The sequence below is a fragment of the Lithobates pipiens genome, unplaced genomic scaffold (genome assembly GCF_037356315.1).
Source record: "Lithobates pipiens isolate NorthernLeopardFrog02 unplaced genomic scaffold, aLitPip1_a1.2 Scaffold_8, whole genome shotgun sequence".
Lineage (NCBI taxonomy): Eukaryota > Metazoa > Chordata > Amphibia > Anura > Ranidae > Lithobates > Lithobates pipiens.
Window position 1 is genome coordinate 640,268,461 of NW_027507903.1, and position 144,179 is coordinate 640,412,639.

The 144,179-nt window shown below is 45.0% G+C and overlaps 2 protein-coding genes across 2 annotated transcripts; one reads left to right on the forward strand and one right to left on the reverse strand.

Moving 5' to 3' along the window:
• Positions 1 to 20,350: 20,350 nt before the first annotated feature.
• Positions 20,351 to 34,153, forward strand: SAP25 (Sin3A associated protein 25). The gene is made up of 6 exons (XM_077473853.1): positions 20,351 to 20,394; positions 29,112 to 29,223; positions 29,315 to 29,400; positions 29,501 to 29,638; positions 31,287 to 31,381; positions 32,879 to 34,153. The coding sequence occupies exons 2-6, from the start codon at positions 29,153 to 29,155 to the stop codon at positions 33,797 to 33,799; spliced, it is 1,311 nt and encodes a 436-aa protein (XP_077329979.1). The 5' UTR covers positions 20,351 to 20,394; positions 29,112 to 29,152; the 3' UTR covers positions 33,800 to 34,153.
• A 9,420-nt stretch (positions 34,154 to 43,573) lies between these two features.
• Positions 43,574 to 113,967, reverse strand: LOC143961591 (insulin receptor substrate 1-like). Its single transcript, XM_077470904.1, has 4 exons — positions 111,855 to 113,967; positions 81,346 to 81,635; positions 59,385 to 61,281; positions 43,574 to 45,938 (listed from the first exon to the last, which is right to left on the reverse strand). Exons 1-4 carry the CDS (start codon positions 112,180 to 112,182, stop codon positions 45,931 to 45,933), a joined length of 2,523 nt encoding a protein of 840 aa, XP_077327030.1. The 5' UTR covers positions 112,183 to 113,967; the 3' UTR covers positions 43,574 to 45,930.
• Between the last annotated feature and the right edge of the window lie 30,212 nt (positions 113,968 to 144,179).

Here is a 144,179-nt window from a genome sequence, read left to right on the forward strand (position 1 = left end):
AGACCCCCAGGTGCTCGCATCAAAAATTCAGATAGTTTTATAGTAAGATGTCATTCTCACCGAAAATGGCCAGCACATCCATGGAGTCTCTTGTAAAAATGTTTATTTCAGCATCAAGCAAGACAACATTTTACTCTATATGATAAAAAGATGGTGGACCGTCAAACCTGTAAGAGCTTGTTTGACATCCCATTGCAAAACCAAGGGTATTGATATGGAGGCCCCACCCTTTTTGCTTTTAGCAGCCCCAGCTCTTCTGGGAAGGCTTTCCACAAGCTTTCAGAGTGTATCTGTGGGGATTTTAGTCCATTCAACCAAAAAAAACATTTGGATGGGGGATGAGAAGACCTGCCTTGTGATCTGCTTTCTGCTCCATCCAAATAGGTCCATCCGCAGGGTTGAGGCCAGGACCAGTCGAGTTCCTCCACACCAAACTGGTCAAACCATGTCTTTATGGAGCTGGCTTTGTGTCCACCATGTTGAAATGCACAATGCTGAAATAAAGAGCTGTTTTTATTCGATTGATGTGCTGGTGATTTGGACTATGAGCGAGACTTTGGACTCTACAATTACTGTTAGAGGTCATTGCACAATTCATTCTGTCCAAAACATATAGCAAATTAGCGAGTTTTAAGCTATTAGCATCCATGTGGAGTTTTGTGTTTATTAAATACCAGTTAGTGTAAGCCATCTTTCATTAGAGCTTTGAAAGCAATAGCACAACCCTTTCCAGATGTACAAAATATATCTAGGTCCTTTTTATTTAATGCATGCCTTTTGAGCTATGTGCCTTATACAGCCCCAGTCTCTACACTTGAACTACTAAAAACCCCATTCTAGCCTAGAAGCTGGTGCTGACTCTTCTTATTCCAAAGCCTTACTGCTCCCTATGCTCATCCTGTTTATGAAACATCCTAAGTAAGGTCATACAATTGCTCCTCTACCAGTATTTGTGCCACTGTTCACTTTATCTATTTACAAATGTTGGATTTTAAACCCAGACATAATTGTACTCCAAGCAGAGGTTCAATTTTCTTTTTTTTTTGATTGGCCTGGTTGGGTGGTTTCTCCTGATTGCCTCTAACACAACATAGAACAGGGTTCAGCAACCTTTTTTTCTACATTGTGTCCATTTACAAGCATTGGAAAATTGTTTTCTTTACCCTCAGATCAGTTGCAGTTCTTTTACCTTCAGAAATCAGATCAACCCCAATTTCTTTGCCTTCAGACCTCAGATCAGCCTAGATTCCACCACCTTTGCACCTTAGATCAGCCCCAATTCATGCACCCTTGGACTTCAAACCAATCATAATGCCTGCTCCTTTAGATCTCAGATTGGCCCCAATTCCTGTGCCTTCAGATCATCATTCCTGCACCCTCAGAGCAACCCCAGTTCCATCACCTTCAGACCTCATGTTTACCCCAATTTCTGCGCCTTCAGATATCAAATCAGCCCCAATTCTTTCACCCTCAGATCACCCCCTTTCCTGCGCCTTCAGACCTTAGAAAAGCCTCAACCCCTGCATCTTCACACCTACGATCAGTCACAAATTATTCACCATCAGAAACACACAAGGGTTTTACATTACCACCTGGACCTGATGGTACCACAAGGAGGTAGAGGAGAGTGGGCAGGCAGTCATGCACACTTCTTTACTTAACAACAGCCACAGGTGGGCCTAAGCTGGCATCTGGAAGAAGGCTGGTACCTGAATCTCTGGCAGACCTGTGACATCAGATGGGTCTCTTTGAAATGTTCTAGAGATGGGAAGGATGTGAACACGAGGGCAGGCCGGGATTTGTACTTGAGAGCCACATAGTTTGTCATTCTTCTTGCTTTCTTCTGCTTTGGGTCATACAACCTTGAGGTCTGTTTAATCCATTGAGAAAGTGTTCCTGTCCATACCCACCTCACACACTACTTACGATTGCTCACCCCCAGCTTCCCTACCCCAAGTATTCCACCGTTGAGGTCAATCCCCCTCCCCCAATTCTAAATGCTCCATGAGGGAGCTCCTAATTCACATTAGCCATTTAGAGGATGTTGCAGTTGCAAAACTGAGTTTTACATTATGGAAGAGGACTGAAACCTCCCCACTAGCTTCAACTTCTTTTATTACTTTGGTGACCCAGGTTTGTTTTTTTTATATTTAAAAATGAATGTATACAAAACAAAGCCTACTGGGCTTACCTAGGCTTAAGAACACAGAAAAGAGAAAAAAAAAAAAAAGGCACAAAAAAGTTGGCAACCAAAGTGACCAAACTCCGTTCTGCTGGTAGGCACTAAGTTGGATTCAGGAGAACATTGGTGATCATGTTTTAAAATCTCCTCACCCAAGTTCTCAGCTCTACCATGGCCATTACAAAAATGTCCCATGTTCTCAGGTAAAGATTTACATTTATTTTCCCTCATGCACAGTGGGGAAACTGGTAGGGTCGTAAGTGTGACCTTTGTGACCCTGGTAGTTCCGCCACTGTGCATGAGATGAAATAAATGTAAATCTTAAACTGAGAACGTGGGACCTTTTTTGTAATGGCCGTGGTAGAGCCGAGAACTTGGGTGACGAGTTTTAAAAACTTTATTACCAAAGCAATAGAAGAAGTTGAAGCAAGTGCGGAGGTTTTTTTCACTCGTTCTCCAGAATATAAAAATTCAGTTGTCAGAGTGTGACATCCTCTCAGCCAATAATGGGAACTAAGAGCTTCATTATGGAGTAGGCCCTGGCTTTCTACCACAGTGGGGGGGGGGGGGCACCAAGATGGTAGGGAGGGGTTTGCTGTAGAACAGGAATATGCAATTAGTGGACCTCCAGCTGTAGAACATGGGATAGGTTCACATTTCTCCAACCTTCATCGTTTCTTGCACCAGGGCCCTGAAGGGTCTAGTTATGCCCCTTCTCATGCAGAAATCGAATTGAGAGACCCCCTGCAACAGAAGTGAGACTTCATGAAAGATGTAGATAGGAATTCCAGCCTGGGATCCCTGAGACTCATAAGCAGATAATGGGCAACTTGATTGACTCACGTCTGCCCAAAAGAGAACAATCGCCTTTGGGCAGCTCTAGCAGACCGTTACTGAGCCTCCCGACCCCGAGTGGCCCCATTGCCAAATGCCAACTATGCCCTGTCCTCCATAGCCACTCTCTTCTGCTCCCCTCCCACTGCATATAACACCTCTAATGCCCCTCCGACCCTGCCTATAACACCTCTATATAGTAATATATGCTGTATATGGATCTGCCTTTTATATAGAATGATACTAGAATGACTAGGTTTAATATATTTTCTAGGAAATTTAGTTTGTAATAAAGAAACACTGAGAAGCCTCTATTGCCTGAATTATAGCTGCACCCATCGATCGCGATGTACACACTGTATATACACAACCGACACTGACATCAACATGCTGCACTGTACAGTGACCAGGAGAATCTGTAAATGGTTATTTATGGTTATTAAAGACTGACAGCAGTTCATTGTCTTGTCTGGTGACTGATGGGTGGCAGGGGGGGGGGGGTCAGCTTTGCTGATATTGGCGCACTACATACCTCATGAGACCCACCATACCTTCTGCTTAGTTCAGCCTTGGTTGCAAATTGCAGAGCTTTCCTGTTAAAGAGACCCTGTTACCAGACCTTTTCAACAAAAATTCCATTAGATTATTTGTGCATTCATCATATGTTATGTGTGATATTTACCGGTAAAAGCCCCCCTTCTGTAGACCTGCAAAAGTCCTAAGTCTGCTGCTGAGTGCTGCCATCTTGCTAGTGATGGCAGCAGACTCGAGTGTTTCTAGTGTTCCTTTCCTGCTTCCCCCCCCCCCCCATAAAACATCATGTAGAGATTTGAGAGGTGGAAGAGCTGGGCCAGCACAGGCAGTAATTAGACACTCCCACAAGAGGAGAGGGCTATGGCGAGGGAGGGAGGCCGGGGCTAGAAGATTGACTCTTCCTGGACTAGTCACATTTTCTATCGGGGACCAAAAGCACAATGCAAGTGAATAAAAATAGTTTATTGAGAAGAAAAATGCTGCAAGTAAGTGTTTACCATATTTAATTTTTTCTGTGATTTTACTGGTCATTTTTTTTAAGTTGGTGGCAGGGTCTCTTTAAAGGGAAGCTACGGTATTGCCATTGAGCTCCTACCGTATTGTGTTGTTCTTCTAATGTTTGATATACTATTTTATTTTATGTGATAACTGTAACACACTTACTTTGTACTTCATTGGCCATCAAGGAATGTAAAAGGTTGCAGTAAAAAAAAAATTGTTAAAGTGGGCCTGGAAAATGGAAGGTATGCTTTACCTACAGCATCCAATCCAAATAGCCTAAAACTTGGAGTTTTCTTTAGAAAAATGTATCCTGGCCTGATTAGTGTGACGTCACCACGTCTTACTGGTGGTGCCTCCCAGGAAAGCTGGGCCCTTAAAATCCCTTTAGACTCGGTTCCTTCAATGAATTGGAGTACATTCTTCCAAGGGAAGGGGTTGGCTGTCGGTAAAACAGACTTCCATCTTAATAAAAGTTCCACTCTAAGGACTTGGTTAGATAAACAATGTGATTTTCCCTTGCAATTACAAGTTTTACCGCAAGCAAAATTTGGCAAAAAAAAAAAGGGAAATCTCAGTTTTATTAATTGATTTCCTTAGGCAAAATTTGGTTGAGGGGAAAAAATTGTGTATTTGGTCATTTTATATGCTTTTGCTTTGGTTAAAAAAAAAAAAATAAATGAGGCGAATTAAAGGCCATTTTTGGCAGAAGGACTGGTCCAGCAGAGGTGAAACCTTTAGGAGCTTCTTTGCATGATAAAGCAGGGTTGTCAAAGCTTTTCAGTGCAAGTGCCACAACGTATACTTTATAAATATTTGTGGATTGATTCCCACGCGCCTCCATTACATCAGAGTTTACATCAAGGTCCTTATCAGAGTCCCCCTTACATCAGGATTCACCCTTACATCAAAGTCTCCTCCTTACATCTGGGCCCCCATCAAAGTCCCCCCCCCCTTACATTTGAGTCCCCATTAAATCCCCCCCTTACATCTGGGTCCCCCTCCCCCTTACATCAGTGCCCCTATCAGAGTCCTCCCTTGCATCAGGGCCCCCATCGGAGCACTCCCTTGCAACTGGGTCCCCATCAGAGACCTCCCATGCATCTGGGTCCCCGTCAGAGACCTCCCTTAGATCTGGGTCCTCAGAGTCCTCTCTTACATCTGAGTACCCCTCTTACATCTGGGTTCCCATCAGGGACCTCCCCTACATCTGGGTCCCCATCAGAGTTGTTGCCCCTTACATCTGGGTCCCAAACAGACCTTCTTTACATCTGGGTCCCCATCAGAGACCTTCCTTACATCTGGGTCCCCATCAGAGACCTTCCTTACATATGGGTCCCTATTAGAGACCTTCCTTACATCTATGTCCCCATCAGAGACCTCCCTTACATCTGGGTCCTCTCTAGAGTCATCCCTTACATCAGGGCCCTCTCTAGAGTCATCCCTTACATCAGGGCCCCCATCAAAGCCCCTCCCCACACTCTAATATATGAGTCCTCCATACATATGGGTCCACATAAAAGTCCACCCCAGTGTGCGCATCAGAGTTCCTGGAAAAATAGAAAGAAATGAGGGTGCACGAGCCTAGTGCGTTATCCCAGGTATATTTGTATATGTATTGTATAAAAAGAAATGTAAAAACTACTCACAAAAATACAGACAGAATCGCTTGAACATGCCAAAGTCATGTGGCTTCACAGTCCTGGAACCAGCACTACACAGATCACAGGAGAGACCAAATAGGTGCCCCGGCTGGCTGATGTGCTTTGAAGGTTCTACCTTCTTCCTCAGAACATCAGAAGCTAAGACCAAGTCTTTGTTGACTTTAATCCTCAATCAGTGTACATTGAGGATATGCTACTGGCCCTAGCTGTGGGTTGGATGTGGGCTGTAGTTTGGAGACCCCAGTGTTAAAGCATACCTGTAATGGAAGATGCAATACACTTACCTTTCTGGCAGCCTATTCGGTATGTTGTCACTGCCAGCAACAGGGGGGAACCAGTATTCAAGGCATTGGGCTGGTCCATCTCAGCCTAGGCAAAGTCACTGGACTGAAGCTCAAGGAACGTATTTTCAATGCAAGGTGGAGATTTTCTGATTATTTATACTGTTCCTGTATATTGTGATATGTCCATAATGTATTTATGAAGACTTGTAAAGCTACTGACCGTTCCATCACTCATATTCTCTTTTACTGTCTCTTCTCTCGTATATTTTCCATCTGTTTATTGCACTTTCACCCCGTCCTCTTGTGTCACCTTGCCTGGACACCACCCCTGTCCTCGTGTCCTCTGCCTTTGTCTTGTCTCTGTCCCTCCATACTGCTTGGCCTTCCCTCCTCCCACAGGAAGACCTCTGCTCTCCTCATGACATCCTGGACTGTGATGGATTGGGCCGTCTACATAATACCGTACAGTCACTCCTGCTGCGGCGAACCATGTCCCCCAAGCCATGACCCCCTTCCTCTCTAGAATGGACAATCTGGCACCTATGAATGGGGTCGTCTTCTAAACCATTGGACTGTAACATCTCGACCAGAGCAAGAACAGCAAATTGGGTCATGTATGGCCATATCATCTGATGTCATCAGCGTTGCCTGTATCAGGGTGTTGTCACTGATAGGTGGTTAAGCCTGGAATGACCAGGCTTTGGAAAAACTCATTGACTCTGCATAAAACTTAGTGCTCCTGGACACTATTGTGAAAGAAAGTTTACGACCTGGCCAGAAAGTTTTGGTTTTGGATTCCTGTAGCCAATGGTCAAAACCCAAGTTTAAAAAAAAAAAAGGTTTTTGGCTATAAATACACTTTCTTGGCCTACTCATTTTAGCATACTTTGGGTCGGCTACACCCCCTGACCCCTAATAGGACCACCTTTATAGTTTATAAATTTGAGTCTAGGGCCCCCCACACAACCATACTACTGGTTTTTGTTATATTTTGCTGTCCATTAACAGTCATGAGTTCCCAACCAACTGTTAATATCCCTAAGTAGTATGCTAATTGGAGGAGGCCAGGGAAAATTGTCTTCTAATACTTACCGTAATTTTCCTTTCCTGGCCAGTCGTAATGCCAACATAGGATTCCCTGCCAATTTTCCTTTCACAAATCCAGCTATGGGACATTGTGTTGTGCAGGACCAGGCCTCAAATTTATGGACTATAGAGGTGGTCCTGTTGGGTCAGAGGGTGGAGCGGATCCATAGTATGTTCACATGAGGATTGGCCAGGAATGGAAAATAATGGTAAGTATGGGAAAAACATTTTTGTTTTAAGGGAGGTCAACAGAAAAGGTTACACTTTTTTACAATTTACGGCGGAGATTTGAGAACTTTCATTCTCAGGTTATTTTCTTGGCTATTTCATGTCGGCATAATAAAAGTCTGCTCCTCCCTGGACCCCCATCATACCACCACTAGCTAATACATTTGAGAAGGTAGACCCCCTCTCCTATGTTCTTTTGTCCTTGCTCCAGGTCTAATTAATTTTTGAGCAGCATTGTGGTATCTTGACTACTCATACATTTATTGCTTGCTACGTACCATACTATGCCAACATGAAGCAGCCATTAGCATGGAATCTGGCTATCGGGTACTTACCTTAATTTTTCTTCACTGGCCTATCTCTATGTTGGCATATGAGTCCGCCCTTTTGTGTTTTGTGACAGAATGCAGGTGGGATCAATCTTCTCGTTTTTTAGTTGGTTATGTATGGTCCTATTGGGATCAGAGGAGGAAAAATTAATCCCCGTAATATGCTAACATGAAGATACACCAGAAAAGGAAAATTACGGTACTGCTTAATGGGTACTGACCCGATATCAAGTGAAAGAAAAGTCAGAATCTGGTCCAGGTGAGCACATGACAGCTAGGCAAATAGAATTTACAGGGGGGGAGTCATCTGTCAAAATCCTCACGCCACTACCATTTCTTTGAATGTCTCTGAAAACAGGTCCAACTTATTGCCTGTTAGGCATCTACATGGTACAACCAGTGGCAGGACAAGGTCATCTAGAGCTCAGTGCAATCATGCCAAACTGACCCACAAGATGAAGGAGTATTATGTGTCCTGTCCACCCCCTCCCAATTCCCCCACTTCCCAGTACAAATCTTTACCTCCAAATGACCCCCCCCCCCCCCCCAAAAAAAATCACCCCTCCTAGCACAAATCCTCTACCCCTAAAATTTCTCAGAGTGTGCATCTCCCCCCAGTCCAAATCCCCCCTCTCCCAGCACAAATTGTTCCTCGTAGCACAAATGTTCTTCCCTTCTCCCAACGCATATCATCACTCTTAGTACGCTTACCCCCCTCCCAGATTCCCCCTCCTAGAACAACACTTACCCCCCAAATTCCCCTCCACCTCACATGATACCACAGTGCCCAGGGAAGTCACCCCTTGTCCTGGTACAACCCTCAAACCTATTCTCCACTATTTACTGGCTGTTTTATGGTGGCAGTCAGCCAAGCACAGAGGAGCACCTGTTTTCAGAGACAACCGAGCTGCCCGACGGAGAGAGGTCAGAGAAATCATTAAAGTGATACTCTGCTAAAAAATAATCGTATGTAATTATATATGGATTTTTTATTATTATTTAAATGTCCAGACCACATTTCCATTCTGGCGATCATCATCCCCCATCCATCTCTTCTGCTAGCCTATTTCTTTCACTTGTGTGTTATGCGGATGAGCCCTCCAATCTGATCCTGCAGAGGTGCAGGTCAAATGTTTTCCAGTCCCAGGTCCCGCCCCCCTCCCCTTAATGCATATGTTACTCAGCACAGAGTCATGCGTTGAGAGGCTGGAGACCCATCCTTGGAAACACTGCTTAATCAGGTGCAATGGATTATATAAGGGTCAGGTAAAATTAAACCCTGTGACCGGAGCCATGCAGGTAGCCCTGTCTTACATTGCATCCAGCCTTCATGCCCCTTTGAAGCTGGCAATGCATCCTCCTGGTCCTGGAGAATTGGCACCCTCTTGTGGTTTTCTTTAAAAAAAAAACACTGTTTTAGTCTAGTCGTACTTCCTGTGGTCACAAAAGAATATCTGATTTTACACCATTTTGAGGCTTTATTAATAGATGAAAGATAAACTACGGGTTCTGAAGTAACAGCGGTTATTCCCCCATGAGGAAGCCACCTTGGGTGAAACATGTTGGGAGTACACCGTTGCATAAAATGAGGACAACAAGAGCATGTCAATATAATGTTTGATTTTAATATGGAATATTTTCCCTACTCAGGTGGACCTATTATAATATGCACTCCGTCTTGCCTAATGCAATTCTGTCACAGCTGATAAGGCGGATCTCCAGACCTTTTTTCATTTCAGATGCAGTGGTTAAAATGACTGTCTGGTTTTGCTGCCTGTGTATTCAATGGGGAGGATTCTTCTCACTTCCTATCCTGATGACATCAAGCAAAATAACGAGGGGAACAAGTTGTCACCAAGACAGGAAATGAGGATGAATTTTACCTGCAGGGACACAGATATTAAAAGGGTCATAAACCTTTGTCTGGAGTTTACACATTTTTGTTTCATAGCCACATAGAGTCATGGAAAGCATAGAGCAACTGATATGTATTTATTGCTGGGGGTCCATAAAGCCAAGGTTACTAAATTATTGTAGAGCTGCAGACACTGAGAAGCTGATGCACTGCGCAGTGACCGTCCATCTCATAGGATCATCTCCCACCATACTGCTGTATGGATATCTGTAAATAAACTCATCTTAATACAAAGTCAAAGCCTCTTAGTGTGTTGTGTGTCAGAGATCACCGCGTCAATGTCTTTCAAAGCATAAATAAATAATTGCTGAAAGGGCCCCGATTGCCTTCAAAGAATCTTGTGATGTTAGGTACTGATGTTGGATGGGCAATTAGCTTTTCAGTTCCCCTCAAAGGCCTTTAGTAGATTTGAGGTCCTCTACACTCCAGTTCCTCCACACCAAATTTAGTCATAACGTGTCTTTACAAAGCCGGCTCCATTCTTCTCGGAAGAGGCTTGCAACTTGTGCTCCAAATCTTCTCAAAGGTGTTTAATAGGGTTGAGGTCAAAGCACAAGGGCCCTTTTAGACAAGGAGGCAAAGGGAGAAGGGCCCTCTTACATTGGTGGTCAGTGGGGAAGGGCCTTCTTACACTAGTCTTCAATAGGAGAAGGGCCCCCCCCCATACACTGCTGGTCAATGAGAGAAGGGACCTTTTATATAGAGTCATTGGGAGAATGGCCTTCTTACACTAGTGATCAATAGAAGTGCCCCTATACACTGATGATCAATAAGAGAAGAGCCCTGTTACACAAGGCGTTAATGGAAGAATGGCCCTCTTACGCTGTTGGTCAATGGGAAAGGGACTTCTTACACTAATGGTCAATTATATAAAGGCCTCCTTACACTGATGGTCAATGAGAGAAGGGCCCCTTTACACAAGGAGTCAATGGAAGAATGGCCCCTTTAGACTGGTGGTCAGTGAGGAAAGGCCCCCATACACTGCTGGTCAATGAGAGAAGGGCCTTTTTACACAAGCAGTCAATGGGAGAAGGGCCCCCACTTGTGGTCAACGGAGAAGGGACTTCTTGCACAAATGGTTAATTGGAGAAGGGCCCCTTTACACAAGGTGTCAATGGAAGAAAGGCCCCCTTACACTGGTGGCCAGCGGGGAAGGGCCTTCTTACACCAATGGTCAACAGGAGAAGGGCCCTCATACACTGCTGGTCAATGAGATAAGGTCCCTTTTACACAAGGGCCCTGTTACACAAAGAGTCAATGGGAGAAGGGCCCATAACACTGGTGGTCATTAAGAGAAGGGTCCCATTACACAAGTAGTCAATGGGAGAAGATCTCTCTTACACTGGTGGTCAATGAGAGAAGGGTCTCTTTACATAAGGAGAAGGGCCCCCTTACACTGGTGGTCATTGGGGAAGGGCTTTTTTACATCAATGGTCAACAGGAAAAGGGCCCTCATACACTGCTGGTCAATGAGAGAAGGGCCCTTTTACACCAGGTGTCAATTGGAGAAGGGCCTCTTACACAAGGGGTTAATGGAAGACGGAACCCCTAACACTGGTGGCCATTAGGAGAAGGGCCCCATTACACAAGTAGTCAATGGGAGAAGAGCTCTCTTACACTGTTGGTCAAACAGAAAAGGGCCCCTTTACACAAGGAGTCAATAGAAGAAGGGCCCCCTTACACTGGTGGTCAGTGGGGAAGGGCCATCTTACACCAGTGGTCAACAGGAGAAGAACTCCCATTGCTACACTGCTGGTCAAGAAGAGAAGGGCCCTTTTACACAAGGCATCAACTGGAGAAGGGCCCCATTACACAAGCAGTCAATAGAAGGGCCCCTAACACTGGTGGTCATTAAGAGTAGGGCCCCATTACACAAGTAGTCAATGGGAGAAGATCTCTCTTATACTGGTGGTCAATGAGAGAAGGGCCCCTTTACACAATGAGTCAATAGAAGAAGGGCCCCCTTACACTGGTGGTCATTGGGGAAGGGCCTTCTTACATCAATGGTCAACAGGAGAAGGGCCCTCATACACTGCTGGTCAATGAGAGAAGGGCCCTTTTACACAAGGAGTTAATGGAAGACGGAACCCCTAACACTGGTGGCCATTAAGAGAAGGGCCCCATTACACAAGTAGTCAATGGGAGAAGAGCTCTCTTACACTGGTGGTCAAAGAGAGAAGGGCCCCTTTACACAAAGGAGCCAATGAGAGAAGGGCCCCCTTACATTGATAGTCAATGACAGAAAAGTCCCATTACACTAGTGGTCAATAGCAGAAGAACCCACTAACACTTGTGGTAACTGGTGGAAGGTACACCTTCTTTGGTGTTCAATAGGAAGAATGCTCCTTACAATATTGGTCAGAAGAAAGAATTCCCACCTTAAAGATAGCTAAGAAGAGCATGGATGTCAGTGACTCAGTGAAAGCTTTCTTATTGCCGCGTACACACGTTTCAGACTATCCGGCAGACTTAGTCTGGCAGACAAACCGGACTTTGCGGCGGACTAAGTCCGCCGGACTATCCGCCGTACTTTTGAAATGAACGGACTTGCCCACACACAGGGAGGAAAGTCCATTCATTTTGAGCGTGGCTCCAGGTAGCCGGAACCAGCGAAGGAAGCGTCGCTTGCCCCGTCACCTGGTATGGACTTAAAGGGGAATCCCTACACCGAAAAAACGGTGTGGGGGTCCCCCCCCCAGGTCCATATCAGACCCTTATCCGAGCAAGCTACCCGGCCAGCCAGGAAAGGGGGTGGGGACGAGCGAGTGCCCCCCCTCCTGAGCCGGCCCCCCCACCCCAAAGCACCTTGTCCCCATGTTGATGAGGACAAGGGCCTCTTCCCGACAACCCTGGCAGTTTGCTTCACTGGTTCCGGCTCCCTGGAGCTGCGCTCAAAATGAGCGGACTTTTCTCCGTGCGGGAAAAGTCCGTTCATTTCGAAAGTACGGCGGACTGGCACACACACGGCCGTACTGTCCACCGAAATGCGAGTCCCGCGGACAGATTGATGTGCAAAACTCCAATCTTAGTCTGCCAGACTTTTGGGTAAAAAAGTCAGCCGGAGCCTACACACGGACGGATTGTCCGGCGGACTTGAGTTCACCGGACTTTTCCACCGGATTGTTTGATCGGGTGTACGCGGCATTAGCCCCTGTACACACGGTCTGAGATTTTGCCAACCAAATCCGTTGGATTTTGCCCGTCGGATTTAGTCCGACGGATTGTGTCCGAAACTGTTGCATACACACGGTCGGGCCAAGTTGGCGAAAAATCTGATCTTTCAGAACGTGATGACGTAATTTCGTTACAATGGGACTACATTCAGGCTAGTAGCCAATAGCTTTGATGTAGGAATTTGATCTGAGCATGCGTGGCACTTGGTCCGATGAAAATGCTCTACACATGATCGGATTAGGTCCGTCCGGCCCAGTTGGTCGGGTTATATTTCCAACATGTTGGAAAATTGGGTCGGACGAGAGATTCGGACGGAATCAGTCCGATGCATACCACACACAGTCGGATTATCTGACGACACGGTCCGATAAGACTCATTCCGACAGATTCTCCGACCGTGTGTACAAGGGCTAAGAGGCAAAAATTTCTCAATGCACAAGCAGCCTTTGGAGGAATGCTAACTGAGTAAAGGTAGATTTAATAGAACTCATTTAAGAACTTTCAATATTTGGATACCTAAATTGATCCTTATTGTTTAGTATCTAAGGTCCCTATGTTTCTGCTTTGTCATTCCAAAAGCGCCATCACTTATTAGGATAATCCTTGATGATTGACAATAAAAAGCCAGTTCTCTCAATGAGACATCCCGCTGGATTTTTCTAGGTATTAAAAGATTCAGCCAACGCAAAACAGGATGTATTAACTACTTTTTAACGCTGTGGATGTCAATCATTTGTATAAGCCCTCGAGTAGGGAAGACTCTTCTGCCCGAAAATGTACGAAAACCCTGAAAACAATGTACAAGGGTGCTGTGATTCTCCTCCGAAGAGAGAATGTCTCATGATCCCCCAAACCCCTCAGGGTGCAAGGTTCCTGATTTGACTCATTTCCTTACAAAATTCAAAATTCGCACTGAATTTTTTATTGTTCGGATGTATCTGAATTCCCGAATCACAATAGTAATGAATGTGAACAAATCTGAAATAAATTATAACAAAACAAATTCTTTGAAATTGAATTTGGATTAGAAATTGATTTAAAATTCAAAATGGAAACAGATTGCAATAAATACAGTAATTTATAAAAGTGAAATAAATTGGCCCCCTCTTGTGGTTTCCTTTAAAAAAACAAAACACTGTTTTAGTGCAGTCGTACCACCCGTGGTCGCAAAAGAATGCCTGATTTACACAATTTTGAGGCTTTATTAATAGATGAATGATAAACTACGGGTTCTAAAGTACCAACGGTTATTCCACCTGAGGAAACCACCTTGGGCGAAACATGTTGGGAGTGTAATGCTGCATAAAATGAGGACAACAAGAGCATGTCAATATAATGTTTGATGTTAATATGGAGTATTTTCCCTAATCAGCTGGACCTCTTGTAATATGCACTCCATCTTGCCTAATGCAATGTTGTCACTGCTGATAAGGCGGATCTCCAGATCTTTTTTAATTTTAGATGCAGTGGTGCTGTGTTTGGGGGATCAAGGTCTCTTGATCCCCCAAACCCCCCAGGGTGCAAGGCTCCTGATTCAACATGTGCAACTCATTTCCTTACAAATCAAAATTCGCACTGAATTTTTTATTGTTTGGATGTATCTTAATTCCCGAATCACAATAGTAATGAATGTGAAGAAATCTGAAAAAAATTATAACAAAACAAATTATTTGAAATTTCATTCGAATTAGAAATCGATTTAGAATTCAAAATGGAAAAAGATTGCAACAAATACAGTAAGGTATAAAAGTGAAATAAAATGATGATTCCTATTTAGGCTGCCAAATAGAACAGAACAACACAGAATAGAATGGAAAATAATAGCATAGAATAGAAAGGAATAGAATAGAAGATAATAAAATAGAATAGAAAATAAAATAATAGAATAAAACACAATATAATAGAAGAGAATACAACAGAATTGATTACAAAAAAAGAATAATATAAAACAATAGAATAGAAAATTATAGAATAAAACACAATATAATAAAATAGATTAAAACACAATAGAATCTAAAAAATAGAATAGCCGTCTTCCCATGTGCCTGTGCAGTGCTTCTCGTGTCCTTTGTCTGACCATAGCATCCCTATTGGCCCCAACAAATGGCTGGAACTGAACCAAGATTTGGCTTTCATGGACTTCAATGGCGTTCCTTGAAAAGTTTGCAATCTTTGAACAAGATTGGCAAAACTGTGAACCCAACCCAGGCAGAGCTGCTCATCTCTGACCATAGTGGAGGAACAATGGGGGCAGAAAGTTTCCCACAAGCAGCTTCATACAAAACTATCCTGGATCCAATGAGGAAAATCTGTGACTGTTTCAGTTTTGTAGACGGAAGACTCGTAGACTTGAAGGTCTACAGTACACGATCCATCCATGGCCAACCAGATCTGGGTGATAAGGATCCTTCCGGGCTGGCCGATAAGATACCCCTCCGTGTTTTATTTGGGATTCACACCTCTGGGGACCACCATGGCTTTTCTCACCAGTTGGGATGATGTTGAGCAATGGCGCCCCTTTCCCCAATACAGGTAGAAATACATTTCCCATAGACAGTCATCTTCTGACCAACCAACAACCTACAACCAATTCCCCAGATATATGAGAAGTGAAGACCAAACTTGTGGCCACAATCCCAACCAATACCGTCCAAAATACGAGACCTTCCAGATCTTCAAAATGTTTCAGATATGGATAATCGGAACATTCTTATACAGTGGTGTGAAAAAGTGTTTGCCCCCTTCCTCATTTCCTGTTCCTTTGCATGTTTGTCACACTTAAGTGTTTCGGAACATCAAACCAATTTAAACAATAGTCAAGGACAACACAAGTAAACACAAAATGCAATTTGTAAATGAAGGTGTTTATTATTAAAGGTGAAAAAAAATCCAAACCATCATGGCCCTGTGTGAAAAAGTGATTGCCCCCCTTGTTAAAACATACTATAACTGTGGTTGTCCACACCTGAGTTCAATTTCTCTAGCCACACCCAGGCCTGATTATTGCCACACCTGTTCACAATCAAGGCATCACTTAAATAAAGTAATAAAAATAGTGTAGCGCTTCAATGGTAATAGATATAGTCAACATAAATTATAAGGATAATCATATAACAGAAATCATATAAATGATATAGATGCCTAAAGAGAAAAAGTCCAAAATTGGGCACACATTCCACAATGTAGCTGGCACGGGGGTAACCGAACCGTCACAGAAGAGGGAGGAATCACACTAGGCGAATGTATTCATGTAAATCTGCTTGACTGTAAACATCAGGGAAAGTAGATAAATACTTCTTACCAACTCTGTTGGACTCACACAGTCGTATGACAGTTGAGTCTGAAAAGGCTTGAGGTCACAATCTGGGACCAAGGAGTATAAGGAGGGAGGTCTGTTGAGCTGATGAAGGAACTCCAAACGGCTGTATGCCCGATGATATATTTCTCAGATGGAACGTCAAGGTTGTTTGTAGTCCAGCTCAGACGCGGCCCGTTGCACTGATACTCCAATCTCCCCCGAATGGGGAGGAGGATATTTGGGGGTTTAGACCAAAGAGACGGAAAAAAAGGAAAAGAAAAAAGGGCTCCACATGGTGCGGGTCAAACGGTATAAAAAATGGTAATTTATTAAAGTCAAAAGGTTATTAATGACTTTGTGATCACAAAAATAGAGTACAATGAAATTAAAAGCAATGTAGGGTGCCAACAGCTAGCCCAACGCGTTTCGACACATATGTCTTCGACAGGGGCATGTTGGGGCCCACCACATTGCTAACAAATATATAAGGAGTCAGAAAAAGGTTCCGCCTACCAAGGGGCGGAGAATCCTGTCTCGGACAACCTCTTACAAATACAATGAACAATTTAATCAAATCAAGATAAGTATGTTCAAACAGAATAAACAAATACAAGTGACGTCCAATATTCATACTCATACGAGCTGTTAAATTAGATTTAGTAACAATACAGAGTGGATATAAGCCACCATGCTCATGAATGAAATCAGTTACATTAATCCAGGCCTCCTCAAACGTATAAGTCCAGGGAAGTTCAATACACATATAGAACATATACAAAAACTCATCTAGCACTGGTATAAGGAGATCAGACATGTAATGTTAATTCTATATAGACTGTATCATACCATCACCTGAAAGGACTGGTTCGCGTTTGTATTATGTCATGAGTAAAACTGTGGAGGTCAAAGTAGTGATGTCTAATAGGAATCAGTCATTGTGCAGGTTGGATATTTCTTACTTGTTTTACTAGCGGTATGCAGCCGAGAAGTGTATATACGTAACCATAGTAACTATTATTGCGTGCTATTCTATTGCTTAGAGTTCCGATCAGGTGACAAAAAACGTCATGACGTGCAGTGTAACAGGAAAAGGCTCCACCAATCTCTCAGTGTGTATATCACATGACTGGATATGGGAGTGATTATGGAGAGCACACGTCTACGAGGTAGGGGCGTGTATGTGTGAACGTCACACAATGCATCATTATGCAGAAATGTAGGGGAGGGGAGAGGCGTCGAAACTTGGCTCGACTTGGGTCTCGGCATGATGTGTAGCTTTTAAGGATCTTCTGGTGGACCTTACTGTGTCAAGCAGCTCCTATTTAAGTGATGCCTTGATTGTGAAGAGGTGTGGCAATAATCAGGCCTGGGTGTGGCTAGAGAAATTGAACTCAGGTGTGGACAACCACAGTTATAGTATGTTTTAACAAGGGGGGCAATCACTTTTTCACACAGGGCCATGATGGTTTGGATTTTTTTTCACCTTTAATAATAAACACCTTCATTTACAAATTGCATTTTGTGTTTACTTGTGTTGTCCTTGACTATTGTTTAAATTGGTTTGATGTTCCGAAACACTTAAGTGTGACAAACATGCAAAGGAACAGGAAATGAGGAAGGGGGCAAACACTTTTTCACACCACTGTACATGTGAAAAAAAATTGTATGCCCTACTAGACCAACTCTACTACAAAATATAAAAGAATACCAAATTACCTAAATCAGGGGTCTCCAACCTCAGCCTGTAGACCAAATAATCTAGCCCTCTGATGTCAGACTGAAATCTTATAGAGACCCTCATGTGGGGGAGAACTCTGATGGGGATTCTGATGCAAGGAGTGGGAGAGGGGGACTGATGGGGACTCTCACGTAAGAGAAGACTCTGATGTAAGGGGGACTTTGATGGGGGATTCTGATGTAATGAGGAGTCCCATATTAGGGGAAACTTCAGATGAGCTCAATCTTATTTGGAATGACTTATCTAATATAATATTCTAATCGCCGATTACAGAAAATCCCAAATAAAACACTTTATATCAATTTGATTTTTAAAACATTTTTTTTTCCGGCTGCACATATCTGTAAAATTTAACACGTGACTCTCGTACAGTAAAGTTTGGGGTCCTCTGTAAAGTTTGGAGTCCTCTGTAAAGTTCATGGTCCTCTGTAAGGTTTGGGGTCCTTTGTAAAGTTTGGAGTTATTTGTAAAATTTGGAGTCCTCTGTAAAGTTCAGGGTCCTCTCTAAGGTTCGGGATCCTCTGTAAGGTTTTGGGTTCTCTGTAGGGTTCGGGATCCTCTGTAAGGTTTTGGGTCCTCTGTAAAGTTCGGGGTCCTCTTTAAGGTTTGGGGTCCTCTGTAAAATTCGGGATCCTCTGTAAGGTTTGGGATCCACTGTAATGTTTGGGTTCCTCTGTAAATTTTGGGGTCCTCTGTAAGGTTTGGGGTCCTTTGTAAAGTTCGGGGTCCTCTGTAAAGTTTGGGTCCTTTGTAAAATTTGGGGTCCTCTGTAAAGTTCAGGGTCCTCTCTAAGGTTCGGGATCCTCTGTAAGGTTTTGGGTTCTCTGTAGGGTTCGGGATCCTCTGTAAGGTTTTGGGTCCTCTGTAAAGTTCGGGGTCCTCTTTAAGGTTTGGGGTCCTCTGTAAAATTCGGGATCCTCTGTAAGGTTTGGGATCCACTGTAATGTTTGGGTTCCTCTGTAAATTTTGGGGTCCTCTGTAAGGTTTGGGGTCCTTTGTAAAGTTCGGGGTCCTCTGTAAAGTTTGGGTCCTTTGTAAAATTTGGGGTCCTCTGTAAAGTTCAGGGTCCTCTCTAAGGTTCGGGATCCTCTGTAAGGTTTTGGGTTCCTCTGTAAGGTTTGGGGTCCTCTGTAAAGTTTGGGGTCCTCTTTAAGGTTTGGGGTCCTCTGTAAAATTTGGGATCCTCTGTAAGGTTCGAGGTCCTCTGTAAGGTTTTGGGTCCTCTCAGGGGTGGACTGACAACTCATGGGGCCCCCGGGCAATAGGAGATTATGGGGCCACCGGGCAATAGGAGACTATGAGGCCCCCAGGCAATAGATTATGGGGCCACACAGTATATACACATACACATACAGTATACACACACACAGACACAGAATACACATACACACACTGAAAAGGTACTGGAGAGGCGGGGCAGCTATAATCTTGGATTTACAAAAAAAATACTGTCCCTGGTTTTATTGAGGCTGGCAACCCTGATGGGGCCCCTTAGTGGCATGGGGCCCTCGGGCAGTGCCCAAGTGCCCGAATGGTGAGTCCACCCCTGGGTCCTCTGTAGGGTTCGGGTTTCTCTGTAAGGTTTGGGGTCCTCTGTAAAGTTCGGGGTCCTCTTTAAGGTTTGGGGTCCTCTGTAAAATTCATAATCCTCTGTAAGGTTCGGAATCCACTGTAATGTTTGGGGTCCTCTGTAAAGTTTGGGGTCCTCTGTAAGGTTTGGGGTCCTCTGTAAAGTTCAGGGTCCTCTTTAAGGTTTGGGGTCCTCTGTAAAATTCGGGATCCTCTGTAAGGTTCGGAATCCACTGTAATGTTTGGGGTCCTCTGTAAAGTTTGGGGTCCTCTGTAAGGTTTGAGGTCCTTTGTAAAGTTCGGGGTCCTCTGTAAGGTTTGGGGTCCTCTGTAAAGTTTGGGTCCTTTGTAAAATTTGGGGTCCTCTGTAAAGTTCAGGGTCCTCTCTAAGGTTCGGGGTCCTCTGTAAGGTTTTGGGTCCTCTGTAAGGTTTGGGGTCCTCTGTAAAGTTCGGGGTCCCCTTTAAGGTTTGGGGTCCTCTGTAAAATTTGAGATCCTCTGTAAGGTTCGGATCCTCTGTAAAGTTGGGGGTCCTCTTTAAGGTTTGGGGTCCTCTGCAAAATTTGAGATCCTCTGTAAGGTTTGGGGTCCTCTGTAAAGTTTGGGGTCCTCTTTAAGGTTTGGGGTCCTCTGTAAAATTTGAGATCCTCTGTAAGGTTCGGGATCCTCTGTAAAGTTCGGGGGCCTCTGTAAGGTTTGGGGTATTTTGTAAAGTCCGGGGTCCTCTGTAAGGTTTGGGGTCCTCTGTAAAGTTCGGGGTCCTCTTTAAGGTTTGGGGTCCTCTGAGCTCATGATAGTTGTTGAATGCAGAGCTGAGCAATCCACAGAAATAAATATTTGGTTGTAATACCGATAAACGGACACAAGATGGTAGTGTGTCACCTCTGTAGACAGAAGGCGCTGTACTTGTATAGAGGGGAGAAAGCGCTTAGTGGCCTCTAGTGGCGGATGGGTGAAACTGCAGGGGGAGTAAATCCAGGAGAATTAGATAGGTAAAGTGTAACTTTAGTGCGGGAGAGACACGTGACTTCTTCCTGGCGCCTGAAAAAAAGATATTCCTGGTCTGTGCTGATATTATACTGTGCATGGAGCTACAGCAGGGGGAGGGTGCACTGTGCATTGCATCTCATTACTGGGTGTAGGGAGGTTTGACTTTGCGTGATACCAGAGTGCTAGGTTAATGGAAGTTGTACTGTGCATTTCACCACAGTGCTGGCTGTAGGGAGGTTGTACTGTGCATTGTAGGCTGTAGCGAGGTTGTACTGTGCATTTCTGGGTATAGCCTCCCTACACCCAGTGTAAGGAGGCTATACTGTGCGTTGCACCACAGTGGCAGGTGTATGGAGGTGGTAATGTGCGTTGCTGGGTGTAGGGAGGTTGTGTTGTGCGTTGCCGGGTGTAGGGAGGTTGTACTGTGCGTTGCACCACATTGCTGTGTGTAGGGAGGTTGTGTTGTGCGTTGCCGGGTGTAGGGAGGTTGTACTGTGCGTTGCACCACATTGCTGGGTGTAGGGAGGTTGTACTATGCATTTCTGGGTGTAGGGAGGTTGTACTGTGCGTTACACCATATTGCCGGGTGAAGGGAGGTTGCACTGTGCATTGCTGGGTGTAGGGAGGTTGTCCTGTGCATTGCCGGGTGTAGGGAGGTTGTACTGGGCGTTGCACCACCTTGCCGGGTGTAGGGAGGTTGTACTGTGCATTGCCGGGTGTAGGGAAGTTGTACTGTGCGTTGCTGGGTGTAGGGAAGTTGTACTGTGCGTTGCTGGGTGTAGGGAGGCTATACTGTGCGTTGCACCACAGTGCCAGGTGTAGGGAGGTTGTACTGTGCGTTGCTGGGTGTAAGGTGGTTGTACTGTGCGTTGTACCACATTGCTGGGTGTAGGGAGGTTGTACTGTGCATTGCTAGGTGCAGGGAAATTGTACTGTGCGTTGCACTACGTTGCTGGGTGTAGGGAGGCTATACTGTGCGTTGCACCACAGTGTCGGGAGGTTGTACTGTGTGTTGCTGGGTGTAGGGTGGTTGTACTGTGCATTGTACCACATTGCTGTGTACTGTGCATTGTTGGGTGTAGGGAGGTTGTACTGTGCATTGTTGGGTGTAGGGAAGTTGTACTGTGTGTTGCACTACGTTGCTGGGTGTAGGGAAGTTATACTGTGCGTTGCACTACGTTGCTGGGTGTAGGGAGGCTATACTGTGCATTAACTGGTGTAGGGAGGTTGTACTGTGCATTTCTGGGTGTAGGGAGGTTGTACTGTGCGTTGTACCACATTGCTGGGTGTAAGGAAGTTGTACTGTGTGTTGCACTATGTTACTGGGTGTAGGGAAGTTGTACTGTGCGTTGCACTACGTTGCCGGGTGTAGGGAGGTTGTCCTGTGTATTGCCGGGTGTAGGAAAGTTGTCCTGTGCATTGCCGGGTGTAGGGAGGTTGTACTGTGCGTTGCACCACATTGCCGGGTGTAGGGAGGTTGTACTGTGCATTGCCGGGTGTAGGAAATGTTTACTGTGCATTGCCGGGTGTAGGGAGGTTGTACTGTGCATTGCTGGGTGTAGGGAAGTACTGTGCCTTGCTGGGTGTAGGGAGGCTATACTGTGCATTGCACCACAGTGCCAGGTGTAGGGAGGTTGTACTGTGTGTTGCTGGGTGTAGGGTGGTTGTACTGTGCGTTTCACTACATTGCTGGGTGTCGGGAGGCTATACTGTGCATTGCACCACAGTGTTGGGAGGTTGTACTGTGTGTTGCTGGGTGTAGGGTGGTTGTACTGTGCGTTGTACCACATTGCTGTGTACTGTGCATTGCTGGGTGTAGGGAGGTTGCCCTGTGCATTGCTGGGTGTAGGGAGGTTGCCCTGTGCATTGCTGGGTGTAGGAAGGTTGTCCTGTGCATTGCTGGGTGTAGGGAGGTTGCCCTGTGCATTGTTGGGTGTAGGGAGGTTGTACTGTGTGTTGCACTACGTTGCTGGGTGTAGGGAAGTTGTACTGTGCGTTGCAGTACGTTGCTGGGTGTAGGGAGGCTATACTGTGCGTTGCACCACAGTGACGGGTGTAGGGAGGTGGTACTGTGCGTTGCCGGGTGTAGGGAGGTTGTACTGTGCGTTGCCGGGTGTAGGGAGGTTGTACTGTGCATTTCTGGGTGTAGGGAGGTTGTACTGTGCATTGCTCGGTGTAGGGAATTTGTACTGTGTGTTGCACTACGTTGCTGGGTGTAGGGAGGTTGTACTGTGCGCTGCCGCGTGTAGGGAGGTGGTACTGTGCGCTGCCGCGTGTAGGGAGGTGGTACTGTGCGCTGCCGCGTGTAGGGAGGTGGTACTGTGCGCTGCCGCGTGTAGGGAGGTGGTACTGTGCGCTGCCGCGTGTAGGGAGGTGGTACTGTGCGCTGCCGCGTGTAGGGAGGTTGTACTGTGCGCTGCCGCGTGTAGGGAGGTTGTACTGTGCATTGCCGGGTATAGGGAGGCTATACTGTGCGTTGCACCACAGTGCCGGGTGTAGGGAGGTTGTACTGTGCATTTCTGGGTGTAGGGAGGTTGTACTGTGCGTTGCACCACAGTGTTGGGAGGTTGTACTGTGTGTTGCTGGGTGTAGGGTGGTTGTACTGTGCGTTGTACCACATTGCTGTGTACTGTGCATTGCTGGGTGTAGGGAGGTTGCCCTGTGCATTGCTGGGTGTAGGGAGGTTGCCCTGTGCATTGCTGGGTGTAGGGAGGTTGCCCTGTGCATTGCTGGGTGTAGGGAGGTTGCCCTGTGCATTGCTGGGTGTAGGGAGGTTGCCCTGTGCATTGTTGGGTGTAGGGAGGTTGTACTGTGTGTTGCACTACGTTGCTGGGTGTAGGGAAGTTGTACTGTGCGTTGCAGTACGTTGCTGGCTGTAGGGAGGCTATACTGTGCGTTGCACCACAGTGACGGGTGTAGGGAGGTGGTACTGTGTGTTGCCGGGTGTAGGGAGGTGGTACTGTGCGTTGCCGGGTGTAGGGAGGTTGTACTGTGTATTTCTGGGTGTAGGGAGGTTGTACTGTGCATTGCTCGGTGTAGGGAATTTGTACTGTGTGTTGCACTACGTTGCTGGGTGTAGGGAGGTTGTACTGTGCATTTCTGGGTGTAGGGAGGTTGTACTGTGCGTTGCACCACAATGCCGCGTGTAGGGAGGTGGTACTGTGCGCTGCCACGTGTAGGGTGGTTGTACTGTGCGCTGCCGCGTGTAGGGTGGTTGTACTGTGCATTGCCGGGTATAGGGAGGCTATACTGTGCGTTGCACCACAGTGCCGGGTGTAGGGAGGTTGTACTGTGCATTTCTGGGTGTAGGGAGGTTGTACTGTGCGTTGTACCACATTTCTGGGTGTAGGGAGGTTGTACTATGCGTTACTGGGTGTAGGGAAGTTGTACTGTGCGTTGCACTACGTTGCTGGGTGTAGGGAAGTTGTACTGTGCGCTGTACTACGTTGCCGGGTGTAGGGAGGTGGTACTGTGCATTGCCGGGTGTAGGGAGGTAGTACTGTGCATTTCTGGGTGTAGGGAGGTTGTACTGTGCATTGCACCACAGTGCCGGGTGTAGGGAGGTTGTACTGTGCGTTGCACCACAGTGCCGGGTGTAGGGAGGTTGTGCTGTGTGTTTCTGGTTGTAGGGAGGTTGTACTGTGCGTTGCACCACGTTGCTGGGTGTAGGGAGGTTGTACTGTGCATTGCCGGGTGTAGAGAGGTTGTACTGTGTGTTGCTGGGTGTAGGGGGGTTGTACTGTGCGTTGTACCACATTGCTGGGTGTAGGGTGGTTGTACTGTGCATTTCTGGGTGTAGGGAAGTTGTACTGTGCGTTGTACCACATTGCTGGGTGTAGGGAGGTTGTACTGTGCATTTCTGGGTGTAGGGAGGTTGTACTGTGCGTTGTACCACATTGCTGGGTGTAGGGAGGTTGTACTGTGCATTGCCGGGTGTAGAGAGGTTGTACTGTGTGTTGCTGGGTGTAGGGGGGTTGTACTGTGCGTTGTACCACATTGCTGGGTGTAGGGAGGTTGTACTGTGCATTTCTGGGTGTAGGGAGGTTGTACTGTGCGTTGTACCACATTGCTGGGTGTAGGGAGGTTGTACTGTGCATTTCTGGGTGTAGGGAGGTTGTACTGTGCGTTGTACCAGATTGCTGGGTGTAGGGAGGTTGTACTGTGCGTTGCACTACGTTGCTGGGTGTAGGGAGGTTGAACTGTGCGTTGTACCAGATTGCTGGGTGTAGGGAGGTTGTACTGTGCGTTGTACCAGATTGCTGGGTGTAGGGAGGTTGTACTGTGCGTTGCTGGGTATAGGGAGGTTGTACTGTGCGTTGTACCAGATTGCTGGGTGTAGGGAGGTTGTACTGTGCGTTGTACTAGATTGCTGGGTGTAGGGAGGTTGTAATGTGCGTTGCTGGGTATAGGGAGGTTGTACTGTGCGTTGCACTACGTTGCTGGGTGTAGGGAGGTTGTAATGTGCGTTGCACTACATTACTGGGTGTAGGGAAGTTGTACTATGCATTACTTGGTGTAGGGAAGTTGTACTGTGTGTTGCACTACGTTGCTGGGTGTAGGGAGGTGGTACTGTGCATTGCCGGGTGTAGGGAAGTTGTACTGTGCGTTGCCGGGTGTAGGGAAGTTGTACTGTGCGTTGTGCTCTCAGCATGTTGATTGGTATCATCCTTCCAGTCTATGTTGCCCTCCGATGGATTTTTCGGTAGGTTTGGTGTCGTCCTTGTCCCTGTGTTCAGCTTTCCTCAGCATTTTGGTATTTGTTCATTGAGGGACGCAGGAATTCAGACTGTCGGGTTATACTGCCCCCTGCAGAAGACTGCTACCTCATCCAGTCCCCAGTATAACCCCCTCCTCCACCCAGCACGCCTAAAATGTTTGCCTTGTGTTCGGGGGGGGGGGGGGGGGTGTTCTGACAAAATGAGCAACCCACATTACTTCCTGTAGCGTGGAATCAGCTGCAACACCAAACCGCGCCCACTGCGCATGCGCCACGCATCATACATGTTGAGATGCTTGGCCGACAATTACTCCCACTGAAACAAATGATGGGGGATTGTTTTTTCCCCACTGATGTCAGGAACTTTTCTACACCTAATGTCCAAAGACTGCCCCCCCCCCCCCAAAAGTCTGAAGGACGGTAAACTGGACCTATGGTTGGAAATTTTGGAGATCTCTGGCCTAGAGGAAGCGCCGCCCTGTCGCTGCTCCTGCTTTCAAGCAATGTGTTGGATGCCAGTCCATTATCACTACCCCCATACAGTGACCTGGTCACCTCCGGTCTGTCTGACCTTCACCAGCACTGTGGCCCTGGGTGAGTACTAAGGTCTTGCCTCACACTTTGGGCCTAGGTCCTTACTGCTCCTGTGCAGAGAGACACGGGGGACAGTCCTGCCTTCTCAGGTGAGCCCAGCTCATATTCTCCTAGTTAGTGGTCCAGGGAGTGTATCTTCTGAAGGAACCTTTGCCTATATTATAGAACACAGAACCTGTGTCCATATAAGGACCTCCTTCTTGGAGCCATCTTCCACTCCATTGGGTGAGGCTGCATCTCCAACCTGGTCCTCGGAGACCTCCAAGCCAACACAGGACTTTTTTTGTCCATGCATGCGCTACTTGTGGCATACGTTAGCCATATTGGGCCTCACCAGGACCCATCGCATGTGTTTATTTACAAGGGAATTTAACAGTTGGACTGTTACCACTTTTGGTCAACCGGTGTGCCACCTTTAATAAGTAGACCATTGGACAGTTGGAGGGCATGCTCACTTTTAAGGATTTTAGTGCAAGACAATTGGAATCAATTCTCAAGTCTTATTTTGAACTGGCTAGTTCTGCCCTCCAGCCTGGGTTGATGGTCACCTTAGTCTGTGGAACCATGTCTGAGAAAGTTCCTTCTCTCTAGATCTCTCCTAAGCTGGGGTGGAATTCCATTACACAGAGTGGGTAGAGAAAATGTCTGGAGTCTCTCTGCAGCTGGGATACTGATGACCTAGCCAGAGACCATTTAATGCATTTGGCCTTCAAGGGGTGTCGTCATTTGGGCCCTCATGCTAGACATCAGCAATGCCATGGGAGGTCAGATCAGTTTTCTGCCTCCCACAGGCATTCTAGGGAGCATTTGGTTGAATCTCATCACTCCCCCCCTACATCTACGTCGTCAGCAGGTGTCTGAGGCCTCCAGCCTGCTAATCAGTTAACCTGGAGAGCTCGATCTCAGAGGTCTAATGCCCCGTACACACGAGAGGAATTAAGTCTGACAGACCTCCAAAGGAGTTCCGCCGGAGTTCCGACGGAGTTCTGGCGGACTTTTCGACCGAACGGACTTGACCACACACCATCACACCAAACTCCGACGGAGTCGAACGTGATGACGTACGACTGGATTCGACGTAGGAAGTTCCTAGACAGTAGCCAATAGCTGCCCTAGCGTCGGTTTTAGTCCGTCGGAGTAGCACACACACGAGCGGATTTTTCAAAGGGGACCGGGTCCGGCGGAGTTCCGTCGGGAAAATTTAAAGCATGCTTCATTTCTAAAGTCCGTCAGACTTTAGCTTTGCTAAAGTCCGTTGCAGCCCACACACGATCGGATAGTCCGCCGGACTCAGTCCGTCGGAGTTTGGATGTCGAAAAGTCCGCTCGTGTGTACGGGGCATAATAATCCCTACTTTAAGTAAGGGGTCGGCTGTGTATCCTGATAGGTCCTTGGACAGCTTCCCTCTCCAGCATTTGGGTACAGGAAGCCCAAAGACCAATCCTTTGCTTCCTGGGCCCCTTTCAGTTTCTCCTCATTATTTCCGAGGTGTTACTTCATGAGGCCCTACACTAGTCCTTCCCTTCCTGGGACCTCTTACTCCAGCCCTTGTCCTTATTTCCCCTGTGTTCTTTCATGAGGCTGTACACTTACCCCATCTGAGTCCCTCCCAACCTGGGACTCTTTACTCCCAAGCATTGTTCTATCCTATGTTGTGGAGCTGTGCCCCATATGGGCCTCCATGCCCTTCCTCAGAAAGGTCTTCTTTTTCTAGTCCTACATAGCCTCTTGCAGTACTTGGCACTCTTCACGGTTCCCACACTTAAGAAGGAATTCCTAATCTATAGGGTAGACCAGGTCCAGCACTAGCAGTCCCCCTTTTGTACGAAGCCCTGGACCCTCATTGTTTGAGCACACCAGTTGTTCCTCAGAGTGCTATCTTATACATTGGGGGACAGTGTTTGTTTTGAGGACCTCTTTAAAAGGAGCTCCTTGAATGATTTAGCAGTCTCCTTGGGGAGGGTCCTCCCCAGATTCCTTCCTTAATCATGTCCTTAATTGTGTAAATGTTCTTGGGTTTCGGTTTATATTCTTGCCCCTCTCTGCGGCAAATTCTGCAGCTTTTTGTTTGCAGGACCCAGTCATCTAGGGGTGTCATGAGGATGTTTTAATTCTCGTTCCCTGGATATTTGATGGTTTCCTTGGCCTACTCTTCTGTCTGCCTTGCCTTGTGGAGTGCCTTCCTTGCACCTTGTCCTCTGTTATTTGACTGCGTGAGATTTCATCCTCGATGGCAAATTCTTGGGTTGTCTATTGGACTTTCTTCTCACTCCTGTGGGCTCCTGTCTTGTACTAATGCTGTATGTTCTCTGGTGACAAACATGCCCATGTAGAACTGGATCAACCTACAACTTTGTTTAACCTTACCAAGTATGTACTTCGCTTGCTAGTTTTTTTTGCTTGGCTAGACAACCTCCTTTTTGGTCAAAGCCCTGGTTCCTAAGGGTTGGAGATAGTAAGTACTAGGCCTTTCTATGTTGACTGGTTGGTCTTTTCTTGTATGTTCTTTCATTCCTTTTGACATTTGTTTTTTGTCTTGGGGTTCCCTCTAGTGTTTTTTGTTTTGAGATGCCACACCAGGCTGCGGGTTATTCTCCCCTATTGGTAAGTTGTTACTGTTCTACCTGTTAGTGTTGGGTTTTGGTTGACCAGCATTTGGCCATCCCAGATTTGGGTTTCCCTTTCCATGTAGAGTTATTACCCATTGGCAGTGGCTTCCACCTGGTCTGGAACGTTGGTCTGGTCCTCTGTGCTCTTCTCTTGGTAGTATCTGTGGGTTTCCCTATTTACCAGGGGGCCAACCTCATCCATTCAGATTTGGGCATTGGTCCTTCAGGCGGGTTCCTGGGCTGTGATCTGTGGTTCCCCTGGTCAGGTCAAGGGGTGTGTGTGTGTGTGTGATATTATATATATATATATATATATTATACATTTTATTTTTTTTTAATATATACCAAACCCCTCCAGTTAAACCGCTTTGGATGTACCATCGGTATCGGAATTCCTGTGTCCCTCAATAATTCAGGCAGAAAATGGCTTTTTTGGTATTTGTTGTAAAATCCATTTTTTTGAAGTGCATTAGGTAGGACAGGTCCCACTCCTCCATGTTTATGTTCATGCCCTTTAGTTTTGTGGCAAAGCAGTACTAAGGCATGGTGGGTTGAAAAGTTGTGCTGGGAGCTGGCTTATGATCTTTCTGTTTGCTAGTGTCCAGTACTCCTGTGGGTGGCAGTATAACCCAATTGCATGCTTGCATGAACTTTTGAAAAATTTGATTTAATTGTTAATTAAGATAATTTTTTTTTTTTTTTTTATTTATTTTTTTATGTTTTCTTTTTGGGGGGTTTTAAGAATCTGTTGCATAGATTGAGGGCTTGTTGTGTTGGTCCAATGTTACAAGCATTCACCCAGACCAATTATTTAGTATAATACGATGATGTACTGGCCATAGTGTGGTATTTTTCCTGTTTGTTGCAGCCACAGGTGGCAACCAGCAAGTTGCCTCTTGACAGAGGAAGATGTTCTCAGAGCCGCCCGATTCCGACAGCAACTCGGACGAGGAGGAGTCGCAAAGCCGGGAGGGTATCAGGTGAGGCTTGCAATGTGCGGGTGGGAACGCAGCGCCTTCTTCTGTCTCATCCACCTGTCTGTGTGCTGATTGGCCACGCTCTGTTGCCCAGGTCTTCAAACGAGCAGGCGAGATCAGTGGAAGATGCTACAGCGCAGAGGCTCTGGGGCAGATGTGTACCTACCTGTGCAGTACCAGGTAGGTGAGTCCGTCTGTCTCCTCTTGTGTATTGCTGAAGGAATTGTATGAAGACAAAAGCAATGACCAATGTCTGTAAACTTTCTCCTTCGCTGTACAGGGCACTTTGTGGGGGCGGGTTACCCCATGTCATATCACCCCCGCATTCTGTATCACCCTTCTTTTGAGGCTTACTACGCTGCTGTGGCTGCATTTCAGAAGACAGAGACCCTCCAAATGCAGATCCGAAGAGAACAAGGTAAAATATACAACTGGTGAGATTTGCTGCAGTAATTTGTGTCTCTGCCCCTCCCACAATGGTGAGATTCCCTGCAGTGGTTTGTGTCTCTGCCCCTTCCACAATGGGGAGATTTCCTGCAGTAGTTTGTGTCTCTGCCCCTCCCACAATGGGCAGATTTCCATGCAGTAGTTTGTGTCTCTGGCCCTCCCACAATGGTGAGATTTTCCTGCAGTAGTTTGTGTCTCTGCCCCTCCCACAATGGTGAGATTTTCCTGCAGTAGTTTGTGTCTCTGCCCCTCCCACAATAGGCAGATTTCCATGCAGTAGTTTGTGTCTCTGCCCCTCCCACAATGGTGAGATTTCCCTGCAGTAGTTTGTGTCTCTGCTCCTCCCACAATGGTGAGATTTCCCTGCAGTAGTTTGTGTCTCTGCCCCTCCCACAATGGTGAGATTTCCCTGCAGTAGTTTGTGTCTCTGCCCCTCCCACAATGGTGAGATTTCCCTGCAGTAGTTTGTGTCTCTGCCCCTCCCACAATGGGGAGATTTCCTGCAGAAGTTTGTGTCTCTGCCCCTCCCACAATAGTGAGATTCTCCTGCAGTAGTTTGTGTCTCTGCCCCTCCCACAATGCTGAGATTTCTATGCAGTAGTTTGTGTCTCTGCCCCTCCCACAATGGGGAGATTTCCCTGCAGTAGTTTGTGTCTCTGCCCCTCCCACAATGCTGAGATTCCCCTGCAGTAGTTTGTGTCTCTGCCCCTCCCACAATGGTGAGATTTCCCTGCAGTAGTTTGTGTCTCTGCCCCTCCCACAATGGTGAGATTTCCCTGCAGTAGTTTGTGTCTCTGCCCCTCCCACAATGGTGAGATTTCCCTGCAGTAGTTTGTGTCTCTGCCCCTCCCACAATGCTGAGATTTCCCTGCAGTAGTTTGTGTCTCTGCCCCTCCCACAATGGTGAGATTTCCCTGCAGTAGTTTGTGTCTCTGCCCCTCCCACAATGGGGAGATTTCCCTGCAGTAGTTTGTGTCTCTGCCCCTCCCACAATGGTGAGATTTCCTGCAGAAGTTTGTGTCTCTGCCCCTCCCACAATAGTGAGATTCTCCTGCAGTAGTTTGTGTCTCTGCCCCTCCCACAATGCTGAGATTTCTATGCAGTAGTTTGTGTCTCTGCCCCTCCCACAATGGGGAGATTTCCCTGCAGTAGTTTGTGTCTCTGCCCCTCCCACAATAGTGAGATTCTCCTGCAGAAGTTTGTGTCTCTGCCCCTCCCACAATAGTGAGATTCTCCTGCAGTAGTTTGTGTCTCTGCCCCTCCTACAATGGGGAGATTTCCCTGCAGTAGTTTGTGTCTCTGCCCCTCCCACAATAGTGAGATTCTCCTGCAGAAGTTTGTGTCTCTGCCCCTCCCACAATAGTGAGATTCTCCTGCAGTAGTTTGTGTCTCTGCCCCTCCTACAATGATGAGATTTCCCTGCAATGGTTTGTGTCTCTGCCCCTCCCACAATGGGGAGATTTCCTGTAGTAGTTTGTGTTTTATATACTGTAAGGTACAACATAAGTAGACATACCTACCTTTTGCCAACATGCCTACCAGTCTGTACCATCCTTCTATCCATCTGTCTGGGTGGTTCTGATCATCCTCCCCTTTTTTTTTTCCCCCTCCTAATCTAGGGTTCCCTGTAAACAGTGGAGAATATTTCTACAACGACCCGTTGCAGCCCCCTGGACATCGAGTGTACAACTACCTGTCTCCCACGGCCTACAATGTAAGTGTCCCCCTGCATGAGCAGTACCTGAATGGGTAGATGGGAGGCGCTGCACTTAGACTTGTTTTTTGGTGGTTGGGCCTGACAACCGGTCTTTTTAAAGATTGAGCACCAATCTCAAGAGTTCCTAGTCATTTATTGCAGATCAAAATGTGTTAAAAGGCAACCAGGGGCTCACAATCCTCTGTCGTGGCTCAAATGAAAATGAGCAACATGTTTCGAAACCAACGGTCCGCCTTCATCAGGACGAAAATAAAAAAAATTACCAACGTGTTTCAGGGCTGGCAGTGTCCCTTAATTAGGACTCAAATGAAGGTTATCAACAAGTTTCTGGGGTTGGGTTGGGGGGGGGGGGAGAATCCCTCTTCACGACGGTAGAAAAGAAAACTGGCAAGAATAGAGTTACCAGAGCCATGATTCACGCCAAAATAGAAGCAGTTCTCCTAGACTGGGTCAAAAAGTTTGAACCCCTTTGGAAACCCTGGGTCGTCCATTAACTACCTCTTTGATAACGCTTTACTGCTACCTTGGAGAGCCTTATTTATCACTTAGTTTACCCATAGAGATCAGACCCCTATCTTCTCTCTCGGGGAACACCCTCCTTGTCCTTCACCTCCTCCCTCCTGAGCTACCTTCCCCCTCTTTCTCAACTCTAACCTTCTCTTCTCCTCTCTTCCCTCCACACAACCAATGTGTTTCAGAAGCTGACCAGTGAAAGGTTGGGGGCTATTAATCCCCTTCATTAGAGCTCAAATGAAGTTTACCAACGTGTTTTGGGGGTCAACAATCTCTTTATCAGCGCTCTAATGGAAATAACCAACACGTTTCAGGGGGCAGCAATCCCCCCTTCATAAGGACTGTCCCAAAAATGTATCGGTAAGTTTAATTTTAGATAGTCACGCTTTTTCAGGGCTCAAATGAAAACCAATGTGTTTTGGGGGGTGACAGTCCCCCTTATCAGGGTTCAAGTGAAAAATACCATTACATTTCAGGGGTCAACAACCCCCCCCCCCCCCCCATCCCCTTATCAGGACTTAAATGCAAATGGATAATTCATTTCAGGGGTTGACAATTCCCTTTCGTCAGGGCTAAAAATGAAAACATCCAATGCTTTTTATGGCTGGGCAGCTTCTCTTCATCAGTACTCAGTTGAAAATGCTCATGCCTCCTATAGGACTCTCTTCTAAGGACATATGGGGAAAGCTCTGTAATGTTCATGATAGACTTATGCTAAAGGGAGAGAAATCCAGGGCGAAGTCTTCCCTCAACATACGTCTACAACAATTATAGAACACTCCCCGGGAGTCTTCAGAGGAGAATCCTATAGGAAGAATGAGCATTTGAGCCCTGATGAAGGGAGATTGGCAATCCTGACACATGTTGGTAAATTTCATCTCCCTGTTACCACAATTTTGGTGCCTCTTCTAAAGGGCAGACCCAGGTAGGACATTTTTCTTAATCACTTTTTGTGGTGTGTTTTTTGTTTTTGTTTTTCAGATGTTTGGGCTTTTTAGGCTGGTCACTCCTCCTCCCATTGTGTCTCCCGGAATATTTGTGCCAAACATCGAAGGATCGCAGACCTCTGCAAATCCAGAAGACCCAAATCCTGCAGCAGTCGCCAACCAAGAAGGGACATTGAAGTCCTCTGAGATGGACTTTTCAGTAGTGCCAAACCCAGAAAAGTTTACTAGTACATCTGGTGAAGCTGTCCACACCCCTAAAAACCCAGAGAACACATTGGACAGTCAGGGAAGCGCCTTTAAGCAAGTGTGCCCTTCGAGAACCAGGAGGAGCCTCCTAGAGCCTGCCTCCACTTCAGGAAGTAGGAGTTGCCTCGTTCAACCAGTGTGCCCTTCAGTAAATGGGAGGAGCCTCCTTGAGCCAGTTTACTCTTCAGGAAGTCGGAGGAGCCTCGTTCAACCAGTGTTACCTTCAGTAAATGGGAGGAGCCTCGTTGAGCCAGTGTTTCCTTCAGGAAATGTGAGGGGCCTCCTCAAGCCATTGTTCACTTTGGGAAGTGGGAGATGCCTCCCTGAGTTGACGGGCCCTACGGCAAGTGGGAAGAGTCTCCTTGAGTTGACGGGCCCACTGGCAAGTGGGAAGAGTCTCCTTGAGTCAATGGGCCCCGTGGAAAGTGGAAAGAGTCTCCTTGAGTCAACGGGCTCTGCGGAGAGTGGGAGGGGCCTCCCTGAGTCGACGGGCTCTGCGGAGAGTGGGAGGAGCTTCCCTGAGTCGACGGGTCCTGTGGAGAGTGGGAGGAGCCTCCCTGAGTCGACGGGCCCTGCAGAAAGTGGGAGGCGCCTCCCCGAGTCACACAGTGTGATACACGGGAGTGGTCCATACACATTCTCTGAGTTGGAGGCTGTGTCTGGCCTCCTCCATTTATCTGGCAGTTTCACTTCTAGTGGTGACCAGTAGGGGGCAGTGTTCCTCAGGACTGTTTTATACCTCCCCCTGTTGTTTCTGTTCAGTATTTATTTCCTGTTACGTTTTGCACTTGTGTGTTAAAGTTTTTTTGTTTTTTTTTTGCACTACACATGTTGAATCGTTATATTTAATACATTTTTAATTCAGCATTATATTTTTTTTATACACTGGTCAGTTGTGCTATAATAATAATAAAAAAAATTATTTACAAAACGGGTGAGATTTTATGTGATGGCCGATATGATGAATGAACTGTACGTTATACAGAGAGCAGAGGATGCTGGGAAAAAAAGCCTCAATTAGATACCATGTGACTTACACACCAGTGACAACTTTTATTGTTATCTGCAGCCTTTGAAATAAATTAAAGATTACTTGTTATGTGAGATGAGTTTTCCTGCTTTAATTGTGGGAGGGGCAGAGACACAAACTACTGCAGGGAATCTCAGAATTGTGGGAGGGGCAGAGACACAAACGACTGCAGGGGAATCTCACCATTGTGGGAGGGGCAGAGACACAAACGACTGCAGGGGAATCTCACCATTGTGGGAGGGGCAGAGACACAAACTACTGCAGGGAAATCTCACCATTGTGGGAGGGACAGAGACACAAACTACTTCAGGGAAATCTCACCATTGTGGGAGGGGCAGAGACACAAACGACTGCAGGGGAATCTCACCATTGTGGGAGGGGCAGAGACACAAACTACTGCAGGGGAATCTCACCATTGTGGGAGGGGCAGAGACACAACTACTGCAGGGAAATCTCAGCATTGTGGGAGGGGCAGAGACACAAACTACTGCAGGAAATCTCACCATTGTGGGAGGGGCAGAGACACAAACTACTGCAGGGGAATCTCAGAATTGTGGGAGGGGCAGAGACACAAACTACTGCAGGGGAATCTCACCATTGTGGGAGGGGCAGAGACACAAACCATTACAGGGAAATCTCCCCATTGTGGGAGGGGCAGAGACACAAACTACTGCAGGGAATCTCAGCATTGTGGGAGGGGCAGAGACACAAACTACTGCAGGAAATCTCACCATTGTGGGAGGGGCAGAGACACAAACTACTGCAGGGGAATCTCAGAATTGTGGGAGGGGCAGAGACACAAACTACTGCAGGGGAATCTCAGAATTGTGGGAGGGGCAAAGACACAAACTACTGCAGGGAATCTCAGCATTGTGGGATACGGCAAGTTAGGTTTCTGGAATGCTCTGCCGTTCTTACCTTTTTGTAGTGATGTCCCTTTTAAATAGTCAAGGAAGAAAATTCCCTGACTGTAATATTATAGTACATCTACAGGCCATTACCCCTCCCCCCCCCCCCCCAGTCAGGGTCCCTTCTCCAGTCTTCTATCTCTCCCTGAACGACTGCTTTTTCGATCTTGCGCACGCCAGTTTGTCGGCAGCATATTTTTGCTGGCGTCCATTACCTATAATTATAGTTCTGGATATATACAGTATGTATATTATTATATAGCATAAATCTTCAGCTCTCGCTATGCTTAGATTCCCGTGTTGTTGGAAAAAGAAGAAAAACAATATCTTCCACGTCTGCCCTGCATGTTGCGAGTGTTTCACCGCACTGAACCGGAGACCCTTCAGCGATATCAGTTATTCCACTGCAGCTGCTGAAATCTTTCAAAATGGGCGCCTGATGGATGGGTCTGCCATTATTATAAGCACATCATTGCGCTTAGATTTCATCCCTGACATCCAACACCAAAGCTGAAGTTTAAATGCCCGGTGAACTAACGCCAAGGTCGTTGGTGGGGATGCCGTGTTCCATTAAACAGGCCGCCTGGAATCTGAAGTCCAGCTTGGGTACAGACTTACAGGAGAGTAATTGAGCCAATTATAGAATTGGGAGGAAGGAGGATTCTGGGAAATAGTTATGGTCATGAGGTAGAGTTTTTTTACTCCCATCAATCTGCACTCCAAATTGGGGGGAAAAGGTATGATTTCTGATATAGTCAAAACCACTATATATATATATATATATATATATATATATATATATTATATATAAATATTCCAAATTAAATTTTTTTCATAAAAAAGACAAACATCTGACATTCTTGACTTTTATTCAGTAGAACATGGGACAAGAGATTCATTACTTGCTGATTTTCATCCCATATGTTCCTTGGCATTAAGTCCACTTCAAGGATGCACATTCAAGTCACAAATTGAAGAGGCTCTCATGCGATCGATCACTGTAGATCAGGGGTCTCAAACTGGTGGCCCTTCAGCTGTTGCAAAACTACAAGTCCCATCATGCCTCGGCCTGTGGGAGTCATGCTTGTAACCTGTCAGCCTTGGAATGCCTCATGGGACTTGTTTCGCAACAGTTGGAGGGCCACCAGTTTGAGACCCCTGCTGTAGATTGTTCAGCATGTCACCATCAATGGTCATTAGTAAATTGCACCTGAGATCAAGGACTACACATGTCCAGAAGAAGATCCTCAGGAAACAGTAGGCTCCAACTACATACACTGAAGATGATCTCTAAGGAAGGTGGTGGTAGGCTCGGTGGCCTATTTGTATGGGACCTACCTATTACTGAGGATCTTGCTTGGACATACGTGGTCATCAATACCAGGTGCTTTCTGATCGCTTTACATTTTTCTAATGACCATTGATGGTGTCTTGTTGAACAATCTATAATCCTTCATCACATGATACCTTTCACACAGCGTCTACCCTTTCCTCAGGACCTTCTCTTGGTCTTGTGTGGTCCTCGATAATGGGTACCTTCTGATCTCTCAGCATTCTACTTAGATGTAGATTTGTACCATAGATGTAGATTTGTTGAACTTTGTACTATGATCCAAAACATGAGATCCTCTGCAAAGTTTAAATTGTATGTGCCTCCCTAAAATGTGGACTTTTACAATTCAAAGGTGGGTGGTATTAGGCCTGGTAGCCCCTTTTCCGTAGGACCTGTCCCAGACGTGTGCTCCTAGCTATCTGATGTCTTCTGATCACTCAAAATTTCTCTCATGACTTTTGATATAAATTTGTTGAGTGATTATAATCCATCCTCTTCGATCCTACCCTTCACATGAGGCCTACCTTTTCCTGAGGCTCTCCTCCTGAAGAGGTGTGGTCTTGATCCTGGGTGCCTTCTGATCTCTCGGCATACTGTGGTATGGTTAATAAAATCTACAATGACCCGCCACATGAGATCCTACCCTTCACATGGGGCCTACCTTTTTCTGATGATCTGCTAAACATGTGTGGTTCTCGATCTCTGGTGCCTTCTGATCACTAGACATTTTACTAATGGCTACTTGTATACTGTAGAATTGTTGAACAAACTACAATGATCCATCACATGAGCTCCTACCTTTCACGTGGTGTCTAACCTTCCCTGAGCATCTTTTTTTGGTCTTGTGTGGTGCTCGGTGCTGGGTGCCCTCTAATTTCTCAAAATTCTACTAATGACCATAGATTTAGATTTGTTAAACCATGTACTGTGATCCAAAACATGACAAATTCAAACATTGAAGAGGATCTCAAAGGTGGATACCTGGGTGGTATCAGGCCTAGTGGCCCCCTATAACCTTTCCTGTGGAACTTCTCCTGGACATGTGTGTTCTTAGATTTATGGTGCCTTCTGATCTCTCAACACGTCTCTGATGAACGTTGATATAAATTTGTTGAATGATTATAATCCATCTACTGAGATCTTACCCTTCACATGGGGCCTATGATCCATGACCAGAGATCTTACCCTTCACATGGGGTGTACCCTTTTCTGAGGATCTTCTCCTCAACAGTTGTGGTCCTCCATACCAGGTATCTTCTGATCTCTCAACATTTTGCAAATAAACATTGATGTAGATTGGTTGAACAATCTACAAAGACCCATCACATGACATCCTTACCCTTCAGATGGGGCCTACCTTTTTTCTGGGGATCTTCTCCTAGACGTGGTCCTCGATCTCTGATGCCTTCTGATCTTTCAACAGTTTATTAATGAGCGCTGATATACTGTAATTTGTTGATCAATCTACAATGATCCATCATAAGATCATATTTAATGTGTAAATGGCTAAAGAGGACTTTTGTAATTTAAACATTTAAGAGGACTTCAAAGGTGGATGGCAGCAGTTCCCTTGTTATGGTGCACATGAGTTCCTACCTTTCACATGGGGTCTACCCATTCCTAAAGATCTTCTCCTGGACAGGCATGGTCATCCATACTAGGTGCCTTCTGATCTCTCAACATTTTACTAATGACTACTAATGTAGATTTTTGTTGAACAATCTATAATGACCCATCACGTGAGATCCTACCCTTCACATGGGGCCTACCCTTTTCTGAGGATCTTCTCCTAGACATGTGCAATCCTCTATCTCTGCTGCCTTCCAATCTCTCTGCTTTTTCCTAATAACCCTTCATATACAGTATCTCACAAAAGTGAGTACACCGCTCACATTTTTGTAAATATTTTATTATATCTTTGCATGTGACAATACTGAAGAAATGACACTTGGCTACAATGTAAAGTAGTGAGTGTACAGCTTGTATAACAGTGTAAATTTGCTGTCCCCTCAAAATAACTCGACACACAGCCATTAATGTCTGAACCGCTGGCAACAAAAGTGAGTACGTCCCTACGTGAAAATGTCCAAATTGGAACCAATTTGCCATTTTACTTACCCAGTGTCATGTGACTCGTTCGTGTTACACGGTCTCAGGTGTGAATGGGGAGCAGGTGTGTTCAATTTGGTGTTATCGGTCTCACTCATACTGGTCACTGAAAATTCAACATGGCACCTCGTGGCAAAGAAATCTCGGAGGATCTAAAAAAAAAAGAATTGTTGCTCTACATAAAGATGGCCTCCCTAGGGCCTAGGCTATAAGAAGATTGCCAAGACCCTGAAACTGAGCTGCAGCACGGTGGCCAAGACCAAACAGCGGTATAACAGGACAGGTTCCACTCAGAACAGGCCTCACCATGGTCGACCAAAGAAGTTGAGTGCACGTGCTCGGCATCGTATACAGAGGTCGTCTTTGGGAAATAGATGTATGATTGCTGCAGAGGTTGAAGGGGTGGGGGGTCAGCTGTCAGTGCTCAGACCATTGCTGCACACTGCATCACATTGGTCTGCATGGCTGTCATCCCAGAAGGAAGCCTCTTCTAAAGATGATGCACAAGAAAGCCCACAAACAGTTTGCTGAAGACAAGCAGACTAAGGACATGGATTACTGGAACCTTGTCCTGTGGTCTGATGAGACCAAGATAAACTTATTTGGTTCAGATGATGTCAAGTGTGCGTGGGGGCAACCAGGTAAGGAGTACAAAGACAAGGGTGTCATGATCTCGGGCTGCATGAGTGCTGCCAGCACTGGGGAGCTACAGATCATTGAGGGAATCATGAATGGCAACAGGTAATGTGACATACCGAAGCAGAGCATGATTCCCTCCCTTCTGAGACTGGGCCGCAGGGCAGTATTCCAACATGAGAACGACCCCAAACACACCTCCAAGATGACCACTGCCTTGCTAAAGAAGCTGAGGGTAAAAGTGATGGACTGGTCAAGCATGACCTAAACCCCATTGAGCATCTGTGGGGCATTCTCAAACGGAAGGTGGAGGAGCGAAAGGTCTCTTAACATCTACCAGTTCCGTGATGTCATCATGGAGGAGGGGAAGAGGACTCCAGTGCCAACCTGTGAAGCTCTGGTGAACTCCATGCCCAAGAGGGTTAAGGCAGTGCTGGAAAAGAATGGTAGCCACACAAATTATTGACACATTGGGCCCAATTTGAACATATTTACTTAGGGGTGTACTCACTTTTGTTGCCTGCGGTTTAGACATTAATGGCTGTGTGTTGAGATATTTTGAGGAGACAGCAAATGTACACTGTTATACAAGCCGTACACTCACTTCTTTAAATTGTAGACAAGTGTCATTTCTTCAGTGTTGTCACATGAAAAGATTTATTAAAATATTTTTTGAAATATGAGGGGTGTACTCACTTTTGAGAGATACTGTAGATCTGTTAAATAATCTATTAGCCATCACATGAGATCCTCTTAAGTTTTTGAATTGCATGCACATCCTTAAAAAGAGGACTTTTGCAATTCAAACATTTAAGAGGATCTCAAAGGTGGGTGGCAGCAGTCCCTTTGTATAGTGCCAACCCTTTCCAGAGGATCTTCTCTTGGACAAGTGCTGTCCTAGTTACTGGGTGCCCTCCGATCTTCAACATTTCACTAATGAGCAATACAGATTTGTTGCACCATCTACTATGATCCATCACATTAGATCATAACCTTTACATGGGGCCCACCCTTTCCTGAGGATCTTCTCCTGGACAGGTGTGGTTCTCCATACTATTCACCTTCTGATAACTCAACATTTTACTAATGGCCATTGATGTAGATTTTTTTGGAACAATCTACAGTGATCCACTGCATGAGATCCTACTCCTTAAATGGGTATTATCCTTTTCTGAGGATCCTCGCTTAGCCCTTGTACACACGGTCAGAGATTCTGACGGAATGTGTCCTATCGGACCGTTTTGTCGGATATTCCGACTGTGTGTGGTCTCCATCGGACTGTTTCCGTCGGAATATCCGACGGACCAAGTTTTCCAACTTGCCGGTAAAATTTTCCGACAAAATGCTCCAATCGCACATACTCCGATCTTGTGTAGCCTACTACACAAAGTGCCACGCATGCTCAGATCAAATTCCTAGACCAAAGCTATTGGCTACTAGCCTGAACGTAGTCCCGTCGTAACTAAATAACATCACGTTATGTACAATCGCATTTTCCGACAACTTAGTCCGACCGTGTGTTTGCAACATCACTTCCGGACCTCTTCCGGAATTAATCTGTCAGAATTACTCCGACGGATTTGGTTGTCGGAATCTCCGACCGTGTGTACAAGGGCTAAGACATGTGTGGTCCTTGATATCTGGTGCCTTCTAATTTCGCCATTTTAATAATGACCCTGGATATAGATTTATTGAATGCTTACAATCCATCACCTGACATCCTACCCTTTCCTGAGGATCTTCTCCTGAACATGTTCAGTCCTAGTTACCATGTGCCCTCTGATCCTTCAACATTTTACTAATGACCCTTGCTTTAGGTTTGTTGAACAAGCTACTATGATCCGTCACATTAGATGCTACCTATCTCATGGGGCCTTCCCTTTCCTGAGGATCTTCTGGACAGGTCTGGTTCTCAATTTCAGGTACCTTCCAATCTCTGAGAATTGTACCAATGCCCCTTTCTATAGATTTGTTGAACAATCAACTATGAACCATCATGAGAGCCTCTTCAATGTTTAAATTGCATGCACATCCTTGAAAAAGTGGACTTCAGTCCAAGAAACACGTTGGATGTAAATCAGCATACAGCTAGGCGTTTACAAAGAATCTCGTTTCATGGTCCAATGAGGAGAAGTCATGAACGTCTGATGGATTTCTTTGTCCTTTTTATGCGACTGAAAAAAAATGTGGAATGTTTTTATAGATTGGGTGGTTTTGACTATTCCATTTCAGAAATACCCCACTCTTTTCCCCCTATGTGGGTTGTGTGCGTGAAGGAAAAATTGGGGGGGGGGGGGGGGGGGATGTTAAAAATAGGACATTAAGTTGTGGTTTTACTGGCCCCTGATCACCGGCCTTAACCTAACATAGCAGCCATGGGGGTGGTACACATGCTACAGCAGCAGTGCTGTGCTTGAGACCTTGCCTTCACATTTCTAATGCATGCAGTTGAGGTAGGAGGAGAAGGAGGAGAAGATTGGTGGTAGCGAAGATTCCTTATTGTGGCATTGTCGCCCTTTGTGCAACCAGCGTGCTGTGCTACCATAAAAGAATTGGATTGCAAAGTGTTTTTCCAACTGATAAAAGGCATGCATTGCTACTAAACCCGCCCCCTGAAAACAAGGAGAGGGACTTGGCAGCCATCCATGATCCTGTCATCCAGTAACACAACAGACTTATATTACGTTGTGCAGAACCAGAGCTAATCCAATTTAAAGAAGAAAAAAAAGGAGAGTATTCTCTTTCTCCTCTCCCCCCACCCCACAAAATGGCTGGCCATAATACACTATATTACCAAAAGTATTGGGACACCTGCCTTTGGTCGCACATTAACTTTGATGACGTCTTAGTCTGTAGGGTCCAATACTGAGTTGGCCCACCCGTTGCAGCTATAACAGCTTCAACTCTCCTGGAAAGGCCGTCCATAAGGTTTAGGAGATGTGTCTATGGGAATGTTTGACACAGAAGCACATTTGTGAGGTCAGGCACTGATGTTGGGCAAGAAGGCCTGGCTCACAGTTTCTGCTCTAATTCATACCAAAGTTGTTCTATTGGATTGAGGTCAGGACACTGGTCCAAATCATTTGGTGGAGGGGGATTATGGTGGGGGGTTGTTTTTCAGGGGTTGGGCTTGGCCCCTTAGTTCCAGTGAGGGGAACTCAAGGCGTCAGCATACCAAGACATTTTGGAAAATTTCATGCGGCCAACTTTGTGGCAACCTTTTTTTTTTTTTTTTGAGGGGATGGCCCCTTCCTGTTCCAAAATGACTGCCCTCCAGTGCACAAAGCAAGGTCCATAAAGGCATGGATGAGCGAGTTTGTGGTGAAGGAACTTGACTGGCCTGCACAGAGTGCTGACCTCAACCCGACAGAACACCTTTGGGATGAAAGTCCATCAAGTCCAACCTACGTCTGTGATTATATGTCAGTATTACATTGTATATCCCTGTACATTGCAGTCTTTCAGGGATCAGTGGGCTGGCCTCACAAATGTGCTTCTGGAAGAATGGTCAAACATTCCCATAAACCAGGGATATGCAATTAGCGGACCCCCAGCTGTTGCAAAAGTACAAGTCCCATCATGCCTCTGCCTCTGGGTGTCATGCTTGTGGCTGTCAGAGTCTTGCTATGCCTCATGGGACTTGTAGTTCTGCAACATCTGGAGGTCCGCTAATTGAATATCCCTGCCATAGACCATGGGTCTTCAAACTATGGCCCTCCAGTTGTTCAGGAACTAAAATTCCCATCATGCCCTCATGTCTGTGAATGTCAGAGTTTTACAATGCCTCATGGGATGTGTAGTTTTGCAACAGCTGGAGGGCCATAGTTTGAGGATCCCTGCCATAGACACACTCCTAAACCTTTTGGACAGCCTTCCTAGAAGAGTTGAAGCTGTTATAGGTGCAAAGGGTGGGCCAACTCAATACTGAACCCTACGGATAGAGGAGATTCAGTTCGCATTGTGCGCTATACAAGTATTTAATTCATTCATTCACGGACGAAGATTGGGATGCCATTAAAGTTCATGTGCGTGTAAAGGCGGAACACCCCAATACTTTTGGATATTTTCTCCCAACGATCTAGACAGCAGTATGGACTTGACAGAGAAACCAATCACTGCTCTAATCAAACACAGAAATAAATGTGGCATGGAGTTAGCAAAAAATTTTCAGAGACGTCCAAGGGTTTGGAAAAAAGGGGGAGTAGAAATAATTAGCTGTCTGACCCCATCAGGAGGTAATTTTTCTCAATTGTCCAGGTGGCACCAGTACAAGAGATGGGGGAAGGGGGTCTCCCCAAGAGGCCCACCCCCAGTTTTATAAAAATTGATACTTTTGTAACATTTGTATTAGTCCTTTCTTTCCAACTGGTAGAGGTGGACCATGTGAAGATCAGTTCCTGTCCCAAGGAAGACATCCCCCCCCCCCACTACCGAAAAAACAAACAAAAAAAACACTATGCTCCAAAAGGCGTTTCAAAACACTTTATTTAATAGACTTAGCTTATACAAGGCAAAATTTCCTGGCTTCTGGCGGCTCCCATCTTTCGAGCACCCCCTACCCTCCCTTGGTGTTGGAATTAGTTCACTAGCCAAATCCAGGACACCATTATGGCAAAAGTGAGCATTCGCATTGGCTCAGATTCCAGTTTCTTACTCAGCCCCTACCCCTCCGCAGCACCATCAAATCTTGGAATGTTCCACTTACCCACTAAATATGGGGGGAGACAAGCTTGTAAGTTAACGCTTTAAGTACCATTTCCTTTTTTTTGGTATTATCCAGGTATGAAGCAGCACATTGAGGGGGATATATAAAACGGTCTCTTGCATATATTGACACCTGTGAAATCATTAAGTCCAGACATAGGTCCTCCCTGAGCCTCAGGATTACCATGAGGATCCATCAGGGAGGCTTTACCGCAATTTGGTGCTAAACCGCGCCTGTTGAGCGTCACCTGGATAATACGCAACTCCATCATTTAAGAATCCTACATCCACCCCCATAATACTTTAGTCTTACTCTATATATTATATCATCTGCATAAACATCTATACATACATACATATATAATTTTTTTTCTTCTCTTGGTTTCAAAAAAGTAAATTGATCTAAAAAGACTTCAAGGCCAACACACACGTATGCAAAGTACCCGCCCCCTTGCACAAAGAGGACCCCTAGTCGATTGAGTGTCTCGTACCTATTGGAACGTCCCTAGTGAAGCAGTCTCAAGCCCTCACCCTTTGGCAGAAACATCCCTGGTGAAGCGGGATCAAGCCCTCACATATTGGCAGGAACGTCCCTGGTGAAGCAGGCTCACGTGTTGTCAGGAACGTCCCTGGTGAAGCAGGCTCACGTGTTGTCAGGAACGTCCCTGGTGAAGTGGGCTCTCGTATGGGCAAAAATGTCCCTGGTGAAGCAGGCTCAAGACCTCATGTATTGGGAGGAATGTCCCTGGTAAATTGGGCTTGCGTATTGGCAGAAACATCCCTGGTGAAGCAGGCTCAAGCCCTCACGTATTGGCAGGAACGTCCCTGGTGAAGTACGCTCAAACCCTTATCTATTGGCAGGAACGTCCCTGGTGAAATGGGCTCAAGCCCTCATGTATTGGCAGGAACATCCCTGGTGAAGCAGGCTCAAACCCTCACATAGTGGCAGGAAGGTCCCTGGTGAAGCGGGCTCAAGCCCTCACCCTTCGGCAGGAATGTCCCTGGTGAAATGGGCTCAAGCCCTCACGTATGAGCAGGAACATCCCTGGTGAAGTGGCTAAAGCCCTCGTGTATTGGCAGGAACACCCCTGGTGAAGAAAGCTCAAAGCCTCACATAGTGGCAGGAAGGTCCCTGGTGAAGCGGGCTCAAGCCCTTGCGTATTGGTTAAAGATACAATATGGCTGCACTGAAGCCGTGTCACTGGTAGGTGCACGACCATTGGATCGTAAACATCCCCACAAAAATGAACTGTAGTACCAGAAAAGTATTAAAAATGCAAAAATCGTCCCCCACCCTACTTCTAGAGGAATAGAGAGGGGGAGTCAAGCAGCCATGTGGTATGGTTGTGTGTCTGAATGACGGTTAGTCACCGTTTGGCACGCCGTCTGCAGCTACATGTGGCTCTGGGAATTGGACAGCAAATGGTTTTGAAGCCATGGCGGCCCCCTTACTCGCTCCTTTTACATCGTACCTTCTATGTTTAACCACAGTGGGATTTCCATCCTTTTAGTACCAATATCCATTTCTATGGTAAACTTAGCAAAAAAATTCTCATACCCACCCAGGGTCGGTATTGGTGGACATTTTGAGAGATGTCAGCAAGGCGGTCAAATATATTCGCTAAGGCATACGTAGCCTCACACATTCAGGTAGAAATTTCTAACATTTCTCAAAATGGCCAACGCACCGGTAAAATCAGCACTCACCCCCATGAAGCAGCTTGCTGCCAGCACCAAAAATATAGGCTACTTTTTGGCCAAGAAACCCATACTATACACAGTCAATGTTCCTCTCGTAAACTTGACCTATTGGGTTGAAGGTTTCCTCCCCGTGCGTTGGCCCTCCGTTCCCGTTGCAATGGCGAGTAGGGTGTCATGGCGGCCAAGACCAACATTATCAACTGCAATTCCAGAAAAAAAAAATCCCATCTCGCAAAAGAAAACAAAAAGGCACTTTTTTCTCCCCCCGACATCGAAAAGACCAATCCTGAAGCTTCCGGCAGATGCAAGATTTACAGAAAGTGCAAATAGAGAAACGGTAATAGTTTTGTGCAGAATACGCCAGTTCAGCCATCTTAGTTTTCATGAGAAGAGCTTGGTCGAGTCCCTGGATACAGTTTTTAGCATTCTAGGGGGAAAATAAAGAAATGTGAGAGTTATAAAAAAAAAAAAAAGACAACAAATATTAAACAGAAACCCAAATATAATTATAGATCAACCATTGCCAGGCCTGCACTGGGGCAAGCAGGTAAGACCCACAACAGTGGTATTTCACCCAACCCACACCCCCCAATTATACCAGGACATTTTTTTTTCCTGCCACGACCACCACTTCTGGGGCCTTTCTCCTCCCAGTGACCCTCCACCGGAGGTTATTTTTCCACCCAATGACACCAGGGCATTTTTTTCTTTCCCCCTGGCACTTGCTGTACCACCACTACTCCCTGGCGCCTCTCTACTTCCATTGACCCCCCCCCCCCCAACAGTGCAAATTTCCCCACTAATGACACCAGGACATTTTTCCTGCCATCAAACACAACCTCTAGGGCATTATTTCCCAGTGACCCACCACCAATGTATTTCGCAGGACATTTTTTTTCCTGCCACTGTCGCAATTTTTCCCCTAAAGACACCAGGTCAATTTTTTCTGCCTTTGAAAAACACCACGTCTGGGGCATTGTCACCTCTCCGTGCCCGACCACGGAGGTATTTTTTCCCTCTCAGTGACACCAGGGCATTTATTTTATTTTTCCTGCCAATGACCACCAATTCTGGGGCCTTTCTCCTGCCAATAACCCACCACCGAGGTATTTAAACACCAAATCCCCCATCAATTTCTCCGATGACACCAGGCTGTTTCTTTTGCCATGGAACACCACCTTTGGGGCATTATCACCTCCTAGCGACCCACCGCTGAGGTATTTCTTCTCCCAATTACACCAGGGCATTTATTTTTTCCTGCCACAGACCACCACTTCTGGGGGCCTTTCTCCTTCCAGTGACCCACCAAATGGTGCAATTTACCTCCCTAATGACACCAGAACATTTTTCCTGCCAATCAATCATCACTTCTGAGGGTATTATCTCCCAGTGACCTGCCAGCAGGGTATTTTTTCCTCCCAATGACCCATGGCATTTATTTTCTCCTGCCACTGACCACCACTTCTGAAGCCTTTCTCCTCCCAGTGACCCACCACTGGCAAATTTTTTCCTCCCAGTGACCACCACTTCTGGGTCCTTTCTCCTCCCAGTCCTCCCACCATCAGTGCAATTTCCCCCTCTGACACCAGGACATTTTTCCTGCCATCAAACACCACATTTAGGGGCATTATCAGCTGTCGGTGACCCACCACCGAGGTCTTTTTTCCTCCTAATTACAACAGGACATTTTTATATTTTTCCCACTTTTTTTTTATTTCTTCAACGAGAGCGTATATGTTCATGAGAGTAAACGATTCACTAACAGTTTCTTTTTAGCATATGTTAAAAATGCGTACATCCAAAAAGGTAATTAAACAAAGGTAACAAGATATCAAGCTTCAAATATCAGGTCTCGCTTATCCCGATTGGGTTCAAACTGTAAGCAGAGACCGGCTTTTAAGCTGTTACATTCAATATGGAAGAGATCATTTACTTCCAAACTTTAATTTGAAGGTCAGTTTTTTTTTACAAGTTACAGTTCTTTAGATAATTAGAAGCTCTAAGGTGGACCTTCCAAGCTTGCCATTTTTTTTTTTTTTTTATAACTAGTCGTAGAATAATATTTGTGTGCCAACATCAGCTCATATTGTGCTTGAATATTCAATCTAATAATGACATTGGATATGTTCGGAGCATCAGAGGTTTACCACATACTAGACCAACGATTCTCAACCAGGGTTCCGTGGAACCTTAAGGTTCCTCCGGAGGTTGCTAGGGGTTCCTTCAGCATTGGGAAATATCTGAGAGGCAGACAAGTCCCACTGACACCATTGATCTTTTTAACTATCTGTAAGGAGGTCATTCTTCCCAAGGACCACAAGTGTAAGGACCATTCTTCCCATTGGCCATCACACTAATGTATCATGGAGTTGTAGATTTCAAATTTTTTGAACTATTTCAAGGGGTTGAAAAGGTTGAGAAAGGTTGGACTAGACATTGTAATCCTTGCTGCTATGAATATATGGCCTACTATTGTTCTAAACATTAGAGCAGCCTTTCTCAACCTTTTCAACACAGAGGAACCCTGGAAATAATTCTCCAGTCTTGGGGAACCCCTGCTAAAAATAAAATAAAAAATCTACAACTCATCATACATTAGTGTGATGGTCAATGAGAAGAATGTTTCTTACACTTGTGGTTATTGCGAAGCATTACCCCCTTACAGATAACTAAAAAATTCAATGGTGTCCTTGAGAACTTACCCGAGAGGCAGAAATTGACCATTTCTCAGGGAAACCCCTAGCAACCTCTAGACCAGTGATGGCAAACCTTGGCACCCCAGATGTTTTGGAACTACATTTCCCAATGATGCTCATGCACTCTGCAGTGTAGTTGAACGTCATGGGTAATGTAGTTGCAAAACATCTAGGGTTGCCATCATTGCTCTAGAGCAGTGATGGCGAACCTTGGCACCCCAGATGTTTTGGAACTACATTTCCCATGATGCTCATGCACTCTGCAGTGTAGTTGAGCATCATGGGAAATGTAGTTCCAAAACATCTGGGGTGCCAAGGTTCGCCATCACTGCTCTAGAGGAACCCTGGTTGAGAAACCCTGCATTAGAGGGTAGATGTCAAGATTTTTTCCTAATAGGGCCATAGCAGGAGTGAGATCAATTAGGTTACCAGTGAGATCCGCTATGAAAGTGGAGATGGCCTTCCAGAAACTGAAAGTAAATTTCTACAGCTCCATAGGGTATGGTGTAGGTTTCCTATTTGTTCATTGCACCTCCAACACAACGGTGAGGAGGAGGGGTACATTTTTGATAATCTGGATGGAGTCAAATACCATCCATTTAGGATTTTTGGTGAATTATCCCAACGACCTGTACAAGAGGAGGCCTTTCTACATATTAAGATTGCTTTTCTCCATTAGTCTCCTGAGAAATTCTCAGATTAATCTTTTTCCCCATTTAAGCATGTGGGGATTTTTGTACTCTTGGGGGGCGGGTAATAAGAGGGGAGTTCATAGAATAGGGGAATTCCCCTATTCCTCTGTTCTCCATGATTTGTTAGGTATTGCCAAATAACTGTAGGGATCATTATACTATTATTATCGGGGATGAAGTTCTTTAGGCGAGAGCATCTTTCAAAATTTTACCCGATACCAATTTCTTGTATAGCGAAGGTAAGTCTTTATACACGTTACATCCTTGTGTAATCCAGTCTTTTAATGATATGCGGATTTTAAAATAGTCTAGTATTCTTACAGGCAATCGTATTGTATCGTTTTTTTGTCCCAGCTTTTAGTTTTGGACAGGAGGCTTCTGATGAAGGCCTAAGGCCGAAACGAGTCAACATTTTTGGATGAGGTTTTGCTGTAATGCTTAAATAAATATTTTCTATGGAGAAGCTGTCAAGTTGCCGGCCTGTACTATCTATGGATCTTCCATGCCATCAGGGTGGCTTTAATTCTAAGTAGGTTGGGAATATAAAAAAATTTATGGAGTTAATAGCCAAAGACAAAGTTACTTCTTTTTCAATGTTTGTCCATAGTTTATCCTCTAAAAGAGGAAAACCAATACTTCATTTAATCAAGTATTGAGGCATAGTAGTAGTTTCTAATATCTGGTAGTCCCATTCCTCTTGCCAATTTGGTGGAAGTCCGTATAGAAAATGCAACTCTGGGTTTTTATACCATTCCAGATGAATTTTTTAAGTTTCGTATTAATCTGCGTAAAAAATTTCTCAGGAATTACAACCGGAAGGGAACGAAAATAGAAAATAATACAGGATTTTGGGTAGTGTTTGCATTTTAAATGCTGCTATTTCCCCTACCCATGTGAGTTGAAGACATTTTTTTTTCCTGCCACCGACAACCAATTCTGGGGCTTTTTTCCTCCCAGTGACCCACCACCAAGGTACTTTTTCCTCCCAATAATATCAGGGCATTTTTTTCCTGCCACTTACCACCATTTCTGGGGTCTTTCACTTCCCAGTGACCCACCACCGGGGAATGTTTTTCTACCAGTGACACCCAAGACTTTTTTTTCCCTGTCACCGACCACCATTTCCGGGACCCTTTCTCCTCCCAGTGACCCACCATTGAGGTATTTTTTTTCCTCCCAATGACACCAGTTAATTTTATTTCCTGCTACTTACCACCACTTCTGAGGCCTTTCTCCTCCCAGTGGCCCACCACCGGTGCAATTCCCCTCTAATTACACCAGGACATTTTTCCTGCCATCAACCACCACTTCTAGGGGCAATATCAGCTGCCAGAGACCCACCACTGAGGTATTTTTTCCTCCCAACACCACCAGGGAATTTTTTTTCCCTGACACTTACCACCACTTCTGAGGCCTTACTCCTTCCACTGACCCACCACCAAGGTATCTTTTCCTCCCAATGACACCAGGGCATTTTTTCCTGACACTTACCACCACTTCTGGGGTCTTTCACTTCCCAGAGACCCACCACTGGGGAATGTTTTACTCCCAGTGACCTGTCACCGACCACCATTTCCGGGACCCTTTCTCCTCCCAGTGACCCGCCACTGAGGTATTTTTTTTCCTCCCAACAACACCAGGGATTTTTTTTCCCCTGATACTTACCACCACTTCTGAGGCCTTTCTCCTCCCAGTGACCCACCACCGGTGCAATTCCCCTCCAATTACACCAGGACATCAACCACCACTTCTAGGGGCACTATCAGCTGCCAGTGACCCACCACTGAAGTATTTTTCTTCTCCCAACGACACCAGGGAATTTTTTTCCTGACACTTACCACCACTTCTGAGGCCTTACTCCTTCCACTGACCCACCACCATCCCTGGGGACATTCTGCCCCCAATTAGCCTACCACTGTGGCATTTTTCCTTTCAATAACCCACCTCTGGGGCATATTTTCTTCCGAATGACACTACCCAGGCAGTATCCTTTTCACTTCTGGGGCCTTTCTCCTCCCGATTATCCTACCACTGTGGCATTTTTGTCTTTTCCAATGACAAACACTAAGGCAACTTTTTTCCTCCCAATGACACCAAGAATTATTTTCATGCCACTGGGGCATTTTCTCCTGGGGCCTTTCTCCTCGCAGTGGCCTGCCACTGGGGCATTTTCTCCTGGGGCCTCACTCCTCCCAATGACTTACCACAAGGGAATTTTTTTACCTCTCAATGACACCGGGGGTTTTTTTTTTTTTCCCTGCCACTGACCATCACTTTATAGGGTCTTTCTTCACCCACTGGATCCACCACAGGGGCATTTTTGTCATTCCAATTACACCAACACCAAGGCATTTTTTTTCTGCCACTGCCCACCGCTTCTTGCGCCTTTCTTCACCCAAAGACCTACCACCAGGGCATTTTCCCTCCCCAATAACACTGGGGCGCATTGGCTTAAGGCTCGCGTTCAAAATGAATGGGCTGCCAACTCACCCCAGCATGCTTGAAATCACAAACAAGCTTATTTTATTTTATTTTTATTCCCAAAGTAATCCTCTGCGGCACCCTGCAACACATGTGCAATCCCTTGTTGCATCAGGAGGCTATTGAAAATGAATAGTACCACAATGCAGCATGTTACTGGTATGAATCAGACCCATCTCTTGCCATTTTTTTTTTTTTTTTTAGCTTAGTTCCTAAACACAGGATGACCTTTTTTTATTTTATTTTTTTACCATCTGTGAGGGTCATTCGCTCATGTAAGTGAGCGCAATATTACCCAGAATTTTAAAGCTAAACTCCAAAACACCAACATTTTAAATCTATTCCTCAATCGTAACAAATTATATAAATCTACTTTGTGTGAGGGCAGGGGGAAATGGGAGTTGTAAGTAGTCCCTCCAGCCATCATGAGGGGTTCCCACCATCCCTGTGCCGAGTTCCCAGGTCTATACACCTGCTGTGCCCATCACGATGGGTTCCCACCATTCCTGTGCTGAGTTCCCGAGTCTGTACACCTGCTGTGCCCATTACAAGGGGATCCCAACATCCCTGTGCTGAGTTCCCAGGTCTGTACACCTGCTGTGCCCATTATGAGGGGTTCCCACCATCCCTGTGCCGAGTTCCCAGGTCTGTACACCTGCTGTGCCCATTATGAGGGGTTCCCACCATCCCTGTGCCGAGTTCCCAGGTCTATACACCTGCTGTGCCCATCACGATGGGTTCCCACCATTCCTGTGCTGAGTTCCCGAGTCTGTACACCTGCTGTGCCCATTACAAGGGGATCCCAACATCCCTGTGCTGAGTTCCCAGGTCTGTACACCTGCTGTGCCCATTATGAGGGGTTCCCACCATCCCTGTGCCGAGTTCCCAGGTCTGTACACCTGCTGTGCCCATTATGAGGGGTTCCCACCATCCCTGTGCCGAGTTCCGAGGTCTGTACACCTGCTGTGCCCATTATGAGGGGTTCCCACCATCCCTGTGCTGAGTTCCTGGGTCTGTACAACTGCTGTGCTCATTATGAGGGGTTCCCACCATCCCTGTGCCGAGTTCCGAGGTCTGTACACCTGCTGTGCCCATTATGAGAGGTTCCCACCATCCCTGTGCTGAGTTCCCGGGTCTGTACACCTGTTGGGCTCATTATGAGAATTGCCATATATTTTTTGTGTGTGTGAAAGAGACCCAACAGCTTAGCTTCGAGGCAGGGTTCCCTTTTCTCATGGAGGGAAGGTGGGGGGGAGGGGAACGAGTATAAAACAAGTTTAGGGCGTCGCCAACATATGACAATAATACATCAATGTCGATTAGATACGCCCGCCATCAGTACAAAGAACGCAAAGAAAAAAAAATGTAAACTGTTCTCAGCCTTGCAGTATATCTAGGAAGCGGGGTGCGGCCAGAGAAAACCGCATTTTTTTATTTTATAGGTTAGAAAAAAAATTGGCCGGATTTTTAGAAGAAATGCCCACGGGAGACCTAACAGAGCGCCCTATGAACTCACAGCTGTGCCCGCTTTTCTCACCCTCATCGTCCCATCTGCCGCCTCCATAAATAACCAAATCATGAAAAGGAGCTGAGCGACCCCGGAGTGGCGTTTTTACGAGTGGGGGGGATGGGCGGAAACATGACGGGTAGCTACTGGGAGATGAATAAATATTTTTTTTTTTTTTTTTTTTTTTTCATGAAAACTAAAAGAAGAAGAAGGGCACTGAGAGGACAATGGCAGCCATCGCCCCACTGTCTGAGGACTGCTGCCAACCTCCAAATTGAGCCCTGGATGATTAAGAATTCAAGTTCAGGAAAAAAAAAAAATAATAATAAAAAGTGTACTACATTATAGCTAAACAGATTTAAAAAAAAAAAAAAAAAAAGTTATGGACAGCATTATAGATTTTTTTTAAAAAGTGGGCTGCGTTATAGCAAAAAAAAAAAAAAAATAAAAAATGAAATAAAAAATTTAACAGATTAATAGATTTAAAAAAAAAAAAAAAAAGGTCTGCATTATACCTTCATAGATTTATAAAAAAAAAAAAAAAAAAAAGCCACAGCAACCATGAGGTTCAGCAGCATTTCGCCCCCTTCTTTTTTGCATAGGGCAACCCACTGAAATGAATGCCCTACAAGTGAGTACAGCAAAAAAAAATAAAAAAAAAAAAATATAAAAAAAAAAAAAAAAAAAAAAAAAGTGGACTACATTATAGCTTCAAGGATGTAAAAAATAAAATAAAAATGTGTGAGCTATGTTATTTTTTTTTTATATATCTTAGAGGCTATAAACGCAGCTTAGATTAAAAAAAGGAAGCTGCATTTATAGCTTTTAAGATATATAAAAAAAAATAACAATTCTTTTTTTTTTTTTTACATCCATGAAGCTATAATGTAGTCCACTTTATTATTATTATTTTTTTTTATATATATCTCAGAAGCTATTATATATATATATATATATATATATATATATATATATATATATATATATATATATATATATATATACATACATACATACATACACACATGTATATATATATATATATATATATATATATATATATACACACACACACACACACACATATATGTATATTATATCAGAAGCTATAATAAAAAAGTGGACTACATTATGGATGTAAAAAATAAAATAAAAAAAGCGAGCTGCATTAATTTTTTAATATATCTTAGAAGCTATAAAACGCAGCTTAGATTAAAAAAATAAAAATAAAAAAGTAACGCAGCTCACTTTTTACATTTTTTTTTTTTTTTTTTTTACATCCATGAAGCTATAATGTAGTCCACTTTTTTATTAATTTTTTTTAATATATATCTCAGAAGCTATAATAAAAAAGTGGACTACATTATAGCTTCATAGATGAAAAAAAAATAAAAAGTGAGCTTCGTTATAGCTTCTAAGTTTTATTTTTATATATAACTTAGAAGCTATAATGAAGCTCACTTTTAATTTTTATTTTTTTATATAAAAGTGAGCTTCGTTATAGCTTCTAAGGGGGGGGGGGGGGGATATTGTATTATAGGAAATATATGATTTTTTTTTTTAATATATAGAAAACCTCTGCACATCCCCTTTAAGTGATAAAATGAAAAAAGGATTTTAAACGCATTAGTCTGCACTGGAAAACTCCTAGAATGACAGCAGCCCCTGCGTGACACGGACAATGCCCGATGTTGTGTGCTCAAATATTTGCTCGACTATTATTCTGGGACACAGTCTGTCCTCATCGCTGTCCCTGCTGCACCTTGGCACGCTGCGATTGGGTAACCCTTCCTGCTCATCTCGCACCGACATCTCGCAAACGTTTAATATCCCTTCCGAATCCCATCGAGCTTCTGTAGAGAATAATACCCCCCCCCCCCCCCCGGGAGCTCTCATGACTGTGCCCCATTTTTTTTTTTTATACCCAATTGTGAAATCAGTAAAACATATGTAGAGATATATAATTTTTTGTGTGGGATATAGATATATATAAATAAATATTGTGTGTGAATGCAAAAAAAAAGAAGGTGTGTGTGTATATATACAAAGTATTGACTCAGGGGGGCGCCATACAAATGTACCCCCCACACTTTTCACATATTTGTAACAAATTTTGAAAGCCATTTTATTATTTTCCTTCCACTTCACAATTATGTGCCACTTTGTGTTAGTCTATCACATAAAATACATGTTTTTGGAGGCAACATGACAAAACCTTTTCGAGACACTGTGTGTAATGTAATATATAAATATAATATATATATATATATATATATATATATATATATATATATATATATATATATATTTTTTTTTTTTTCCCAATAATAAAATATAAAATTATATTAATTTACTATTATTGGAAAAAAAGGATATAGAATATATATATATATATATATTTTTTTTATTAATAGTAAAACACACACACACATATATTATTAAATACATATACACACACATACACTTTTTTTTTTATATATGATTGGGGAAAAAAATATATATTTATATTATAAACAAAAAAAATGATATATATATATATATTTTATTAGTAAATATCTATTTTTTTTATACTTTATTAAATACACAAATTTATATATATATATATATATATATATATATATATATATATATATATACACACACACATAGATATATATATATATATATATATATATACACATAGATATAGATATATATATATATAGATATAGAGATATATATATATATATATATATATATATATATATACACATAGATATATATATATATATATATATATATATATATATATATATATATACACACACACATAGAGATATATATATATATATATATATATATATATATATATATATATATATATATATATATATATATATATATATTTTTTTTTTTTTTTTTATTATTTCAGGGTGGTGCTCTGGTGCTTTAAGGAAGCTGCCAACTTCTTATAACTCAGAACGCTCAGAAGTTCCCACAAGTAAATAATTCATCCCAGTGGAGATGTTTCCCAGGCCGTAATTTGTGCCTCAGCCCCGCCCACAATGACATAATGTAGGCACCCCCCCTCTCACAGCTGGGCTTCCCATTTGTTAATCAGCAATATGGTTTTTGTCCATTGGTGGAGGTGGTTGCGCAGAACTGGGAGATCCTCACGGAAGATCTCTTTGCTGCATCTGCGAAAACCACAAAAAAAAAATAAAAATATATATTTGCAGAGCTCTTCATCGTTAACACCCCAAAAACACTAAGCAAGAATCACATTTTTTTGCATGTGTGAAAATGCGCACGATGCGAAAAAACGTATAGTTAAACATGCAAGCTCAGCCCCCATTGAAACTATGTAACACAACTAACTATTCAGATCAATGAGCTAATCTATGCCCCCAAGTCACACATCGCGTGGCAGGAACTCACGTTCTCGCTTGGGGTTTTGTGTGGGCAATTTTCGCGCAACTCCACTTGCCAAGCATTGGGTATTCCAATCACTTCAATGGGCTGCCCTGTGCGTGTTTGTCGCCTCCCCCCAAAAAAGCTGCTACTCCTTTTTTTTTGGGAGGACCATAGCGTTACAAATCACAACAAAAAAAAATGGCGCCAGGTTTGTGGCGCCATTTAGAATGAAATGGCACTCAAACCCGCCTTGTGCGTCTTACAGCGATTGCCACGCAATTTTGAATCACCGGCTAAAATCACACCGATTCCGCATCGCCAAGTGTAAATTGGGTCCAAGCGCAACAATCACGCCGAAGAAGCTCATGCACCTTTTTGAGCTTCAAGCCCTTTGCTTGGCACTATTCGAAGGTCATTACCAACGCAAGTGTGATTTTCACGCGTTTTGTGAACGCACACAAAAAAGTTGCGATTTGGCATGAATCCATACACTACACTAGTATGAATGCGGGGGCTCAAAAGAGTGCATGAGTTTCTTTGCCACGTAGGGCACCCCAATTAAATGAGTCGGTAGAGCAGGATAACGTGATTGGGAGCCCAAATAACCACGCAAAAAAACTGAAACCTCAGTTTTTGGATGGGGCTGACCTATAAATGCATCTGCAACACAACAGCGCCGGTGGCAATATTCCCGAATCAGTACGGAAAGAAGAGCCCGCAGTGACGTTTTGAAGTAGACCCACCTACAGATCCAGCCAGTCCATCCCCAGTAAGGGTTAACCTTCTACCAGCCAGTCACATGACTGTTAATGCAGCAAACACATGGGCACAGCATGCCCCCTCCAGCATGGGCAAACTGGAAGCCGTCAATGTGGATAGGTTGACCACAGAGCAGAACTGGTAGGGCTTTACCAATATCTATCCGTCTCACTCAACCTTCTCATCATGGAGGAACCCTTGAAATAATGTTCAGATCTCAAAAGGAAATGACTATCAACAGCTCAAGGTACATCAGCACGATCAGCTAGTTGTAAATATAGGAACACGTATAAGAAGAAATAACGCAAGGAAAGAACGAAGGGCCTATGTAACATGTTCGACACCCATGGTGGACCATTCCTTAACTCCTGTGCTCTACAACTCAAATGAGATTAACAATGGTCAGAAACAAAACTCAAGACAATGAAAATTGTTAAGAGTCCCATTAATCGCACAACCTTGTGTTTGGAAAGTGAAAACAGCCTCAAGCCTGGGCTCCATCCAGACCGCTCCATCCAGACCACTCCCCCAGCGTGTTTCACCCAGCAAGGGTGGGGGCGAAACATGTTGGGGGGTGGATTTGATGGAGCCCGGGCTAAGGCGGTTTTCACTTTCCACACACAAGGTTTTGTTGTGATGTACGGCTTATGGGACTCTTTTCCTTTGCATCGATGTCTACAGAATCAGGACGAGCTCCTGCACTTCCAGTGGTTGATAAGAGAAGAGAACCCGTTGGAGCCTCGAGCAGCACCTGTGGTTTCGGCATTGGTTCACTGTGCATGTGGTAGCGTTTCTTTACATTGGCGGTCAGTGGAAAAGTGCCCTCTAACATAGGCGGTCAATGGCTTAAGAACCACGCCTATTGGTGGCCTATGGAAGGACAGGTGTATATTGGTGATAAGTGGAAAGGATTCCCCTTCACTTTATTGGTCAGTGAAGTGTCCTCTTATATTGATCACTGGTCCCAAGTCAATGGTTCCAACTAGTAATGTTCATGCTGGAGCTGAAGATCTACTGCCAGGCAGATTAAGTCATTACTCCCCAAGGAACCCAATGAAAACCCCCTAGTAGAGGAACCCTACAACTCCAAGGACCCCAATAGAAAAATAGCCCGGCTGCCGCACACCTCGCCCATCCCAAGTAGTTAGACGGTAAAAGCAGCCTCAGCTCGATTCATCCGAGGCCACGCCCCCCCAATAGGTTTTGCCCCGCTCTTGACCTCTGATTAAACCCGGAGGGCGGGGCAAAACATGTTGGGGGCGTAGCTTGCACGAATCGAGCTGAGGCTGCTTTTACCGCTTATTATACTCGGAATGGGCTGCTTATACTCGGAATGGGCGTGGTGTGCGGCACCTGGGCTATTTTTCTATTGGGCTCCTTGAAGTTTGAAGATTCCTCTACTGGGGGGTTTCCAGCGGGTACCTTGGGAAGTAATGGATTAATCTGCTTGGCTGTAGATCTTTTGGGTAGGTTTTGCCCCGCTCTCGACCTATGGATTACGCCCCGAGGGTGGAGCAAAACATGTTGGGGGCATAGCTTGCATGAATCGATCTGAGGCTGCTTTTATCTGCCAACTACTCGAGCCAGGAGAGGTGTGTGGAGGCCAGGCTATTTCTTTCTATTTCTACAGCGTGCTTCGGGTCTGGAAGGACCTCTCTCCAGCCTGCACCTAACTTACTGAGAGCTGGTCAACCTGAGCGGGGGAGGGCCCCTAAGCATTTATCGTGGGTCCAAGGAGCGCTGGCTGAGAAAGGCTAATCTATATTCTGCAAGCCAGTATCAGGTTAGCACAAACTTAGTGGTGGGAAATTAAATATGGCCCAGCCTTCCCCTCCCCACCCACCAAAATTAGCATAATGCTCCACTAAGAAACACCCCAGACACTGCCCCCTCCCAGCACACCCGGGAAATACAGCTTGATTGAGCATAGCAATATTTCACAGCACAAATACTTGCAATGTACCCTTGAGCTGGGAGTGTCTAACTGCAGTCAGTGCTGGCCCAGCTCCTCTGCCCTTCCACTTCCTATATTACCTGTTAGCCGCGGGAGGAGCATAGGGGAACATTATAGAATTTCACACAGTTCTAAACCTGCTGACGCATTGACATTATTTTCAAGGTATCAGCACCCAGCAACAATCTCGCGCCCTTTGGATGTCTACCCAAGGGAGGCTTTCACAGATAAATAACATGAATATATGTTAAATGCACTTATAACCTTATGTAAAGGTTGTTGCTAAAATAAATGGTCTGGTGATAGGGTATCTATCTGTATAGAGAGCTCTGGGACTACACCTCCATCTACTATTCTTGTACTGCACCACGTGCATGCACTCTGTTTTTACCTGTTCCATCTCGGCTATCCCTTCTTAGCTCACCGGACATCTGGAAGTCGATGCTGGCATAGGTGTTGATGCACGGATTGGCTCCCAGGGTCCCGCTCTTCATTGGCTGTGGCACATTAGCACTCACCAGGTAGGCAGTCAGTGGACTGGTACGCACGTCTTTTACAAGGTCCAGATCAATGTAATTGAGCCCAGATTCCTTGGATTGTGCCCGGTTTCCATTGCAAGAGGCAACAGTGTTGAGGGGCAGGTTATCAGAACAGTGCCTGGTTCGGGCCGGGTGATCACCCCTCCCAAGCCTGTTACGATCCGGCCCATTGTAAAGACTACAACCAGCTAGCAGGCCCCTCAGTTCCAAGTCTTCGGAAGGAGGCTTTGTTGCCATAGTCTTCTCGGCAAGACCCAATACACTGTCCACTTGAGCCTCTGTTGGCAACTTGGCAGTAAGGCTTAGCTTGTTATCTGCAGGCGCTATGGGCCTGAACGTGTTATCGCTGGCCACCATGGGCCAGGGATCGTCTTCGGTTGATGGCTTTAGAGTCTTTTCTATAGTTGAGGTAGGCCGTGATGCCTTTTTTGAAACTGACCTGGAGTTCACTTCTGCAGTTACCAGGCCAGACATACTTTCAGGAGTTGTCTTTGAAGCCTTCTCAACTTTTTGGTCGGTAACAGATGGAGGTTGTGAGCGCCATGTCTCTGGTTCAAAAGTCATTTTGGTATAGTCTCCATTGGCTACCTTTGGATGCTGTGTGTCCATGGCAATGTATTCCGCCTGGGGAACATCAAAGTCCTTTTTTGTCTTTTCCTTTTTGGCCCTGAAGTTGATGCTGACATATTCCCCTGGGCTGGGTGGTCTACGGTAGTTTCCTGGCAATGTGTTTGCCTTCCAAGTGTCCACAGACATACTGAGTGGCCTCCAACTCCTGCCACTGCTGACTTCTTCTAGGCTGTCAGAGGATGAGGAGCAAGAGTTCCGAACAGGAGGTACCGGGTCCAGTTTATAAGAGCGAGGAAGTGAACGGTAGGAGGCAGGAATCCTTGTAGGACCATTGCTCAGTTTTAAGCACTTCTCCGCGGGTGGAGGGGTACTAGATGCAGAGCGGCTTAGTGGCCACATGCTCATGTAATCTGAAGCTTGGCTGTCTGCACTGCCCACTGACATATCTCCAGAAGGAGGCCAGCTGGCCCTTTCTTGCTCTGGGGAACAGCTACCCAATGGGGACATCAAGACATAACCTGCCAGTTCTATAGGGGCCGGTGGTGAGATACTGTTAGGTGTCATGGGCATGTAATCTTGGGATCGGCTGCCAGGAAGCATGGGCATATAACCTGCTTCTGGGCGTGGCTCACATTTCCCCATCATGGCATAATTGTCTTCATGTTCCAGTCTGATCGTTTTTCCTCCATCTTCTTCACTTGGTGTGATGGGAACTGAAGCAAGGTCCAGAGCTAGAGACCTCCTCCCAAACTGACCCATGGAGATGTAATTGGTTTCTCCTGTAACTGGAGATGGTGGCAAAAATATTGGAGGCTCATGCAGACTAGGACTTGAGCCGTACTCATCTGAAGAGGCAGAACCATAGTCTACTGAAGGTTGAATGGCTTCTACTCTTGGCCGCTTCTCCTCTTCCTCGGGGGATCGTGGACTATGATCCCTAGGCAGGGAGTGAGGCTTTGGAGCTGGTGAGTTGTCCAATGAAACTTCAATTCTGGAGCGGCGAGACAAGCCAACTTGGCTAGGCGGTGGTGGGTTAGGTAGGTGCCTTCTGGATGGGACAGTGATGGGCGTCGAGGAAAGGGACTGACTCTTAGTCCGTGGACGAAACTCTTCACTTAAAGACTTCATAGCTTCCAGGATGGTCTCGTGCATGTTCTGGGCTACAACAGAGTCTTCAACCTGAAAGATTAGAAATGATATGAGTTTGTAATTTTATGCCGATGGATAAAATTAAATAACTAAAATAACTAAAATAAGTAATAATAATTAAACAAAATAAAGAGCTTTTTAGGATATACAGGTTATAGAAATTTACTTTTCTTATCCAGGGCAAAAGGACAGACTGACTTTCTTGTAAGAACAACTCATGGAACCCATGGAAATTCCCCATCCTGCTTGGGATCAGAAGGTGTGGTGAAACCCTGTTGGAACTTAAGACCTCTTCTTTCTCCTTCTGCTCAGTTGACTTGAGTTCTTACATAGACATTGCCTCCTCGTAGAAGGACACATGCTCCACTATACCCAAAAAGATATATTTATTGCCTGCACAAATGAAACGGCAGGGAGGCTCAGCAAAAGGGGAGTATCAGCGGGTGGGGGAAGGTTGTTCTTACAAGTAAACATGCCACTTTAATCTAAAGAGTTCAACCCAATATGAATAACCATTGTCTAGAAATATTATTTCAATGTATAGCTCATGTATGTATCTACACTATTTATAGTTTTTTTTTTTTTTTTTTTTTTTTTTTTACACACACTGGAGCGGCCATAGTTCATTACATATACAAATCTTGTCATGGTGCACAATCCAATCTGCTAATTTTTAAATGCCTACCAACCTACCGGTCGTATACCCAAAGCCAACTCCAGTTACAAAAATTAGACCAACAGTGTGTCCAACTGAAGGCCAAACAATTCAATTAAGCAATATTAATAAAACAAATCATAACAATAGTGCTTAATCCTTTTCCCTAATGGGACCATGGGGTGATCTGGGGGGGGATGATTCTAAACCATGATCCTCTATAGCAGTGGTTTTCAAGGTACAAATTATAGGGGGGCTTAAAATCAGCCATGTCGTCAGAGGGCTGCATAGAAAGTTCCTAATATGTAATGCTACAGAATATCGTCATAGACTGAAGACTTACTAGAAGACAGACTGTGCTACCAGAGTGGTTGAAGACTTTGGTCATGCTGCAGGAGACAGTCGGAAACTGGAGACTTGTTATAGGAAATGCTAAAGATCATGGATTTTAAAGTTCCTTTACTAATCAATGCTAGGATTGCTGCAGTCCAAGGGCCCCACTGCAAACACCAAAGGGCTGGATATGGTCTTTGTGCCACAGGTTGGCAACCAAGGCTGTGACGATATGCTGTGTCACCTGGTTGGTAGGCAATGGGGCACAGTGCCTCTTCTCCTCTCGGCTAGTGTCCCAGTTGCCAGAAAAATGGGATGCAGCTTCCCAGCTCCTCACAGATTATTGGTTTCTGCACTGTACCTGCCCCAACTTCCTTTTAAAGATGCAGGGTAATTAGTTGGCCACATGCCCCTATCCCTTTTTGCTGCCTGCTCTGACCTTTTCTACATTCTCAGATTCCTCTACTGCCTGCTGCCTACACTGGCTTTTGTTACAATACCGGATAGCCCTTCTGTAGGCTGCCTGTTCTGACCTTGCTTCTCAGATTCCGCTACTGCATGTGGTCTGTCTTTTTTAAATTCTTTTATTCAATTTTCAATGCAGGACAGATACAGTAAACAGAACAATCACAGATAAACCTGGTCATTCACAGCATGACCATGAACATACAATAGATATAAGTAATCATGTTCAAAAACAGTCTCATATATAATAGGTATTTGTAGTTGTTAACCTGTGAGGACAGACAATACCATCCTACGTTCTTATAGTAACCAGCCGAGGGAGGTGCACATGGACCACGCGACACCCCTCTCGTAAACATCCACAGACCTTCGCCATTGTAATGTCTATATTGGCAGTATGGGTCCGCAAGATACACCACGGACCCACTTAGGTCAACGTTGGGCAGGTCAGAAAAGATAGACAGAGAAAGAAAAGGTGAAGAAAAGGGGAAAAAAATAAAAAAAAGGGGGGGGGGGAACAGGTATCGGGGGGTCCCACGAGAGCCTGTCAATACCTACAGGGCTAGGGCAGCACACCCGTCTCAGCATGCACTTACAATGGCAGGGGTATCTAAATCGGTCACCGAGTCGGCAGCAGACACCTTCTCCCGCAGGTAGTCCGTGGTACCGGTAAAGTACCTCCATTTCTCACGAAATTTTTCTTCCGTATTGTGGAGAGTAGCGGCCAATTCCTACATACAGAGGATATAATTAATTTTGGAAAACCACAGGGCCCTAGACGGGGCTGAGATTGCCTCTACATCGCGGGGATGCATACCCGCGCTGCGTTCAGAAGTTGCATTGTCAAAGTCTGTTTATATTTTCGCACAGGTCTATTCGTCAGATGGAGTAGGCACGCCACCGGGTCTCCTCGTAAGTCCACCGACGTTAGTTTCTTAATTGTCACCGCCACATCATTACAGAATGCGCCTAAGGCAGGGAATGACCAGAAGATATGGACCATGGACCCCATCACGGATTGGCATCTCCAACACTCGTTGGGGATTGAGTTATTCATCTTGTTCAGGAGATATGGGACCCTATACCAATGGGAGACTATTTTGTATCCCGACTCCTGAATAGAACTAGCAATGGAAGCCTTGTGGGTCAATAGCAATATCTTCCCTATCTGCTGTGGGGTGAAGCGGGTACCCAGGTCTTTTCCCGACTGGTGAATGTACGCAGGGGGTGAGCCCCCATCTAGAGAAGCCAGTAGATTATATAGTAGGGAGAGTGAGTGCCGCACGGGTTCTGTCTCATGACACAACGTCTCGAAAGAGGTCAGGCCTCTGGGCACATAGGGGGTCTTTTGTTTTGCCAGTAGGAAGTGCCGGAGTTGGTATGCGCTGAACGCATCGAGTGGTGGCTCTGTAAGTCCCGCTACAGCCTGCAGACTCGGGAGATCCCCGGCAGGCCACACCCCTCGCAACCGGTGCCTACCCGAATCCACCAGCCGCCGCAATCGCCTGTTGGTGAACCCCGGAGGGAAGTCCGGATTCCCCACTATCGGGGTCATTGGAGAAGGGAGGGGCGAGATATCGGTGGTACGAAATAACCTCCTTGTCACTGCCAGCGTTGCCCCGATGAGCGGATGATCACGCAGATCCTTAGGTGGGGATGCCAGGAGCCACGGGGAGGTCAAAAGAGGGATGGACGCATCTGCCATCTCCATCTGCACCCACTGTGTGTGGACCGTGGCAATGCCAATCCACAACCCTGGTCAGTAGAGTCTCCCTGTAATACCTACGCAAGTCGGGAAGGCCCATCCCCCCCTGGTCTTTGGGTCTGGTAAGGGTCTGGAGTTTGGCCCTGGGAGGTTTCTGTGCCCAGATTAATTTCCTAAGGAGGGTCTTCAACTGCGCAAAGAATTTCGGAGGAACGCGAATAGGTACAGTTTGGTAAATATATAGGATCCTGGGCAGCGCCGTCATTTTGAAGGCGCTGCAGCGCCCAAACCAGGTTAACGCCAGGGAGTGCCATCCCTCCAGGTCCGACTTCAACCTGTGCAACAAGGGGATATAATTATGCAGGTACAATTGCGCTGGGTCTGAAGTAACATTGATCCCTAAATATCTAATAGAGTCGGCTGCCCAGTGCCCAGTGGAATTGAAAAGCTTAACGTAGACCACGGGTCTCCGCTTCTGGGACAGAGACGTTCAAGACTGCAGACTTGGCGCAATTGACCTTGTAATTCGACAAGGGTCCGTACACGCGGAGTGCTTCCAAAATATTCGGAAGGGAGACATGTGGAGTAGAGACAAAGAAAATTAAGTCGTCCACATAGGCCGTAAGCTTGTGGTGGGCCGAGGGCTTCCGAAGACCTGTTATGTTTGGGTCATTGCGTATATGGTACATGAAGGGTTCTAGTGTCAAAATAAAAATAAGGGGGGACAGGGGGCAACCCTGCCTCGTCCCATTCGTGATTGGAAAAAAGTCAGAGCGCCAATCGTTCACGCGCACAGCCGCCGAGGGTTTGGAATACAACGCCGATATCCAGCCCTGCATGCATGGGCCCAGGCCTACATGTGAGAGTGGCCCGTAAAAAATGCCAGGCCACTCTGTCAAAGGCCTTCTCTGCGTCGGTGGAAAGCAGTAGAAAAGGCCTCCCCCCACTTTGCGCTGCATGAATCAAGTTGATGACTTGGGTCGTATTATCTCGGGCCTCTCGCATGGGGACAAACCCCACTTGATCGGGATATCGGGTGCTAGTCGGTTGGCAAGGATCTTAGCGAATAGCTTCAGATCAACGTTTAAGAGTGCAATTGGGCAGAAGCTCCCACACTGCGACAGGTCCTTGCCTTCCTTTGGGATCAAGGATATGTATGTCCTAAGCGAGTCCATGTGCAATCCATCGCCCCCCTTCGCAGCATTAAACGCCCGAAGGAAGTGCTGTGCCAGGAGTTCCGTATAGGTGCGGTAGTACGTCAAAGTGAGGCCGTCGCGTCCTGGTGCCTTCCGGGGCTCCATCTGAGCCAATGCCACCTGAAATTCCTCTGCAGAAATGTCCACTTCCAGGGAGTCACGGACCTCCGCAGGAAGGGTCGGCATACCAGAGGCCCCGACGTACTCACTTGCTGTCGCCTGTTTAGACGCTAACGCTTCTGCACTCTCCCCCCGGTGGAGATTATAAAGGTCGTGGTAATAGTCAAAAAATTCCCTCGCCATTTCCTTAGACGTATTAACTCTAGAGCCCTGTCTAGTGGTAATATAAGGGATAAAGGTGCGCTGTCTCGGTCCCCGAAGGGCTCTCGCTAGCATCGCACTGGGCTTGTTGGAATATTCAAAGAATGAACGCTTCTCGCCCAAGCCAACCGAGATACCGTCTTCTGATACAGAAGGCCCCGCAGGTTCTCCCTGGTCCGGACCAGAGCCTCCAGGTGGGTCACCGCTAGAGACCTCTTAGGAAGAAGTTCAAGGGAGCGCACCTCCCTGATCAATGCTTCAATTTGCCTAGTTCTCTCCTGTTTTTTCCGTGCTCCAATCCGAATCAGCACCCCTCTCACTACACACTTATGTGCCTCTCACATGCTCGAAGGGCTCAAGGCCGGGTCTACGTTCTCCCGAAAGTAACACTTAAATGTCTCCCCAATCTCTGTCTGAGCGTCGGGGTCCTGTAGTAGGGATTAATTGAGCCGCCATGTGAGGGGCGAGCGCGAGTCCAAGGCCCAAGCCAGAGTCAAGTGTATTGGAGCGTGCTCTGAGAAAGAAATATGGTCAATCTGGGCAGAAGTCACCATGGGGAGGTCTTTATGTCGGATTTGGAAGCAAGCAATCCTGGAGTAAGTATGATGCACCGGGGAGAAGCAAGTATAATCCCTCTCCTCCGGGTGCAGGACCCTCCAGGGATCAATCAGGTTCAGACCATGCAGTTCCGCCCTCAGTTTTTTGAGGCAGGAATAGGTAAGGTGCGACACACCCCTGGACACGTCCACTAGCTGTTCCTGAGCATAGTTGAAATCTCCACCCATCAAGAGTACCCCCTCACTAGCCTCCAGGAGTATAGGGGCTAGGGATCTCATAAAGCCTAAGTGGTTCGAGTTCGTAAAGTAGACATTCAGCATGGTAATAATGTCATCCCTAATCTTACCCTTCACCAGTAGGAAACGACCCTGGGGGTCCACCCGCAGTTCCAGCAAGGTCCAGGGCACCGACTTCGCAATCAGGATGCTAACCCCTTTAGATTTTGAGATGGGGGAGGGTGCATGGTACACCGTGGGGAAGCCTCTGTTACCAAGCTTGGGGACCGCCCGCTGCCTGAAGTGCGTCTCCTGTAAAAACGCTATTTGGGTGTGGGACTTTTTCAGATGTGAGAGGAGCCTGGTCCGTTTTTCAGGGGTAGACAAGCTCCGTACATTTAAGGACGTAAATTTGACCCCCTGGGGAAGTCCCCCCATCGTGGACTGCAGCCTGGGCGGCATAATGCCCCAGGCGGACCAGAGGGAGGAAATGTATGGGGGGGTGGGGGAAATATATAGGGGGGGGTGGGAGAAGAAGAAAAGAAAAGAGAAGAAGATAGGTATGAGATAGAGGAAAGCTGGCACCAAAGAAGTGTGGTGACCTAGGCAACCACACCGGTGCCCTACTAAATCACAAAAAAAATCTCGCGCGCACTAGCGCAACCTATGGGTGGAGTGTGGGAGACTGACACGGTCTAAAAGTTGGAAGACGTGCGGACCAGTCCAAATCACCAGTTTTAACGAACAAAATGAACATAACAAACCAGAGGCCTATATCCAATCTGGGGTAACCCGCAAACCCCACCCACCCGACCCAGTCACTCATCTTCCCCGTATCCCGCGCCCGCCCCCCTCAATCGCCTGGGTAGGCACTAGTGAGGATGCCGGGGCGCACCCCTCCACCTGCCCCGTGGGACCGGGCCCAAATCTAGTACAGCCAGTTAGGACTAGCAGGAAATAAGAAAAAATAATAAAAAACAAAAAAAAACAAAAGCAACTCCGGTGTAACCAGCCCCCGGGGAGCAAGAAGTCTCAACCTCCCACTGGGTGCTCCCGAGCGGGCTCCCCCTCATGAACCCAAGTCCTATGTAACGTGTATAATAAGAAATGTCTACTTATCAACAGTAGTCCACCAGCTGGGTACTTCAAGGTTCCGGGGAAGCAAAGTCGGCCCTGGGGGCCTGCTAAGATCTGGAGCGACGGCGTCTCCTGCCATTCCGCTGAGGCCTAGATGGAAGAGTCAGAGAGTTGTCCGAAAGAGGTTCTCCAGCCAGTTCGGGACAGGTAACCCCAGAAACTAGAACAGTTCCGGGAGTTGGTCAGGCCATCTCAGAGCAAAAGAGTCGCTTCCCTTAATGACGATCAGGTGAAAGGGGTGCCCCCACCTGTAGGTGGCCCCTATCCCCCGAATGGAGTCCAACAAGGGGCGCAGAACCCCCCGCATCTTCAGTGTAAGACGAGACAAGTCTGGAAGCACCTGCACAGTGGCACCATCAAAGTCCATCTGGCCTTTAGCCCAGACCTGACGCATGATCTCCTCTTTAATAGAATAGAAATGAACCCTGGCAAGAATGTCCCTCGGGGCAGCAGGGTCCGCACCTCTAGGGCCTTGTGCACAATGGACCCGGTCCAGCTCAAGTTTCTCCGCCCGGGGCTTGTCACAGTATGCATTTAAGATGGCCGTCACTGTGGTTTTCAGGTCACTGCCCATGGTCGCCTCAGGGAGACCACGGATCCTCACATTGTTCCATCGGCTACGGTTTTCCCCATCGTGCACGGATAACTGCAGCGAGATCAGGCGGCGAGCATGGGACCCTTGGGTGTTCTCTAGGCCCTGTACCCTGGCTTCAAGCGTGCCTGTAACCTGCTCTACAGTGGTCACCCATGTGTCTACTGAGTCTATACGTTGCTTAAGCTCATTAATCTCTCTGGACAGGGTACTCACGATCATAGCGGTGGACTCAGCAATGTCTTGTTTCGTGGGGAGGAGCGCCATCAGCTCTTTCCAGGCCTCCGCCGGTGGCTGGCCCTGGGAGGCGAATCCTGTCACCGCGTGCGGCCCCTCCATGGGGAGGTCTGGAGAGGGGATCAGGGAGTCAGCTCTCGGCTCCGGTGACCGTTGTCCCGCCTGTGTGTGCTGGGATCCTTTCCCCGTCTTCCTGCCGTGAGATGCAGAGGTCGTGGAGGTATGCGGCGGCGCCATGTTGGCGTCCGCGGGCTGAAGAAATACGCCGCGATGTCAGCAGATCTGCGGGCGGTCGGTGTCCCGGGAGCGAGGCCTGCTGCGGACATATGCTAGGCTGTTAAACCGCTGATTGGATGCAGTGGTCGGCCTGGTCACGACACGGAGCTCCCTCTTGGCACGTCCTCACAGCGCCATAGTCAAGCCATGCCCCCCCTGCGGTCTGTCTTGACCTTTCCTATGTTCTCCTTTTCCTCTACCGTTTGCTGCCTTCTCTGACTTTTGCAATGTTCTTTGATGACGCTACTGCCTGCCCTGATCTTTGCTATATTTTCAAGTTCCTCCACTACCTACCTTGATCTTATCCATATTCTCAGAGCCCTCTGCCTGCCCTGACCTCTGCCACGTTCTTGGATTTCTCTACTGCCTGCTGTCCGTTTTGACCTTTTCTATGTTCTCTATTTCCTCTGCTGCTCGCTGCCTTCTCTGACTTTTGCAATGTTCTTTGATTCCTCTACTACCTGCGCTGACCTTTGCTATGTTCTTAGATTCCGCTGCTCCTTGCCGTTTGTCCTGACCTGTCCTACGTTCTCCGTTTATTCTACCGCTTGCCGTCTTCTCTGGCTTTTGCCGTGTCCTTTGATCCATTTACTGCCTTGCCTTGATCTTTGCCATATTTTATAAATCCTCTACTGCCTGCCCTAACCTCTGCTACGTTATTGGATTCCTCTACTGCCTACCCTGACCTTTGCCACATATTTTAAGATCCCTCGATCGCCTGCCATGATCTTTGTTCACAGATTATATCTGCTGCTAGCCAGTCTTGACTCTTCTCCAGAATGTCTTCCATCTCGTTTCTCCTGTCACTGTACGGTACATCTACTCTCTTCTACTTGGGTCCACTAGGAACATTCTACAGCCAGAGTCTAAAGTTTTGCGTATTAAGCCCTTGAAGCCCTGGGGGGGGGGGCAACCTAGTACCAGCAGGCTTGTTTGCTTTAAGCGAAGAACATGGGGGGGTGGGGGTGGCTGCTAAAGGTGAAGCTACATTGGCCCACGATTTTCTCTGTGTCCAGACCTCACGCAAGGTTAATCAAAGTCCAATAAAGGAGCTCAGGGGGATAAACGCGCCTTTTGAACCTATGCCTTGTATCGCATAGTCTTCTCTCTTTTTCATCACCATTTTATCTACCCATCAATGAACTCAGGGATACCATGCTTTGATAGCCTACCTGCCAACACCACATTATGGCCACTAGATGGCGCCGGGTATTATGGGAAAGTACACTCATTAGCTCAATCTACTGCCCCCCCCCCCCCTTTTTACACAATCTGAAGAGAATATTGCCTAAAAACATTTAATTTTGCTCCACAGGAAGAATTTGCATGCAGTTTCTATACACTGTAAAGTATATCAGTAGTAATTAGACCAACTGAGGAAGCTCAGAATTTTTTTTCCCCCTCATTTTTAATGGGCAAGCATGAGTTTTTTTTGTTTGTTTTTCAAAATAATAATATGATTGGGTAATGCTGACACACGCTCTATCGCTTCATGCGAAGTGTGTTTTTTCCATGACGGGACCCGTTTCGGCAGAATAATGGGAATACATTAGAGCAATTCTAAGTTGTTATGCTCCATTTCGAGAAACTACATATGCGTGCATGTGCTTAGTAAATGCTAATTGCATTCCCACGGCTCAGAAGTGTTTAGTGTAAGAATTATCAACTAAGCCAAGTGTGAGTTGGAGAATTCTCTAGGTGGCCGTGTATCCAATTAACATGTGGTAAACATTCACAAAACGCTGCCAGCGTATGCAAATGCATTACAGATCACAAACCCAGTTTTGAAAGCAAAACTTGCTAAAGCAGATATAATCCTTGAAGGCTGGAGTTTAATCTGCTTATATTTAGCTTTCCCCGGTTACACTCCTCCCCCTCATCAACATTTTACATACTTTAAATTTATCCCCAGTGATGTCATGATTAAGTCTCTGTGCTTCTCTATGCAATGCAGGCATGTTATGGCTGGTGAGAGGGGCTGGCAGGATACTGTATATAGCTTCATAAAAAACATCACAGCCCCTCTAACCCCCCCCCACCTAAGTACAGCTCTGATGAAGGCAGTGGGCTCGCTTTTAGGAGGAGCTAGGCAAATATGTACAAGTCTTTACATTTGCATAATTATCAAATTATATTAAAATACATATATCGTTGCCCGAAATTGTTCTCCAATCTATAAAACTCTGAGCACATTGTTCATTTATATTGGCCGAAATGGTTGTACAATCTATAAATCCGAGGAAGTTTTTGTAATATTGGCCCAACTGGTTGTACAATCTATAAATCCAAGAACTTTGTGATAATATAAAATTGGTTCTAAAATGGTTCTCCAATGTTCTCACATTTATAGATTTGAGAACCCTTTTCAACCAACCAATCTATACATCTGAGAACATTGGAGAACCATTTTGGCCAATGATATTATCAGAATGTTATCACATTTATAGATTGTAGAACCATTTTGGTAAAATATATTAGAACAATATGCTCAGATTTATAGATTGGAGAATGGTTTCAGCCAATGATATCACAATGTCCTCCGATTTATAGATTGGAGAACCATTTCAGCCAATGATATTATCACAATGTCCTCAGATTTATAGATTGTGATAATATCATTGGCTGAAATGGTTCTCCAATCTATAAATCTGAGCATATTGTTGTAATATATTTGACCAAAATGGTTCTACAATCTATAAAATGTGAGAAAATTGTGATAATATCATTGGCCGAAATGGTTCTCCAATGTTCTCAGATGTATAAATTGGTTGAAAAAGGTTCTCAAATCCATAAATGTGAGAACATTGAGTACAATTTTGGCCAATGATATCATAATGTTCTCACATTTATAGATTGTAGAACCATTTTGGTCAAATATATATATATATATATACAATGCTCCGATGTATAGACCGGAGAACCATTTCAGCCAATGATATTATCACACTGTCCTCAGATTTATAGATTGTGATAAAATCTTTGGAGAACCATTTCAGCCAAAGATTTTATCACAATCTATAAATCTGAGGACATTTTGATAATATCATTGGCTGAAATGGTTCTCCAATGTGCTCAGATTTATAGATTGTTCCAATACTGGCCAAAATGGTTCTCCAATCTATAAATCTGAGCACATTGTGATAAAATCTTTGGCTGAAATGGTTCTCCAATCTATAAATTTGAGGACATTATATGATTGGCCGAAATGCTTCTCCAATTTTCTCATATTTATAAAATTTGAGAACCCTTTTCAGCCAGCCAATCTCTAATAAATCTGAGAACATTGGAGAACCGTTTTGACCAGTATTAGAACAATGTTCTCAGATTTAGAGATTGGCTGAAAAGGGTTCTCAAATTTATAAATCTGAGAAAATTGGAGAACCATTTCAGCCAATCATATAATGTTCTCAGATTTAGAGATTGGAGAACCCTTTTCAGCCAATCTATAAATCTGAGAACATTGTAGAACCATTTTGGCCAATAATACAGTATTAGAACAATATGCTCAGATTTAAAGATTGGAGAACCATTTCAGCTAATGATATTATCACAATGTCCCCAGATTTATAGATTAGAGAACCATTTAGGCCAATATTAGAACAATCTATAAATGTGGGAACATTGTGATAATATCATTGGCTGAAATTGTTGTCCAATGTTTTCAGTTTATAGATTGGCTGAAAAGGATTCTCAAATCTATAAATCTGAGAACATTGGAATACCGTTTTGGCCAATGATATTATCACAATGTTCTTGGATTCATAGATTGCAGATCCATTTGGGCCAATATTAGAAAAATGTCCCCGGATTTATAGATTGGAAAACAATTTTGGCCAATATAAGAGAACAATGTGCTCAAATTTATAGATTGGAGAACCATTTCAGCCAATGATATCATCACAATCTGTAAATCTGAGCATATTGTTTTAATATTATTGGCCAAAATGCTTCTACAATCTATAAAATGTGAGAACATTGTGATAATATCATTGGCCAAAATGGTTCTCCAATGTGCTCAGATTTATAGATTGGAGAACCATTTCAGCCAATATTAGAACAATCTATAAATCTGATAAAACTAATATTATTGGCCAAAATGGTTCTCCAATGTTCTCAGATTTAGAGATTGGCTGAAAATGGTTCTCAAATTTATAAATCTGAAAAGATTGGAGAACCATGTCGGCCAATGATATATTCTCAGATTTATAGAACCATTTCGGCCAATGATATATTCTCAGATTTATAGATTGGAGAACCATTTTGGCCAATGATAATGTCCTCAGATTTAAAGATTTTGATAATATCATTAGGACATTGGAGAACAATTTCAGCTAACGATATTATCACAATCTATAAATCTGAGAACATTGTGAGACTATCATTCGCCAAAATGGTTCTACAATGTCCCCAGACTTTTAGATTTGAGAATCATTTTGGTCAATGATATTAGAACAATGTCCTTAGGTTGATAGAATTTTATAATATCATTAGTAGGTTCTCCAATCAATAAATCTGAGGACATTGCGATATCAATGGCCGAAATGGTTCTCCAATCAACAAAGCTGAATACATTGTGATAATGTCATTGGCCGAAACTGTTCTCCAATGTATTCAGATTTATTGATTGGAGAACAATTTCAGCCAATGATATCACAATCAATAAATCTGAATACATTGGAGAACAGTTTCGGCCAATGACATTATCACAATGTATTCAGCTTTATTGATTGGAGAACCATTTCGGCCAATGATATTATTACAATCAATAAATCTGAGGACATTGTGATATCATTGGCCGAAATTGTTCTCTAATCAATAAATCTGAATGCATTGGAGAACAATTTCGGCCAACGATATTATCACAATGTATTCAGATTTATTGATTGGAGAACAATTTCGGCCAATGATATCACAATGTCCTCAGATTTATTGATTGTGATAATATCATATTATTATCACAATCAATAAATCCGAGGACATTGGAGAACAATTTCAGCCAATGATATCACAATGTCCTCAGATTTATTGATTGTGATAATGATATGATATTATCACAATCAATAAATCTGAGGACATTGTGATATCAATGGCCAAAATGGTTCTCCAATGTCCTCAGATTTATTGATTGTGATAATATCATATCATTATCGCAATCAATAAATCTGAGGACATTGTGATATCATTGGCTGAAATTGTTCTCCAACGTCTTCAGATTTATTGATTGTGATAATGATATGATATTATCACAATCAATAAATCTGAGGACCTTGTGATATCAATGGCCAAAATGGTTCTCCAATCAATAAATCTGAATACATTGTGATAATATCGTTGGCCTGAAATTGTTCTCCAATCAATAAATCTGAGGACATTGTGATATCATTGGCCGAAATTGTTCTCCAATCAATAAATCTGAATACATTGTGATAATATCGTTGGCCGAAATTGTTCTCCAATGCATTCAGATTTATTGATTAGAGAACAATTTCGGCCAATGATATCACAATGTCCTCAGATTTATTGATTGGAGAACAATTTCGGCCAATGATATCACAATGTCCTCAGATTTATTGATTGGAGAACAATTTCGGCCAATGATATCACAATGTCCTCAGATTTATTGATTGGAGAACAATTTCGGCCAATGATATTATTACAATCAATAAATCTGAGGACATTGTGATATCAATGGCCAAAATGGTTCTCCAATCAATAAAGCTGAATACATTGCGATAATATCATTGGACCGAAATTGTTCTCCAATCAATAAATCTGAGGACATTGTGATAATATCATTGGACCGAAATTGTTCTCCAATCAATAAATCTGAGGACATTGTGATAATATCATTGGACCGAAATTGTTCTCCAATCAATAAATCTGAGGACATTGTGATAATATCATTGGCCGAAATGGTTCTACAGATTTATAGATAGGAGGAACCATTTGGGCCAATATTAGAACAATGTGCTCAGATTTATAGATTGGAGAACCATTTCAGCCAACGATATTAGACCAATGCTCTCAGGATTTAGAGGAATAATTTAAACCAACAAAAATAGCACAATTTCCTCAGATGTTCGTCTCCAGGTTTGAATTACTGGAAACAGATGTTTTCTTATTCAGCAGCAGTGTGACGCCCAGCTTTTGCAATGTGTCAAAATTTGTTACGGGGTTTATAAATTGTATAATAGCTCATTTGTATTTGAGAGAAAGGAAAATGACCACCATTTTGACCAATGATATTGGCAAAAACGCTAATCGGATTTATATAAACCCGAGATCTATTTTGGCCAATGAGTTTAGCACAACAATCCCAGATTTATGGAGCTTGAGTTACTCTTTGAAAAGCCTTCACTGTTCTTCTAGTTCACCTCACTAACAGACTCATTAGAATGAGCTCTATCTGGCCCGTTGGCTCAGGGGGCTGCATAGATGTGGATCCCGGGGCATCAAGACTAGACTTGATCGATGCTCAGTTGCTAGTTGCTGTGCTGTAACCAACCTTCCCCTGAAGTCCACGTCAAAACACAGACCGCTCCACCACAGAGAACATTCTGAAATCAATGCAGATAATTGGCAGCTTTTTAACCCCTAATCTGCTAAATTATAACTAGGCACGGCAGAACCTGTGGAAGTCAGATCGTGTATAGACAATGAGGGCAAGGTGTACTGAGCAGTAATTAAATAAAGCCACTACTTACGCAGGTCCCAGACTTTACGTTTTTTTTTTTGTTTTTTTTAAAGGGTATAGTTACAAAAAAAACAAAAACAAACAAAAAAAAAACATGGTGAGCCAGATAAATTATTGTTGGTGCACCAAATATTGGTTCAGTTTGAAGGGTGATGGTTCATTTGACATGCGATGCACACAATGCCACATTGTGGCTGCCAAAATTTTCAAAATAAAGTCCAAAAACCCCAACTGACCACACATTCGCCTTTAACCACACCCACAAAAATCAATCCCCCACTGCTAACCACACCCACCAAATCATTGACTGCGCAGTGAAGAAGAAACAATTGCCACACGAGCGTGACCAGTTCCAGCAGTGTTCATGTAAGGATGGTACTTGCAACTTCCAGTGACGCCCTCCCTAACACTACTGCCCAAGGGCACAAGAAAGCAGGGGGCAAGCTAACCCCACTGGAACATCACTGGGGAGGTTTGTTTGCAGGGGACCGAATCCCTCAAAACAAGGACTGTCCCGGGCAAATGGGGACGGATGGCAGCCATGTGTCACGGGCAACAATTTGCGTTCCTCAACAAGTGCCAATCTTAGTTCATGTGGCCCCCACATCTTGATTGCCAATGTTTTATCATTCCATGTGGATGTATTATTGCAATCTACTGTGATGACGGGGATAATTACTGCATAATGTTTGTTAAAGTTTAGGCATGCGACTGTAATCTACTGAATGTACTGTATGTGCTGATGTTGTTCTAGTACATTCTTCTTTTATAAAGCAGCATATTGTATTTCTGGATTTGCACCCTTATACCATTACGTTAAAAACTACGATTCCTATATGCACCCTACCATACATTATATATGCACCCTACCATACATTATATACGGGACATATATATGCACCCTACCATACGTTATATACAGGACTTCTTTATGCACCCCTACCATAGGTTATATACAGGGCTTCTGTATGCACCCTACCATACTTTATATAGGGGGCATCTATATGCACCCTACCATACATTGTATACAAGACTTCTATATGCACCCTACCATACGTTATATACAGGACTTCTATAGGTCTTGTATATAACGTATGGTAGGGTACAAATATAGGTCTTGTATACAACATATGGTAGGGTGTATATATGTACTCTACCATACATTGTAAACAACAGTTATATACTCTACCATACATTATATACAGGGATTCTATATGCACCCTACCATACGTTATATACAGGAATTATATATGCAGCCTACCATACAATTATATATACACATACACACACACACCCTACATATGTTATATACAGGACTTCTATATGTACCCTACCATACATTGTATATAAGAGTTGTACATGTACCCTACCATACGTTATATATACGGTACTTTACAATGCACCCTACCATGTTATATACAGGACTTCTATATGCACTTACCATACATTATATACAGGACTTCTATATGCACCCTACCATACATTATATACAGGACTTAAATAGGTCTTGTATACAGCGTATGGTAGGTTACATATATAAAACTCTTGTATACAACGTATGGTAGGGTACATATTTAGGTCTTGTATATACTGTATGGTAGGGTGCATATATACATGTACCATACATTGTATACAAGCGTTATATATGTACCATACGTTATATACAGGACTTTTATATGCACCCTACCATACATTATATTTATGATGCCTATATATACACCCTAAATAATAAATAAATTGCGGCGCTCACCATAAAAAATATCTAATCAATAATAAACTAAAAAATATATATAGAAAGTGCAATGAGTGTGAATCACCTCACAAAGTGCAAATAGTGCAATTACATAAATGCAATTAAGGTAATTGCTGCGATAATAAATGTGCTCATATAATATATATATGCCCAAAAAGAAAAATGCAAAATCCGAGGACATAAAAAATGTGCAAAAAACAATTTTAAAAGACACAGTAGATATGTAAATCATAAATGTTCATAAATTCCCGTTCATGCAGATGCTTTGTGAGCTATAAACAAAGTCCATGCATAAAAGTGACTTCCACAGTGTGTACTGATCCAGTGATTCAATTCAGTGCCAAGCCAGTGCACCACCTGTTTCCCCCAGCCTCTCACCTCCAATACTTGATAAAGAAGCACAATTTAAAAGCCAGAGCTATTTCCTCCACAATCATCCAGTGGCTAGTATCCAGCTGACTCTTTCTTTCCCAGGTTCTCCACCTCTCACATAAGTATAGAACAGAAGGACAAGGGGGCTCTCATGTGTAGTATCCAGATAAAACGATTTTAATAACAAACAATAGTAACTTACAGTTCAGTAGATAACAGCGAATAGATGTAGTAACAATCCGAACTTCCGGTCTCGGCCGCGACCGGAAGTAGCAAGTGCAATACCACAGCTCCTTCCCTGACGCGTTGCGTCACGATCACATGACTTTTTCAAAGGGTAACCCATTACCCTTTGAAAAAGTCATGTGATCGTGACGCAACGCGTCAGGGAAGGAGCTGTGGTATTGCACTTGCTACTTCCGGTCGCGGCCGAGACCGGAAGTTCGGATTGTTACTACATCTATTCGCTGTTATCTACTGAACTGTAAGTTACTATTGTTTGTTATTAAAATCGTTTTATCTGGATACTACACATGAGAGCCCCCTTGTCCTTCTGTTCTATACTTATGTGAGAGGTGGAGAACCTGGGAAAGAAAGAGTCAGCTGGATACTAGCCACTGGATGATTGTGGAGGAAATAGCTCTGGCTTTTAAATTGTGCTTCTTTATCAAGTATTGGAGGTGAGAGGCTGGGGGAAACAGGTGGTGCACTGGCTTGGCACTGAATTGAATCACTGGATCAGTACACACTGTGGAAGTCACTTTTATGCATGGACTTTGTTTATAGCTCACAAAGCATCTGCATGAACGGGAATTTATGAACATTTATGATTTACATATCTACTGTGTCTTTTAAAATTGTTTTTTGCACATTTTTTATGTCCTCGGATTTTGCATTTTTCTTTTTGGGCATATATATATTATATGAGCACATTTATTATCGCAGCAATTACCTTAATTGCATTTATTTAATTGCACTATTTGCACTTTGTGAGGTGATTCACACTCATTGCACTTTCTATATATATTTTTTAGTTTATTATTGATTAGATATTTTTTATGGTGAGCGCCGCAATTTATTTATTATTTATTGTATCACTAGTAGTGTGGAGATCACTATTTTTGCAGGCTGCTTCCACACTTTAATATGATTTAAAAAAAATTTTTGGTTTGTTACACATAGATTAGTAAGGTGAAGCGCACTAGTACCCTCTAATTATATATATATACACCCTACTTACATTATATTATTCCTATATACACCCCACTATACATTATATTTATTATTCCTATATACACCCTACTAAGCATTATATGTATTATTCCTATATGTAAAACTATCATACGTTCTATACATCTTTTCATGAGATTATATATTGTACACACACACACACACACACACACACACACACACACACACACTTGCAGGATCTTTGGCAAACCCTATGCAATATTTATCTCCATCATCACAGTGGATTACCAATACAACTGCATGGAATTATAAAATATCCCTGACATACGAGATACGGGGCCAGATCAACAGTTGAGGAATGCGAACTGTCGCACGCGACATCTGGTTGCCACCCGCCATCACATATAATGGAATATGCAAAATTTGAATAGATGCCATGTGGGCTTTGGACCAGATGCTATATCTAGACATTAATGTCTATGGATGGGGAGGAGTGTTGGTTATGCATCAAATTAGACTGCATATTGTACTATTTTGTAGGTCTTCTATACCAATAAACATTTTGTTATACAGGATACTGTGTTTTGTGTAGGAGTGACTACTGTATGCCCTGTATTGGTTTAGATGCAGCACACACCTAAGGGAGGGGAGCCTAAAAATTCACAAAAAGACCCCACAGGAGTCCTGACTCCACACATACCTAGGCACATACCTAGGCAGTGGACCATAAACAATTCCCAAAACTGACCCTTTGGAGTCCTGACCTACAGCTGACATACCTAGACAGGGGACCCCAACATTTTGCAATAGGGCCCTACTGGAATTCAGACCCACAACTAACTCATCTTGAAGTGGGCCCATACAATTCACAATAAAATTGTATGGGCCCTAGGAAGGGGGAACCAAAAAATTGACAATAAGGCCCCAATGGTTCCACAGCAGACACCTAAAGGAGGGGACCCTAAAAATCCACATTAAAACCCCACTGGAGTCTTGACCCAAAGTTGAAACATCTAGACAAGGACCTCAAAAATTCACAGGACCCCCAGCTGGATTCCTGGCACACCTAGATAGGGGACCCTAAACATTCACAGCAGGGCCCCATTTGGAGTCGTGATCTACAGCTGATGCATCTAGATGGGGGATCGCAAAATTTTACAATAGAACCAGACCGGAAATTTTAGCCCACCTAGAAGGACCCAAAAAATTCACAATTCACTGGAGTCCTCGTGTACCTAAAAAGGGGGACCCCAAATTTAACAATAAGGCCCCAATAGAATCCTGAACCACAGCCATCATACCTAGGTGAGTGGACCCTAAAAATTCACATTAAAACCCCTCTGGAGTCCTGACTGAAACGTCTAGACAAGGACCTTAAAAATTCACAGCAAGGCTCATCTGACGCACCTAGAAAGCGGGACCCTAAAATTGTACACAAAAACCCCACTGGAGTCCTGACCCACAGCTGAAACATCTACACAAGGAGCTCAAAAAAATAAAAAAAATCATCACAATAAGACCCTAACTGGAGTCCTGGCATACGGTACGTAGACAGGGGACATTAAAAAAAAAAAAAAAAAAAAAAAAAAAATCACAGCAGGGCCCCACTCAAGTCCTGACTTACAACTGATGCACCTAGACGGGGACCCCAACATTTTGCAATAGGACCCTACTGGAATTCTGACCTACTACTGACATACCTAAAAGAGGGACAAGACGACCTCACTGGAGCTGTCATCACCTAGTAAGGAGGAACCCAAAAATTGACAATAAGGCCCCATTGAAGTCCTGGCCCACGGCTGATGTACCTATGCAAGGGGACCCCAACAATTCATACAAAAAAAAAACACTGGAGTCCTGACCCAAATGCTAAAAGATCTAGACAAGGACCTCGCAAATTCATAAGAAGACCCCAGTGAAGTCCTGGCACACCTAGGCAGGAGACACAAAAATTCACAATAAGGCCCCACTGGAGTCCTGACCTAAAGCTGATGCACTTAGACAGGGTCCCCTATCTAAAATTTTACAATAAGAGCCTACTGGACCCACAACTAACAGAGAAGGGGTAGCCAAAAAATTCCCAATACGATTTCACTGGAGTCTTAAGGTACGTAGGAAGGAGGATCCCAAAAACTCACATTAAGTCCCCATAGGAGGCCTCACCTACAGCTGATGCACCTAGGTGAGGGAACCCCAAACATTCAAGGTAAGGCTCCACTGGTGTCTAAGCTGCACCAACAGCTTAGACACGTAGACAAGGGAGCCTAAACAATAAACATCACTGTAAAAGACCACTTGAGTCCTCACTCTCACCCAGAGACAAAGTCAACCAGTAAGTGCATTAGATTTGGCAAGCCACATTGCATTGGCCAAGTGCTGGACCGCATTCCTTACCTGCATCCATAGCTCTCCTGGGCCGGTCACCGCTGAGCGCCCCACTTCCACGAAGAAATAGTTGTCGGAATGGCCACAGCGGCGCACATTCATGAGCTGAAGGGTGACGGAGGGGTGGTCACAGCGAAGGCGTAGGAGGCCGAGAGTGCGGTCTGTCAGACACAGGCGGTAGGTTCCTGAGAGGTTGCGGGTCTGGCCGAGTCCTCGGGGCCGTACGCTTACCTGCCACACCTCCCTGAATGGTGGAACAGGCCAAACCGAGGCATCGGCGGAGGTGGACAGAGAACGAGCTGAAACAGAGTAGAAGAGGGACATAAGATGAGAATTATTTTAAAAACTTGAAAACTGACTGTCACTATGCAATAAAAAAATAAAATAAAAAATCAATGTTTATGTAGTCTGCCAATTTTCAATTACGCCCTTCATCTAGAGATCTGCAGAATTTTGCTCCATGAGAACCAAAGATGTATCATCTGCAAAGCGTTTCATACACCACATGAAAATAGATTAAGAAATGTGATCCACACAAGAGCCATGCAAGGATAGCTAAAGTCAAACTTTTTTTGTGGTTTACAGATTAGGAAATGGTTATTGCTCCACCCCACGCCGAAGCCCAATTTATTGGCATTTCTATGGGGGGGGGTTAACAGCATAGCACTGTAGTCCTTTTATACTCTTCCTTCTTCCTATTCATGAACCAACACAGTACTAGGAACTATGCCCTCTTCCTTCTCCTCATTCATAACCCGACACTAGGATACTAGGAACTGCATTTTCTTCCTATGTCCCATCTATCAGCCAGCACCGTACCAGGAACCATGCCCTCTCCATCCATGAACCAGCACAGTACAAGGAACCATCTCCTCTTTCTTCTCCCCATTCATGAACCAACACAACGCTAGGAACCATCACCTCTTCCTTGTCCCCCTTAATGAGCCAGCACAGCTTTAGGAACCATGCCCTTTACCTTCTCCTCATTCATAAAGCCAGCACAACACTAGGAACCGTGCCCTCATCCATGTGCTAGAAAAGTACTAGAAACCATGCAGTCTTCCCTCTCCTCATTCATGAGCCAACACAGCACTAGGAACCATGCAGTCTTCCTTCTCCTCGTTCATAAGCCAGCACAGTACTAGGAACCATGCCCTCTTCCCTCTCCTCATTCATGAACCAGCACAGCACTAGGAACCATGCCCTCTTCCCTCTCCTCATTTATGAACCAGCACAGTACTAGGAACCATGCCCTCTTCCCTCTCGTCATTCATGAACCAGCACAGCACTAGGAACCATGCCCTCTTCCCTCTCGTCATTCATGAACCAGCACAGCACTAGGAACCATGCCCTCTTCCCTCTCCTCATTTATGAACCAGCACAGTACTAGGAACCATGCCCTCTTCCTTCTCCTCATTCATAAGCCAGCACAGTACTAGGAACCATGCCCTCTTCCCTCTCCTCATTTATGAGCCAGCACAGTACTAGGAACCATGCCCTCTTCCCTCTCCTCATTCATGAACCAGAACAGTACTAGGAACCATGCCCTCTTCCCTCTCCTCATTTATGAGCCAGCACAGTACTAGGAACCATGCCCTCTTCCTTCTCCTCGTTCATAAGCCAGCACAGTACTAGGAACCATGCCCTCTTCCCTCTCCTCATTTATGAACCAGCACAGCACTAGGAACCATGCCCTCTTCCCTCTCCTCATTCATGAGCCAGCACAGCACTAGGAACCATGCCCTCTTCCCTCTCCTCATTTATGAACCAGCACAGTACTAGGAACCATGCCCTCTTCCTTCTCCTCGTTCATAAGCCAGCACAGCACTAGGAACCATGCCCTCTTCCCTCTCGTCATTCATGAACCAGCACAGCACTAGGAACCATGCCCTCTTTCCTCTCCTCATTCATGAACCAGCACAGCACTAGGAACCATGCCCTCTTCCCTCTCGTCATTCATGAACCAGCACAGCACTAGGAACCATGCCCTCTTCCCTCTCCTCATTCATGAACCAGCACAGCACTAGGAACCATGCCCTCTTCCCTCTCCTCATTCATGAACCAGCACAGCACTAGGAACCATGCCCTCTTCCCTCTCGTCATTCATGAACCAGCACAGCACTAGGAACCATGCCCTCTTCCCTCTCGTCATGCATGAACCAGCACAGTACTAGGAACCATGCCCTCTTCCCTCTGCTCATTCATGGACCAGCACAGTACTAGGAACCATGCCCTCATCCCTCTCCTCGTTAATGGACCAGTACAGTACTAGGAACCATGCCCTCTTCCTTCTCCTCGTTAATGGACCAGTACAGTACTAGGAACCATGCCCTCTTCCCTCTCCTCATTCATGAGCCAGCACAGTACTAGGAACCATGCCATCTTCCTTTCCCCATTCATGAGAGTGCAAGCTCTCTTTGCCGTCACTCAGGCCTCATTACGTATTTATCTCTTTGTGTGCAGTGAGGAGAGAGAGGGTGCTGTTGACCATGCAAGTCAACCTCCAAGCCACCATTAAACGGAATAAAGGGCTCCATGCACTGGCCCTAGGGGCATTGGAGGAACCCAAGTTTTTTTTGGTGACACTCTTTTTTTGGTTTTAATCCCTTCCTGGTCATATAACAGTGATTGGCCGTCACAGTGATGATGTGATCAGGAGCCCATCCTACCTGCTCTGTATTGTAAACCATGACCATGAGCTGTTAGTGACAGCGCAGTCACTGTGCTGGGGGTGTCCAGTGAGGGCACTACCAGTACAAAATTGTTACAATGACTGGTAGCATATACAGTAGCTCAGAAAAGTGAGTACACCCTCACATTTTTGTAAAAAAAAATAATTTTCATGTGACAACACTGAAGAAATGACACTTGTCTACAATGTAAAGTAGTGAGTGTACAGCTTTTATCACAGTGTAAATTTGCTGTTCCCTCAGAACACTCCTCCAAGATGACCAAATTGCTAAAGAAGCTGAAGGTAAAGCTGATGGACTGGCCAAGCATGTCTCCAGACCTAAACCCTATTGAGCATCTGTGGGGCATCCTCAAACTGAAGGTGGAGTAGCACAAGGTCTCCAACATCCACCAGCTCCGTGATGTCATCATGGAGGAGGGGAAGAGGACTCCAGTGCCAACCTGTGAAGCTCTGGTGAACTCCATGCCCAAGAGGGTTAAGGCAGTGCTGGAAAAAAAAATGGTGACCGCACAAAATATTGACACTTTGGGCCCAATTTGGACATTTTCACTTAGGGGTGTACTCACTTTTGTTGCCAACGGTTTAGACATTAATGGCTGTTTGTTGAGTTATTTTGAGGGGCGGCATATTTACACTGTTATATAAGCTGCACACTCACTACTTTACATTGTAGCAACGTGTCAATTCTTCAGTGTTGTCACATGAAAAGATAGAATAAAATATGTACAAAATATATGTGAGGGGTGTACTCACTTTTGTGAGATACTGTACTGCAGCACGGCCTTGTGAGCAGTGTGGTCAGACAGCAATGGGGGGGGTTGCCGACAACCACACTAGCTCAGCATCCAAGCCACTAGTAAAAAAATGGGAAAAAGCATCCCTTGGGGGTCAGGAGGAACAATCATTAGATGACGACTTATAACCCCTTTCCAACGGCTCTCTCTGCCTTACGATCTTCACGCTGGGGCTTCCCAGTTGTAGATCACAGCGATTGGCTGTCACAGTGATGGCGTAAACCAGGAGCCCATCTTACAGGCTTTGGATTGCAAACAGAGATTGGGAGCCATCAGTGACAGCGCCATCACAGTGGTGGGTGTACCAGGTGACCCACCTCCAACCAACCACCATGCCACCACATACATGTGTGCAGCCGGTGTTGAGGAGTTGAACCTTCCACACTCCATTTAAAAAGAATCGTGAAGAAAAGTTTTGGCTGTAGATACTTTGTAACATCCGACCCCGACCTCGAACGTGCTGTCAGGGTAAACACTGAGCAAGGCGAAAACTTTTCAATCATAGCACAGTGCAGATTAAATTCTCCCCCATGGTTAACCAATACAAGGAAAGGTCTACAAAATATCTCAAACTATCCGCAGGAGGCCACCATCCAATCACCTCCATTCCGCGAAGGCAATTACTTCTACCGACAGGTCAACACCGCTATATGAACTATTGACCGAAACAGGAAAAAAAAAACATCTTCTTCAATTATCGGAACGCTAAAGATAAAACATTACTTGTGGTTTACGGATTAGGAAATTGGTGATTGCTCCACCCCAGGCGAAAGCCCAATTTATTGGTGTTCCAATAGGGGATCTTTATTACGCCATTACCTAAAGAGGATCTTCAGTTTTCCCCCCCAAAAAATAAAAACAGCTACAAATACTTTAGCTGCTGACATTTAACAAAGGACACTTACCTGTCCAGGGATCCAGCGCCATCCTCACCCGGACCGGTCTTTGGGTCTCCAGTGCTGCCATGTCTAGTTTGGGAATCCGGCTTTGACACCCGGCTTCTTGCTGCGCTTCTTCAATGGTCCTGTAGCGTTCTGGGACCTGTGATGTGTCCCAGAAGGCTGTGGGTAAAGGATGATGGGGGGGGGGTTGGGAGGTGATCCAAGCAGAAAAGGAAGCGGGAACTAGGTACCCCCAAAAAAGTGCCCAAAATGTTAAAGGGGGGGGGGGGGCAGAGAAGTGTAACTTCCCCTTTTGGGTGAAATTCCACTATAAAGTGAACCCATCATCAGTTACATTTACAGGTATTCACAATACCCCTCCTCCAACAATGCCTTCATTATGTTTTTCTCTCCAGAAGGATGGGGCCATCTTTGCTCAGGCATCCTCCAGGGTCACTAGCTACTTCCTAGATCGAGAGTTCAATTCTTCCTGCACTTTTAGTGCAAGTCCTTGAGCTGGCTGACCACACAAAAACAATGCACTCCCTGTGTGGCTGAGGAAATGAGCTTGTGAGCTCCCTCTAGTGGCCAGCTGGCCATCTACAATCTCCCTATGTAAGGTATGAATATAGACGCATGCACCGAGATGCAAGATAGGGGCAGCCCCCTTGGGACTTTTTGGGCAGGATTGTAAAAAGTAGTAGTTTTAGTAAAAAAATAAAAAATAAAAAAAGGGAATATATGCCACTTTTATTATATACAAGGCATAAAGTGTAAACATAGCCCATTTGGGCAAAGTATTATACAGCACACAATGCATACATAGAAAAAGAGATAATGCATCAAACATTTAGGTCAAAACCAACAAAAAGAAAAGTATGCCCTGAGCTGCCGGAGACGATCTATGGTCAGTCAAATAGGGGTTTATTGCCCAACACGTTTCGTTTCCGAAATAAAGCAATGTATATAGCTTCATCAGGGGAGTTTTTTTTTTGGTGGGAAGGCTTTAGTTTTTGTTTTGTTTTTTCTTTCTAGAATATAAATATAATCAAATAGTAATCGCATTGCCACACAATTATATAGAGAGTTAAGCCTCGTACACGCGGTACGATTGTTGGCAGGGGATTGTCTGTTGAAAGACTGTTGTCCTAAAATCTTACCATTAGTACGCTTCTTTTGACAAATTGCTGTCCAATTTTCAGCTAAGAAATGCTGGAGGGCGGGATAGTATAAATTTTCGGCGGGCAACCGCTCTGACGTCAGATTTTTGTATGGTCAGTACACAAATCCGTCACGCAGAAGTCAAAAGTACAAAACACGCATGCTCGGAATCGTGTTTGTGGCACGATAATGCCAGTATGCAGGACAAGATCCTGGCACAGCCCCTTTTGACAAAAATAAGGACGCTTGCTTGGCCAACAATCGTACCGCGTGTACGAGGCTCAACTCCTTAGGGAAACCAATACCAGTGGTGGCCCATGCATTAAAGAGGAAGTAAACCCTAATGGGTTTACTTCCTTTTTGACTCCCTGCAAAGGTAAAGCATAATGGACTCCTATGCATCGCATAGTAGTCCATTATGTGTCACTTACCTGACACAGGAGCCAGCGAAGTCACCTCTGTCCCCTGTAGTCCGGAGCCCCCATCTTCTTGGTGGGTCTCGCTGCTCCGGCGCTGTCATTCGTCCGAGCCACAATGACGTCACTCCCGCGCATGCACACGGGAGTCGCCACTCGCAGCATATCGCCGTTAACTGCGGCGCACTCAGTGCACCTGCGCGCCGCTGTCTACTGCGCATGTGCCGTAGACAGCGGTGCCTGTCTTTTGGCAAACATCTCCTAAACCGTGTAGGTTTCTTAATCTAGGTTTACCTGTAGGTCAAAGTGGTCTGTAAGGGTTTACAACCACTTTAAGTGTGCACGGGCGCTGTCCCCTCTCTCCTGCCACCCCCTCTGTGCACTATGGAGTCATACATTGCATGACTCTATCCTTGGCCGCTGCAGCCACCCCCCCCCCCCCCCCCCCCATTCAAGCGTTTTCAGGTGCCGGCACCTGAATTACAGTGGCAGGGGTTGATTTTGAAGCACCTGATTAGAGCCATAGGCACCAATAGACGTCAAAAATGGTGACCTGTGAGCGCCACGCTTGGCGCTCGCAGTTCACTCAGCTGCGTTAGGGAAGCGAATGAATATTCGCTTTCTTAACACTGAACCGCCTCTTCCCCAATCAGGTGCTGGGGTCTCTTACCTGTCACCCGATTGGCTGAAAGGACAGGTCGCCACTGTTGGACACCAATCAGGAGGAGAGGACGGGAGTCTGGAGAGGAGGACGACAGGAGACGCTGACTTGAAGGACCCCGCTCGTCGCCATCACCTGCTGTCCCACCAAGACTGAGTAAGTGCCAGGCGAGTGGGAGGGGGGGGGGGGTCACACTTGCGGTATTCGATGGCACAGTGAAGCTGCAATTGATGGGCACAGTGAGGCTGCAACTGATGGGCACAGTGAGGCTGCAACTGATGGGCACAGTGAGGCTGCAACTGATGGGCACAGTGAGGCTGCAACTGATGGGCACAGTGAGGCTGCAACTGATGTTTTTTTTTTTTTTAGTTTGTTTGCGCCCTCCCAAAAATTTTGAGCACCAGTCGCCACTGACCAATACCTTAAAATTAGGGGGAAGTGCTGGATCCCTGACATCAAAAAGAGAGCCGCCATGGAGGGCGGCTCAAGACAGGGACTGGGCGATTCTCTGACGCAGGGGCGTAGACAAACTGGTATCTAGTGAGGGTAGGTGACACAAAAACATCAGACTCCCCAATGGTTATAACTTCCGTCCGAAACACTATGTAGATTGGAGGACTCCCGCCGTAGCGTACCTACTTTCCTGCTAGTGTGAACGCTACTAGGTCTAGAAAACAAATGAGTTGTGGAAGTGTGTATACCAAGTACATACCCAGATCTACCCATCGGCTGACATAGGTCATTAGTCCATCCCTAAGGTATATTTCTTGGCTTTGGATCGCCAACACCCCAACATTAGGGGAGGTGACCTAAACAAACGTTTACTGCAATGTGATCTATAAATCTTAAAGCTACCTCATTTCCCGGCCTCAATGAGGCATTTAATTTCAGGCCCTTCCTCCCTGGTTTTGTATCGGGGGTTGCGAGTTAAACCTCTAACCTTTTTTTTCAATTCCGAATTAGAGCTCTGAGATTTTAAATCTTGCTCTCAGGTTTGATTTCCCAACGTCATCTATCCCTGGCCGTTATAACTCTTCCTCTGTATGCCTGCTATTCATCTTCACCACATTTTTATTGTTTCTGTTCTCATTAGTTTGCGCCTTGTCAATTATTTGTCTATTTTGTATTTAGGTTCATTGGTCCCCCGCTGCGACTGTCGTGGTCCAGCGGATCCACTTGGTGGCGCTGTGGTGTAAATTCCTGTGGAGCCCATTTGCTCACAACCACCCTGCTAGTAGGCAGGTCAGGGCTGGGCTCAGCCCTTCCTTCTCTGAGCTGGCTGCTCAGCAGTCAGCTAATTGCCAGCTCCTATCTCTCTCCACAGTTTACTCAGCTGTTGATGATCCTGCTCGTCAGTCCTGCCTACTTAAAGAGGAGGGCCGTTTAAAAAAAAAAAAAAAAAAAAAAGTCAGCAGCTGCAAACACTGCAGCTGCTGACTTAATAAACACACTTACCTGTCCAGGGCGCCCGCGATGTCGGCCGCCCGAGGCCGACCCGTCCCTCGGCTCTCGGGTCCCGGCGCCGCCATTCCCTCTAAGGGAAACAGGCAGTGGAGCCTTATGGCTTCACTGCCCGTTTCCTACTGCGCATGCACGAGTCCCGCAGCGCTTTCTGAATGGGACGCGCTGTGTTCTGGAACACACAGTTCCCAGAACACAGCGCGACCCATTACCCAGAAGACGCCGCGACGAAGAGAGAAGACAGAAGATCTCCGCGGAGGAGGAAGAGGAAGATTAGGATTATGTGCCTAGCAACAGGCATTTCTGGTAAGTATAAAAAAAAATTTTTTTTCCTTTTTTTTTTTTTAGATTTTTTTTAGATTTTTTTAATTTTTTTGTTTTCAGGGTGGCCCTCCACTTTAAGCTGTCCAGTCAAGAGGATCTCTACCTTTGCCAACATCGCAGAAATTGAGATGCTCTCCTGCGATCCTGTTCAAGACTTGCTTTGCTGACATCCCCTCTGACTCCAGATCCTGCTTGAATGAATGAATGAATTGTATAGAGCTACAAATGCGAACTGAATCGCCTCAATCGCTTGCTGTTCCCCTACTTTGATCCCCAACTTCTGGCTTGGCTGACTATACATTCAGGTTACTGAACTCTGGCTTTGCTTCGACTACGTTTGTTCTTTTTTACCTTTATTATTAAACAAGTGTGATTTAACTGTACTTCTGTCTTGGCCCGATTTCATGATTTCCGACAGGTTCCACTCGTTTGTGGCCATTTTTTTGGGAATATACTATTTCCTGCTGTCCTCGCGCCCCTTTTTTGGGGGACCCATCCGACGCTGTAGGGAAAGTTTTCACACTGGTGACATTTGGAGGCGCAATGTCATCCCGCCCCAACAGACGGGGGCTACGCCACATGCCCCCTACATCAGAGAATCGCCCAGTCCCTGTCTTGAGCCTCCCTCCGTGGCATCTCTCTTTGATGTTGGGGATCTAGCACCCCCCCCCCCTCCTTTTGGGGGATGGTTTCCCTAATGAGTTACTCTCTATACAAAGGCAGACAAACGTCTCTGATGGAGTACTGCCACTGTGGTGGAATATCTGCATTGGTGCATCTTAAAAAAAAAAAAAAAAAGGGGATATTGTACTCTGTTGGCGGGGACACGATACTGTGCTCCACCACTCCTACCCTCGTGCAATATATTTTTTGCTTGCATATGATGAACACAAGAAAGTAGATGTTAAAATGTCTCTTTAACTTTTTACTTTCCTAGACAATAACACCTTTTCTTGCTGATGTAGTCTACAAGGCCTTACTTGTGGATGTTTGCAAACTGCTCATCCAGGAAAACACGCCCACTCACCTACTGCTCTCCGTGGCCTGCTTCAGTCCCTGTGAAATCCTCCATTGTTTTTATTCTACCATTTTCCTGGTTCTCTATTGTATGCGTGTGCTTTTTTTTTGTTCTTTGGATTAATAAGCGAGTATCCAATTGTGGCATATTCATAGCCACTTGTATACCTTAGTGTTGCTTGCATTACTGGCATTGTGTTTTATATTGCGTGGAACCTTGGTTTACGAATAACAAGGTTAACAAGCTTTTTGAAAGACAAGCAACTTTTTTCTTTTTTTTTTTATTCTGACTCGGTTTACGAGTGTTGCTTTCGCAAAACGAGCAGAATTCAAGCTAATGGGGTGTGCAGTACTGCATTTGGCCAGAGGTGCAGGGGGGCGCCGGGGACACTTGGAACGGGTCAGAGCCATTCAGAAATACTCAGACTGACTTGGAAAGGGTTTCCAAGTTCAGCCGAACTGTCCCCGAGTATTTCCGAGGCTTTCCGGAGCCCCCTCCCCCCCCACCTTTGGCCACATACGGTATTGCATGTAATAGAAGTCAATGCGGGAACAAATTATCTTCGTTTCCATTGACTTCTATGGGGAAACTCGCTTTGATATGCGTGTGAATAATAAAAAAATGTCCCTAGAAAGAAGAAAAAAAACCCTAAAGTCACCCCCCCCCCCAAAAAAAAAACCTCCCCTGATGAAGGAATACACCGCTTTATTTCCGAAACATGTTGGGCTATGTGCAAGAAACTCCCATATTTGACTGACCATAGATCGTCCCTGGCAGCTCAAGGCATACTTTTTTTGTTGGGTTTACATAGTTAGTAAGGTTGAATAAAGAAACCAGTCCATCCAACCTGAGTGAGTGTCTACAATTGTCCCTATCCCTGTACATCGCACATTCACATCGGTCACTACCCTCAAGGAGCCCACAATCCAAGACGCCCATTCATATACTAGGGCCAATTTTGGACATAAGCCAATTAATCTACCAGTCTTTGGAGCGTGGGAGGAAACCAGAGTACCCAGAGGAAACCCATGCAGGCACAGGGAGAACATGCAAACTCCAAGTAGGCAGTGTGGTTGAGATTCGAACCAGCGACCCTTGTTACTGCTAGGTGAGAGCGCTACCCACTACACCACTGTGCTGCCCAACTAGGTTGTATTGTGTGCTATATAATACTTTGCCCAAATGGGCTATGTTTACACTTTTTATGCCTTGTATATAATAAAAAGTGGCATATATTGCTTTTTTTTTTTTTTTTTTTTTTTTTTTTACTAAAACTATTACTTTTACAAACATTCCTGCCTAAAAAGTCCAAGGGGGCTGCCCCTATCCGTCTATATTCATATCTTACATAGGGAGATGGTAGATAGCCAGCTGGCCACTAGAGGGGGCTCACAAACTCATTGCCTCAGCCACACAGGGAGTGCATTGTTTTTGTGTGGTCATCCAGCTCAAGGACTTGCACTAGGGGTGCAGGAAGACTTGCCCTCTCTGCCTGACCCTGGAGGATGCCTGAGCAAAGACCTTGGTGAATGGGTCTATATTCATATATATTTAGGATGTTGGCAGCATGAAACACTACTATATCCCAATTGCTCATATTCCCTATGCAAGATAAAAAAAATTAAATAAAAAAAATAATCTCTAAAGAGGAGGTTTGTCAAAACGTGCTCTGGCTATACAAAGTGAAAAGCTACAATAAACGGCTAAAATAAAAATATGCGCTCACCGACAATACGCCATGCCCGAGACGCCTCCCCTATAAAATTGTATGACGTCATACACATAAATACTTCATTCCGTCCATTAATATTTAACAACCATAATTACAACTATTACATTCCGACATAGGACGCCTGCTGCCTACATTCCCCCGGGGAGCGCAACAAGACCAGCAATGATTTAACTGATCGTTATTATGAATTATTGATCACGGCCAATGCCTAAGCTTATAGCTTTACTACCGGCCTTAATGTGATTGGTTCAGTGTTCTCTGTACGGCGCTGCGGTATATGTCAGAGCTATATAAATGTATAATAATATTATTAATAATAGTGCTTGACTGTGGGGGGACATTAGAGTGTAAGCTCCTCTGGTGCAGAGACTGATGTGACTGGCTCAGTGTTCTCTGTACAACCCTGCGGTATATGTCAGAGCTATATAAATGTATAATAATAATAGTGTGTGACTGTGGGGGGACATTAGAGTGTAAGCTCCTCTGGTGCAGAGACTGATGTGACTGGCTCAGTGTTCTCTGTACAACCCTGCGGTATATGTCAGAGCTATATAAATGTATAATAATAATAATAATAATAATAGTGCATGACTGTGGGGGAGGGGGGGCATTAGAGTGTAAGCTCCTCTGTACAGAGACTGATGTGACTGGCTCAGTGTTCTCTGTACAGAACTGCAGTATATGTCAGAGCTATATAAATGTATAATAATAATAGTGTGTGACTGTGGGGGGCGGGGGGGGGGGACATTAGAGTGTAAGCTCCTCTGGTGCAGAGACTGATCTGACTGGCTCAGTGTTCTCTGTACAACCCTGTGGTATATGTCAGAGCTATATAAATGTATAATAATAATAGTGTGTGACTGTGGGGGGCGGGGGGGGGGGACATTAGAGTGTAAGCTCCTCTGGTGCAGAGACTGATCTGACTGGCTCAGTGTTCTCTGTACAACCCTGTGGTATATGTCAGAGCTATATAAATGTATAATAATATTATTATTATTATTATTATTAATAATAATAGTGCTTGACTGTGGGGGGACATTAGAGTGTAAGCTCCTCTGGTACAGAGACTGATGTGACTGGCTCAGTGTTCTCTGTACAGCCCTGTGGTATATTTCAGAGCTATATAAATGTATAATAATAATAATAGTGTGTGAGTGTGGGGGGGGGGGGGGACATTTGAGTGTAAGCTCCTCTGGTGCAGAGACTGATGTGACTGGCTCAGTGTTCTCTGTACAGCACTGTGGTATATGTCTGAGCTATATAAATGTATAATAATATTGCATGACTGTGGGGGGGGGGGGGGGGACATTAGAGTGTAAGCTCCTCTGGTACAGAGATCGATGTGACTGGTTCAGTGTTCTCTGTACAGCACTGCGGTATGTGCCAGAGCTATATAAATGTATAATAATAAATAATTATAATAGTGTGGGACTGTGGGGCGAAATTAGAGTGTAAATTTTTGTTTATTAAAATCTTGCAAGCATAAAGCTTGTTATTAAAACATATTTACGTATATACAAAATAAAGGAAAAGAGAATATATTCATAAATAAACAAGACAGGCTTACATCAGCAGATAACAAAAAAGCAAACAGATTTTTGCCAAAAAGCATAAATAGCAATATACATAAATATATAAAAGAAACATAATTGTATTACTAGCAGACTACAAAATGATGCAAAAACAAAGCCCTAACCTCCACCAAAACATACCCTCAGGCTAAGAAACAAATTAGACATATAACCCATGCCTTTTTTTTTTAGAAAAATCTGATCTGGTCAAGATCTAGGGGACGTGAAAGGTCAGAAAGAAAGTCGCACACCCAGAGACGGACAGACAGCAGCTACGGGCACCTGACATTCCTCCACGCCTTTGTCCAGGCCTCCAGCTGCCACCTGTCCTTCTCAAGACCTTGAATATTTCCCAACCTCACCCAGAATGTTGTTCACCACCACCTCGACCAGGAAGGACTTTTTTTTTTTCCCCCAGAATGGAAACTTGACACCGTGCGTTCCACGAGAAGGAACGGGCTACTAAGCCAACTAGAAAAAAAGTGTCTCAAAGTCAAAATCCCGACGTGTCTCAGAGGCTCCTGTACGACCACTCCGCATAACTCAAGCGAGAAAGGAGGCCCACCCACCAGCTTATAGACTTCTACATTGAAGGTACACTGAAGCAAGAAGTGGTCCTTTGTCTCTTTCACCCCGCCACACTCCACTCTTGGACAACCACGGTTCAGAGTGATGCTTCAAATTGCCCATCACATAGAGTCTGCCATGGAACGAGAACCAGGCCAAATCCCAAAACTTTACAAAGGGACTCTTTCCAGATGGATCAAACGCAGATCCTCCCTCATAACAGGGCCTGGGCAATCCCTCAAGGGCAATGGCTCGCTAAAAGCAGATTCAACAACCCTCTTCTCCAGGGCCTTTCTAGGAAGAGACTTCATTTCCTCTGCAGTCACTCGCCACTGCCAAAGGATTTTCAGGCATGTGACAACGTAAGACGGGAGCTCACCATGTTAGACCCTCAGGCTTTTCACTGGCCCACCATTCTGCCAGCTTTGCAAAAAAGGGCCTAAACCAGGACTGAAAAATACCAACCCACTCAGGTGGGTTCCTCTGCCAGCAAATTCCCAAAATTTTGTTTCAAAAACATCAGAGAAAAAAAACATACCACCAGTTGACCATTTCTAGGCCACCCATCTGCCTGGGAAGGTAGGTTACAGGCCTCTTAATGAGGTTCAGTTTGCTCCCCCATAACAGTTGGAAGAAACAGCTGTAGATTCTCGCATAGAGAGACACTGGCAAAACATACAAAGCTGACATACAGTAATACCGGGATCAGGTCAATTTTAATCAGGTCAATCCTTTCCCTGCAAGAGAGTTTCCAATCCTTCCAGCTGGCAACCTTAGCATCGGCACCTGGTAGCCTGCTTTCCCAATTTGCAAGACCATAAATCGCCAGGGACCAAATTTGATGCCTAAAACTTTAAATTTCCTGTTGGGAATCTCAAAGCCATCACCTTCCTCTCCCATCCAAAAAAACATCACTCTTGTCCCGATTGATCTTTGAGCCAGATGCCTCAGCATACTGCTCCATCACTGAGACCACCTCCTCTGTACCAGAGATGAAAACAGACATGTTGTTATCAGTATAGGCCATGATCCTCAGGGGAGGCTCACCAGGAATACCCAAAGGCACCCCCGCACAACGGTCCCCCCTCTCTAACCTCCCGATGAAGGGATTGATTGCAAACGCGTATAGCAAATTACTCAAAAGGACACCCCTGAGCAGTGGGGGTGCGTCCATAAAGGGCACAGGAGCGCCACCCCCCTCTCCTGTCACCTCTCATCATAGATAGATTCATGCATTCCATGAATCTATGGTCGCCGCTACCGCCCCCTTTTCAGGTGTCTGGCTCCTTGTTGGACGCCAGGCACCTGAATTACAGCGGCGGGGTTTTTTTTTTTGGAAGCGCCTGATTAGAGCCGTGGGTTCCAATAGGCATCCTGATTAGAGCCGTAGGCCCTAATAGGCTTCCAATATGGTAAACAGCGGGCGCGCTGCTGTGCATTTGCTGTTTACTCAGCGTTGTGTTAGGAACACTGACCCGCATCTCAGCCAATCAGGTGCTCTGGTCTGGTTGCCTGTCACCTGATTGGCTGAAACAACAGGTGTTGTGATTGGACTCCTGATAGAGAGGACTGGAGACATTGAGGAGCGTGGAGGACACCACCGTGACCCGCTGTGAGACAGGCAAATCCCGACTCCTGGGCAATACACACTGGCGGCAAATGATGGGGCACACCGACGGCAAATGATGGGGCACACTGGCGGCAAATGATGTATTTTTTTTCTGTTTGCGCCCCACCCAAAACATTTTGAGCGCCAGCCACCACTTCCCCTGACGCACACTCGAGCCAACCTCAAAGGGCCATCCGGGCCAAACATTCACAAGCATGAAGCTTTCAGCCCCTCTGTACAAGGTCTTCAGCCAAATCGATAAAGCCCCCCTCCAGGCCATACTTGCCAAGAAGCAGCTCATGATTGACCCGATCAAAAGCTTTAGCCCGATCCAATGCCAGCAAGTACTTTCTCCAGCCTGCATCCCTGCACCGCTCCAAGGCCTCCCGGACAGCTAACACCACTGAAAAAGTGCTTCTACCCTGAACCGAACAGTGCAGGTGGCGAGAAAGAAGATTGCCGGCTACGGACGATAAACGTCAGAAAATTATTTTTGCCAGTATCTTCCTATCAACATTGAGAAGGCTAAAGGGCCACCAATTCTCATTTCTCAAAGAATCTGTACCATTTGACAGGAGAATCACCGCAGATTGTCGCATGGAGGGAGAGAGGGAACCCTCTCTCAGACAGCCATTAAAAACTCCAAATATGGGGCCAGAGTAACCTTAAATGGCTTATAAAACTTGGCAGTCAAATCCATCTGGCCCGGGCAACTTCTTGATGGCAAGCTTCTCAATAGCCTTAACCACCTTGTCTGCAGTGATGTCCTCGGTCCAACTCACAAGAGAACTGCCATTTCCCAGTCCTGGAATAGAATCCAGAAAACTTGATACACCTGCCTGATCAAAGGTCCCTCCTACCCAGAAGGTCAACATAATAATATGACCTGCCATTTTCCAGGAACCCCCCGACTTGGACTTCAAGGAACCCGTTCTGTCAACCAGGTCTACAGCTGACTTAACTGCTCTACCTTGTTTACAATTCTGGTAAGGGTCGTGCGAGTGATATTTCCCATAATCCCTTTCCAGAACCAAAGAGGCATGCCTGTCATATTGAGACTCCCTGAGCAAGAGTAAAACCACAGAGAACATCTCCGTATCTCCATTATTGGAGACAAGACCATCAAGCTTTCTCCGCAGATGCTGATAGCCGACATATTTATCAAGCTTTTTGCCTTTTTTTTTGTTGCACACATTTTTACACGTGTGACTGGTAGAGTGTAGGTCCTCGGGCCTGCCCTGAACGTCTTGGGAGGGGGGGGGTGGACATGGCCTTGGTTCACCCTCTCTCATAGGATCTCCTTCGGGGAAGCCCCACCTAGTACTTGGTGGCGGTCCATTTTGGCAGATCCTACAGAGAACGGGGTCCGCCTGGTTTTGGTCAGATGGACCAAGTGTAAATTCCTCAGTCCCCGTCTGGAGCCTAACGTCCCTGGGGGGGATCAGGGTTAAGGTCCTTCTCCTTTGGAGGACTATGTGTACACCTGTTGCACGTTTTTGCGTGCGTTTTTATTTATTTTATTTTTTTTTTGGGCACTGGGTGGAGTTTTTGGAGTGTGTTCACACGCTACAGGCAAAAAAAAAAAATATCAAGCTACTTATTTCTTCCTATGGCCTTGAAAAACCCAAACGATCCTTCGTTTTGTAAGCTCCCCCCACTCTGAGTTACTGCTGCAAAAGTCCATGATCGATATCTGTGCCCGCAAAAGATTGGTTTCACCACCTCATTGCCCAGGAGTGCCAAAATCAGCTTCCAGGTTCCCCTCCCCCTTAGGTGGTGTATCGGCGCTATTCAGAGTCACAGACCGAATACGGAGATCGGAAAACTCCACCGCCTGACACACTGGTTCCCGAAAAAGCAGAGTTACCCTTTAAAAAGAAAAAAAATGTTCTACTCTGTCTACTACCTTGCTGAAAAGCGAATCCCGTGTCGTCTGGGCACATCAGCCAGACCCAGGGGCCCACTGACCATTCGCCAACTCGGGCACTGCCCGAGGGCCCCGGGCCACTAGGGGGCGCCATCAGGGTTGCCAGCCTCAGTAAAACCAGGGACAGTATGTAAAAATTTTTTTTTTTTTTTACATCTGTCTATGAAATGTCCCTTACCCACATCCTTTTGGTCTAAAAATCCTGAGATTATAGCTGCCCCACCTCTCCAGTACCTTCTTAGCCAATAGAAACATGTCTGTGTATACTGTGTGATTGTATACTGTGTGGCCCCATAATCTGATTGCCTGGGGGCCCCATAATCTCCTATTGCCTGGGGGCCCCATGAGTTGTCAGTCCACCCCTGGCCAGACCTACCTCTCTAGCCATTTTTTTTTTTTTTTTTAAAGCCATCACAGTCCAGTCCGGTACCTTTCCTGTCCTTAGTCCTAGTGATGGTGTTGAAATCACCACCGAAGACAACTTGCTGGGCTGTAAAAAGAAAAAAAGTCTTGATCTTCATGAAGAGACATTTCCTGTCCCTCTTTGTCTGGGGCCCATAGAGGTTGAGCAGGTGCAGGTCCTGTACCCCCTCCATGGAGAAGTCCAAGACCATACCTCCCCATCTCTACGTCAATAATCCACCGTCAGGTTACCATGCTGAAAAAAAATGAAAAAATAAAAAGTACCCCAACTCCAGGTGTAAGATTCGGCAGCAAGAGACCAGAAGTTGGGGCCTCGCCTACACTCCTTCACCAGATGAATAAAAATCGGTCAAAACTAGAAAACCGGGTCTCTTACAAAAAAGAAAACATCAGTATCAAACTTGCCCAGCAAAAAAAAAAAAAAAAATAAGGCCGAGCACTAACTGATTTTATGCCACCTTCAGTAGCGTGGGAACCGCCATCAGGATGATTGAGCTACGCGTTTCTTAGCCTACTTACCGTATATACTCGAGTATAAGCCGAGATTTTCAGCCTCTTTTTTGAGGCTGAAAGTGCCCCCCTCGGCTTATACTCGAGTCATCGCCGTCTGACTGCTCGATCAGCGTATCGAGCAGACAGACGGCGGACATACTACAATTCGAAAGCCGCGCCTCCGCCTCCGCCTCCGCCTGTGATAGGCGGAACACTGAATTTCCCAGCAGCCTGTGTTCCGCCTATCACGGACATCGTCTCATCCTCGTCCGTAGTACGAGGATGAGACGATGTCCGTGATAGGCGGAACACAGGCTGCTGGGAAATTCAGTGTTCCGCCTATCACAGGCGAAGGCGGAGGCGCGGCTTTTGAATTTTAGAATGGCCGCCGAGGCGCCGACGAAGAGCGGCGATCCTGGCAAGGCACGGGACGGAGGCAAGGCACGGCACGGGACGGGACGGAGGCAAGGCACGACACGGGACGGAGGCAAGGAGGCAAGGCACGGCATGGGACGGAGGCAAGGAGGCAAGGCACGGCACGGGACGGAGGCAAGGAGGCAAGGCACGGCACGGGACGGAGGCAAGGAGGCAAGGCACGGGACGGAGGCTCGGGACACAGGCTCGGGACACAGGTAGGCTGGACACACACACACACACACACACACACACACACACACTCCAAATATGGGGCCAGAGTAACCTTAAATGGCTTATAAAACTTGGCAGTCAAATCCATCTGGCCCGGGCAACTTCTTGATGGCAAGCTTCTCAATAGCCTTAACCACCTTGTCTGCAGTGATGTCCTCGGTCCAACTCACAAGAGAACTGCCATTTCCCAGTCCTGGAATAGAATCCAGAAAACTTGATACACCTGCCTGATCAAAGGTCCCTCCTACTTAGAAGGTCAACATAATAATATGACCTGCCATTTTCCAGGAACCCCCCGACTTGGACTTCAAGGAACCCGTACTGTCAACCAGGTCTACAGCTGACTTAACTGCTCTACCTTGTTTACAATTCTGGTAAGGGTCGTGCGAGTGATATTTCCCATAATCCCTTTCCAGAACCAAAGAGGCATGCCTGTCATACGCATGCCTGACGGAGGCAAGGAGGCAAGGCACGGGACGGAGGCTCGGGACACAGGCTCGGGACACAGGTAGGCTGGACACACACACACACACACACACACACACACTCCAAATATGGGGCCAGAGTAACACACACACACACACACACACACGGACACACACACACAGGGATGGATGGATGGATGGAGACACACACACACACACAGGGATGGATGGATGGATGGAGACACACACACACACAGGGATGGATGGATGGATGGAGACACACACACACAGGGATGGATGGACACACACACACACAGGGATGGATGGATGGATGGACACACACACACACAGGGATGGATGGATGGATGGACACACACACACACAGGGATGGATGGATGGATGGACACACACACAGGGATGGACGGACACACAGGGACGGACACACACACAGGGATGGACAGGCATGTCTCACCCTCGGCTTATACACGAGTCAATAAGTTTGCCAGTTTTTTTGGGGGTAAATTGGGGGCCTCGGCTTATATTCGGGTCGGCCTATACTCGAGTATATACGGTAACCCTCCCTCCTACTTGGAGACCCTACAACGCTTCAATGTTCCTTGTGATGCCTCCTCCATAGAAATCACCAACTCATCACCAGAAGAAGAACTTCCACCCTCCACCTCAGAAAACATCTCAAAAACCATTGGCCAATGGCCACCTCCACCCATTATACTAAATGTATAATAATAATAATAATAATAATAATAATAATAGTGTGTGACTGTGGAGGACATTAGAGTGTAAGCTCCTCTAGTACAGAGACCGATGTGACTGGCTCAGTGTTCGCTGTACTGCACTGCGGTATATGTCAGAGCTATATAAATAATGTGTGTGGGGAACATTGCAGGTTTATAGCTCCCTCGGCGTGACTCAGAACTGGCAATAAAAAAAAATAATAAAATGCAGTAGTCAGGGGTCATGGCTGCTCCTCTTATACTGTGAAGTACTACGTGGGCTCCGTTTCTTTTCTCACGAAGATCGTTACCTGCGGGGGAACGTAGCACAATAATTAGCTGCGTCACATAGACGGCCTTCACAACCACCTTGCCAACCGGATGCAAGGCCGCCTATTACAGAAACCAACAATAGGGATGGGTAAAAGTGATTTCAGCGAAACCCGAGTTGTAAGAATTCCGTCGAATGTGCATGTTCCCCTATGATTGTCAGCTCCATCTAGTGGCCAGAATGAGATTTATTTATTTTTCTCCTGAAATACCTCAAAATCTGAGAAATAGCGCATTCGAGCCACTAGATGGAGCCAAAGATCACAGGCAGGCCATTAGATGTAGTATGGGGATTATGCCTTCAAAATACAGATCAGGGGGTCTGGTCCTACCAGCAGTCACAGTGCTGGGGGAGCATGGCGGAGCGCAAACATCAGGGCAGTATGGAAGAGGACCTACCTCCATGCTGCTAGACACACACACACACACACACACACACACACACACACACAAAGGTAGGTGAGCTCATTACTGTGCTGCTTCTCCTTTCCCTGTCCAGTCACAGGCTGAGGGCTAGTCCTGGACAACCTGGCTCAAGTCAAGCAAAAGTTCGCCCTGAACAGCACCTGTTCAGGGAACACGCCACTCCCCCCCCCCCCCCCACACACCAAAGCAGCTTGTCCCCATGTTGATAACAAGGGCCTCAGCCCGACAACCCTGGGTGGTGGTTGTATGGGTCTGCGGGCAAGGGGTTTATATGACCACCGGCCCAGCATGCACCGGTCGACGATGTCACAAGGGGGTGGTGCCACAAGGTGACATCACCGGGGTGGCCCCACCCCTTATCTAAGAACTGACAAACGGAGGAGCAGGCATTCGGCGGTTAGCCTTCATCGTGGGCAGAGTTTTTCTTATCTCTCTTTTGTGGGGTTCGGTCGTGGCGGCGGGCATCGTAATTGGTCGATGGATTTACATTGGGCGACATTGTTTCTTTTTAATAAAGGCATTGTCAAAAACTGCCTCCTGTCTATTTATTGACACTTTTTTGGGTGAATGGGTAGGGGTTACACTTGTTCACATAAGGGGGGGGGGGGGAATCTAGGGCCACACTTGTTAAAGGGAGCTCCCAAATTCCGATAAGCCCCCTGCCTGCTGATCCCCATAACCACAGCCCAGGGTCGTAGGGAAGAGGCCCTTAACCACATCAATATGAGAACAAGGTGCTTTGGGGTGGGGGGGAGGGCAGAGCCCCCCCATGCCCCAAAGCACCCCCCCATGTTGAGGGCATGTGGCCTGGTATGGTCAAGGAGGGGGGGCTCGTTCGCCCCCTCCTCCCCTTTCCTGACCTGCCCGGCTGCATGCTGGGAAAGGGTCTGGTATTGATTTTTTTTTTTGAGGGGGGAACCTCCCCCCATTTTTTTTTAATTTCAAAGTTGTGGCGTGGGGTTCCTCTTAATTCAATACCAGACCCAAAGGGCCTGGTATGGATTGGGGGGCCCCATACCATTTTTTTTTTTTTTTAACATTTTTGTATTTCCGGCAATTTAAATGTCATTTTATTTCTTTATAAATGTCATTTTTGCTGCAGCAGGTTCTATACATGGTACAGATGCGCCACTTTACAGGCAGACTAAGGGGACCCCCCCCCCCCCCCAGGCACGCTATTTAAAGGAATTTTTTCATCTTTATTGTTTCACTTTAAGCATAATTAAAATCTCTACACCTGTAAAAACAATATTTTTAAAAAAAAAAAATATATATATATATATATATATATATATATATATATATATATATATATATATATATATATATATATATATAATATTTTTTTTGCATTGATACATGCCCCTCAGGGCAGTACCCGGACCCTCATACACTTTTTATGGACAATAACTTGCATATAAACCTTCAGATTTTTCAAGTTCACGTCCCATAGACTTTAAATCGGGTTCCCTGTTCGGGTTAGAACTTTTGTGAGTTCTGGCACAAACCAAACCGGGGGGGGTGTTGGGGTTCAGCCAATTTCTAGGCATAGCTACATTAATGTATAATAATAATAATAATAATAATTAATTATTAAGTGTGTGACTGGGGGGGGGGGGACATTAGAGAGTGTAAGCTCCTCTGATGTGACTGGCTCATTGTTCTCTGTACAGCACTGTGGTATATGTCAAAGCTATATAAATGTATAATAACAATAGTGTGTGGGGGGACATTAGAGTGTAAGCTCTTCTGGTACAAAGACTGATGTGACTGGCTCAGTGTTCTCGGAGCAGCCCTGTGGTATAGGTCAGAGCTTTCTGACATGTTCTCTACTTGGCCAGTTGTAACAAATATAGGAGACAATTGAAAAACATTTTAGATACAAAATCAAATATTCAGAGTGATACAATTTGATACTTTAAAAAAAAAAAAAAAAACAGTTACATTTAGAACAACCGTACTCTCAGGGATATCTGCTGCTATAGGATTCCGAAACCATCGTGTAGGATGACCGATTGCCCGAGCGAGGCAACCTCAGCACTCAGGCTTTTGTGGAACTACAAGTTCCATGATACTCTTCCCCCCCCCCCAGAGGCATGATGGGATTAGTAAACTCTCTACAGCTGAACACCAAAGGTTGCGCACCCCTGGGCTACATTCTTTAAAAATGTAGTAAAACTTTTGAAGCATCACGAAAAATAAAATAATAATAATAATAATAATAATATTTTTATTTTAATAATATATTTCTATATTATATTTTTATTATTAATAATATAAAAATATATTATAAAAACCAAAAAGATTTGTTTTTATAAATATTATATTTTTATATTTATATTATAATTATTTATATCAATAATAATTATAATATAAAAATATAATATTATAAAAAAATAATAAAATTATAAAAAACAATATTTTTGTTTTTATATTATATTTTTATAGATTATATTTATAATAAAAATAATTATAATATAAAAATATAATATTATAAAAAATACAAATATATTATAAAAAACAATATCTTTTTTTATAATATTATATTTTTATCGATTATAATTTATATTAATAATAAAAATAATTATAATAATAGAAAAATATAATATTATAAAAAAATAATAATAATAAAAATATATTATAAAAAACAATATTTTTGTTTTTATAATATTATATTTTTATCGATTATAATTATTTATATTAATAAAAATAATTATAATAATAGAAAAATATAATATTATAAAAACAATAATAATAACTAGGGCTACAACTAACGATTATTTTCATAATCGATTAGTGTGATTTGCTCTTTGTACTATAAAGGGCTAATTTTAGTTTTTTTGTTAACCCCATTATGTTAGTGGCCGATTATTCGATTATGAAAATAATTGATTAATTTCATAATCGATTAGTTGTTTCAGCCCTAATAATAATATAAATGAACAATATAAATAAGAATATAAATTAATTTAATAAAAAAAATTCATTTATATATACTGTATATACATATACAGTATATAAAGGGTGCATTTTTTATTTTTATTTTTTCTGCAGGCAGACAGAGGATTGGACAGGGTGCATTTTTAATGGCAATTTTTTTTCCATTCCGGAAGGAAAAAAAAAAAGTCTCTTCTCTTGGCCAACAGTATTAGGACGCGCATGACACGGCCGCACAATCTTTTATTTTTTTTTTGTTTTTTTATGCATCTGCATTCTACACGGGTCAGATGATTTTTTCCTCGTCGGGTAATTTAATGCTTTTCAAAAAGTTTGGACTTGCAAAAAAAAAAAAAAATAATAATAATAATAATAAAAAAAAAAAAAAAAAAGGCAGCAGAGCGTGCCAGCGTGGCAGAGGAAGAACAAGCGACTGGATTTTAAATCTGTAATTAATGGCTGTAGCATGTGCGGCCGGGATCCACGGCGGCACGGTCGGATTGCGCCGTGTGTACAAAGCGGAGGGGGGGGGGGTTGTTGCGCCGTAAATCTGGCCAGCACGCCGGGGGTTAAACTGACCAGATGCAGTCCTACGGGGGGCGAGGGGTTAAGGCGTGACGCTGCGCAAGAAAAACAAGGAGCGCTGACGCCAGAATCGCCATAGAAACGCACTTTTTTTTTTCCCCTTCCTCCATCACGCCGGTTTTGGTTACTGTGGCAACACTGCCAGACGGACAGACTTCAGAAATACGTGCATCAGAAGCTGCGGCAAGTCAGGGAGAGCCCGCCTCATTTCCAGGACAGAGGGCGTCCGGCATCATCTAGCTCTTTCCTCCCAAGCCTGACTGTCCCTCCCCTTTCATTCATTGGATTTTAGTTCTTCCAATCATGGAGACTCGACATCACATGCAGGTATTACCGAGGGTGGTCTGCCTAGGGCAGTGATGGCGAACCTTGGCACCCCAGATGTTTTGGAACTACATTTCCCATGATGCTCATGCACTGTGCAGTGTAGTTGAGCATCATGGGAAATGTAGTTCCAAAACATCTGGGGTGCCAAGGTTCACCATCACTGGCCTAGGGACACCCACCTACCAAGGCTTTTTGATATTTGCATAACTCCTCCCACTACTTACATCAGGGCTGATGTACTGGGGGGAGTACTAGGACAGGGGGGGCTGAGATGTTTTCTGGAAGCTCTGTACCGCCCCCTGCTGGCCTCTCCCACCAGCCATGATCTGCCCGCATTGCATAGAGAAGCGCAGAGACCTCCCCTTTCCATTTCTACAGAGATGGGCGTCTCCTCGCTTCCCGTCACTGCTCTGTTCTTACAAGTGGGCGGGGCGATTGGTGGGAACTGCAAAACATCCACCAACCAATCAGAGAGCCGCTTTGTTCTCTCTGGCACAGTCACAGAAGCCAACTGTATGTCAGAGTCACCCTGTGAGGGCAGAAATGTGCTCTGATCTGGGCTGTACTCCCTGACCTGGAACAAGCATGCAGCCAGTGAAGTCTGGACTCCTATCCTGGCCATTGGCTGGAATGAGACAACCCAGATGTCGGCACCAAAAAACAGCAACTCAGTGAGAGCTGCACTTCAATCACCGCTCCCTGGGGACCGGGGAGAAAACATGTCCCCTCCGAAGGACAGAGCCGGACCCCACCGATTATAGAGTGACACATAGCGACACACGCACAGCACTGCGACAACCACCCCGCTACAACGCGACACGCCCCCGCTACACCTCCCCTGCGGCACCTCTCCCCCTCTACACACCCCCCGCGACACCTCCTACATCATGACACTTCCCCGCTACACCTCTCCCCCTCTACACCACGACACGCCACCGCTACACCTCTCCCCCTCTACACCACGACACTTCCCCGCTACACCTCTCCCCCTCTACACCACGACACGCCACCGCTACACCTCTCCCCCTCTACACCACGACACTTCCCCGCTACACCTCTCCCCCTCTACACCACGACACTTCCCCGCTACACCTCTCCCCCTCTACACCACGACACGCCACCACTACACCTCTCCCCCTCTACACCACGACACTTCCCCGCTACACCTCTCCCCCTCTACACCACGACACTTCCCCGCTACACCTCTCCCCCTCTACACCACGACACTTCCCCGCTACACCTCTCCCCCTCTACACCACGACACGCCACCGCTACACCTCTCCCCCTCTACACCACGACACTTCCCCGCTACACCTCTCCCCCTCTACACCACGACACGCCACCGCTACACCTCTCCCCCCTCTACACCACGACACTTCCCCGCTACACCTCTCCCCCTCTACACCACGACACTTCCCCGCTACACCTCTCCCCCTCTACACCACGACACTTCCCCGCTACACCTCTCCCCCTCTACACCACGACACTTCCCCGCTACACCTCTCCCCCTCTACACCACGACACGCCACCGCTACACCTCTCCCCCTCTACACCACGACACTTCCCCGCTACACCTCTCCCCCTCTACACCACGACACGCCACCGCTACACCTCTCCCCCTCTACACCACGACACGCCACCGCTACACCTTCCCTTGGGCACCTCTCCCCCTCTATGGTCTGTAGAGGGGGAGAGGTGCCCAAGGGAAGGTGTAGCGGTGGCTACACCTCCTACACCATGACACTTCCCCACTACACCTCTCCCCCTCTACACCACGACACGCCACCGCTACACCTCTCCCCCTCTACACCACGACACTTCCCCGCTACACCTCTCCCCCTCTACACCACGACACGCCACCGCTACACCTCTCCCCCTCTACACCACGACACTTCCCCGCTACACCTCTCCCCCTCTACACCACGACACGCCACCGCTACACCTCTCCCCCTCTACACCACGACACTTCCCCGCTACACCTCTCCCCCTCTACACCACGACACGCCACCGCTACACCTCTCCCCCTCTACACCACGACACGCCACCGCTACACCTTCCCTTGGGCACCTCTCCCCCTCTATGGTCTGTAGAGGGGGAGAGGTGCCCAAGGGAAGGTGTAGCGGTGGCTACACCTCCTACACCATGACACTTCCCCACTACACCTCTCCCCCTCTACACACCCTCCGCTACACCTCCTACACCGTGACACTTCCCCGCTACACCTCTCCCCCTCTACAGACCCCCCGCTACACCTCCTACACCGTGACACTTCCCCGCTACACCTCTCCCCCTCTACAGACCCCCCGCTACACCTCCTACACCGTGACACTTCCCCGCTACACCTCTCCCCCTCTACACCTCCTACACCATGACACTTCCCCGCTACACCTCTCCCCCTCTACACCTCCTACACCGTGACACTTCCCCGCTACACCTCTCCCCCTCTACAGACCCCTCGCTACACCTTCTACACCGTGACACTTCCCCGCTACACCTCTCCCCCTCTACAGCCCCCTCCCGCTACACCGTGACACACCCCACTACACCTCCTACACCATGACACACCCCGCTACACCTCTCCCCCTCTACACGCCCCTCGCCCCACCTCTCCTCCTCTACACTGTGACCTGGCCCCCGTGACACCTCTTATGCCGTGACACACCCCCGCTACACACTCCGCCACTACACCTCCTTGCGACACCTCTCCCCCTCTACACCGTGACACGCCCCTTGCTACACACGCCCCCGCTACACCTCCTCACGACACCTCTTCCCCTCTACACCGCGACACGCCCTCTGCTACACAACCCCCACTACACATCCTTGTGACACCTCTCCCCCTCTACACACCCCCCGCTACACCTCCTCGCGACACCTCACCCCCTCTACACCGTGACACGGCCCCTGCTACACAACCCCCGCTACATACGCCCCCGCAACACCTTACCCCCCTTTTACACCGCGACACGCCCCTGCTACACATGCCCCCGCTACATCTCCTTGTGACACCTCTCCCCCTCTACACACCCCCCCCCGCAACACCTCCTCGTGATGCCTCTCCCCCTCTACACAACCCCTGCTACACCTCCTCGTGACACCTCTCCCCCTCTACACTGCGACACGACCCGTGCTACACAACCCCCCGCTACACATCCTCATGACACCTCTCCCCCTCGAGACGCCCCCCGCTACACCCCCCAATATAGACTCTGCCGCTACACCTCCTCCCCTCTACACTGCGACACACCCCCTATACACCACGTCACGGCTCCCTCTACACCTCTCCCCCTCTACACAGCCCCCGCTACACCTCTCCCCCAATACACCTCCCCCGCTACACCTCTCCCCACTACGCCGAGGCACCTCCCCTGCTACACACCCTCCTGCTACACTGCGATACCTCCCTGATAGACACCCCATCACACCTTCCTCCCGCTACACAGCAACACATGCACACTACAACACCCCACCACCAATACACTGCAAAACACACATCACTATGCTGCCCCCCCCCCCCACACACACACACACACACACACACACACACACACACAGTATCTCACAAAAGTAAGTACACCCCTCACATTTTTGTAAATATTTTCTTCTATCTTTTCATGTGACAACACTGAAGAAATGACACTTGTCTACAATGTAAAGTAGTGAGTGTACAGCTTGTATAACAGTGTAAATTTGCTGTCCCCTCAAAATAACTCAACACACAGCCATTAATGTCTAAACCGCTGGCAACAAAAGTCAGTACGCCCCTAAGAGAAAATGTCCAAATTGGGCCCAAAGTGTCAATATTGTGTGTGGCCACCATTATTTTCCAGCACTGCCTTAACCCTCTTGGGCATGGAGGTCACCAGAGCTTCACAGGTCACCACTGGAGTCCTCTTCCACTCCTCCATGATGACATCACGGAGCTGGTGGATGTTAGAGACCTTGTGCTCCTCCACCTTCCGTTTGAGGATGTCCCACAGATGCTCAATAGGGTTTAGGTCTGGAGACATGCTTGGCCAGTCCATCACCTTTACCCTCAGATTCTTTAGCAAGGCAGTGGTCGTCTTGGAGGTGTGTTTGGGGTGGTTATCATGTTGGAATACTGCCCTGCGGCCCAGTCTCTGAAGGGAGGGGATCATACTGTGCTTCAGTATGTCACAGTACATGTTGGCATTCATGGTTCCCTCAATGATCTGTAGCTCCCCAGTGCCGGCAGCACTCATGCAGCCCCAGACCATGACACTCCCACCACCATGCTTGACTGTAGGCAAGACACACTTGTCTTTGTCCTCCTCACCTGGTTGCCCCCACACAGGCTTAACACCATCTGACACCAAATAAGTTTATCTTGGTCTTATCAGACCACAGGACATGGGTCCAGTAATCCATGTCCTCAGTCTGCTTGTCTTCAGCAAACTGTTTGCAGGATTTCTTATGCATCATCTTTAGAGGAGGCTTCCTTCTGGGACAACAGTGACCAATTTGATGCAGTGTGCGGCGTATGGTCTGAGCACTGACAGACTGACACCCCCACCCCTTCAACCTCTGCAGCAATGCTGGCAGCACTCATACGTCTATTTCCCAAAGACAACCTCCGGATATGACGCTGAGCACGTGACCTCAACTTCTTTGGCCGACCATGGCGAGGCCTGTTCTGAGTGGAACCTGTCCTGTTATACCGCTGTATGGTCTTGGCCACCATGCTGCAGATCAGTTTCAGAGTCTTGGCAATCTTCTTATAGCCTAGGCCAGTGATGGAGAACCTTGGCACCCCAGATGTTTTGTAACTACATTTCCTATGATGCTCCACTACACTGTAGAGTGCCTAAGCATCATGGGAAATGTAGTTCCAAAACATCTGGAGTGCCAAGGTTCGCCATCACTGGCCTAGGCCATCTTCATGTAGAGCAACAATTCTTTTCTTCAGATCCTCAGAGAATTCTTTGCCATGAGGTGCCATGTTGAACGTCTAATGACCAGTATGAGAGATTGAGAGCGATAACACCAAATTTAACACACCTGCTCCCCATTCACACCTGAGACCTTGTAACACTAACGAGTCACATGACACCGGGGAAGGAAAATGGCTAATTGGGCTCCAATTTGGACATTTTCACTTAGGGGTGTACTCACTTTTGTTACCAGCAGTTTAGACATTAATGGCTGTGTGTTGAGTTATTTTGAGGGGACAGCAAATTTACACTGTTATACAAGCTGTACACTCACTACTTTACATTGTAGACAAGTGTCATTTCTTCAGTGTTGTCACATGAAAAGATAGAAGAAAATATTTACAAAAATGTGAGGGGTGTACTTACTTTTGTAAGATACTGTACAAACTACGCTGCAACATACACCCCCCCCCCCCCCCCCAACACTCACACCACCCACTACTCAACATACACACACCACTATGCCATGAGACCCCACTGTACTGTTAAAACACACACTCAGCTATGCCATAAGACACCCTGCTACACTGTGACACACATATGGCTACAAATACACAAGTAAAACAGTCACACACACCCTGCTACACCACAACACACACCACTACACAGTGATGCATACATATACACCATGACACCTCTACACACACACACCATGACACCTCTATACACACACACACACACACACACACACACACACACCATGACACCTCTACACACACACACACACACCTCTACACACACACACACACACACACACACCATGACACCTCCACACACACACACACACACACACACACACCATGACACCTCTACACACACACACACACACACACACACAATGACACCTCTACACACACACAATGACACCTCTACACACACACACACACACACACACACAATGACACCTCTACACACACACACACACACACACACACACACACACACACACACACCGCGATACCTCTACATACAAAACATGCACCATGACACCTCTACAGACACACACCATGACACCGCTACACACAACATGCATACACCATGACACACACAACATACATACACCATGACCCCTCAAAACACAAAAAATACACCATGACACTGCTACACACAACATACATACACCATGACACCACTACACACAACATAAATACACCACGACACCGCTACACCTCTACACAAACATATGGCGTGACACACACGCCGATGCACAACAACCCACACTGACACACCTACCAAGGAACACACACACATGTGCTGTATCACCACTGTCACCTGTACACACACACGGTGCAGATCTCACTTTTCCCCTAGGGGGCGCTCTATTGGTTCTGGTGCTATTAACATACAAACAGTTTCTATTTGGAGGAAATACATTGTAGTGACAATAAAGAGGGAGTTAAGTTGTGATTGGTCGGAGGTCCTTACCCTGCGCCTGCAGCTCCAGTATGGCTTGGTACCAGGCCTCCTGCTCCTCCTCCCCGTCGGCGGACACGCACAGGCCACCATCCCGCGTGTACAGGACCAGCAGGTGCCTCCTCTTGGCATCCGCCCGCTTGTTGACGCCAAACGCCTCCTCCAGGTTGACCGTCCCCCGCGGCCCGCCGGAGGGCCCGTCCGCCAGCCGGAACTTCTTCTCGTTCTCGTAGTACTCCAGCCGGGCCGGACCCCGGGGCCCGGGGCCACGCAGCACAAAGTACCTCTTCCTCATGGACTTCTGCTTGCGCAGATACCCCGACTTCTTTATGTCCTCCATCTTAGATTTCTCTGGGTACCATCAAAAACATTCTGTCCATGAATTTCAAGAGAAAAAAAAAAAAAAATTCATCCAAAAAAATTTTCAAAAATATTCAGCGGGATTATTTTTTTTCTTTCTTAAAAAAAGAAAAAAAAAAATTAGCTACATTATCCACGTCTTAGGGTTTTTTGTTTTTTTTTGCTTTTGTTTTTCCTTTTAACCCAGGGCCAAAAACAGTTCCTTCAAGTACATGAAATAAAAGTTTTTTTTTAAAATAAAAATATCTGAGCAAGTTTTTTTTTTCCCCCAGATGAACTAGCTTATTTTCCAAAAAAAATAAAAAAAATAGCTGAACTGTCCAGGTTTCACAAGCGCTCTGCCAAGCCGATTACTTAATGTTCTTTTGCCCTTCTGCCCAAAGAAAAAAAAAAAAAGTGCTATTTAATTTTCCAGTACCACAAGGTCTATAATCGTCCTGTTCCCGTCTTCCTGAATTAAATTATGCTATGAAGTAAAATAGTCACGAAAAAAAATATGAATTTTTTGTTATCATCTGAATTTAAGCAATTATTAAAATAAAAAAGTGCTAATGTGGCATTTTTTTTCCTCATAAGTACCTTGAAGCTTCTTTAGATAATGAACACTATTCAAGTTTCCCATACACTGAAATATTCAGAAAAAAAAAAATAATAATAAATTTCAGATCAATGCACCATTGCTCCAAGTCAGAGAGTTCATTAGCAGATTATATAATATTCAGAAAAAAAAAATTGACAGCAAAGCCTCAAATTAAAAAAAAAAAAACACAAAAAAATAAAAATTGAGGAATACTTTTATCGTGCCTCAAGGGCACAAATTACTTTGCTAGGTTTTATTTTATTAAATCAGATTGTGCAACACACAGCGTGCAGACAATGAATGAGGCGACTTCCTTAAACAATGGAGGAGACCTTTAACTCAACTTTATTTAAAAAAAGATTTTTGGCACTTGTATCCCAAGGAAAGCAATTCAGTAGATTTTTTTTTTTTTTTTTTTTTTTTTTTTTTTTTTAACAGCTGTTTTTATGTATTATTTTACAATTGGTCTGGGGCTCTTCAAGCTTTTTTTTTGTTTGTTTGTTTTTTTATAATGCAGGTTTTTTGATATATATATTTCAGGGGCTCAAGTTTATTTTTCTCTCTATAATGCAGGGGCTCTTCAATTTTTTTTTAATGCAGGGGCTCCACAAGTTTTTATATATATTTCAGGGGATCTGATTTTTTTTTTCTCTCTATAATGCAGGGGCTCTTCAAGTTTTTTTTTTTATATTTCAAAAAAAAATAAAGGGACTTTATTTTTTTAAGGGTGCTACAAAAATAACTTAAACAAACAGACCAGCAGAACTGTAGTGCATCCGATTTATATATACATATATAATTATATTTTTAATTAGCTGATTTTTCTGAAAATAGTAATTTCTCAGCTGTAAAATAAAATGCAGCAAAGAAAAAAAATAGATATAAACTTTATGTGCAAAATAATTTTTCCCTCAAGTAGGGGAAAAAATAAAATAAAAAAGGATTTAGAGTAGGGAAAGGCACGACGTTACCATTTAGCTATTCAGGCTTGTAACTCTCTTTGGATTTCAGAAAAAAGAAAAAAAAAAAAAAACATTCAGAACACTTGTAGCTGTGTGAGGCTCAGATCATCTTTGGAAATACTGAATTTAAAAAAAAAATAAAAAATAAAAAAAAAAATGGAGGAGGAGAGAGAAGCACAGTGTTTGCCAGATGATAGGTTTCCTGTTCAACTCAAGATATAAAATTAAAAGGCTCGTATCCCTTTAAAAAAAAAAAAAAAAAAGAAGAAGAAGAGAGGTCACAAAATCTGCACAGTCAGCAAAAAATATATTCGCAAAGTAAGGCGAGGTCCACATGCAATGGCAAAAAAAAAAAAAAAAAAAAAAAGAAGGAGCAATAATGACTGTTCTGTTCACTGAATATCCATACAATTCAGACTGCATCCACCATCCAGTTCCAGGTCACAGGTCCAAAAGCACCGGGTGTGTTTCCTTTTTTCCAAATTGACATTCAAGCACCAGCAAATGAATTAATTAAAAAGAAAAAAAATCTGCACCTGAGGATAAAAAAAAAAAAAAAAAGCACCAAAAATGAGTCTAAAAAACAAAACAAAATGTGTATACATACATATGCTGCTTAAAAAAAAAAATTGGAAATAAAATAATTATTTCTCTGAGAGTAAATATAGAACACAAAAAAAATAAAATCCAAGGCTAAATTTCTATGAGAGTAAATAGGGATCACAGAAAAATTTGCAAGACTATATTTATTTCTCTGAGAGTAATTGTGGAACAAAAAAAAATCCAAGGATAAATTTCTCAGATTAAATTTGGATCACAAAAAATAAAAATTCAAGGCTAAGTTTATTTTCTCTGAGAGTAAATATGGATTTACTCTCAGTTTCTCAGAGTGAATTTGGATCACAAAAAAAAAAAAAATCCAAGGAAAAATATCTCAGAGTGAATTTGGATCACGAAAAATAAAGCCAAGAATAAATTTCATATAGTGAATTTGGATCACAAAAAAAAAAAAATCAAAGAATAAATTGCTCAGAGTGAATATAGATCACAGAAAAAAAAAATCCCAAGGCTAAATTTATTTGAGAGTAATAATGGATTACAAAAAAACAAAAAGAAATCCAAGGCTAGATTTGAGAGTAATAATGGATCACAAAAAAATTAAAATAAAAATAAAAGGATAAATTTCTTAGAGTGAATATGGATCACAAAAAAAAAAAATTCCAAGGCTAAATTTATTTGAGTGTAAGAATGGATCACAAAAAAACGAATCCAAAAGATACGTTTCTCAGAGTAAATTTGGATCACAAAAAAATAAAAAATAAAAATCCGAGAATAAATTTCTCTGAATAAATTTGGATCACAAAAAAAAAAAAAAACCCAAAGCTTATTTTTTATTGTTTGAGAGTAAATATGGATCAAAATAAAAAAAAGTCCAAATATAAATTTCTGAGTGAATTTGGATCACAAAAAAAAAAAAAAATCCAACAATAAATTTCTCAGAATAGATTTGGATCACAGAAAAAAAAATTCAAAGGTATTTTTTGTTTGAGAGTAAATATGGCTCAAAAAAAAAGTCCAAATATAGATTTCTCAGAAAAGATGTGGATTACATTAAAAAAAAATTCCAAGGCTAAATTTATTTGAGAGTAATAATAGATCACAAAAAAATCCAAGGATACGTTTCTCAGAGTAAATTTGGATGACAAAGAAAAAATCCAAGGTTAAATTTCTCAGAACAAATTTGGATCACAAAAAAAACAAAAAACAAATCCAAGGCTAAATTTATTTTAGAGTAATAATGGATCACAAAAAAAAAAAAAAACTGAAAAAAATCCAAGGGTGAGTTTCTCAGAGAAAATTTGTATCACAAAAAAAAAAAAAAATCCAAGGCAAAATTTAATTTGAAAGTAATAATGTATCACAAAGAAAAAATCCAAGTGTAAATTTCTCAGAATAAATTTGGATCACAAAAAAAAATTCCAAAGCTAATATGTTTGTTTATGAGTAAATATGGATCCAAAAAAAAAAAAAATCCAAGGATAAATTTCTCAGAGTAATTTTGTATCACAAAAAAAAAAAAAAAAAAAATTAGAAAAATAATCAAAAAAAATAAAAATGTTTTCAGCGTAAAAGCTGCTCGTTCGCTGTTTGCTTTTCGTTTTTTGTTTGGAAAGCAGCAGAAAAATCAGACTTTAAAAAAAAAAAAAAAAAAAAAAACACAACAAACAAAAAAAACACAAATAAACTTTGCAACGTGTTTGTTGGGTCCGGGGAGGTTGCGGGGGACGTAAAGCCGCAGCACTTACAGGGCAGGCCTCTCCGACGACGAGTCCTTGGCAAAGTCTTCTTGTGGACCCCGGTGTGGATTTGTCACCCCCTCGCCCGTGGCCGATTTCCTCCCCCCCCCCCCCCACGACACCTCCTCGGGGATGCGGATTGGCGGCTGCGTTGCGTGTTTTTGTTTTCCTCTCTGCGGAGACGAGACGTTGGATGTCACCCCCCCGGGGCGGTCGGGACGCGCATGCTGGGTGGTTATATTTTTTTTTTCTTTTTTGCGCTCTGGCTCCTTTTTATTTTTTTTTTCGCCGCTTTTGCAATATTGTTTGGCGTCCTTTGGCCCCGATCAGAAGTCAGCGGTGCAGGGGGGTGGTGGGGGGAAAGGCGCGGGGGCCACCATTATGACCTGTCCATGTGCTCTGGCAGGGGGGACAGGCTGGCTGCAGCCTGGCACATGGCAGCTGGGTGGTGGTGGTGGTGGTGAGGGTTGGTTGGCTGGTTGGAGGGGGGGGGGGGGGTCCTGCAGGAGGGAAGGAAATACCTGGATTGCAATGCATGCGGTGTGGCTGGAGGAGGGGGTGGGGGGCTCCTCATTCATGCAGCAGGGGGGACCCCAGGATGTGGCGGTGCAGGGGGGGCTCCATCCTGTGCTGGATTCGGGGGTGAGGGGACATTGGGGGGAGCAGACACCACACACTGCCAACTACTTCCCTCTATCTCCTCCCATGGTCAGACCAGTGCTGCAGGAGGCTCCTGGGTCCTAGAGGGAGCTGGCTGGGGGCTAGGCGTGCAACTGTCACTATACAGAGAGAGAGTGTCTACAACTGTCACTATACAGAGAGAGAGTGTCTACAACTGTCACTATACAGAGAGAGTGTCTACAACTGTCACTATACAGAGAGAGAGTCTACAACTGTCACTATACAGAGAGAGAAAGACTCTACAACTGTCACTATACAGAAAGAGAGTCTACAACTGTCACTATACAGAGAGAGAGAGTCTACAACTGTCACTATACAGAAAGAGTGTCTAAAACTGTCACTATACAGAGAGAGAGTCTACAACTGTCACTATACAGAAAGAGTGTCTAAAACTGTCACTATACAGAGAGAGAGTCTACAACTGTCACTATACAGAGAGAGAAAGACTCTACAACTGTCACTATACAGAAAGAGAGTCTACAACTGTCACTATACAGAGAGAGTGTCTACAACTGTCACTATACAGAGAGAGAAAGACTCTACAACTGTCACTATACAGAAAGAGAGTCTACAACTGTCACTATACAGAGAGAGAGAGTCTACAACTGTCACTATACAGAAAGAGTGTCTAAAACTGTCACTATACAGAGAGAGAGTGTCTACAACTGTCACTATACAGAAAGAGAGTCTACAACTGTCACTATACAGAGAGAGAGTCTACAACTATCACTATACAGAGAGAGAAAGACTCTACAACTGTCACTATACAGAAAGAGAGTCTACAACTGTCACTATACAGAGAGAGAGAATCTACAACTGTCACTATACAGAAAGAGTGTCTAAAACTGTCACTATACAGAGAGAGAGTGTCTACAACTGTCACTATACAGAGAGAGAAAGACTCTACAACTGTCACTATACAGAAAGAGAGTCTACAACTGTCACTATACAGAAAGAGTGTCTAAAACTGTCACTATACAGAGAGAGAGTGTCTACAACTGTCACTATACAGAGAGAGAGAATCTACAACTGTCACTATACAGAGAGAGAGAGTCTACAACTGTCACTATACAGAGAGAGAAAGACTCTACAACTGTCACTATACAGAAAGAGAGTCTACAACTGTCACTATACAGAGAGAGAGAATCTACAACTGTCACTATACAGAAAGAGTGTCTAAAACTGTCACTATACAGAGAGAGAGTGTCTACAACTGTCACTATACAGAGAGAGAGAATCTACAACTGTCACTATACAGAGAGAGAGAGTCTACAACTGTCACTATACAGAGAGAGAAAGACTCTACAACTGTCACTATACAGAAAGAGTGTCTAAAACTGTCACTATACAGAGAGAGAGTCTACAACTGTCACTATACAGAAAGAGTGTCTAAAACTGTCACTATACAGAGAGAGAGTCTACAACTGTCACTATACAGAGAGAGAAAGACTCTACAACTGTCACTATACAGAAAGAGAGTCTACAACTGTCACTATACAGAAAGAGTGTCTAAAACTGTCACTATACAGAGAGAGAGTGTCTACAACTGTCACTATACAGAAAGAGAGTCTACAACTGTCACTATACAGAAAGAGTGTCTAAAACTGTCACTATACAGAGAGAGAGTGTCTACAACTGTCACTATACAGAGAGAGAGTCTACAACTATCACTATACAGAGAGAGAGAATCTACAACTCACTATACAGAAAGAGAGTCTACAACTGTCACTATACAGAAAGAGTGTCTAAAACTGTCACTATACAGAGAGAGAGTGTCTACAACTGTCACTATACAGAGAGAGAGTGTCTACAACTGTCACTATACAGAGAGAGAGAATCTACAACTGTCACTATACAGAGAGAGAGAGTCTACAACTGTCACTATACAGAGAGAGAAAGACTCTACAACTGTCACTATACAGAAAGAGTGTCTAAAACTGTCACTATACAGAGAGAGAGTCTACAACTGTCACTATACAGAAAGAGTGTCTAAAACTGTCACTATACAGAGAGAGAGTCTACAACTGTCACTATACAGAGAGAGAAAGACTCTACAACTGTCACTATACAGAAAGAGAGTCTACAACTGTCACTATACAGAAAGAGTGTCTAAAACTGTCACTATACAGAGAGAGAGTGTCTACAACTGTCACTATACAGAAAGAGAGTCTACAACTGTCACTATACAGAAAGAGTGTCTAAAACTGTCACTATACAGAGAGAGAGTGTCTACAACTGTCACTATACAGAGAGAGAGTCTACAACTATCACTATACAGAGAGAGAAAGACTCTACAACTGTCACTATACAGAAAGAGAGTCTACAACTGTCACTATACAGAGAGAGAGAATCTACAACTGTCACTATACAGAAAGAGTGTCTAAAACTGTCACTATACAGAGAGAGAGTGTCTACAACTGTCACTATACAGAGAGAGAGAATCTACAACTGTCACTATACAGAGAGAGAGAGTCTACAACTGTCACTATACAGAGAGAGAAAGACTCTACAACTGTCACTATACAGAAAGAGAGTCTACAACTGTCACTATACAGAGAGAGAGAATCTACAACTGTCACTATACAGAAAGAGTGTCTAAAACTGTCACTATACAGAGAGAGAGTGTCTACAACTGTCACTATACAGAGAGAGAGAATCTACAACTGTCACTATACAGAGAGAGAGAATCTACAACTGTCACTATACAGAGAGAGAGTGTCTACAACTGTCACTATACAGAGAGAGAGTGTCTACAACTGTCACTATACAGAAAGAGTGTCTAAAACTGTCACTATACAGAGAGAGAGTGTCTACAACTGTCACTATACAGAGAGAGAGAATCTACAACTGTCACTATACAGAGAGAGAAAGACTCTACAACTGTCACTATACAGAAAGAGAGTCTACAACTGTCACTATACAGAGAGAGAGAATCTACAACTGTCACTATACAGAAAGAGTGTCTAAAACTGTCACTATACAGAGAGAGAGTGTCTACAACTGTCACTATACAGAGAGAGAGAATCTACAACTGTCACTATACAGAGAGAGAGAGTCTACAACTGTCACTATACAGAGAGAGAGAGTCTACAACTGTCACTATACAGAAAGAGAGTGTCTAAAACTGTCACTATACAGAGAGAGAGAGTCTACAACTGTCACTATACAGAGAGAGAGTGTCTAAAACTGTCACTATACAGAGAGAGAGTGTCTACAACTGTCACTATACAGAGAGAGAGTGTCTACAACTGTCACTATACAGAAAGAGAGTGTCTAAAACTGTCACTATACAGAGAGAGAGTGTCTACAACTGTCACTATACAGAGAGAGAGAGTCTACAACTGTCACTATACAGAGAGAGACTCTACAACTGTCACTATACAGAGAGAGAGAGTCTACAACTGTCACTATACAGAGAGAGAGAGAGACTCTACAACTGTCACTATAAAGAGAGTCTACAACTGTCACTATACAGAGAGAGAGAGACTCTACAACTGTCACTATAAAGAGAGTCTACAACTGTCACTATACAGAGAGAGAGTCTACAACTGTCAATATGAAGAGAGAGAGAGTCTACAACTGTCACTATACAGAGAGAGAGTGTCTACAACTGTCATTATACAGAGAGAGTCTACAACTGTCACTATACAGAGAGAGAGTCCTGCATTGTAGTGTGATGTGGTCCTGCATTGTCGTATGATGTGGTCCTGCATTGTAGTGTGATGCGGTCTTGCATTGTAGTGTGATGTGGCCCTGCATTTTAGTGTGATGTGGTCCTGCATTGTAGTATGATGTGGTCCTGCATTGTAGTATGATGTGGTCCTGCATTGTAGTGTGATGTGGTCCTGCATTGTGTAGTATGATGTGGTCCTGCGTTGTAGTGTGATGTGGTCCTGCATTGTAGTATGATGTGGTCCTGCGTTGTAGTATGATGTGGTCCTGCATTGTAGTATGATGTGGTCCTGCATTGTAGTGTAATGTGGTCCTGCATTGTGTAGTATGATGTGGTCCTGCATTGTAGTGTAATGTGGTCCTGCATTGTGTAGTATGATGTGGTCCTGTATTGTAGTGTGATGTGGTCCTGCATTGTTGTATGATGTGGTCCTGCATTGTGTAGTATGATGTGGTCCTGCATTGTAGTGTGATGTGGTCCTGCATTGTGTAGTATGATGTGGTCCTGCATTGTAGTGTGATGCGGTCCTGCATTGTAGTGTGATGCGGTCCTGCATTGTGTAGTATGATGTGGTCCTGCATTGTAGTGTGATGTGGTCCTGCATTGTAGTGTGATGCGGTCCTGCATTGTGTAGTATGATGTGGTCCTGCGTTGTAATATGATGCGGTCCTGCATTGTAGTATGATGTGGTCCTGCATTGTAGTATGATGCGGTCCTGCATTGTAGTATGATGTGGTCCTGCATTGTAGTATGATGCGGTCCTGCATTGTGTAGTATGATGTGGTCCTGCGTTGTAATATGATGCGGTCCTGCATTGTAGTGTGATGTGGTCCTGCATTGTGTAGTGTGATGTGGTCCTGCATTGTGTAGTGTGATGTGGTCCTGCGTTGTAATATGATGCGGTCCTGCATTGTAGTGTGATGTGGTCCTGCATTGTGTAGTGTGATGTGGTCCTGCATTGTGTAGTGTGATGTGGTCCTGCATTGTGTAGTGTGATGTGGTCCTGCATTGTAGCATGTTGTGGTTCTGCATTGTAGGTCACATAGAAGACAATGTTGTGAATGGGCTATGAGGGTCCCGGCACTATGAGGGTCCTGACACTATGGGGGTCCCGGCACTATGGGGGTCCTGACACTATGGGGGTCCCGGCACTATGGGGGTCCCGGCACTATGGGGGTCCTGACACTATGGGGGTCCCGGCACTATGGGGGTCCCGGCACTATGGGGGTCCCGGCACTACGAGGGTCCCGACACTACGAGGGTCCCAGTACTATGAGGGTTCAGACACTTTGAGGGTCCTGGCATATGAGGGTCCCGTCACTATGAGGGTCCCAGTACTATAAGGGTCCCGGTACTATGAGGGTCCCGGCACTTTGAAGGTCCCGCTACTATGAGGGTCCCGGTACTATGAGGGTTCAGGCACTTTGAAGGTCCCGCTACTATGAGGGTCCCGGCATATGAGGGTCCCGGTACTATGAATCCCCCGTTCCATACATATGGCCCAGGGAGAGGCGGGTCACATGACTGACTTTCTCAATCTGTAACGTGGAGGTCATTTGGCTGGGAGAGAAAAGTGTTTATTTTGAGGTTGGAGACACGCCCGGGTCAGCTGGTTCAGTCTGAAGCCTGGAGTGAAAAGATTGCGTGCTCACAGGACGATCGTCAGCTCTGCAGCAGTGAGGCACAAGGTGCTTTTCAGCCTCATTTGTTAAACATCCTGAAATAAGGACTGTCTGTGTTGCATTTATCAGCCTGTAAATGTCCTTCTGTGGGAGTTTGCAGCTGAAGGAAAGCGCTAAATCATTGTGATGGCCAAGATAGTTCATCTTCATCCTTCACAGGACTCCTGCCTGATAGAGTGTTCATTGCCCAACACAAAATATGTCCAGCACTCGAGAAGTTGGTTGGTTGGTCAGATTTGGTGGTCAGTCAGTCCCCTGACTCTAGCAGAGTTGGCGGTTGGTCAGTTTCTTGGCTCTAGTAGAGTTGTAGTGTAGAGTTGGTGGTTGGTCAGTTCCCTGGCTCTACCAGAGTTGGTTGGTCAGTTTCCTGCCTCTAGTAGAGTTGGTGGTTGGTCAGTTTCCTGCCTCTAGTAGAGTTGGTGGTTGGTCTGTTTCCTGGCTCTAGTAGAGTTGGTGGTTGGTCTGTTTCCTGGCTCTAGTAGAGTTGGTGGTCGGTCAGTTTCCTGGCTCTAGTAGAGTTGGTGGTCGGTCAGTTTCCTGGCTCTAGTAGAGTTGGTGGTCGGTCAGTTTCCTGGCTCTAGTAGAGTTGGTGGTCGGTCAATTCCCTGGCTCTAGTAGAGTTGGTGGTTGGTCTGTTTCCTGGCTCTAGTAGAGTTGGTGGTTGGTCAGTTTCCTGGCTCTAGTAGAGTTGGTGGTCGGTCAGTTTCCTGGCTCTAGTAGAGTTGGTGGTCGGTCAGTTTCCTGGCTCTAGTAGAGTTGGTGGTTGGTCAGTTTCCTGGCTCTAGTAGAGTTGGTGGTTGGTCTGTTTCCTGGCTCTAGTAGAGTTGGTGGTTGGTCAGTTTCCTGGCTCTAGTAGAGTTGGTGGTTGGTCTGTTTCCTGGCTCTAGTAGAGTTGGTGGTTGGTCAGTTTCCTGGCTCTAGTAGAGTTGGCAGTCGGTTAGTTTCCTGGCTCTAGTAGAGTTGGCGGTCGGTCAGTTTCCTGGCTCTAGTAGAGTTGGTGGTTGGTCTGTTTCCTGGCTCTAGTAGAGTTGGTGGTTGGTCTGTTTCCTGGCTCTAGCCGAATTGGTGGTCAATCATTTTCCTAGCCCTAGTAGAGTTGGTGGTTGGTCAGTTTCCTGGCTCTAGTAGAGTTGGTGGTTGGTCAGTTTCCTGGCTCTAGTAGAGTTGGTGGTTGGTCTGTTTCCTGGCTCTAGTAGAGTTGGTGGTCGGTCAGTTTCCTGGCTCTAGTAGAGTTGGCAGTCGGTTAGTTTCCTGGCTCTAGTAGAGTTGGCGGTCGGTCAGTTTCCTGGCTCTAGTAGAGTTGGTGGTTGGTCTGTTTCCTGGCTCTAGTAGAGTTGGTGGTTGGTCTGTTTCCTGGCTCTAGCCGAATTGGTGGTCAATCATTTTCCTAGCCCTAGCAGAGTTGGTGGTCAGTCAGTTGCCTGGCTCTAGTTGAGTTGGCAGTTGGTCCGTTTCCTGGCTCTAGCAGAGTTGGTGGTCAGTCAGTTTCCTGGCTACAACAGAGTTGGTGGCTGGTAAGTTTCCTTGCTCTAGTAGAGCTTCTGGTTGGTCAATTTCTTGGTTTTAGTAGAGTTGGCAGTCGGTCAGTTTCTGGTCTCTAGCGGAGTTGGTGGTCGGTAAGTTTTCTGGCTCTAGTAGGGCTTCTGGTCGGTCAGTTTTCTTGCTCTTGCAGAGTTGGGGGCCGGTCAATTTTATGGCTCTAGTAGGGTTGGTGGTTGGTCAGTTTCTTTGCTCTAATAGAGCTTCTGGTTATTCAGTTTCCAGGCTGTAGCAGAGTTGTAGAGGCTGTAGCGGTTGTCAGTTTCCTGGCTCTAGTAGAGTTGGCAGCAGTTGTTCAGTTTTCTGACTGCTTTAGCAGAGTTGGTGGCCGGTCAGTTTCCTGAGCCTAGTAGAGTTGATGGTCGGGCAGGTTCCGGGCTCTAGCAGAGTTGGTGGCCGGTCAGTTTCCTGAGCCTAGTAGAGTTGATGGTCGGGCAGGTTCCGGGCTCTAGCAGAGTTGGTGTTTGGTAAGTTTCCTTGCTCTAGTAGGGCTTCTGGTCGATCAGTTTTCTCGCTCTCGGGAAGCTTCTGGCTTGTAAGTTTCCTGGCTCTAGTAGAGCTTCTGGTTGGTCAGTTTTCTTGCTCTAGTAGAGTTTCTAGTTGGTCAGTTTCCTGGCTCTAGCAGAGTTGGTGGCCGGTCAATTTCATGGCTCTAGTAGGGTTGGTGGTTGGTCAGTTTCTTTGCTGTAATAGAGCTTCTGGTTAGTCAGTTTCCAGGCTGTAGCAGAGTTGGCAGTTATCAGTTTCCTGGCTCTAGTAGAGTTGGCAGCAGTTGTTCAGTTTCCTGACTCTAGCAGAGTTGGTGGTCATTCTGTTTCCTGGCTTTAGCAGAGTTGGTGGCCGGTCAGTTTCCTGAGCCTAGTAGAGTTGACGGTCGGTCAGGTTCCGGGCTCTAGCAGAGTTTTTGGTAAGTTTGGTGTTTGGTAAGTTTCCTTGCTCTAGTAGGGCTTCTGGTCGGTCAGTTTTCTCGCTAGCAGAGTTGGTGGCTGGTCAGTTTCCTGGCTCTAACAGAGTTGCTGGTCAGTCAGTTGCCTGGTTCTAGCAGAGTTGGTGGTTGGTCAGATTCTAGGCCCTAGCAGAGCTGGTGGTTGGTAAGTTTCCCTGTGCTAATAGGGCTTCTGGTAGGTCCGTTTTATTCCTCTAGTAGAGATTCTGGTTAGTCAGTTTCCTGGCTCTATCAGAGTTTGTGGTCGGTAAGTCTCCTTGTTCTAGTAGGGCTTCTGGTCGGTAAGTTTCCTTGTTCTAGTAGGGCTTCTGGTCAGTCAGTTTTCTTGCTCTATTAAAGCTCCTGGTTGGTCAGTTTCCTGGTTCTAATAGAGTTGGTGGTCGGTCAGTTTCCTAGCTCTAGCAGAGTTGGTGGTTGGTCAGTTTCCTGGCTCTAGTAGAGTTGGTGGTCTGTCATTTTCCTGGATCTAGTAGAGTTGGCAGTTGGACAGTTTCCTGTCTCTAGCAGAGCTGATAGTCGGTCAGTTTCCTGGTGCCAGCAGAGTTGTTGGTCAATCTGTTTCCTGGCTTTAGCAGAGTTGGTGGTCAATCAGTTCCTTGACTCTAGTAGAGGTGGTGGTTGGTCAGTTTCCTGGCTCTAGCAGAGTTGGTGTTCCATCTGTTTCTTGGCTCTGTCAGAGTTGGTGTTCCATCTGTTTCTTGGCTCTAGCAGAATTGGTGGTTGGTCAGTTTCCTGGCTCTAGCAGAGTTGGTGGTCGGTCAGTTTCCTGGCTCTAGCAGAGTTGGTGGTCGGTCAGTTCCCTGGCTGTAGCAGAAGTAGTGGTTGGTCAGTTTCCTGGCTCTAGCAGAGTTGGTGGTCGGTCAGTTTCCTGCCTCTAGTAGAGTTGGCAGTCGGTCAGTTTGCTGGCTCTAGCCGAATTGGTGGTCAATCAGTTTCCTGGCCCTAGCAGAGTTGGTGGTCAGTCAGTTGCCTGTTTCTAGTTGAGCTGTTAGTTGGTCAGTTTCCTGGCTCTAGGAGGGTTGGTGGTTGGTCAGTTTCCTGGCTCTAGCAGGGTTGGTGGTCGGTCAGTTTCCTGGCTTTAGCAGAATTGTTGGTTGGTCAGTTTCCTGGCTCTAGCAGAGTTGGTGGTCAGTCAGTTCCCTGGCTGTAGCAGAAGTAGTGGTTGGTCAGTTTCCTGGCTCTAGCAGAGTTGGTGGTTGGTCAATTCCCTGGCTCTAGCAGAGTTGGTGGTTGGTCAGTTTCCTGGCTCTAGCAGAGTTGGTGGTTGGTCAGTTTCCTGGCTCTAGCAGAGTTGGTGGTCGGTCAGTTTCCTGGCTTTAGCAGAGTTGGTGGTCGGTCAGTTTCCTGGCTTTAGCAGAGTTGGTGGTTGGTCAGTTTCCTGGCTCTAGCAGAGTTGGTGGTCGGTCAGTTTCCTGGCTTTAGCAGAGTTGGTGGTCGGTCAGCTTCCTGCCTCTAGTAGAGTTTGCAGTCGGTCAGTTTCCTGGCTCTAGCCGAATTGGTGGTCAGTCAGTTTCCTGGCTCTAGCCGAATTGGTGGTCAGTCAGTTTCCTGGCTCTAGCAGAGTTGGTGGTCAGTCAGTTCCCTGGCTGTAGCAGAAGTAGTGGTTGGTCAGTTTCCTGGCTCTAGCAGAGTTGGTGGTTGGTCAATTCCCTGGCTCTAGCAGAGTTGGTGGTTGGTCAGTTCCCTGGCTCTAGCAGAGTTGGTGGTTGGTCAGTTTCCTGGCTCTAGCAGAGTTGGTGGTCGGTCAGTTTCCTGGCTTTAGCAGAGTTGGTGGTCGGTCAGTTTCCTGGCTTTAGCAGAGTTGGTGGTTGGTCAGTTTCCTGGCTCTAGTAGAGTTGGTGGTCTGTCATTTTCCTGGATCTAGTAGAGTTGGCAGTTGGACAGTTTCCTGTCTCTAGCAGAGCTGATAGTCGGTCAGTTTCCTGGTGCCAGCAGAGTTGTTGGTCAATCTGTTTCCTGGCTTTAGCAGAGTTGGTGGTCAATCAGTTCCTTGACTCTAGTAGAGTTGGTGGTTGGTCAGTTTCCTGGCTCTAGCAGAGTTGGTGTTCCATCTGTTTCTTGGCTCTGTCAGAGTTGGTGTTCCATCTGTTTCTTGGCTCTAGCAGAATTGGTGGTTGGTCAGTTTCCTGGCTCTAGCAGAGTTGGTGGTCGGTCAGTTTCCTGGCTCTAGCAGAGTTGGTGGTCGGTCAGTTCCCTGGCTGTAGCAGAAGTAGTGGTTGGTCAGTTTCCTGGCTCTAGCAGAGTTGGTGGTCGGTCAGTTTCCTGCCTCTAGTAGAGTTGGCAGTCGGTCAGTTTGCTGGCTCTAGCCGAATTGGTGGTCAATCAGTTTCCTGGCCCTAGCAGAGTTGGTGGTCAGTCAGTTGCCTGTTTCTAGTTGAGCTGTTAGTTGGTCAGTTTCCTGGCTCTAGGAGGGTTGGTGGTTGGTCAGTTTCCTGGCTCTAGCAGGGTTGGTGGTCGGTCAGTTTCCTGGCTTTAGCAGAATTGTTGGTTGGTCAGTTTCCTGGCTCTAGCAGAGTTGGTGGTCAGTCAGTTCCCTGGCTGTAGCAGAAGTAGTGGTTGGTCAGTTTCCTGGCTCTAGCAGAGTTGGTGGTTGGTCAATTCCCTGGCTCTAGCAGAGTTGGTGGTTGGTCAGTTTCCTGGCTCTAGCAGAGTTGGTGGTTGGTCAGTTTCCTGGCTCTAGCAGAGTTGGTGGTCGGTCAGTTTCCTGGCTTTAGCAGAGTTGGTGGTCGGTCAGTTTCCTGGCTTTAGCAGAGTTGGTGGTTGGTCAGTTTCCTGGCTCTAGCAGAGTTGGTGGTCGGTCAGTTTCCTGGCTTTAGCAGAGTTGGTGGTCGGTCAGCTTCCTGCCTCTAGTAGAGTTTGCAGTCGGTCAGTTTCCTGGCTCTAGCCGAATTGGTGGTCAGTCAGTTTCCTGGCTCTAGCCGAATTGGTGGTCAGTCAGTTTCCTGGCTCTAGCAGAGTTGGTGGTCAGTCAGTTCCCTGGCTGTAGCAGAAGTAGTGGTTGGTCAGTTTCCTGGCTCTAGCAGAGTTGGTGGTTGGTCAATTCCCTGGCTCTAGCAGAGTTGGTGGTTGGTCAGTTCCCTGGCTCTAGCAGAGTTGGTGGTTGGTCAGTTTCCTGGCTCTAGCAGAGTTGGTGGTCGGTCAGTTTCCTGGCTTTAGCAGAGTTGGTGGTCGGTCAGTTTCCTGGCTTTAGCAGAGTTGGTGGTTGGTCAGTTTCCTGGCTCTAGCAGAGTTGGTGGTTGGTCAGTTTCCTGGCTCTAGCAGAGTTGGTGGTTGGTCAGTTCCCTGGCTCTAGCAGAGTTGGTGGTTGGTCAGTTTCCTGGCTCTAGCAGAGTTGGTGGTTGGTCAGTTTCCTGGCTCTAGCAGAGTTGGTGGTTGGTCAGTTCCCTGGCTCTAGCAGAGTTGGTGGTCAGTCAGTTGCCTGTTTCTAGTTGAGCTGTTAGTTGGTCAGTTTCCTGGCTCTAGCAGGGTTGGTGGTCGGTCAGTTTCCTGGCTTTAGCAGAATTGTTGGTTGGTCAGTTTCCTGGCTCTAGCAGAGTTGGTGGTCGGTCAGTTTCCTGGCTTTAGCAGAATTGTTGGTCAGTCAGTTGCCTGGCTCTAGCAGAGTTGGTGGTCAGTCAGTTCCCTGGCTGTAGCAGAAGTAGTGGTTGGTCAGTTTCCTGGCTCTAGCAGAGTTGGTGGTTGGTCAATTCCCTGGCTCTAGCAGAGTTGGTGGTTGGTCAGTTTCCTGGCTCTAGCAGAGTTGGTGGTTGGTCAGTTCCCTGGCTCTAGCAGAGTTGGTGGTTGGTCAGTTTCCTGGCTCTAGCAGAGTTGGTGGTTGGTCAGTTCCCTGGCTCTAGCAGAGTTGGTGGTTGGTCAGTTTCCTGGCTCTAGCAGAGTTGGTGGTTGGTCAGTTTCCTGGCTTTAGCAGAGTTGGTGGTCGGTCAGTTTCCTGGCTTTAGCAGAGTTGGTGGTCGGTCAGCTTCCTGCCTCTAGTAGAGTTTGCAGTCGGTCAGTTTCCTGGCTCTAGCCGAATTGGTGGTCAGTCAGTTTCCTGGCTCTAGCAGAGTTGGCAGTCGGTCAGTTTCCTGGCTCTAGCCGAATTGGTGGTCAATCAGTTTCCTAGCCCTAGCAGAGTTGGTGGTCAGTCAGTTGCCTGTCTCTAGTTGAGCTGGTAGTTGGTCAGTTTCCTGGCCCTAGCAGAGTTGGTGGTCAGTCAGTTGCCTGTTTCTAGTTGAGCTGTTAGTTGGTCAGTTTCCTGGCTCTAGCAGGGTTGGTGGTCGGTCAGTTTCCTGGCTTTAGCAGAATTGTTGGTTGGTCAGTTTCCTGGCTCTAGCAGAGTTGGTGGTCAGTCAGTTCCCTGGCTGTAGCAGAAGTAGTGGTTGGTCAGTTTCCTGGCTCTAGCAGAGTTGGTGGTTGGTCAATTCCCTGGCTCTAGCAGAGTTGGTGGTTGGTCAGTTTCCTGGCTCTAGCAGAGTTGGTGGTTGGTCAGTTCCCTGGCTCTAGCAGAGATGGTGGTTGGTCAGTTTCCTGGCTCTAGCCGAATTGGTGGTCAGTCAGTTTCCTGGCTCTAGCAGAGTTGGCAGTCGGTCAGTTTCCTGGCTCTAGCCGAATTGGTGGTCAATCAGTTTCCTAGCCCTAGCAGAGTTGGTGGTCAGTCAGTTGCCTGTCTCTAGTTGAGCTGGTAGTTGGTCAGTTTCCTGGCCCTAGCAGAGTTGGTGGTCAGTCAGTTGCCTGTTTCTAGTTGAGCTGTTAGTTGGTCAGTTTCCTGGCTCTAGCAGGGTTGGTGGTCGGTCAGTTTCCTGGCTTTAGCAGAATTGTTGGTTGGTCAGTTTCCTGGCTCTAGCAGAGTTGGTGGTCAGTCAGTTCCCTGGCTGTAGCAGAAGTAGTGGTTGGTCAGTTTCCTGGCTCTAGCAGAGTTGGTGGTTGGTCAGTTTCCTGGCTCTAGCAGAGTTGGTGGTTGGTCAGTTCCCTGGCTCTAGCAGAGTTGGTGGTTGGTCAGTTTCCTGGCTCTAGCAGAGTTGGTGGTCGGTCAGTTTCCTGGCTTTAGCAGAGTTGGTGGTCGGTCAGTTTCCTGGCTTTAGCAGAGTTGGTGGTTGGTCAGTTTCCTGGCTCTAGCAGAGTTGGTGGTCGGTCAGCTTCCTGCCTCTAGTAGAGTTTGCAGTCGGTCAGTTTCCTGGCTCTAGCCGAATTGGTGGTCAATCAGTTTCCTAGCCCTAGCAGAGTTGGTGGTCAGTCAGTTGCCTGTCTCTAGTTGAGCTGGTAGTTGGTCAGTTTCCTGGCTCTAGCAGGGTTGGTGGTTGGTCAGTTTCCTGGCTCTAGCAGGGTTGGTGGTTGGTCAGTTTCCTTGCTTTAATAGAGCTTCTGGTTGGTCAGTTTCCTGCCTCTAGTAGAGGTGGCGGTCAGTCCGTTTCCTGACGCAGATTCAGTGGTTCGGTCAGCAAGCTGCATTGCAAAATGCATTACTACAATTTACATGACCACACATTGAGTGTATTAGGACTCTGCGTTGCCGTTTTTTTGCTCATTGCACCCCAATGCCCAAACCCGAAAGAAGAACCGCCGATCCCCTCAAACGCATGAATACCATTGCTAAGTATTTTCCATTTTTTTTGTTTAGCAAGTTTTACATTTTGTGGCACTTTGCCACAATAGAAACGATTCTTTTAGGTCATGTTATTACCAAAACAAAATAGCTGCACAATTTGTTTTTTTTGTTTTTTACTGACACGGCATTCGAGGAAATTGTAAAAAAATAAATAAATACAGTTACCGACAATAAAGACTCATGAAGGTGAAGCAAACATTGCTGTCTCAAATTCACACACCTTCATCGGATCTGAGCGATCGTCCTTTTTAAAGGAAAATAAACTTCAGACAGAAACAGTTTTTGTTGGTAAAACAAACGGAAGAAAGTTTATTGGCAATACGAAATGTGATAAGGACCTGTATATAATATATAGCTATATCTATATACAGTATATATATATATATATATATATACACACACACACATATATATATATATATCTATATATAGATATCTACAGTGCCTTGCGAAAGTATTTGGCCCCCTTGAACTTTTCAACCTTTTGCCACATTTCAGGCTTCAAACATAAAGATATAAAATTTTAATTTTTTGTGAAGAATCACCAACAAGTGGGACACAATTGTGAAGTAGAACGAAATCTATTGGATAATTTAAACTTTTTTAGCAAATAAAAAACTGAAAAGTGGTGCGTGCAAAATTATTCGGCCCCTTTACTTTCAGTGCAGCAAACTCACTCCAGAAGTTCAGCGAGGATCTCTGAATGATCCAATGTTGTCCTAAATGACTGATGGTGATAAATAGAATCCACCTGTGTGTAATCAAGTCTCTGTATAAATGCACCTGCTCTGTGGTAGTCTCAGGGTTCTGTTGAAAGCGCAGAGAGCATCATGAAGACCAAGGAACACACCAGGCAGGTCCGTAATACTGTTGTGGAGAAGTTTAAAGCCGGATTTGGATACAAAAAGATTTCCCAAGCTTTAAACATCCCAAGGAGCACTGTGCAAGTGATCATTTTGAAATGGAAGGAGTATCAGACCACTGCAAATCTACCAAGACCTGGCCGTCCCTCTAAACTTTCAGCTCAGACAAGGAGAAGACTGATCAGAGATGCAGCCAAGAGGCCCATGATCACTCTGGATGAACTGCAGAGAACTACAGCTGAGGTGGGAGAGTCTGTCCATAGGACAACAATCAGTCGTACACTGCACAAATCTGGCCTTTATGGAAGAGTGGCAAGAAGAAAGCCATTTCTCAAAGATATCCATAAAAAGTCTTGTCTAAAGTTTGCCACAAGCCACCTGGGAGACACACCAAACATGTGGAAGAAGGTGCTCTGGTCAGATGAAACCAAAATCCAACTTTTTGCCCACAATGCAAAACGATATGTTTGGCGTAAAAGCAACACAGCTCATCACCCTCAACACACCATCCCCACTGTCAAACATGGTGGTGGCAGCATCATGGTTTGGGCCTGCTTTTCTTCAGCAGGGACAGGGAAGATGGTTAAAATTGAGGGGAAGATGGATGCAGCCAAATACAGGACCATTCTGGATGAAAACCTGTTGGAGTCTGCAAAAGACCTGAAACTGGGACGGAGATTTATCTTCCAACAAGACAATGATCCCAAACATACAGCAAAATCTACAAAGGAATGGTTCACAAATAAACGTATCCAGGTGTTAGAATGGCCAAGTCAAAGTCCAGACCTGAATCCAATCGAGAATCTGTGGAAAGAGCTGAAAACTGCTGTTCACAAAAACGCTCTCCATCCAACCTCACTGAGCTCGAGCAGTTTTGCAAGGAAGAATGGGCAAGAATTTCAGTCTCTCGATGTGCAAAACTGATAGAGACATACCCCAAGAGACTTGCAGCTGTAATCGCAGAAAAAGGTGGCTCTACAAAGTATTAACGCAAGGGGGCCGAATAATTTTGCACGCCCCACTTTTCATTTTTTTATTAGTTAAAAAAAGTTTCAAAAATCCAATAGATTTCGTTCCACTTCACAATTGTGTCCCACTTGTTGGTGATTCTTCACAAAAAATAAACATTTTATATCTTTATGTTTGAAGCCTGAAATGTGGCAAAAGGTTGAAAAGTTCAAGGGGGCCGAATACTTTCGCAAGGCACTGTGTATATGTATATATATATATATATATATATATATATATATATATATATATATATATAATATGCAGGAAATCCAGATTAATATATGTACAGAACATATACAGCCCTGCTGTTTTCTTGTTTTATTATTTATTGTATTTGTTTAATTATTCATTGTATTATTTATTAATGTATTTGCTTTGTTTTTTTTGTAATGTATTGTTTTTGTATTTGTTTTCTATTTCTATTTATTTTTATTAATTGTTGTAATCATTTTGTTTCTCTATTGTATTATTTATTCATTTGTTTTTGTTATATTTTTATTTTTTTTATTCATTTATTTTTTTGTTTTGTTTTATTTTATTTTCCTTTTTTTTGTGTGTGTTTTTTTTTATTTTTTTTATATAATTTCATCCAGTTGTCTCTATAAACAATTAAGCTTTTTTTTTTTATTGGTCCAGTCACAGGTTTACGGTGGCTCAGTTTGCGTCCTGCCGCGAACGTTCTCTGTAAGCGGAGCCCCCCCCCCCCCCCCCGGGTGGCCCTTTAACATTAAGGTTCCCGGGTCTCTTTGACACAATTTGTAAATAAACAAGCGTGACTTTGGTCCGTGTGACTGATAGAATATTGTGACAGGTGTAGGTGGTTTTGGTGTTTGGACACAAACCCCAGATGATACAGGGTGTTTACTGTACACAGGGAATGGTGTTTTTTTCCCCCGATCAGGTGACACATAGCTGGGATACCAGTCTATATACAGGTGAGATGCCATCACTGATCACTAGGGGGCACCGGCAGTCAAGGGCTTTATAAAGGCAAAGATGGCCAAGGAGCTTCTTATTTCCTACTAAAAGTTGGCTCACTCTTAAAGTGTATCTCAAGAATCATTTTTTTTTTATTGTGCTGAAGCATTGAGAACCTCGCCATCTTTTTTGTGTGTTTCCTTCTGTACCCCTTCTGCCAATTTTGTCTGCTTTGCTCAAATCCTCACCGATTGGTAAGGTCCATCCACATGTCCTCTGCCTTGGTGACGCCGGCCCTTTAACAGGAGCATGGTTGTCACCCGGGGATTGCACATCCCCAAATCAAACTACATGCCAGTGTGGGTGTAGGTGGTAATACCCCAGCTCAACCGTCTATTTTTAGACCCCCCCCCTCCACCCACTTGCCACCTGTGCCACAAAGCCCTTCGGTTTTAGGGCTCATCTGCACCAGGATCAGTATTGGTCAACACAGGCTCAACACAAGGGCGATTGTCCTGTATGTACCGTCGATCTGTGCCAATTGGGGCAAAATTGAACATTATTAGGCTATCTCCTCTGCAGGTCGAAGTTACGTCATTCGTCGAAATAGTGTGGTCCACATTATGGCCACTAGATGGAGCTGACGATAGCATTTACAGTATTTACTTCCCATGGCTTTCAGCTCCATCTAGTGGCCATAACAAGGTATTTCCTTTTTTCATTCTTTGAAATAGAGTGGTCCACGTTGTTGTCACTAGATGGCGCTGATGATAGCATTTACAGTAGTTACTTCCCATGGCTGTCAGCTCCATCTAGTGGCCATAAAGCAGTATGTTCCTTTTAATGTGTTTTTTTTTTATTTTTTATTTTTTTCATGAATTGAAATAGAGCGGTCCACATTACGGCCACTAGATGGAGCTGACGATAGCATTTACAGTATTTACTTCCCATGGCTGTCAGCTCCATCTAGTGGCCATAACGAGGTATTTCCTTTTTCATTCTTTGAGAGTGGTCAGTGTTGCCGCTAGATGGCGCTGATGATAGCATTTACAGTGTTTACTGCCGTAGTTGTCAGCACCATCTAGTGGACATAATGTGGTATTTTCCCTTTTATTGCAGTATTTCCTTTTCATTCTTTGAAGGGTCAGAATTATGGCCACTAGATGGAGCTGATGATAGCATTTACAGTATTTACGTCTCATGGCTATCAGTGCTATCTAGTGAAAACAATGCAGTATTTCCTTTTCGTTCATTGAAATAGAGCGGTCCACATTATATCCACTAGATGGAGCTCACAGCCATAGGAAATAAATCCTGTAATTGCTAACGTCAGCTCCATCTAGTGGCCATAATGGTGACTGCTCTATTTCAATTCATGGAAGAAAAAAAAAAAACATTAATAAGGAAAATACTGCATTATGGCCACTAGATGGAGCTGACAGCCATGGGAAGTAACTACTGTAAATGCTATCATCAGCTCCATGTAGTGGCCATAATGCGGTATTTTCCTTTTCATTCATTGAAATAGAGAGGTCCACATTATGTCCACTAGATGGAGCTGATGATAGCATTTACAGTAGTTACTTCCCATGGCTGTCAGCTCCATCTAGTGCCCATAATGCAGTATTTTCCTTATTAATGTGTTTTTTTTTTTTTTTGCATGAATTGAAATAGAGCTGACGTTAGCAATTACAGTAGTTACTTTCGATGGCTGTCAGATCCATCTAGTGGCCATAATGCAGTATGTTCCTTTTTAATGTGTTTTTTTTTTTTTTTCATGAATTGCACTAGAGCAATCCACTATTACAATAGCATTTACAGTATTTATTCCCACAGCTGGCAGTGCCATCTAGTGGCCATAATGCAGTATTTCCTTTTCATTCATTGAAAGAGAGCAGTCCACATTATGGCCATTAGATGGAGCTGATGTTAGCAATTACAGTATTTATTTCCCATGGCTGTCAGCACCATCTAGTGGCCATAATGCGGTATTTCCTTTTCATTAATTCAAATAGTGTGGTCCACATTAAGGCCACTAGATGGAGCTGACGATAGCATTTACAGTATTTATTTCCCATGGCTTTCAGCTCCATCTAGTGGCCATAACGAGGTATTTCCTTTTTAATTCCACGTTGTTGCCGCTAGATGGCGCTGATGATAGCATTTACAGTGTTTGCTGCCCGTAGTTGTCAGCGCCATCTACTGGACATAATGGGGTATTTTCCCTTTTAATGCGGCATTTCCTTTTCATTCATTGAATGGTCAGAATTACAGCCACTAGATGGAGCTGACAATAGCATTTTCAGTATTACGTCACATGGCTATCAGTGCTATCTAGTGGCCATAATGGGGTATTTCCTTTTCATTCATTTGAATAGAGTGGTCCACATGGAAGTGGGAAGTAATGGGAATGGGAAATGGGAAGTAACTACTGTAAATGCTATTGTCAGCTCCATCTAGTGGACATAATACAGACTACTCTATTTCAATGAAGGAAAAGGAAATACCGCATTATGGCCACTAGGTGGAGCTGACGTTAGCAATTACAGTATTTATTTCCATGGCTGTCAGCTCCATCTAGTGGCCATAATGCAGTATTTCCTTTTTGTTCATTGACATAGAGCGGTCCACATTATGTCCACTAGATGGAGCTGATGATAGCATTTACAGTAGTTACTTCCCATGGCTGTTAGCGCCATCTAGTGGCCATAATGCAGTATGTTCCTTTTAATGTGTTTTTTTTTTCATGAATTGAGATAGAGCAGTCCACATTACGGCCACTATATGGAGCTGACGATAGCATTTACATTATTTACTTCCTAGGCTTTCAGCTCCATCTAGTGGCCATAACAAGGTATTTCCTTTTTCATTCTTTGAAAGAGAGTGGTCCACGTTGTTGCCGCTAGATGGCGCTGATGATAGCATTTACAGTGTTTGCTGCCCGTAGTTGTCAGCACCATCTAGTGGACATAATGTGGTGTTTTCCCTTTTAATGCTGTATTTCCTTTTCATTCTTTGAAGGGTCAGAATTATGGCCACTAGATGGAGCTTACGATAGCATTTACAGTATTTACGTCCCATGGCTGTCAGCTCCATCTGGTGGCCATAATGCAGTATTTCCTTTTCGTTCATTGAAATAGAGCGGTCCACATTATGTCCACCAGATGGAGCTGCAATTGCTAGCATCAGCTCCATCTAGTGGCCATAATGTGGATTGTTCTATTTCAATTCATGGAAGAAAAAAAAACACATTAAAAAGGAAAATACTGCATTATGGCCACTAGATGGAACTGACAGCCATGGGAAGTAACTACTGTAAATGCTATCATTAGCTCCAGTGGCCATAATGCAGTATTTCCTTTTCATTCATTGAAATAATGTGGTCCGCATTATGCCCACTAGATGGAGCTGATGTTAGCAATTACAGTATTTAGGTCCCATGGCTGTCAGCTTCATCTAGTGGCCATAATCTAGTATTTCCTTTTTTATTCATTTGAAAGCGAGAGGTCTACATTATGGCCACTAGATGGCGCTGTTGTTAGCAATAACAGTATTTACGTCCCATGGCTGTCAGCTCCATCTAGTGGTCATAATCTAGTATTTCCTTTTTTATTCATTTGAAAGCGAGAGGTCTACATTATGGCCACTAGATGGCGCTGTTGTTAGCAATAACAGTATTTACGTCCCATGGCTGTCAGCTCCATCTAGTGGCCATAATCTAGTATTTCCTTTTTTATTCATTTGAAAGCGAGAGGTCTACATTATGGCCACTAGATGGCGCTGTTGTTAGCAATAACAGTATTTACGTCCCATGGCTGTCAGCTCCATCTAGTGGCCATAATCTAGTATTTCCTTTTTTATTCATTTGAAAGCGAGAGGTCTACATCATGGCCACTAGATGGCGCTGGTGTTAGCAATTACAGTATTTAAGTCCCATGGCTGTCAGCTCCATCTAGTGGCCATAATCTAGTATTTCCTTTTTTATTCATTTGAAAGCGAGAGGTCTACATCATGGCCACTAGATGGCGCTGATGTTAGCAATTACAGTATTTAAGTCCCATGGCTGTCAGCTCCATCTAGTGGCCATAATCTAGTATTTCCTTTTTTATTCATTTGAAAGCGAGAGGTCTACATCATGGCCACTAGATGGCGCTGTTGTTAGCAATAACAGTATTTACGTCCCATGGCTGTCAGCTCCATCTAGTGGCCATAATCTAGTATTTCCTTTTTTATTCATTTGAAAGCGAGAGGTCTACATCATGGCCACTAGATGGCGCTGGTGTTAGCAATTACAGTATTTAAGTCCCATGGCTGTCAGCTCCATCTAGTGGCCATAATCTAGTATTTCCTTTTTTATTCATTTGAAAGCGAGAGGTCTACATCATGGCCACTAGATGGCGCTGATGTTAGCAATTACAGTATTTAAGTCCCATGGCTGTCAGCTCCATCTAGTGGCCATAATCTAGTATTTCCTTTTTTATTCATTTGAAAGCGAGAGGTCTACATTATGGCCATTAGATGGAGCTGATGATAGCATTTGCAGTAGTTACTTCCAATGGCTATCAGCACCATCTAGTGGCCATAATGCAGTATTTTCCTTTTAATGTTTTTTTTTTTTTTTTTTAAATGAATTGAAAAAATTTCCTTTTTTATTAATTTGAAAGCGAGAGGTCTACATTATGGCCCCTAGATGGCGCTGTTGTTAGCAATAACAGTATTTACGTCCCATGGCTGTCAGCTCCATCTAGTGGCCATAATCTAGTATTTCCTTTTTTATTCATTTGAAAGCGAGAGGTCTACATCATGGCCACTAGATGGCGCTGGTGTTAGCAATTACAGTATTTAAGTCCCATGGCTGTCAGCTCCATCTAGTGGCCATAATCTAGTATTTCCTTTTTTATTCATTTGAAAGCGAGAGGTCTACATCATGGCCACTAGATGGCGCTGATGTTAGCAATTACAGTATTTAAGTCCCATGGCTGTCAGCTCCATCTAGTGGCCATAATCTAGTATTTCCTTTTTTATTCATTTGAAAGCGAGAGGTCTACATCATGGCCACTAGATGGCGCTGTTGTTAGCAATAACAGTATTTATGTCCCATGGCTGTCAGCTCCATCTAGTGGCCATAATCTAGTATTTCCTTTTTTATTCATTTGAAAGCGAGAGGTCTACATTATGGCCACTAGATGGCGCTGTTGTTAGCAATAACAGTATTTACGTCCCATGGCTGTCAGCTCCATCTAGTGGCCATAATCTAGTATTTCCTTTTTTATTCATTTGAAAGCGAGAGGTCTACATCATGGCCACTAGATGGCGCTGGTGTTAGCAATTACAGTATTTAAGTCCCATGGCTGTCAGCTCCATCTAGTGGCCATAATCTAGTATTTCCTTTTTTATTCATTTGAAAGCGAGAGGTCTACATCATGGCCACTAGATGGCGCTGATGTTAGCAATTACAGTATTTAAGTCCCATGGCTGTCAGCTCCATCTAGTGGCCATAATCTAGTATTTCCTTTTTTATTCATTTGAAAGCGAGAGGTCTATATCATGGCCATTAGATGGAGCTGATGATAGCATTTGCAGTAGTTACTTCCCATGGCTATCAGCACCATCTAGTGGCCATAATGCAGTATTTTCCTTTTAATGTTTTTTTTTTTTTTTTTTTTTAAATGAATTGAAAAAATTTCCTTTTTTATTAATTTGAAAGCAAGAGGTCTACATTATGGCCACTAGACTGTGCTGAGAATAGCATTTGCAGTATTTATTTATTCAGGTATTTCCTTTTCATTCTTTTGAAATAAAGTGCTTCACATTTTGGCCTCTAGATGGAGCTGGTGATGGCATTTTTATTTGATTTATTTAGCGTTTACTAGTAATGGCGGCGATCAGCGGGATTTTTAGCCAAACTGCAACATTGCGGAGGACAAATCGGACACTGAGTGACACTTTTTTTTTTTTTTTTTGGGGGACCAGTGACACTTATGCCGCGTACGCACGATCGGAAATTCCTCCAGCAAAAGACCGATCAGAGCTTTTGGTCGGAGATTCCCACCTTGTGCTTAGCAGAAACTTAGGGATCAGTACATTCCCTCTTACAGACCGCCGTTCTGCCTGTCCCGGGAACAATCGTCAGGACCCGCTGATTGGCTTCCGCTGTGTTCAATCACAGCACGTGCACGCCCTCGACCCGGAAAGTGCAAATTCACCTACCTGTACGTGATTTTGCACAGGAGAGCCGCCTTGGCACCTTATATATACTATATCAGGTTGGCACAAGCTGGTAAAGACAATTCCTTTTCTTTTTATTTTATTTTAATCCAACCTAAAATATACTGACCCAGACCATTGACTCTGACAATGGTCTGGGTCAAACCATGGACCCTGTAAACCCCCGTACACACGGGTCGGACATTCCAACAACCAAATCCGTCGGATTTTGTCCGACGGATTTTGTCCGAAACTGTTGCATACACACAGTCGGACAAAGTTGTTGGAAAATCCGTTTGTACATAACGTGATGACGTTATTTCCAGGGCTGGATTAACGTAGGGGCTATTGGAGCTGCAGCTCCAAGCCCCTACATTTAATATAGGCCCAGCAGGGTTGGACTGACCATTTTGGGTGCTGCCATTGCCCTACTGATGCCGCCCACTGCCAAAAACCCAGCCCCAAGTGCATTTTAAAAAAAATTCAATAAAAAAAAAAGAAATTGTAAAAAATTAATTATAAAAAAATGAAAACAAAAAACTGCTGACACCATCCACTGCCCTCCACTGGAAAAAAAAAAATTAAAAAAAATTTAAATTAGAAAAAAAAACATAAAAAAAAAAACAAAAATAAGAATGTAAACAATAAAAGATTGCAACAAATAATAAAAAAAAAAATTAAAAATGTAAAAAAAAAGTATACAGAAAATTTGGGCTCATTCGCACGGGTTCTCTTGCACATAGTGTGAATGAGCAGTTTGTTAAAAAAAATACCTAATTTGTTTTAATAAAAATTTGTTTGCGTTTTAATTTTATTTATTAACCATAAAATCGGCCCTCCAAAATCCTCAGCACCAGGCCCATGACGCTCTTAATCTGGCCCTGGGTGCCTCAAAAAAAAACGAAAAAAAATAAAAATAAAACTGCTGACACCATCCACTGCCCTCTACTGGAAAAAAAATAAATAAAAAAAATTAAAATTAGAAAAAAAAACAAAAATAAGAATGTAAACAATAAAAGAATGCAACAAATAATAATAAAAAAATTAAAAATGTAAAAAAAAAGTATACAGAAAATTTGGGCTCATTCGCACGGGTTCTCTTGCACATAGTGTGAATGAGCAGTTTGTTAAAAATACCTAATTTGTTTTAATAAAAATTTGTTTGCGTTTTAATTTTATTTATTAACCATAAAATCGGCCCTCCAAAATCCTCAGCACCAGGCCCATGATGCTCTTAATCTGGCCCTGGTTATTTCGTTAGGACGGGACTACGTTCAGGCTAGTAGCCAATAGCTTTGGTCTAGGAATTTGATCTGAGCATGCGTGGCACTTTGTCCGATCGAAATTCTCTACACATGATCGGACAAAGTCCCATCGGATCATGTTGTCGGAAAGTTTTATAGCCCAGCTGGAAAACTTGGTCCGTCGGATATTCCGATGGAAACAGTCCGATGGAGCCCACACACTGTCGGATTATCCGACAACACGGTCCGAGAAGACATTGTCCATCGGAATGTCCAACCGTGTGTACAAGGGCTAAGAGGGTATTTAGGGTCAAACCCCCAACTCTAACCCCGTACATGCCTGATGACGGGGGGGGGGGGGGGTTGGGTCCTGCTAGGCTCTGAAACGCTGCTACTCTAACTAGGATGTGATCGCCGAATAAAGCTTTGGACCCATTCTGGAGATCCTTGGTGTGCTGGTTCCCACTAACTCTAACCCCAACACTGATCTCGATCAAACCTTTATCTGGCTATTTCTTCTTTCTTTTTTTCTTTTCTTTTCTTATGTTTATTTACTTTTTTTTTCTCCTCTAGGAATGAGAGAAAGATACAATGTGTTATAGCAGCCCTTCTCAACACAGAGGAACCATTGAAACAGTTCTCCAGTCTCGGGGAACCCGTGCTAAAAATTAGAGCTCTACAACTCATGATACCATTAGATGGTCAGTGGGAAGAATGGTCCTCACACTTGTGGTCATTGGGAAGAATTACCTCCTTACAGATAGCTAAAAATATCAATGGTGTGAGTGGGAACTTATCTGAGAGGCAGAAATGGCCCAATGCTGAAGGAACCTCTAGCAACCTCTGGAGGAACCTCTAGCAACCTCTGGAGGAACCCTAGGTTTCCACCGAACCCTGGTTGAGAATCACCGTGTTATAGAATGGAGCCTGTTTTTATACGATGTACGAGGTGTGTCTAAAAAGTTTGGTGAACGGTCCAATGCCTCAGCGGCACCATGAGCCAAGGGGCGCGTCCATGCACCGGGCTATCCAGAGACACGTCGAGAAGCCACACCTAGCGCGGAGTACACGTGACCGCCAGTGGAACGTAGTCGGTGTGTGAGTGGTAGGGTCACAGCGCAATGGAGCAACATCAAGTTCTGCTACAAACTGGTTGCGGAAAACCGCAACAGAGACGCAAAAAAAAAAAAGTTAGTGGAAGTGTACGGGACGGAAGCTAAATATGGTTCCCAAATACCAGCAAAACTAATACAATAAATAAAAATTAATAATAAATGATAAATTAACGAATGTCAAAAAAAGTGCACCGTTCCCCACCGTTTCATCCTCCATAGTGTAGTATTTAAAAACGAAGGTTTTATTTAAATAACTTAAGCTTACTCACAAGAGGGAACGGATAAACAGGCACACAGCTAACAGATCGGTGAGCGACTTGCTCGGGTGTAGACGTCACTTCCGCTTTCCTACGCGTTACGTCACGTGTGGACTTCAACTGGGATAATTTTTTTTTTCCTCTGTGCTTATATCACATACTTCTATTTTATATATTTTTATATATACCGAAATCTTTATTATATGTACTTTTTGGTCTTAATGCACATGATTGTGTACTTTTTGACACTTGAATGATGCACAGGAGCACTTTATATCAATTGTTTATGTAATGCACAGATGCTCTTTTTTGATTTTTAAGTGTTGTTGTAGCTTTTAAGCACTATTGCACTTTTTTTGAAATTCGTTAATTTATCATTTATTATTAATTTTTATTTATTGTATTAGTTTTGCTGATATTTGGTATAAGCAACACAACACCCCCCCCCCCCTTTTTTTCTGTTTATTATTGAGAGTCAACTCATAGAGTGTTTGCTGCTCCCATTAGAATAGATCTTTGCTTTCTTACCATCTTTTGGCCATAGAGCGCAGGAGCCTTTCATATATACATTAAATATGGTTCCTGCTTTCGCGGTAAATATGGTCAACGCTTTTGCGACGGGAAGGAAATGACTGAGGAAGAGCCGCGTTCGGGTCGGCCGTCGACAAGCAGAACTCCAGACACGATCGAGCGAGTGCAACAAATGCTGGCACGGGGTCGGCAACTGACTCTACGATTGATGGCGGAAGGACTGGGCATTAGCAATGACGCTGTGCGCACCATCGTCCGCCAAGTTTAGGGTAAGCGGAAAATCTTTTCTCGGTTTGCGCCTTACAAGCTGATAGACGACCAGAGAGTGAAAAGGATGGAAACCTCTGCAGATTGCATTACCATGTGTGACCAGGGTCCATCCTTTCTGCCAACCATCGTCACAGGGAGAATGAGACCTGGCGCTACCAGCGCCATCCAGAATCCAAGCGGCAATCGATGGAATGGCATTCTCCGTCTACCAGGCTTCTTTGTGTTACCATGCATTAAAAAAGCGCCATGAAAGACGCACGTTTGGCGGATGTGGTGGCAATCCAAGTGTGACAGCGGTTCCGCAATCAATTCCTAAAGAGGCCTTTGCTGGCAGTTTCCAGAAGCTTTATGAACGTTTCCAAAAGCGTGCCTGTGTGTTGTGTTTCTGTAATGTCTACTGTATGTATACAATGCATTCTATAATGGATCCTATGTGTAAATGATATATTCTATAATGGATCCTGTATGTATATGTAGCGCCGGGCTCCTGAAGAGCATGTTTTTGTAAATTTAGTTTTTCCTAAGACCATAGTTGGGTCTTGGGGTTAATTTCAGTAAATTATGGTATTGGCATCAGTTTGGCTGGGCTGTACTAATGTTCTGCCTGGTCATAGGTGTAGGTATCACCTTGACAGGCATTGGAACGCAGTCTGGTTGGACGCATTGGGTAACAATCTCTCTCTCTCTGAGGCAATCAGCGGGTGCGTTGTCTAGTTGTGTATTCCGGGAGAGGGTACTTAAGGTGCTGAAGTCACGTGGTTTTGGGTTCCGGTCCAGAAGTATGTTCTGACTCCATGTTCTTGGTCCTCCTGACCAGCCCCCAGAGGCCCTCATAGCCTGGGGTGCGGATGCATCCGTTTCCGAGTCCCGAGGCACAGTAACTGGAAGGTGGGTTCCAAGGTGGTCTGGTGCCATCTCGGGTTTGGAGAGGTCCAGTAACTGAAAACGCAACCAGGAGAGGACTCTTCAGAAGAGGACCATGCACGAGGCTGGCTGCTCGGTAAGAGCCTGGAATCTGAGCTGAAAGGACACCAAGTAAATCCGCATCCTCATTGTATCGCCGGACCGGCTGCAAGATACCGGTACTGTAAGAGAATTCCTAAGTTCATCCTTCGGTTATAACTAAGGCCGCGTACACACGCGGGGACTGTTCGGCCAACTTTGTCCGCTGAACAGTGTTTCGGCGGACAGTCCGCTCGTGTGTGGGCTTTCAGCGGACAGTTTCAGCGAACAGTCCGCTGAACAAGGTTTTTCGGAATTTCCGAAAAACTGTCTGCTGAAACTTTGTTTCAGCGAACAGTTCCCTCGTGTGTAGGCTTGTTCGTCAAACTAAGTTCCGCGCATGCTCAGAAAGGATTTACACGCCGAAAGTTATAATGCAATGTATAGGACGTCGTATTTTTCGTCCCGTCGTACGTGCCGTTCACGTCATCGCGCGCGGTTTCAGCAAACTGTTCGTACGTCGTGTGTGGCCATGTCCGTCCATGCTAATTTTGAGCGGACTGTTTGCCGAAACTGTTTGACGGACAAAGTTGGGCGAACAGTCCCCGCGTGTGTACGCGGCCTAAGTTCTGTGGCAGAGACTTTGCTAAGCTTAAATCACCTGTCGGCTGCTAA

Excerpts from the sequence above, each read along its gene's own strand:
- SAP25 (XM_077473853.1), top strand. The coding sequence starts at position 29,153 with ATGTTCTCAGAGCCGCCCGATTCCGACAGCAACTCGGACGAGGAGGAG. Across the intron at positions 29,639-31,286 it reads GCAGATCCGAAGAGAACAAG|GGTTCCCTGTAAACAGTGGA; the intron begins GTAAAATATACA and ends CTCCTAATCTAG. Across the intron at positions 31,382-32,878 it reads TGTCTCCCACGGCCTACAAT|ATGTTTGGGCTTTTTAGGCT; the intron begins GTAAGTGTCCCC and ends TTTGTTTTTCAG.
- LOC143961591 (XM_077470904.1), bottom strand. The coding sequence starts at position 112,182 with ATGGAGGACATAAAGAAGTCGGGGTATCTGCGCAAGCAGAAGTCCATG. Across the intron at positions 81,636-111,854 it reads ACTGGAGCTGCAGGCGCAGG|CTCGTTCTCTGTCCACCTCC; the intron begins GTAAGGACCTCC and ends ACTCTGTTTCAG. Across the intron at positions 61,282-81,345 it reads CAGGAGAGCTATGGATGCAG|GTTGAAGACTCTGTTGTAGC; the intron begins GTAAGGAATGCG and ends CTAATCTTTCAG.